Raw genomic sequence first — 127470 nt, 5'->3', positions numbered from 1 at the left:
GCAGCCCAAAACTATGTACAGAAATACTGCTCTTCTGTACATCCTCCAACTTAATATTGTGGCGATATTAATATATAATTAGTCCTTCCTGGCTTTCTAATATCCTCCGACTCAATATCGTGGCAGTGCATGCACAGGTTAGGAAAACGGACGCATGTAAAATTGAGCATTTGTTTTCCTAGCCAGCTGACAGCCGCCTCTCCTGGGCACCCACTGCCCAGGAGGTGCTAGGGGCGCACATTTGACCCCAGCGCCTCCTTTTTAGTGTGACCTATAATTGAAATATTTTATCGCACGCCCAGGAGAGGTGGCTGGGCGCGCGTTAGGAATCTGGGCGCTCAACGCCGAGTGCCTATTTTCCATGTGGCTTTAATTGTATCGGCCTGAAAATGTGGCACCATAAATATAGGTAAAAAAAACCTCTTATTTTTCCATGGTATCTGTTTACTCACAGACACAGTAAGTTTTAACCTCTCCCGAGGCACCAAGAATTTGTCTAAAAGTATGCATAGATCTCCAGGTTTCCTCCTTCCAAATAAATAGCAGAATTTCAAAAGAGAACCGTATCAGCCATTTTGCCAACAGTAATTGCCCTGCTGCAAATAGTGCAATTACTGCTGATCGATAAGCAGCCCTGTTTTCCACCTACACAAATCCAAGGGGAAGCAGCCTGCTGCTTAAATAGTTCTTTAAGTGGGCACTCCTGAACTTACTAATTAAGGCTGCAGCTTTGCTATTTTTTCTCTGCTGAAAACTTTAATCTTTGGCAAAAAACAGGATGTTAATACTTTCCTGACTATTTTATGCGTGGGATTTATACATCCCATCACGTATGCATTCAAAAACATAGTTTTTTAAAATTGAGATTGTTTATTAGTCTGAATTGTATTACATAGTAACTTCATTATGTGTTTCCTGGTCTTTGAACTTTTTGAAAAAGTAAACAACTGATTAACGTTTACTTGCTCCGTTCCATTCATTATTTTATAGACCTATCATATCTCCCCTCAGTCATCTCTTCTCCAAGCTGAAGAGTCCTAACATCTTTAGCCTTCCTTCATAGGGGAATTGTTCCTTCCCCTTTATCATTTTGGTCACCATTCTCTATACCTTTTCTAATTCTGCTATATCTTTTTGAGATGTGACCAGAATTCATTGGTGAGCTTTTTGACTGCCTTAGAGGTTCTCAGATCTTCACTAAGCTTGATCTCCGAGGTGTGTACAATCTCATCCGGATTCGAGAGGGTGATGAGTGGAAGACCGCATTCAACACCAGAGATGGGCACTATGAGTATCTTGTCATGCCTTTGCCCTATGCAATGCACCTGTTGTCTTCCAGCTCATGGTGAACAACATTTTTTGGGATTTCCTCCATTCCTATGTAGTAATGTATCTTAACGACCTTCTTGTCTTCTCTAAGACCCTGAAGCAGCACTGACAACATGTTAAGCAAGTCCTTCAACCATCCGGGAATACCATCTCTTCGCGAAACTAAAGAAATATATTTTTGAGCAGCAGGAGCTGCCCTTCCTCTGAAACATTACATCTTAGACCAGACTCAGGATGGACCCAGATAAGTTAAAGGCTATCTTGAATTGTCTCTGTTGCATCCGTCGTTGCTCGACGCCCTCACTCCGCCCTCCTTACCACTGTGGCGACTCCCTCCGGGCCTGATGGACGGGTTGCTGCCGCGGCGTCTTTTTGCCGTCTTCCTCCGGCATCACCGGAGCGGCTCGACGCTGTGGATCCGCTATGTTACTGATGACGTAGGGTGCGCGCGTGCTCTGAATGATGTACCAGCAAGGGCGCGAACCTCGGGGGCATTGCCCTGAACTGACGTCATCCACTTCCAATATAAAAGTCTCAGAAATTACTAACGGATCGAGTTAGAAGGGAAGGATTTCATTACCTATGCTACTCTGCCTCCTCAACTTACCAGGGGTACCCGCTCCTCGGGGCCTCGCTCTCTTTTCTCTATTCAGATTGCCGATAGGAACCGGTACTCGCTCCTCGAGGGCCCATGTCCCTGATCACTCTGAAGATTCTCTACTGCCTGGAAGCTATCGCAGATACAGGCATTTGTGAGTTACCTTCGCTCTCTCAGAGCTTTCCCTGGAACCAGGTACTCGCTCAAGGGCCTACCCTTTCAAGCTACTGAGCTTTCTAAAGACCTTATGGAGATTGTCATCCAGTTCTGGCTATGAACACAGTATATCTGTCTACTCACTAACTATAGTTTCTCTACAGTTCAGCTACCCTGGGATTGTGGTTCCAGTACCTGAGGGACTTCAGCCCTGCTGGGACGTAGCAACTCCACTACTGCCACCTCTGGTGGTTCTACTACCTGTCTAATAAAATAATTCTGTGTCTGTCTCCATACTCAAGCCTAACCGGTAGTCCCTCTCAGGATATCCTCCTGGGGGCGCTGTCATCTGCCATCGGCCCAAGGATTCACCTATCTACATTCCTCTACAGCTGAGTGTCCTCTCCAAGCACTCCGCTGGTAACCAGATGGCTACTCTCTGTCCTACTAGGAGTCTTCAGCAACAGATTCATTACAGCTTGCTAGCTCTACCTCCTTCTGGAGCTAGTATACAACAGATTGCTACGCCTAGCTCTACACAGAGCTTTCCTATCAAGACTGCTAGCTCCTCTCCTTTCATAGGAGTATAGTCATACAAGAATACTAACTCCCTAGCAGATCCATAACAGATTGCTATCTCCTATCTGATGTCTCCACCCATCCGGCATCAGATCTACAACAGAGTGCTAGCTCCTCCCTCCAGAGGAGCTCGCACCTAATCAGATTGCTAACTCCTCCCCTCTGAAGGAGCATATTCATAAACAGATAGCTAGCTCCTCCCTCCAGAGGAGCTCGCTCATAACAGATTGCTAACTCCTCCCTTCTGAGGAGTTGGATCATAACAGATTGCTAACTCCAGTGGATCCAGCTTTAAATTGGAGAAGCCGGATCCACTGGAACTCCTGGGAATCCAGCTTAAGGTATGAGATGTCAGTAACCTTATGGACCCGGCACACCTCTCCGCTTTGCAGGCTATACTGGGCCTGGCTCAACGCATCTCAGAACCAGCAAGAAACCTTGGAAAACTTACTGCAGCATTTCATCAGCTTCACACACAGAAGATATAAGGCACAGCTTCTACACAAGAGGGTCAGTTTACAGGAGGTAACTTTAAAGACTGCTGTTCCACTGGCTGCGCCTATTCGCTTCTCCGGAGAACTCCAGAAGGCGCGGGGCTTTTTGAACCAGTGCAGCATGCAGTTCACTTTACAGCCTTATTATTTCCCACGGGCCTCTCTAAGACCACCATACATCCTGTCATACTTGGATGGGAGAGCCTTGTCGTGGGCATCTACCTTGTGGGAACACAAGGACCCTATATTGCAGGACATAGAAGGATGTATGGACTTGTTTAAATCCGTTTTTGATGACCCTGCTTGCATGTCTATCGAAGGGTTTGCTTTAGTGGACTGAAGCAAGGCAACAGATCATTGGCTTGAATTTGCCATAGAATTCAAGACTCTTGCAGCGGAACTCCGCTGGGACCCCTGATGTCTCAAGATTCTCTTCTGCAGAGGCCTGGATACCCGCTTGAAAGACGAGCTGGCTGCTCGCCGGTGGCCCAGCGGGGAGCCTGGAAGCGATCTACCGCTAACCAAATGGCACTGGTGGCCTTTAGCCCTACCATGTGATAGGAGCTAGAACGACCACCTGCGCCATTTTGGTTAATGGCAGCTGACGGCCCGGGAGCGATCTGCCGCTCCCAGGCCCCCTCTGGACCATCAGGGGTTTTCGTGAGTCTTGGGGGGGGGGGGGGGGGGGGGGGGGGGGGGTGTTATTTTTTTAAGTTTGGGGGACCGGCATGTGGTCCCCGCCTCAGGTGGCACATTACCTTGAGCCACCCCTAGTTCCCAGATATGGAGAGCAGAAGGTTTTAAAATCTTTATTAGTTTTATTTATAGGTGTTATTTAATAGGTCTGCTGATTTGAAATGTTTTATTGCTGTTTGGGAAATTGAATAAACATTTTTTGTTTAAATAAGTTTTTAATTATTGAATGATCTATTCATCAGCTGTTTTGAAATATAAATTATTTTTTATCAGAACTAGTTTACTTATTATGATTCATGTTTTATGTTTCTTGATTTTATTATTTGATATTTTATGGGAAGTGGTGATGTTTCTGTTTTTCTATTATTGCACTTCATGGAGAGTCTGGTTTTTTGGGGGTTCTCAGTTTAGTTTTTGTTTGCATGTTTCTATTTAAACTTTATGGTCTCTTTATTCTATATTTGGCGGAGAGTTTGTCTGTGTTTTGCCTGTGTGACTGAGGGAAGATATTCTGCTAGCATGTAGCTTATGTGTAGGAATGTACAGCATCTTGGCTTGCTCTTTTTTCTCATTAGGTGAATTGATGTTTTAGGGATGGTATAATATTTGCATTGTTTGCATTTTCATGGATAATTGAGTGCTGGCAATTAGTCCTATTTTGGTATGGGAAGTTTACTAACTTTACTGTTTCTGAGGGCCAAGCCTATACCCAACATATTGTTATAATAGGCCTAATATAGGAGTTCCAATTCACATGATCTATAATATGCAAATTTATGCAAAAGAGGGGAGCGGGAATAAACACCATTTCCCCCTGCCCTCAAGGGTCCAGTCATGGTCTGTGGAAAAATTGATTATACAATATATACCTGTTTCTATTTTCAACAATATTTATTCTTTTATTACAAACATATAATTAAAAAACATTTATAATTTATATTCACTCATACCACATTCATCCTACAACAATACAATACAATAATACTTATTGCACATATCCCTATAATCTTAAAATACAATGTTCGTTACATTTTTATTTACTACATTCCCACAACTCTGTTATGTCAAAATCTTCCCTATCTGATTTCTCTGCATATACCCTGTTATACAAAGTTCCAGGGTATATGCAGGGTTCCCACCAAAAATTATTTTTGGTGGGAACTTTGTATAACAGGGTATATGCAGAGAAATCAGATAGGGAAGATTTTGACATAACAGAGTTTTAGGTATGTAGAAAATAAAAATGTAACGAACTAACAGGCCGATACAGTACAGTGCGCTCCGACGGATGGCACTGTTAACCTGTCATTGGACGCGCGTTTTCCCTTACCCCTTATTCAGTAAGGGGCGGAAAACACGTGTCCAACCCGCCGAACCTAATAGTGCCCTCAACATGCAAATGCATGTTGAGGGCGCTATTAGGTATGCTCGCGCGATTCAGTAAGTAAAATGTGCAGCCAAGCCGCACATTTTACTTTCAGAAATTAGCGCCTACCTAATTTCTTCCGGCACCGGGAAAGTGCACAGAAAAGCAGTAAAAGCTGCTTTTCTGTGCACCCTCCGACTTAATATCATGGCGATATTAAGTCAGAGGTCCCGAAGGGTAAAAAAAGTAAAAACATTAAAAAATAAAAAAAAATTTTGAAGTCGGCCAGCAGCTGTCGGGTCGAAAACCGGATGCCCAATTTTGCCGGTGTCCGGTTTCCGAGCCCGTAGCTGTCAGCGGGCTCGAGAACCGACGCCGGCAAATTGAGCGTTGGCTGTCAAACCCGCTAGTGTCCCTAGCGCCTCCTTTTGCCTGTTTCTACCGCCGGACCTAATTTAAACACTGCATCGCAGCGCGCACAGGCGAGTGGCCTGTGTGCGCGCCGCTCTCCCGCGGACTTGACTGAATCGGCCTGATTGTATTTTAAGATTATAGGGATATGTGCAATAAGTATTATTGTACTGTGTTGTTGTTGTAGCATGAATGTGGTATGAGTGAATATAAATTATAAATGTTTTTTAATTATATGTTTGTAAATAAAAGAATAAATATTGTTAGAAACAGGTATATATGGTATAATTAATTATGTATGAACAATAGCTGCCAAATTACCCGTGTGCTGTCATTTATACTTGCAAAATTGGCAACCCTAGCTAGGGAGCTGCCTCCTGTCCTTTCCTGCTCAGTCTCTCGGCGGGCTGCCCGCATGGGCTGGGAGCGGGCTGGGCTGAGGGGGTGAAGCGCGCGCGCTGCTGCCTCGCGACTGCCGCGAGCCCTCCGCGAGCTGCAGCCGTTCTTACGCCTTTTCTCAGCCCCGCCGCCGCCGCTCTCCCTCCCTCCCTCCGCCGGCCATGGCTGTGGATGCCGATAAAGCCCCGAGGATCAGCCCTGCCAGCGGACGCTCCTGGCTGCCCGCGCTTGCACCGTGGCCCTCCCACTCCTAAGGACCTGCGGTGAGCGCCGCCGCGGGGGGGGGGGGGGGGGACGCTTTTTCCTGCAGCACCGCCCGAGCCGCATTTCCTCTCGGACCTCTCTTAGTGCAACACCAGCGGCTGCTGCTCCGCTGGGAATGACTGCTCTCGCCACATCTAATAGGTTTGCTTTATTGTCTTTTATTGTAGCAGGGTTACCGCTCTCTAAATGAAAAGTTAATAAATGCCGGACCTGCAGCGCCTGGAAGCAATGCTCGGTCTCTTCTCAAGCAGGAAGACTTCTTAAAGATGCATTTTACCCTAAAGTAAGGGGGGGGGAACCCCCCCCCGAGCACATAAAACCTTTGCATTTCTGCTTTATCTTCACATATGCTCAGCAACTGCTCTTCCAAATCCGTCCCCTTTCTTCCCGGATAGAAACGTCGTCACGGCAAGTTTGCGGTTTTCCTCTGAAAAGCGCATCGTGTCTGAAGATCCTGAATCTCCAGCATTGAATGGTGAGTCCCTGAAACGGTCTCCCTAGTGATTATTTATCCAATGGCCTCATGTTTCTTAAACTTATTCCGTCTAATGCTTATGCCGATTCGTTACTAATTGGTAATTTACAAATCTTTACTTCATCGTGATAGTCTGTAAGCTTGCAATAGTAATTTATGTGCCCTGCTGTCTTGCCCATGCAAGCATAGAAGCCAGACGACTGAAGAAGGAGAGAGAATTTGTGAAAATACTCTTAGTAAAGGTTACTGCATACGTACTTTCCTGTCTACACTAACTTTGCTGAAGGCTCTGTTGAAAGCTGTATAAGAAATGCAAACCAAAAACAAACCATACATCTTTCCAGATATATCTATTCGAAAGAGGTCATTGGCTGGATGGCCAGGGTTGGATCTGAATGTGAGTTCCAGCAATGGGGAGCTTAAACTGCTAAAATTTACTGCACTTGAGTACTAATAATGCTGTACACTTCCTTCTTGATTAGTTGAAAACAAGGGCTGAGAATCCATAAGTTATTATAAACCATAATTACAAAATGAGGAAAGACTAAAGAGGTTAGGACTTTTCAGCTTGGAGAAGAGACGACTGAGGGGGGATATGATAGAGGTGTTTAAAATCATGAGAGGTCTAGAACGGGTAGATGTGAATCGGTTATTTACTCTTTCGGATAGTAGAAGGACTAGGGGGCATTCCATGAAGTTAGCATGGGGCACATTTAAAACTAATCGGAGAAAGTTCTTTTTTACTCAACGCACAATTAAACTCTGGAATTTGTTGCCAGAGAATGTGGTTCGTGCAGTTAGTGTAGCTGTGTTTAAAAAAGGATTGGATATGTTCTTGGAGGAGAAGTCCATTATCTGCTATTAAGTTCACTTAGAGAATAGCCACTGCCATTAGCAATGGTTACATGGAATAGACTTAGTTTTTGGGTACTTGCCAGGTTCTTATGGCCTGGATTGGCCACTGTTGGAAACAGGATGCTGGGCTTGATGGACCCTTGGTCTGACCCAGTATGGCATTTTCTTATGTACTTATGACAATACCCAACCAAGGCAGTGGACAGCTAAAAAGTTAATTTCCTAGCATGTAGCCAGATGGACTCAGGACCAATGGGTTATGTGCTCCCCTGGTAGCAGATGGAGACTGAGTCAGGTTTCAAAGCTGACGTCACCCTAAATATACCCCTGCAGTGACCTCGGCCATTCAGTATCTCTCCATCTCCTAGCAGATGTGGATTGTGCCTTCCGTATCGGGAACACAGTACTCTTTAGAACAGGAAATTTTACCTTTTAAATTGGAGAAAGATCGAGCCCCACTCTCCTGCGGTGATTTTAGCTAACGTAGGAAATTGTCAACTGTCTTTCCTAAAGTAATAGGTATGCGCCTGCCTCTGATTCTCTGGAAATTTTTCAAGACTTGTGTGAATTAATTTTGTCCTTTAGGGAAACCCTTGTCATTTTGGGGTGATTTTTAACCGGCGTTTGGACAGTCAACCTTGTTCCAGGCTCTCTCTTTCCAAGTTTATGAATGAACCTTGGGGTATGATGTCCTTGGCCAGCCCTATAATGTTATAATGCCACCCCACTTCTAAAGATTTTACATTATGTTCTAATGTATATCAATCTTACTCTAGGATAGATTACTTTTTGATTTATAGCTCTCTTCTACCATCTCTTCTTAATGCTGATATGGGTAGTATTTGGTGTCTGATTATGTGAGTATCTTCGTCTTTATCCGGGCTCCAGGACAAACATGTTTCTCCCACGTGAAGATTTAATAATTCTCTTCTAGGTGAAGCTTTCATGGAAGAGGTTAAAAGTGCAATGATTGATTATTTGCCCTCTCCCTTTTGTGATAAAATGGAATGCTTTAAAGGCTATGCTCAGAGTTTTTAAAAGTGGGTATACAGCAAAGTGTGTTAAACAGTATAACAAGGAGTTGGGTGCTTTCAGGCTCAGATAGCTCGGTTGGAGAGTAGCAGTAAAACAGATTTATGATGTCAGAGCTTGAAAAACTGATATATCAACATACCTTACTTTGTAGCAGAGCCAGCAATTCCATTTTTTTTGCAGAAAATGTGCTCTTGAAATAACAAGGCTGGTCACTTTCTGTCAATATACTTAAAAGGGCAGAAAGAATAGGGAGACAATTATTTATTTATTTATTTGGATATTTTATGTACCGTCGTTCCAAAAGATGATTCATAAGTTCCTTTTCAGTAACCTTCACATATTAGAGAGTTGTCTTAATACATTTTACGTCTCTCAGTAATTGTCACTTATTCATCTAACGATATGTGTTTTTAATATTGTAATTGTCTGAATATTGTTTGCTAGATCATATGCATTTTTGAAGAGCCATGTTTTCAGCTCATGTTTTCAGCTCTTTCTTTCTGTTATCAGACGTAATGACTCTGGCAGAGAATTCCACAACATGGGACCTGCTATGGAAAACATTCGGTCTCTTATTTGCGTTAGATGTATACTCCACGTTGTAGGCTCAGTTAATAGTTCTTTGTTTTGCGATCTTCGTGTTCGCTGTGGTGTGTACGGTTGGCGAGTCACGCCTAATATGCTGGGGTTTCTGCCATTGATTATGTTAAAAATTAGGTTTAGAAGTTTATAGTGGATTCTTGATTATACTGGCAGCCAGGGTAGAGCTATCAGCTAGGGAGTGATGTGGTCAAGTAGGCCTAGTACTAGAGAGTTGCATTAATATATGTTTGAGAATATTAATGTTTGTAAAACAGCGCAGAAATCCTGGAATGATAGTAAAGATTTCAGCAGATGTAATATTTGAAGCTTGGAGTATTCTCATTTAATTAATGTGCTTTTTCATTTTGATGTTCTCATTGATCTGTATTCCTAGGTCCCGTACTTGTTCAGAGGGTGTAATGTGAAAATTACCCAGGTTTAACTATAGAGGGCTTTCACCTTACCCATACGATTTCAATTTTTTTGTGTTTAGTGTAAGTTTTTAAGCTGAGATGGTTCTTGATGTATTGCCTTCATGTACATTGTGAGTATCTATGCTGTATTTTCAATTGATTTGGCGATAGGAATGTAGAACTGTCATCTGCATATAAGAAGTTGATTCCTAGTTCTGCTAGTAACCATAACTGGAAGGGGGACAATAAGTAAATCTGCAGCTCTAACACTAAACTTTCAAAAGGGAAACTTTGATAAAATGAGGAAAATAGTTAGAAAAAGACTGAAAGGTGCAGATGCAAAGGTTAAAAGTGTTCAAGAGGCATGGACATTGTTTAAAAATACAATCCTAGAGGCGCAGTCCATATGTATTCCACACATTAAGAAACTATTACCATCATGGTTAAAAGGTGAGGTGAAAGATGCTATTTTAGCCAAAAAAAAACCACCCTTCAGAAATTGGACGAAGGATCCATCTGGAGAAAATAGGATAAAACATAAGCATTGTCAAGTTAAGTGTAAAACTTTGATAAGACAGGCGAAGAGAGAATTTGAATTGAAGTTGGCCATAGAGGCAAAAACTCATAATAAAAACTTTTAAAAATATATCCGAAGCAAGAAACCTGTGAGAGAGTCGGTTGGACCATTAGATGACAGAGGGGTTAAAGGGGCTCTTAGGGAAGATGAGGCCATTGCAGAAAGTCTAAATGAATTCTTTGCTTCCGTGTTTACTAATGAGGATGTTGGGGAGATACCAGTTCCGGAGATGGTTTTCAGGGGTGATGAGTCAGACGAACTAAATGAAATCACTGTGAACCCTCAGACACACATTAGACGATGAACCTGCTCATGAGCAATGGAACCCAGATCCTCTCTAAATACTTCACAAGCATCAGTACTTTCATAACAGCTCAACTAGCACTAGCACGGACTTTTAGGTCTTAGTTTCTTAACTTACTACCCTTTTAAGCCTTCTTTCCAGCTGTTCTAAGCTTCCAAGTTTTGCAGTCCTTGTTAAATGTAACTTTGTTTTTCTCCTGATTATAATAAGTTGTTTATGTCCCTGTTCGATGTAAACCGACCTGATAAGGTATTTAACTTTGAAGGTCGGTATAGAAATGCTAAATAATAATAATAATAATAAGATGTAGTAGGCCAGATTGACAAACTAAAGAGTAGCAAATCACTTGGACTGGATGGTATGCATCCTGGGGTACTGAAGGAACTAAAAAATGAAATTTCTGATCTATTAGTTAAAATTTGTAACCTATCATTAAAATCATCCATTGTACCTGAAGACTGGAGGGTGGCCAATGTAACCCCAATATTTAAAAAAGGCTCCAGGGGCGATCCGGGTAATTATAGACCAGTGAGCCTAACTTCAGTGCTGGGAAAAATAGTGGAAACTATTCTCAAGATCAAAATTGTAGAGCATATAGAAAGACATGATTTAATGGGACACAGTCAATATGGATTTACCCAAGGGAAGTCTTGCCTAACAAATCTGCTTCATTTTTTTGAAGGGGTTAATAAACATGGGGATAAAGGTGAACTGGTAGATGTAGTGTATTTGGATTTTCAGAAGGCATTTGACAAAGTCCCTCATGAGAGGCTTCTACGAAAACTAAAAAGCCATGGGATAGGAGGCGATGTCCTTTCGTGGATTACAAACTGGTTAAAAGACAGGAAACAGAGAGTAGGATTAAATGGTCAATATTCTCAGTGGAAAAGGGTAAACAGTGGAGTACTTCAGGGATCTGTATTGGGACCAGTGCTTTTCAATATATATATATATATATAAATGATCTGGAAAGGAATACGACGAGTGAGTTTATCAAATTTGCGGATGATACAAAATTATTCAGAGTAGTTAAATCACAGGCAGACTGAGATACATTACAGGAGGACTTTGCAAGACAGGAAGATTGGGCATCCAAATGGCAGATGAAATTTAATGTGGACAAGTGCAAGGTGTTGCACATAGGGAAAAATAACCCTTGCTGTAGTTACACGATGTTAGGTTCCATATTAGGAGCTACCACCCAGGAAAAAGATCTAGGCATCATAGTGGATAATATTTTAAAATCGTCAGCTCAGTGTGCTGCAGCAGTCAAAAAAGCAAACAGAATGTTAGGAATTATTAGGAAGGGAATGGTTAATAGAACGGAAAATGTCATAATGCCTCTGTATCTCTCCATGGTGAGACCGCACCTTGAATACTGTGTACAATTCTGGTCGCCGCATCTCAAAAAAGATATAATTGCGATGGAGAAGGTACAGAGAAGGGCAACCAAAATGATAAAGGGGATGGAACAGCTCCCCTATGAGGAAAGACTAAAGAGGTTAGGGCTGTTCAGCTTGGAGAAGAGATGGCTGAGGGGGGATATGATAGAGGTCTTTAAGATCATGAGAGGTCTTGAATGAGTAGATGTGACTCGGTTATTTACACTTTCGAATAATAGAAGGACTAGGGGGCATTCCATAAAGTTAGCAAGTAACACATTTAAGACTAATCAGAGAAAATTCTTTTTCACTCAATGCACAATAAAGCTCTGGAATTTGTTGCCAGAGGATGTGGTTAGTGCAGTTAGTGTAGCTGGGTTCAAAAAAGGTTTGGATAAGTTCTTGGAGGAGAAGTCCATTAATGGCTATTAATCAATTATACTTAGGGAATAGCCACTGCTATTAATTGCATCAGTAGCATGGGTTCTTCTTAGTGTTTGGGTAATTGCCAGGTTCTTGTGGCCTGGTTTTTGGCCTCTGTTGGAAACAGGATGCTGGGCTTGATGGACCCTTGGTCTGTCCCAGCATGGCAATTTCTTATGTTCTTATGTTCATATTTTCCCCTGAGTACCCCGAGAAAAACTGCAAGTATATAAATACATAATCTTTCGAAAACAGAAATTGTAAGAAATATCTACAGTAAGTTGTAATCTTCCATTAAATAAAACTAATTTTACTCTTTCACATGCTGAGACGTAATTTTTTTTTTTTACTTCCAATTGGGTTAGTTTTGCGTGTATCTTGACAGGAATGAACCTCATTCGTAAGCCATGCCCTTTTTTAATATTTGCCAAACAGAGACTTCCTCTAGAGTTCCTAGGGTGTAATCTTAACAGGCAACATAGCAAGATGCACTTGAAAATATTTCTTAATCAGACCGTTGGCACCCAATATGATTGTGACTATTTCTCTATCTTTTGCCACATTTTCTTGCTCTCTGATAGCATTTCTTATGCCTTAAAGATCTTTGCTTTCTTCATATGATCCACAGAATAGTGACAACTCTATCAGCAATGGTGTACATGTGTTCTTCTTCTCCTTCACCATATTATCTGGTTTTCATGCCTTGATCTTGTCTGTGGGAATAGGAATGCCCCAGGGCTTGGCAGCTTCTTCATTTTCCATTATTCTACTAGTTTTGTGCTCCCAATGTTTGATACATCAATGCTATAATGTTAAACACTTCTTCCAATGAATAAGCCCTCTCTTTATACAGGCCTTCTTACATCGGCACATCGCATCCAAAAATGAGATGTTATAACCATTTATTATTATACCTGTTTTACCAGTCTTTTCTATGCTGACTGTGAACATCTTGTCCACAGTTCACTATCCTGTGCTGCAAATACCAATATCTTCTCCATAGGTCTGGTCACCTCTCAACCACTGCTGTATCAAATCGTGATCCACATGGGATTGCTGAAGTAGCGTTTTGTACTTCCTACTATACTTATGCTTCTGCCAATTATCCTTCCTTGTTTTCTGATCTGGTTCTTTAAAGTGTTTCTTTGTTATACCAATTCTGCAGCTTATTAACCTTTATGTATTGGTGGAACTTCAGTCATACCTTTTGGCGCACTCTGATGATCACTTAATGCTATTGCATTTAGTTTTTATACATTTACTAGTTCAGTCCCTTAGTGTAAGGTATTGAAGTCAAATCAGTAACCTTACTGCATGATGCCATCTGTATAGCCAGAACAAGCAGTCATTTGTTTCAGTTGCAGTTCATAATTAAACACGATACATTACTCACTTTACAAGGCTTCCGCAAGTTCCCTAATTGTTTATACAAGTAAGGTGATTTCAGTATTGGTATATAGATATGTACAGAGTTCTAATACTTGTATTGGTCCCATACGCTTTGCTAGTTGTGATACCTTGTATAAGAAAAAGATGTAGCAAACCGGCTCCAGCATTTAACGTCTGCAGTAATACTGGTGATGCTGAACCACAAGGAACACAATGTAGCATAGAAGGTTATTCACACTCAAACCAGCAAAAATAAAGCCATGAAAATGACTCTCTGTGGTATACTAGCAAAAGTATTCATTGATGATTTAGTGCACGAATGTATGAGACCATGTATGAGGAGACACATGTAAACATTTGTACTCTTACGTTTCTTGCAGATTGGTAACCAACGTAATGTGGGAGCTCCATGCTTGGCATGAACATTTTACAAAATGGCACAGTCTGAAAATAACCTGGACCATGATATTCCGATTCTTCATCTTTCTTCCTTCTGGGCTAAAAGTATTATAGGACTTCTTGCTCTTGTATGTTTCACAAATAGCTTTGATGGGGACTTCGTCTTTGATGATTCAGAAGCCATTCTCAATAATAAGGTTTGTGTGCTTGACTTTGAAGCAATCACAATATACTTTTTCCTTTTATAAAACAATGCATGTGCCATTAGCATGTGTGTGGTGAGAAAATGTTGCTGAAAAAAAAAATTAAATGTTCTTTTGTAAGAGACTTACACCTCTATGGAGATTTTTATAAGAATGTCAAAGCTGCTGTACAAAAAAATATTTTCATCCTGCATTCCTTTCATCTCTTATAATTCAGATATTATATGTTTCATGTTAACAAAATAAATGTTGTGGCTTTTGGGAAGGCTGTTAAATGAAATCCGGGGTTTGAATAATCACATATCTACTGACTTATACATTTATTAAATGTATGAGATGTTTATTTTCAAAAGGAAAAGCAGTGGTAGTCTTCATTTAATTCAGCAATGGCACTAATAACTTTGTTGTCATGCATTTTCTATTCCCTGAATGAAATGGCAAAGCAATACACTTCTACAGTTTGGAGACACAGAAATTTCCTTAGGATATGAAACAAAAAGTAATCCATACTTGAAGTAGGATTGCCTTATTTGCTACTAGATAGAAATTCGGAGCAAGTAGGAGACTGAGGGGGTGGCAAAATTTTAAAACGGCTTCCATTGAGGAATTAAGTTTCAAGAAAATGCAAGAAATAAAGCACGTTTTCTTACTATAAATTGAGTTCTCAGTAGATAGCATGATGAATTAGCCATGATGTGGATGGCATCATCCGACAGCTTTTGCTCTACTGAGCATGCACAAGAGTTTCCATGCAGGTGTTGCCTTGTGAGCCCCTCATTTTATTGTAGAGTTGATCTTTAGCTCAGTAGTTGACTCTTCAGAGAGGAGAGCGGATATTAAGCTTGACTAATTTATCCTGCAATATATGCAGAACCTTGTTTATGGTAAGCAAACTTGCTTTCTCCATCAGCAAGCAGGCTGAATTAGGCATGACACATGGATTCCCAAGCTGTGGCTTGCAGCAGAGCAGTTACTCAAAAAGCAGCCCAGTATTCTCACTAAGAATGACCAATGCAGAGATACGTCAGGAGCTGGTTTGGTCCAACGAGAGAGTGTATATCGTCGGGGGAAAAACTCTTGCTTCATGGTATACATATTGCAAAACGAAGCAATCGGGAGGGGTTGTTGACAAATTTAGCCTGCTACTGGATGCAGGAGTTGGGTTTGGTAATCACGCTGGAGAGGTTGGGTAGGCTATTTAGAGACCTGCTTCATTGCCCTTTACCAATGTCTTTAAAGGAAATGCAATACAAAATTTTACACCATTGTCAAACGGATAGACTTCACTTATATAAGATGGGTCTCGTTGACGATACTGAATGTCATAAATGCCATCTGGAAGAAGGGTCATTTGTACATCTATTTCTGTTGTCACAAAAATTTCCCATATTGGAAGGCCACATTCCAGGCTCTCCAACAATGTACTGACATAATACCGTTTCAAGTGGAGATCCAATTACTCGGCGGGTTTGGAGCTCTGTGTACTAATAAATCTGTTTACGAAGAGTCACTTTTTGTTTGTATATATTGCCCTAGCTTTGGCCCATATCAGTAAGAATGGCTTACTGATACGGCTTCCTCCTCCTGATGGAGGAGCTCAATGATTTCCCATATGCAGATGGAACACCTTGATGTATGTTATGGTAAATGCTCTATTTCCGATGTCTATATAACTTTGTGGCAGAAATTTTACAAATTACTCCCAGCTACGGAACAGAATCAGTTATTAGGGGATGGCTATCCATGTAACCTGACCACATATCGGTTTTTATGTACCCACTTCTTAATACCTAATGTTCCTGTACTGGACACTGGTTGCGAGTTTGTGAATATGTAGATATATGGAGTGTGTGTCAGAATGTGATGCGGGGTGGGAGGGTGGATTTACAAGTCGTTCTGTTTTGTTTTACTATTATATTAGGAAAAATGGATGACGCACCAGGGAATGTTATTTGCTCTTTATCTGATTACCTCTCTCTTTTTTCATTGCATATTGTCAATATTGCTGAATGTGTATTATGTTGGTGATCCTATTGTCATCGTTTGATGATCAGTTGCTTTGTATCAATAAAAAGATGTTAAAAAAAAAAAAAGAAAGAAAGCAGCCCAAACCCTTAGCATGGACTACTGGGTGAACAGGTTGCGTAAAACTGCTTGTTCAAATTTACCGTCACGTCTAGACAGATTGGCCAGACAATAATGGGTTAGGGTTATTTTTGCAGGTACCTTCGATAGGCATAACAAATAGTAACGATGGCAGAAAAAGACCAAATGGTCCGTGCAGTCTGCCCAGCAAGTTTCATAATATAGTAACCGCCGCTTTGTGCAAGTTACTCTTTTGTCTCTGTTTAGCGTAGTAACTGCCACTCCGTGCTGGTTACCCCCAAGACTATGTTAAGGGTAGTAATATTTACAGTCGGACGTGCTTGAACATGCTTTATTTTTGGTCTTGACTGTAAAAGCCGTCTTGTGCTTTTTCCACAATGTCTGCGTATCAGTATCCTAGGCCGTAAACATCAGGGCCCAATGTTGGCTGTCGTCTAAATCCAATTCTCTTTCCCTACCCATCCCCCACCATTGAAGCGGAAAGTGATGTTGAAGCTGCAAAGGAAAACTTTAAGGCTAATCAGCTAATGGTAGTGATCCCTTTTCTGATTAAGGGTAGTAACTGCTTCTCCATGCAGGTTACCCCCATGCACCCTTTTCATTTCTAGCCTTTAGCGATCCACAGTGTTTATTTGGCACAGTGCAGGCTTAAGAACATAAGAACATAAGAAAATGCCATACTGGGTCAGACCAAGGGTCCATCAAGCCCAGCATCCTGTTTCCAACAGTGGCCAATCCAGGCCATAAGAACCTGGCAAGTACCCAAAAACTAAGTCTATTCCATGTAACCATTGCTAATGGCAGTGGCTATTCTCTAAGTGAACCTAATAGCAGGTAATGGACTTCTCCTCCAAGAACTTATCCAATCCTTTTTTAAACACAGCTATACTACCTGCACGAACCACATTCTCTGGCAACAAATTCCAGAGTTTAATTGTGCGTTGAGTAAAAAAGAACTTTCTCCGATTAGTTTTAAATGTGCCCCATGCTAACTTCATGGAGTGTCCCCTAGTCCTTCTACTATCTGAAAGAGTAAATAAATTATTATAAATTATTCTCAAGGTGCGCTGTTAAAGAGACATTGACTGCTAGAGAAATTGTGGCAGCTCCTCATAGTTGCTGGACCCTAGTGTATGACTGCTCATGCGATAGCCTTGGTTTCCATTTATCAGTGGACTGCTTAAAAGCATCAAAAGAAATATTTTGTTTCTCGATGTAACATGGATAATAGAAGGACTAGGGGGCATTCCATGAAGTTAGCAAGTAGCACATTTAAGACTAATCAGAGAAAATTCTTTTTCACTCAACGCACAATTAAGCTCTGTAATTTGTTGACAGAGGATGTGGTTAGTGCAGTTAGTGTAGCTGTGTTTAAAAAAGGATTGGATAAGTTCTTAGAGGAGAAGGCATTTAACTGCTATTAATCAAGTTTATTTAGGGAATAGATACTGTTATTAACTGCATCAGTAGCATGGGATCTTCTTAGTGTTTGGGTAATTGCCAGGTTCTTGTGGCCTGGTTTTTGGCCTCTGTTGGAGACAGGATGCTGGGCTTGATGGACCCTTGGACTGACCCAGCAAGGCAATTTCTTATGTTCTTACTCTCAAAAAGAAAAAGAAAAACTTAAGGGGAAAACACGTAGCTCAATGCAAATAAACACAGCTAAATTAAGTCTTTAAAATATTCACTTTTCGGGGAAATGTTAATTTAAAATTAAAAAAACCTTGCACATAGCTTTTATAGCAAATTTTCTTCAGAAAATATAATATTGTACTTTACTGCACAAAGAATAACAGTAAGCTCTGTAGCGTCCTCTGTTATGCCCATGCCCACAACATAGCAGGCTAATTATTTTGCCAATAAGTAGTTTTCAAGCTAGGAGGTGACTGCTGACCCTGAGCAGACATTAGCCAGGTAATTCAAACTTATGCGGCTAAGTGGCGCTGAATATGGATCTCTGGAATTCTAGTTCCTAAGACTTGGAGAAGCTTTTCCTTTAATTCTCTATTTTACTAAAGAAAAAAAAAATGTCAAAATAGTTACACACTGAGGACTTTATTTAGTAAGCCATTTAGAGAACAAGTTAGCTGGCTAAAGTTAGGCAGCTAACTTGTCCAGTATTTTCAGTGGAATAAAGTTATCCAACTAACCTAGCCCTATATACCCGATATTTGGCTAGATTGGCCGGTTAACTCAATCCCTTCCTGAAAACTCTCCTTTTTAATCCATCTATATTATAGCCCAATAACTACTTATCTGACTATTATTTAGACGGATAAGTGGCTGAGGACTTTATTTAGTCTAAAGGGCAAATGTGGCTGAATATGCCACATTTGCCCTTTAGACAGATAACTTTTACGTTATCTGTCTAAATGGCTTTTGAATATGGACCTCACTGAAATAATCTGAAGGTGTTTGACTTAAGATAGTTTAGTAAGTAGGCCCCTGACACATAACATGTTTAATGCATATTGCTGTTCTTTATCATTCTTTTACGCTTGCATTATTTAATGCACGTTAACATGGTAGTCTACATTAATACTAATGCAGACTAATATACAGAAAATGTTGATGAGCTATGTGAAATGTATCGGGGCTAGTGTTACTTGCGGTGATAATGCATCAGCATTAAAAAGCTCATGAAACTGGTTTTAATGCCAAATATACTACAATACCTGAATGTAACTTGCCTTGAGCTACCAATGAAAAGACATGCTAAATAAATAGACTATGCGCTACATGAAACCAGGCAGTATTTACTGGGTAAATGCTAAGGAAGTTGAGTTTTTAGATGAAATAGATGACTGCTTCATGGAGAAGCTGAAACAGGAGCAGACAAGATGGGGAGCTATTTTAGAATATTCCTTAGTGAAACATAGGATTTGGTGTGAGAGGTAATACTGTTGACAACAGTGACTATAACATGATCAAATTGACTTGACTTGGGAGGACTAAGGAAGTTTAGTATAATAGCATTTAACTTTCAAGAGGGAGACTATGAGAAAATAAAGGAAATTGTTAGGAAATAACTGAAAGGAGCGACTGCAAAGTTGTAGGAATTTGCATCGGTCAAATTCATTTGTGTTCTAGTAGGACTTTAACATGATGATAGGTCTTGTCTTGTTTTTGCTGTAACAAACAAGCACTTTGTGTCATAGGATTTGGATTTTTCCAGACCTTTCCAGAATGACACAGGAAAGAAGAAAGTTGTTTAAGACAATGCACCAAGAGGTGAGAGCGCTTGGTTTCAGATTTTTTTACTTTGTCTCTATAAGGGAGGAGGAATATTCTAGTGGTTAGAGCAGTGGGTTATGAACCAGGAGGCCAGGGTTCAGAGTCCTGCTGTCGCTCCTTGTGATCTTGGGCAAGTCACTTTACCCTCCATTGCCTCAGGTACAGAAACTTAGATTGTGAGCCCTCTGGGGATAGGGAAATACCTACAGTACCTGAATGTAAACCCGTGTGATATCTCAGATCCAATGTCGGTATATAAAGGTAATAAATAAATATAATGTTTCAGAATGTGAGGTGTGTTTTCTGTTACCCACTTCAGCTTAGTTTTTTTGGGGGATTTAGGAAGCTGGGTTTTCCAGTTTTTGGGGTGACAATCCAGGGTAAGTTAGACCAGAGATGGCAGAAGGATGGCACTCTTAGAATTGTTAAGCTGGTTATGCCTTTATTTGAGCTTTCTTCTTATTTGGTTTTTGATTCCTGCTCCTAGGTTTTATTCTTGTGTCCCCTCTCCCCTCCTGCTTGTGAGCTATGATTGAGTGGAAATTTTCCTTTTATTTGGTAACGTTTCATGTTTTATATGCTTCTGTAAATCGAGGTAATTGATTTGTTAAGGTTTGTCTTGAGGTATGTAATTACATTCCTATAATAAAATACTACTTGTACTCATTTTCACAACTTAAGAGTGGTGAATTTACATTGAGAAGCAGCCTAGGTTCTTAATGCTTCATATCTTTTTGAAAGATATCCCAACATTTTGTTTTTGTATTCATTATTTATTTATTTATTTATTTAAAGGCTTTTATATACCGGAGTTCATGCACTAGTGCATACCACTTCGGTTTACATTACACTTCGGTTTACATTAGAATCCTGCACTTTCCAACGTCACAGCCACAGTAATATTCAAGACATTTCTAACTTGGTTCTTTTAGTTACCGAGTTTCTGTACAAGCTAAGAACTCTCTTTTTTTTTTTTTTTCTTTCTTATCTGCTTGCCTCCAGCGATAAATGTTGGAATATCTTTGCAAAACCTCCAGCTGCTTTGTCCCTTCTTCATCCGAGTAGGATGCAGAGAATGATCACCAGCAGTACAGTGTTCTGGTTTTTTTTTTGCCAGCAGTGCATATGCCATTTTCATTTCAATGAGAGGGAGAAGATTGGATAGTAAATCTGGGACTGGCAATAAAGGGAGTAGTTAACTAGGTTGTGGTAGGTTTTTCTGAGGTTATGCCATCATTTGTCCCTGTCCCAAAGTGTACATAGGCAGGACCACTCACAAGATTGAATGAAGACAAGTCTAAATTAAACACAGTAACGTTGACTGCACAGATGGTCACACATTGTGTTCAAAATGGGCACGTATTTTCTGATTTAAAGTGGACTGTCATAGATCAGGTACGACTATCGCTAAGAGGTGGCAATCGGGGAGCTTCTCTCGCTAGGCGCGAAGCATACTGGATTTTCACACTACAGACACAAGCTCCGCAAGGCTTAAATGAGGAACTCGCTTGGGGTTCGTTGATTTGATGAATACGTACTGACGTTTACAGCAGCGCGGCTTTGGATTGGAAGCACAGCAGTTCTGCACCAAGGTTCAGAACCAGCCAGTGTAGATCAGCGTTTAGTTGGGCAGAGTCTCTCTTGACTCGCACAGAAGGCTGTGAGCCGATTCGAACTTGGGACTAACAACTGCTTATATAAATTTCTGGTGAATTGACTCGCCAACGATGAATTCACAAGGAAATATCCCCTGAAGAAAGATCCGACATTGGATCTGAAACTTGGCTGCGTCGGGTCATCATTTGATATCAGATAAGTCGGGACAATATACAATTTTACGATTGTTGATAACAAGCTTGTTTAAAAAAAAAAACATTTTTCACTATTGGTGCATGTTATACACATAATCAAAAATAGGATGGAGGAGGATCGTTTATGATTATAACACTGTGAGATCGCCCAGCTGGGGTTATAATACAAATATATGAAACCTTCCTTCCCTCCATAAAACAATGTTTTGGATAAAATATCTCTTTTGGAGCCATTAAACATTTTTTCAACACATTATCACCCGGCAAGGGGTATAAATCTGATAATTCTTTGTAAAAAAGTTCTTGAAGTAATAAGAGGTGATTGTTTTTGTAATTCTTTCAGTAGTGACATCTATAGCGTTAGAGGGGTTCTCTATAATTTTTTTTAAATCTGTTGTTTCAGGATCTCAGAGCAGAAACCCCACTTGGTGATTTGTGGATACATGATTTCTGGGGTACTAAACTTAGCAGTAATGTGAGCCATAAATCATATCGACCTCTTACAGTACTTACCTTCAGGTAAGTCTTTCTTTAATGAGCTTTAAAGCAAGTCTCCAGAGAAAAAAGTCACATTGCACATGTAAGACCGTCAAACTCTCAGCTGAGAGTTTTCAGTGACGTATAGCACATACATCTTTTCATTTTACAAGTAAAAAAAATGACGTGTTTTGCACATTCATTTTACCAAAGACCCTGATGGCTTTTTCTCATTCTTTGTCTATGGGGAAAAAATTTAGCAAATCGGGCTTTTTCTGGCTAAAATGTATAGCATTAGTGATGTCGTCATCTCAGTTTCCTGATTGCCAACTCTTGAAGTGAACCATCTGGAGCTTATCCTGTTGCAGTTATTTTTTCCCATCAGAGGGTCACAATAAAGTAAGATGGATTTTCTGTACTTGTTAAGACACATTTGTTCAGTCTGACAAGACAAGATAATTCGGCTGGCCTTAAAAAAAAAAAAAAAGAAACTGTTGTAAAGTTAGATAATTGCTTCAAACATTCACCCAGTACCTTGTGGAAGGGAGTCACTATTAATGTCCTGCCTCGCCTCAAAGGCCTTACACACAAATATATTCACTCCTTCCTCTGGCAGCAACAGGTGCCACAATCCCTGACATTTCAAATGGAACTTCTTAGATTGCTTAACCTGACTTTTGCTTTATTAATTTTCTCCTTTCTCTATGTATACTGGAAGCAAAATGAGTCTCTTGATTTTCCGTACAGTTCCTGATTTTTTCTTCACTCCTTAGAACACTGATCTTTGCTGTTTTTGAAGTGGGGCCACTTTGACGACAAAAAAAAAAAAAAAAAAGTTAGTGTGAGAGCCAAGACCGTCACTGGACAGAGCAGCCAGTGCCCTGGGCAAGGTGGTAGGGGACCCCTCGCCAGTGATGCAGCTGGGCCTGTCTGTTCAAACCAAAATCTACTCCCTCCACACTCGATCTCTTTTCCACCAACTGTCTCCTTCCCCCCTCCATCACATACTCTCTTGCTTCCTCCCCCCCCCCCCCATTCACACTTTTCCCACACGTCATCTCCCCTGTGGCTCCCAGTGTGTGTGAGCCTTGTGATGCCAGAACTCCCATTCTTTTCTCAGTGCGAGAGTTTGGGCATCATGAAGCTGAAACTCACTGAGAGCCACACAGTGCTGAAAAGAAAACAGGACAAGTGTTCTGGAGAAGGTGGAGGGGAAGGGATGAGAGTCAGGGAGCTGCCACTGGTTCCTGGGCCTCATAATGAAGAGCACTGCCTTAGAACATGTGGGGGCCGATGCAATCCACTGCGCTCAGCCGAGTGCACTATATAACCTGCAGTTGGATGGGGTTTTATAGACGCTAACTAGTCCCCTTATGCAGTAAGAGGATTAGTACAACGCGCGTGCAACCAGAGCGAAACTAATAGCGCTCATCACATGCAAATGCAAACTGCTTTTCTGTACTGCCTCCTGCTTAATATCGTTGGGATATTAAATAGAAGGAGCAACTCGTTAAAAAAAAAAAAAAAAAAAAAGCACTGGCAGTCGGGTGCAGGAAGTGGATGCTCAGTTGACAAGCGTCCGTTTCCTGAACCCCTGGCACATGCACGAGTTATGGAAGTGGACTCACAAATTTAGCGTCCTTTCTCCGAACTACCGGCACCAGGAGGAGTGAATAAATCAAAGTTAAAGTGTCGGGCACTGAATACTAATTTATTCACAAACGTCAGTGAAAAGGACCAATGGGCAATAAGTGAAGGAGTGAATAAATTAATATTGTACCTGACACTTTAATATTGATTGATACACGCCTTCTGATGCTTGTCAAGTTCGGAGAATGGAAACTGAATTTATCAGCGTCCATTTTCTTAACCAGTGCATGTGCGCTGGTTAAGAAAACGGACGCTGATAAATTCAGCGTCCGTTTTCTTAACCAGCGGACCTCTCTCTGGCACACGCTGTCGAGGAGGCGCTAGGGGCGCGCAATCGCCCCTAGCGCCTCCTCGACAGCGCGAGCCCTAATTTAAATATTGCATCGCGCCCCCAGGAGAGGTGCCTGGGGGCGCGTTAGGAAAGCGGGCGCTGAACACTTTCAGTGCAACGTTTTTGCATCGGCCCCTATCTGCACTAATGTTTAGGATCCGGCTTTCATAAAATGTTTTAATTACACTTCTGTTCTTATGTCTTAATGTCTTTACAATTCTCTTTATCTCCCAAATCTCCATCACTTTGTCCCTCCAAAACACTTGCTTTTCCTCATACTTTATTCTTGGATATCTTTCGGATAATAGAAGGACTAGGGGGCACTCCATGAAGTTAGCATGGGGCACATTTAAAACGAATCGGAGAAAGCTCTTTTTCACTCAACGCACAATTAAACTCTGGAATTTGTTGCCAGAGAATGTGGTTAGTGCAGTTAGTATAGCTGTGTTTAAAAAAGGATTGGATAAGTTCTTGGAGGAGAAGTCCATTACCTGCTATTAAGTTCACTTAGAGAATAGCCACTGCCATTAGCAATGGTTACATGGAATAGACTTAGTTTTTGGGTACTTGCCAGGTTCTTATGGCCTGGATTGGCCACTGTTGGAAACAGGATGCAGGGCTTGATGGACCCTTGGTCTGACCCAGTATGGCAGGTTCTTATGTTCTTGTGTTCAGCTCTACAAACTGCACTCTCACTAATTTGTATGGTTTTTTTTTTGTTTGTTTTTTTTACTCATCCTTTGTCCAATCTCTAATAACGTTTTCATTTTCTTAATTTATAACCAAACATAATTTGTTTAAAAATTACCAATGCCTTTTTCCTGTATCTACATAATTCATCCTAATTTTAGAAGTATACCTTGTACATACTATGCCGCACACTGACTTCTGCAAAATACACAACAATTTGAACTTATTATGGCACAACATGGCATTTGCATATTTTTGTTAAAACATTTGCACTTTCTCAAGAATTCTTTCATATATACAAGGTTTGAAAAATTCCTCTAGGACTTAATCACGGGGCTGAAGTGCATTCGCCATGTAGTCCTGCCATCCCTCCACTGCCTCCACTAGACCCCCAAATATGTTTGGGAGATGGCGGCAGCACTGGGTGTACATACTAAGTGCATTTCTTACCAGGGAAGTACACGCCCTCCCACCCCACCATGCGGGTTTCTCTCCCCCCACTCTACCTCACCCTAAGTGTAATCGTCCCTCTGTCGTCTTTTTGCTCTGTCTCCCCCCCTTCGTCGTCTTTGAACCCCCTTCCCTCACCCTCCACTTCCCCTCCCTCATCTTCGTGCTCCCCTTCCCCCGCCCCTTTCCTTCTCCCCACCCGACTGCTGTATCCCTCTCTCGTCGTTTGGGCTGAAGACCTGGCTTCCTTGACAACCGCAAATATCCAGTACCCCCAGGCGATTGGATCTTTCACACCCTGCATATAGTTAGCAAACCGCATAGCATATGATATATATACTACCACTAATATATATACTACCAGTTAACTTCATCTGATCCCCCTCCCCCTTCCTGATAGTGCATTCTATATTTGTAGTTTTTACAGGCTGGGATACCTTGCATTGAGCTATTGCTGCAGATTGGTGTGGAATTAGTACAAATGAATTTCACATTCAGGAAAAAATTGCTTTCTTAGAAGTTAATTTTCCCAGCCGTTTCCATAAAACAGTCCTTTACCCCCCAAGGAAGTGGCCTATTATAAAATTGCCTTCCCGTCGTGCAGGTAAGCTCAGGCACATAGGGCACACGGTGCGCAGAGGTTTGCCTTGCACGCGTACATTTTCATGCTATTTTTAAAAGTTTGTTATGGAATGTATACTTGGCTCATAGCCCAGGAAAATATACCGTATGTGAATAAGATTACTTAACCTGGTAATAAAGCAGAGCAAAGAGTGACTGTATACAAGACTCACGTTGTTATGTGGGTGGAGTGCAGACGTTCTTTTGATATTATCCAATAATGCAGTTATTGGACATCAGTTATGCAATACTTTAGGCCAGTTTTCAAAGGGACTTTTCCATTTACAATTATCCCACCAAAACGCCTGCTACTTTGTACATGAAGATTTACACTTCAATGTCATTACTTTTTATTGGATCCTAATTTTAGCATTCGATGCCTTTCTGCAGCAGTGGCTGCTTTTTATTCTTGTTGCATGCCACAAATTACCAATGGATGTGATTTTTTTGTCTTGCTGCAGGATTAACTACATTTTAGCTGGAGGCTACCACCCTGTCGGCTTTCATGTTGTCAATATAATACTGCACTGTATTGTTTCTGTGCTAATGCTTGATGTCTTCTCGATATTGTTTGGAGGCCTGACGTACAATAGTAAAGGAAGAAGGGTAGACCTTGCTCCAAAGGCCTCATTTCTTGCTGCTTTGCAATTTGCCGTGCACCCCGTGCACACCGAATGTGTAAGTATCCCGTGCTTCACGTATCTGCCTGTTTGGTAGTTTTCTGTATCTGCTTCCAAGTCGCCAAATGAAGGGCCTAAAGTATTTTGCATTTACTTGCCAGTCCATGTCAGCAAGAAATTTCAGTTCAGCCTTGATGTCCCATAGCTCTGCGTTTTATAAGGGTGTAATATAGTAATGACAAGTCAATGACGCAGCTCTTCACATCCCAAAGGTTTAACAGGAAATAGTCTGTTCGGTACAAAAATTGGGACAGGGAAAAACTTCAGTACATGAAAGGAATGTATGCAAACATTATTATGTCAAGTTGTGTATCGATGCAAGGTTGAGTGCAGCCTTCCAAAATAAATAAATCCTCAAAGTTGCTAGGAAAAAAAAAAACCCAACATAGAAGAGGACAAACCTCTGGGAGAACTACAGAGTAATAGAAATTGTGTTTGGTTATAAATGAAAATAGTGAACAGCGATGCGTGTATAGAAACAGAATCTGTCAGCAGATAAGGAATACTTGTTCACTCTACGCATATTGTGGCTGTCTGCTTTGCTATCGCAGGTTGTCTTTCTCCCTTTACCACAGGAAAAAAAACATGAGAATCATAAGTGCCAATGATATAGGAACATCAATTAGACAAAAAAATGTATTAACCCAGGATTGTCAACTTGTGTATGTGCGTGCGTGTGTGTGCATGCAGGTATGCCGCAACTATTCATATAATTTTGTAAGACAAGGTAAACAGGATAATAAAGAACTTATCACATTTAAAAAAAACAATATAAAATGTATTGAAATAAAGTAACCTGCACAATTTCTAACAGGCAGATTAGTGCATTTTTCAAAACTGTTTTTATCTACCACACTAACTCAATGAGACCACCAAAGGAATAAAAGGGAGGGGAAAGAATTAAAAAAATAAAAAACGTGGGAGTAGCTATTTTCAGTCACCCCATGTGGCTTGAAGGACTGTGTGGGCACTTTATAGAAAACTCATTTTCAAAGGGGGAGTCTTCCACTGGAAATCTGGGACTCAGCGAGTATAAATCTGCACCCCTTTCCCTGTCACTCTGCATTTGCAAACTCTGTGAGTGGTTTCATACCTGGCAGGGACTGCGGGTGCAGAAGCACCCACACGAGGCTTGTAGGTGGAGTCTTCCTGAAAACAGGTCCTCATGTGCACCTTGCAAATCAGGTCGTTTTACTTGGGTAAATACATTTGAAAATTGTCTTCTATAAAGCAATGAAGCCTTTTGGAGTCTAGATCTTACTATGTTTAATTTCTTGTCAGTGCTGCTTATAAATCCTTTTCCCCCCCTTAAGGTTGCTGGCATTGTTGGCAGAGCAGACCTGTTATGTGCGCTGTTCTTCTTGTTATCGTTCCTTGGCTATTGCAAAGCATTCATAGAATGTAAGTATGAGACTTGACTTATTTTTTAATATTAACCTAATGGCCTATTTTCACTCGTGTAAGAATGTAATCCTTCAACCCTTGTAACATGCTTTGAAATCCTTGTTTGTAAAAGCATGAAACAAGTAAACAGTAATGATGATGATGATATGCAGTTTAGAGGTTATATATGATCGATTTTAACCTGAATATGTTCACTGTTAAGTCTGTTAATCATCCATTGAAACATCTAGTTAAATTCACACAATACTCAAGTGTTAGAATTGCTGGTAAGCTCTCTCTTTCAAAGAATCTACCTCATGTCTAAACTGAGGATGATCCCACAAATAAATATGAAAAAGTGTAAATGCTGTTTTTTGTTGTCATTGTCTGAACTGACCTATCAGAACTAGTTGGCTTTAGTTTTGTGCACTTCAGGATAACTCCATGTGCCTTTACTAGGAGCTCTTGATCAAGAGAAGAAGTGATAGAACACGTTGAAACATTTACAGCTACTTCTGTCAAGTTTAGTGCTTCCAATATGGTTTTCTGATATTTGTATCTCTTTACACTATTGCAGCTTGAAATTTAAAAAATGTAACTGAATGTCATATATACTAGTGAGACTGTTACTAAAAGAGAGTGCTGGGACTTTTAAGAATTGTTTGCAGACATGTATAAGAGATTTTTCACTATTTTTATTCACTTTTTTATACCGGTATTCAAAAAGGATATCATATCGGTGTACATATTAAAACATCCACATCCAACAGAAAATAATATAATAACATTAATCAAAACCTATAAAAGCAAATACAATAAAAATCAATAAAATACCTAAATTTAACAAACCATTCCTACCATAAACACTTTCTACTAACACTAAAATTTAAGGGACAGGAAGGCAAGGGATAAGAAGAAAACCCTTAACATGACTTAAACACTAACAAGACTTAATATAAAATATACACACACAAGTCAATTCAATTAAATAATTTAAATATTTAGTGCTTTATGTAGTCCAAATTGTTTTATCATCATAAACTGAGACACAGTAAAATGATTAGAGGATGGAAAAGAGCAAATGTGCAAAAAAAGTATGTAGTGTCTATTAGCTAATCTGGGGAAACGTCCCCTTTTGTTAAGTTAGTCTTCAGGTGGACCCATCAACAAAGTGGTATATTACTTTACATATATATATATATATATATATATATATATATATATATATATATATATATATATATATATATATATATATACACACACACATATATAGAGAGAGATATACATACACACACACACACATACATATATATATGTATGTGTGTGTATATGTATATATATATATATATATATATACACACACACACATATATAAAATGACTAAAAACTGTTTTATAAATATTTCATAACATTTATCTTTTCTTTTCCTACTTATATTGGGGGATCTCGGATAGCATCAATTTACCAAAATAAAGCATTTAGACAAAAAAAAATCAATCTAAAAGATACAAAGGACCTTTTTTAATCAGCTATTTCCTTGAATATTAGCTTCAAGCTGTTCCTGATACAAGCTTGTTTTGCCTAGATAGATTGCTTCAGGGAATTCATTTACTATCCACTTCCCCAATCACATACAAAACAATAACATAAATAGTGTAACACCACTAATGTTTTAAATTATTTCAAAGATGATTAATGTTGCGAGCCCTATTACACAATGGCAAAGAATATCAAAACTATTCAAAAAATAATTCAAAAAATAAAACTGGCACAATAACACACACATATATATAATATCAATTGCCCTAGTCAATCATTCCTCATTCACACTGCTTCTAAACTCTCAGTAGTGTTAGGCATTTATCACATGTATAGATATCGACATAAAACATTGTCAAAATATATACAAAGTGCTTGTGATGAAATAATGACCCACTTGCAATAGAGCTGGACTTCAAGAAAGATTCTTTGTGAATTGCAAATGAGTCACAGGGAAGATACCTTCATTAAAAAGGGGATACAGTTGAATCTCGGTCCACAAGAAAGAATACGTTGTAATTGTTTCACAGGACTGTTGTTCAAATGATGTTTCTGTAGTCTCTGTTCTCCTTCTGCTATATCCTGTATTCTCTCTGTCCCTGCAAAGTCCTCTGTTTCGTCGTCCAGGTTTCCTCAGGGGAAAATATTGTTCATAACTATTCTTGCATTGATACCATGGACTGTATTTAGTGAAGAGACTCGATCTCTTATTGTTGATGCTACTTTATATGTCGATTTGATAATTCAGTGTTTCAAGACCAGCTGCTGTTAATTAACAACTTGCTAAATGCAGCATAATCATCTGTGAATTTCCAATGTCGTCTTAGCATGTTGCAAACCTTTTCAAGTCTCTCTGCTGGAATTGTATCTGGAACAGACTTCAGTGCTGTGATGTTAGTGTCACACTAAGTCTCTTCACTAAATACAGTCCATGGTAGGTGCCTTGTATACAGAGCTATCAGAAGGGCTCGGAGAAAGCTAGCCTTAGACTAAAGTTAGCCTTCGATATATCCCCACCCCTGAGGATTCAGGTTGGTCCTCAAGAGGATTTAAAAGCAGTGTTGGGACACCTGGTTTTGTGTTCCTAGCATTTAGATAGTGTGGCGTCCCAAAAAAGGTGTGGGATCCTGGAGTAGATTAATGAGTTCTTGCCGCTGTTATGTGTTAATATTATATTGCACTGTGAAGTTTTGAATGTCCTGTTCCTAATCATGTTGTGTACTGTTATTGAAGAGAATCTACTGTACAAAGACACATACTGATTACCTGGACGAAGTGAGCCTTAAGAACATAAGAAATTGCCATGCTGGGTCAGACCAAGGGTCCATCAAGCCCAGCATCCTGTTTCCAACAGTGGCCAATCCAGGCCAAAAGAACCTGGCAATTACCCAAACACTAAGAAGATCCCATGCTACTGATGCAATTAATAGCAGTGGCTATTCCCTAAGTAAACTTGATTAATAGCTGTTAATGGACTTCTCCTCCAAGAACTTCTCCAAACCTTTTTTGAACCCAGCTACACTAACTGCACTAACCACCTCCTCGCACAGAAAGGATTCATCCCTGGGGTACTAATATCTGAGGGGACAAGAAGTAGAATCCCACTTGTGATTCACCTTTATTGTGAACTATCTCTTTAAGTCTGCCTGCAGTGCATAAATCAGGAACTGTTCTATTGTTCGCATTCCTAATAAAACCACTATTGCAACATAAATCTTGTGTGCGTGTGTTGCAGAGGACTTTAGCCTAACAGCTAGACGCTGTATAGCATTCTGATACCTGAGTGAACCCCCTGAGTTTCAGCCTTTCTGTTTCAGGTGAGAAAAACAATTCTGCAAACAGAAAATAGAACCAAAGGTTACCTGATGAAGTTTTGGTTGAACTTGATATTTCCACCATGGTAATCCCAACGTGATCAAGAAGTGTAGGGCATAGATAAGATTGAAAAGCATCATCTCTTTGTGTTTTGTGTCATTATCTGTGTAACCCTTTTCTTGAATGTGATATCTAGGACTGTTTCCTCTACTTGTCCCCTCCGATATTAGTACCCCAGGGATGAATCCTTTCTGTGGGAGGAAGCTAGTGCTTGTTGTTGTGAGCAGCCGGGCAAACAGAGGTCCAGGTACAAAGAAAGCTGGAAACAGGAATGATACTCTCTGTGATTGGGTGAGGCCAGCAGTCGGTGAAATCAGTAGACCCAGAGATCATGCAGCCATCGACCCCAATTAGAGTTCCCCTTGTGCAACTCAAATTCCTGCTCCTCGTTTGAATCAAGGCAGATCAAGATCTGTGGACACTGCATCTACCAGTTCCATGTCATTGGGCCGTCGGAGGCCTACGTTGTCCTGCCAACCAGTGCACCATAAGGAATGGTGTATGGCAATTATACCAGAGCAAGCTGAAGAAATGTATGGGGTGATTACCCCAAAATGTAATCTTATGACCAAAGACTTTCAGAGAACTGTGTTGGATGGTGATGGAGCTGTGTACCCTGCTATCCAGTTCTGGAATATCCTCCAGAGTGTAGTCGGCATTACAGAGCGAGTCATCAGGAAGGACGGCAACAGCAGAGGGTCTTTTCCCTTCAGGTTCCTTTGAACTTTCAAGTGGTGGGGGGTCTCCTTGATCAGCCTCTACCATCCGTGGTGAGACCAGTCCTGGGTGGTGCCCAGTGTCCTTGATGATTTTCCCTATATGCAACACCTTGCACTTGTCCACAGTAAATTTCATCTGCCATTTGGATGCCCAATCTTCCAGTCTTGCAAGGTCCTCCTGTAATGTATCACAGTCTGCTTGCGATTTAACTACTCTGAATAATTTTGTATCATCCGCAAATTTGATAAGCTCACTTGTCGTATTCCTTTCCAGATCATTTATATATATATATATTGAAAAGCCCCAGTCCAAGTACAGATCCCTGAGGCACTCCACTATTTACCCTTTTCCACTGAGAAAATTGACCATTTAATCCTACTCTCTGTTTCCTGTCTTTTAACCAGTTTGTAATCCACGAAAGGACACCGCCTCCTATCCCATGACATTTTAGCTTCCTTAGAAGCCTCTCATGAGTGACTTGATCAAACGCCTTCTGAAAATCCAAATACACTACATCTACCGATTCACATGTATCCACATGTTTATTAACCCCTTCAAAAAAATGAAGCAAATTTGTTAGGCAAGACTTCCCTTGGGTAAATCCATGTTGACTGTGTCCCATTAATTCATGTCTTTCTATATGCTCTACGATTTTGATCTTGAGAATAGTTTCCACTATTTTTCCCAGCACTGAAGTTTGGATTACCTTTCTCCATGTATCACTTTACACTCATCCACAAAATTTTATCTGCTGTTAGAATGCTCAGTTTCATAAGGTCCACCTACAATTTCTCGCAATCCACTTGTGATTTAATAACTATGAATAATTTTGTGTCTGCATATTTGATCACCTCATTTATTGTTCCCTTTTCTATATCATTTATAAATATATTAATAATGACTGATTCTAGTGCAGATCCCTGTGGCACTCCTCCATGGAGAAAACTAAACATTTAATGCTACTCTTTGTTTCCTGTCTTTTAACCCGTTCTCAATTCACAGTACGACATCGCTTCCTGTCCCATGACTTTAATTTTCTCAGGTGTCTCTCATGACTGACTTTGTCAAATGTCTTCAGAAAAGGCAAAATACACTATATCCAATGGCTCACCATTATCCACTTGTTTGTTTATCCCTTCAAAACAATGTAGCAGATTGGTAAGACAAGACTTCCCTCAATTAAATCCATGTTGACTGTGTCCCATTAAAACATGTATGCCTATATATTCTGTAATTTTGTTCTTTAGAATAGTTTCTATAATTTATCCCAGCACCAATGTCAGATTGGCTGGTCTTTGGTTTACCCCTGGAGCCCTTTTTAAAGATTGGTGTTACATTGGCCACCTTCCAATCTTCAGGGGCAGTAGATAATTTTAATTATACGTTACAAATTATTAGTAATAATTATAGGTTACAAATGATTAGTAATAGGCTGCAATTTCCTTTTTGAGTTGTTTCAGAAATCTGGGTTTTAAACCATCTGGTCCAAGTGATTTTCTACTCATTAATTTGTCAGTTTGTCCTATTATATCTTCCAGGTTCGCTACGATTTGTTTCAATTCCTCAGAATCATCACTATTAAATACAGTTTCTGGCACTGGTATTTCCCCAACATCCTCCTCCGTAAACACTGAAGCATAGTATTAATTTAGTCTTTTCAGCTATGACTTTGTCTTCCCTACGTATCCCTTTTACCCCTTGATCATCTTATGGTCAACCTAACTCCCTCATAAGCTTATTATTTCAGATTATTTGAAAAAGTTTTATTGTGAGTTTTTGCCTCTATGGCAAACTTCTTTGCCAAATTCTTTCTTTGCCTTGCCTTATCAATATTTTGTACCTAACTTGCCACTGTTATAATTTATCCTATTTTCTTCATTTGGATCCTTTCTCTATTTTTTTGAAAGAAATTATTTTGACTATAATAGCCTCTGTCACCTCTCCTTTAACCATGCTGGCAGTTGTTCAGCCTTTTTTAATGTGTAGAATACATCCAGTCTGGGCTTTCAAAGTTGGTATTTTTTAACAGTGTCCACACCTGATATAGATTCTTAACCTTTGCAGCTACATCTTTTAGTTGAATTCTGTTTTCCTCAACGTCTCCCTTTTAAAAGTTAAATACTAGAGCACTAGTTTTCCTTAATGTCCTTCCTCCAGTTATTGATTGCGTTATGATCACTGTTGCCAGGTAGCTGCACTACCATTGCCTCTTGCACCAAACTCTACAAGTCACTAAGAATTGGGTCTAAAATAATTCCACCTCTGGTCAATTTCTGGACCAGCTGCTTTATGAAATAGTCATTTATTTTATCTAGAAACTTTACTTCCTTAGCATATCATGATGTGACATTTACTGAGTCAATATTTGGGTAATTGAAGTTTCCTAATGTTACTCTGCAGCGTAAATGGGAACTAATATTTAAATTCATCAAGTCACCCTATAAAAAGGGTCACATTCATCCGGTCCTTAGTTTGGGGTACCTAGAATCTTATGTGAGTTCAGTGTTTATGGTTGGTTCAGTACACTTCTGGTTACCTGTTTTTAATCGTTTTTTGCTAGTCTGCCCAAAGTTGCTTTTGAAGAGAATATTGGCATGCTTGGGACACTGCAGGGCTATATATACTGTGACATCAGCTTGCTCCGTCTCCATCTGCTGGCAGGGGAGCATAAACCCACTGGTCCTGAGTCCATCTTGCTACATTAAGGAAAACAAAATTATCAGGTAAGTAATTTTTCCAATAGATATATATTTTATTTATTTATTTATTTAGCATTTTTCTATACCGGCATTCAAGATAAGAATCACATCATGCTGGTTTACATTTAACAGGGGGTGTAAAATGAAAATATATTAAACTGTAACAAGTGAAGAGAAACTGAAGTTACAATAAAACAAGGATATTCAAACTGGGTGGAGGAAAGTCTAAAGGAGTTTAACAGAAAGAGCAGTTATTTACAATGTTCTAAGAATGTCTGACTGTGGTTGTCGTTGCATTGAGATTCAGTTGGGGTCTGGAAAGGCTTGTTTAAACAACCATGTCTTAAGCCTTTTTCTGAATGTTAGAAGGCACGGTTCTTGACGAAGATCCGGTGGAATGGAGTTCCATAGCGATGGTCCTGCTGTAGAGAAAGCCCGGTCTCTAAATGTTATATGTTGAGAGGATTTGGCATGGGGTACATGTAGTGCTTCTCTGTAAGCTTCTCTAATGGGTCTGGAGGAAGTATGTTTTCTGAATGGGATTTGTAGGTTGAGTGGAACATGGTGATGGATGGCTTTATAGATAGTGGTAATGGACTTATGAATGATTCTGTAGTGGATTGGCAGCCAGTGTAGGTCTTTAAGGATGGGAGAAATGTGGTCTCTTCTCATCGTGTTTGTCAGTATTCTGGCTGCCGTGTTTTCGACCATCTGAAGAGGTTTGGTGTGAGATGAGGGGAGACCTAATAAGATAGAGTTGCAGTAGTCTATCTTAGAGAAGATTATAGCTTGCAGAACCGTTCTGTAATCTTGAAAGTGAAGGAGTGGTTTTATTCTTTTCAGGACATGTAGTTTATGGAAACAGTTGTTTGGTTGATAAATGATTTTAGGTTTAGCCGATTATCAATAATAACTCCTAGGTCTCTTGCTTGGGTGATGTGAAGGCTGGCTGGTGTGTTCGTAGTGATAGTACTGTTTTCCGGGGAGATGAGAAGGAGTTCGGTCTTAGAAGAGTTTAGTATTAAGTTTAAGCTAGTGAGGAAGCCGTTGATTTCTTGAAGGCAGTTTTCCCAAAATTCAAGAGTTTTAGTGATGGATTCTTTAAGGGGGATCACGATCTGGACATCATCGCCGTATAAGAAGTGTTTTAGGTTCATTTTGGTTAACAGCTTGCATAGTGGAAGAAGGTAAATGTTGACGAGCATGGGGGATAGGGAAGAACCCTGGGGAACTCCTAGGGAGGAATGATGATGGTGGGAATGATGATGGTGTGATTCTTTATTGTGGATTTTAACCTTGTAGCCTCTGTTATCAAGGAATGTTTTGAACCAGGCCAATGCAGTTCCTGTTATTCCGATGTTTGACAGCTGGTTTAGGAGGATGGAGTGGTTAACAGTGTCAAATGCAGCCGAGAGGTCCAGGAGAATCAGTAAGAAGGAGTGACCTTTATCGAGGCCCATGATGAGGTGGTCTGTCATGGATATGAGTAGGGATTCTGTGCTTACTGCTTTTCGGAATCCGTATTGGGTAGGGAACAGAATTTTGTGGTTTTCGATGTAATCAGATAGTTGTGTATTGACTAATTTTTCCATGACCTTGGCTATAAATGGAAGGTTGGAGATCGGGCGAAAGCTATTAGGATCTTTGGGATCCAGATTTGGTTTCTTTAGGAGTGGTTTGATGGAGGCCAGTTTAAGATATTCTGGATAGATTCCCTGGGATAAAGAACAGTTAATGATGTCAGCCAGTGATTTGGAAATGGTGTCGGGGATTAGTAGGAGCAGTTTAGTGGAGATTCGGTCGAAGGGATGTGAGGAAGGTTTCATTTTCTTCAAAACTGCTTGGATCTCTGAGGCTGTGATAGGTTCAAAAGATTTGAGAGATATGTCTTTGTTGGGGTGGTGATACGCACTAGAAGGCAAGGTGGTGAAGGAGGGAAGCTGTGATAGGAGGTTAGTGACTTTATTTAGGAAGAAGAGGGCCAACTCTTCTGCTTTTGATTGAGCTTGGTTGAGTGGAATGTCTGGAGCGTTGATTTGTGTTAAATTGGATACGTATGCAAAAAGGGCTTTAGCGTCGAAGATGAGGTCATGGATCTTATGAGCATAGAAGTCCCTTTTTGATTTTAGGGTGGAGCTCTTGTAGTAGTGAAGAGCGAGCTTGTAGGCAGAGAGGGTGCTGGGGCAAGGTGCTTTACGCTATTTACTCTTTCTGTCGTAGACTCTGAGTTTTCGAAGCTCGTTAGTAAACCATGGTTGTCTTTTGGAAGAGTTGGGGTTGAATTTTTTTTGTTGATAGTGGACATAGTTTATTTGCTACAGCCTCTGTTATGTTAGTCCAGGACTGGAGGGCTGAATTGGGAGTGGAGACGTCTGAGTGGAAGTTCTAAGGGCAGCTGTTTGCTGAGGTCGTCGTCGGAGCAGGATTTTCTGTAGAGAAATGAAGGTTGAGGTAGGTGGATGTTACTGGTTTCTGACAGCATGAGGGTGGTGGAGATTAATGCGTGGTCTGACCAGGGGACCTGCTTGCATACCGGGTGGGATGAGTGCATGATACCAGAGTTTACAAAGATAAGGTCCAAGGTATGACCAGCTTTGTGGGTAGGTTTGTTGATTATCTGCTTGAATCCCATGGCTGACAGGGCGGTGAGGAAAGCCTCGCAGTTGGTTGAGAGTGTGGGGTTGTCGACATGCAAGTTGAAATCTCCTAGGATTATAGTTGGGGAGTCCAGATTTATGTGTGATGCTATTTTTTCAACAATGGGGGAGGCATCTGATTCCAGGAGGCCTGGTGGGGCATAAACAAGGAGGATTTGTAGTTGGTCTGATTTGAAGAGGCCTGTTTCTAGTTTGGAGTTTGATTTAACTGGGTATTGTGCGAATCTCAAATCTTTTTTGGCTGCTAGGAGAATGCCCCGCCCCTTTTTTTCTGCCGGGGGAGGGAGAAAAAGTCGTAGATCTGTGTTGGTAGTTGATTTATTATTGCTATATCCGTAGGTTTAAGCCATGTTTCTGTTATGGCGCAGATGTCCGGGTTCGCGTCTATAAGGTGGTCATTGAGGACCAGAGATTTCTTGGTGAGGGATTGAGCATTAAATAATATCAGGGAGAATAGAGCAAGGCCTAGGATTTGGGTGATAGGTGAGATCATGATGGGGATGAGGGATTTGTAGGTGTGGTGACGGGATAGTATAGATGATTTTCCTGTGTAGAATGAACTGTGATGAAGAATCGGTATTGGGAGACCAGGAGGCATTGTGTCCTGTTGTGTCAGGAACAGATGATTGCTGGTGCAGCCTTGGTTAATGCTGTAATGATTGCTCAGGCAAGCTGGAAGGATGCTGGAACGTATGTCTGCTGGAGCAAGCTTGATGAATGTTGGAATGACTGTTGGGATAAGCTGGATGGATGTTGGACAGATGAGCTGCTGGAACAGAGCGTATGACTGCTGGGTGACTGCTGGATTGGGAAAATGCTGGAATAGGCTGGATGCTTGCGTGGAGAAGGGAGCTGGCGCCTGGGGGTAATGTTCGTCTGGGAGGCTCTGGAGTGAAACTTGCCGGTGATGGATTGAAATCCGCTGCGTGAAGAGACAAGGTAAATGCTGGGAGAGCCTGGAAATTATATGAAATTACGTTAAATTCAGGTTGTACATACATAGTTGAGGTTCAAAATTACAGTCACAGTGATGAAGCTGCCAGGCATGATGAGGGCAATTTTCAATAGTTTACTTAACTCTGTACATATACACATAGGTAGATTCACCTAAAGTCACACCTGTATTTTAAAAACTATGCCGCAAGTTTATAAAATACTATGTATCATCTTCCAAAGGTATGTGTGCATGTTGCAGTACGTGCACAGTAATTTTTTATGCAGAGATCCACGTGGTTTATACACTTACAGGTAAATTTTAAAACCCATGCGCAAGTATCCTGGCACGCACGCATGGACGTGCTGATATTATGACATGCGCGCTTCGATACAAAATCGGGCGCACATGTACGCACGGGTGACCCGCTCGTGCGTGCGGGGAGGGGGGAGGGATTTTTGTAAAAACTGCACGGCGACACAAGTAGGCCCTACCCCAGTTCCCTCCCAGTCCACTCCAATAAAGAAGCACACTGGGAGGAAACTTCTCTAACCCTAACCCTCTCCTCCCTCCCTCTTCCCCTCTCCTCCCTGACCTCTAGACCCCACCTACCTACACTAATGTTTTTGTCGCCGAACTTGCCTGCCCCCGCCCAGACCCCACCCCCAGCCTGCTCCTTTTTTTTTACTGCCCAGTACTTCCACGTGTACCAGGAAATACGTGTGTGCCCGGGCCATTTCAAAAATGCGTTCGGCGTTCGCATGGCCCAGCCACTCGCGTATCTCCCAGGAGTTGCATGTGCTGAGCTTTTAAAACAGGCCCTTATTTTATAAAAATGCACACACATATTTACTGCATTAAATAATTGTAATGTGGATGTGTAATAATGCCTAGTTTATGCACAGAGATAGGTATTTTATTGTGTTGGTTGATGTATGCATATATCTTGCTTAAGAAAATACTTTATATGCCAAATATGGGTTCATTGAGACCCTCGCCATTTGACCCATATATTTACCAGTTAACCTACACCTTCCAACACTTGCTGTAGAGCCCCACAGACAAAAGAGAAGTCTGATTTAATTTCACAACTTGATTAGCAGGTGTAAAAGTATGTTTGCTAAAGTATGCCCATACTCCATTTATAAAATATGTAAGTGTGCGTGTACTTTGAAAACCCACCCTAGAATGCCCTTGAGGTGTCCACTTTCTGTTTGATACATTTTCACACTCTTAACTGATTCCTTACTTCTCTAAATGCGATTACTTGTACAGAGGCTGCTTATTCATGTATATGCCAGTTTTACATAAAGAACCCTTGCGTAAGCCTTTGAAAATTCATCCCAACTATCTTGATATCTGTGCATGAGCAGAAAAGCCTTCTCTCTTTGGTGCCGGCAAACGCTGACACTCGCATTCTTTTCACAGAGAACACCAGTTACAACCAACCACATTTGCTTTCTTCAAAACATATGGATACTGAAACTATGCCTGTATTATTATTATGAACTCCTCTGTGTGTCATGTAGAAGATGCATCATCAGATTTACTGGGTCGCAAGACTAGTTTCTCTACCAGTATATGCCAGAAGCATGAGAGCAATATTCCGGGTGCTTTAGTGTAGTTTAGTTATCTTTGGTAAAACAAAGCGACGTACAAATAATTTCTTACTACTCAAATTTAGTCCAATACATTTTTATGGTAGAATACAAATACAAATTGTCTCCCACTCCTTTTTTAATAAATTATCTTATAAACGCTTTATAGTCTCCATCGTACTAGGCTTCATCTGCTGATGATTCATAGCATTGCATTTGGCCTGCTATTTAATAATAGGTGTCACACACATTCTAACTTCAAATATCTCAATGGAGCTTCAAGGTGCTCACTAATTTTTTTTCTTATTTTTTTTATGCAGTTAAAACAACTTATCTTCATATTTTTGGCACTTTTTCTTAACTCTAGTCATGTTCAAACTAGTCAGGCTCATATATATGTAGATTGAAGTCGCCTAATAATAACGGATGGGTGCTTCTCTTGGCACATTCGCTTATCAGGTTAGATAAATCATTTACGTAATTGGTTTCAGGTGACGGCTAATACATTAATGAAAGATTGAAGTTGTGGCTGTTGTGAAGAAAAAGATATTCTGTGTCTATGCTAGAATTACGTGAGAGCACCTTAAGGTTTAATGAAACTTAGGGAAAATAACTGCAGCTCCTCCACAGTTTCCGTTGGTCTGTCTTTGTGTAAATAGGCATAGTTTAGTGGCATGCCTGCTTAAGACAAGAAACATCACCTGGTTTTCACCAGGTTTCAGTAATACATAACACATGGTCTACATACTGTATCTTAATATTATGTGCAATAAAAGAGAGAACTTATTGATTATGGAGCGAGCATTAATTAATGCACATTTGATTTGGGAGGGCAAATGAGTTTTATGAAAGGCTGATTTGCAGACATAAAGAAGGGATAATATGTTTTAAAGAAGATCTATTTACAGATAAGCTCTTAGAGGTGCTGTAGCAAGGAGCCGTGTCTACCTCTACCATCCATACCTAGAATCTAGGGATGGATTGTGCATGAAGCATCGCTATGCCAATTGACAGATAAAGACCAATGATCCAAAAACTGCGGAAACAATCATTGCAAAATAAAAAAAAAAAAATCTGAATTAATGAGAGAGAAAACCTAATAAAATCATTTCAAAAAACAATTCAAGCTTTTTCTAAGTCCTCACGAAGGAGTGCACAAAGGAGCATTCTCCCTTTGTTGCACTCCTTTGGTTCGGGTTGCCTCTGGTGTCCGTGCGGGTTTATTTCTGCAGGGAAGATGTTTGATGTCACAGAATGGGTGGAGTTAGAGACAGTGCTCAGAAACTAGCAAGGATGTGAGAGAGACAGCATACAGAGGCAAAACAGACCTACAAATATCAATGACATTTAGGCCATTGATTTTATTTTTGTAATTTGTTCTAAATGCTGCTTTTTGGTTTTTTTAAAGTGTATTTTTAATGATCCTTTGCTGTGCTTTTTATTGTAATCCATATTTTTTGTATTTATTGGCTCTGTTATTTCTCTATTTTATGTTATTGTATATTTGTTTATATATATTTTTACTTATTCCTTTTCTTTAATGTTTTATGCACGTCTGCCACTTAGTCTATTGTATTAATTTAAAAAAAACCCTACACTGACCAACATTTTCTTTTTTTTTTTTATTTTATTTTAAATGGAAGTTTTCCAGTAAAATTGAAAACGAATTTTAGAATGGGAATTCTCTACTACTACTATTACTACTTCTTAACCTTTCTATAGCACAGTGCTGTACAAATACATAAAATAGAGACGGCCCCTGCTCTATGGAATATACAATCTAGTTAAAACACAGGCAAGATAGTTTCTAGTAATCCCTTAAGTATTACTGTAATACATGTTTGTTATCCCCCACTCTGATATGCTGTGCTATGGTTGGCCTTATGCCCATTACATTTAGCACTGCAGCAGACTAATGTTATCAAATAATTGTCTGAAATAGGAAACGTGTATGGTAACATGGCACTTTTAATCTATTTTTGCTGGTTTTTTTTTTTTGTAATCATCTCCTATAGATATGTCCATGCCCTTGGCCATATATATTATGATATGCTGGACAGAAACACAGATGTCAGCAGATGTGAACCACTTTATCCACCCAGTCTGCCCATTTGTATCTCCCTATTCTGCTATAACAGGTTTTAGTCTGTGGTCTCTTCCGTCCCTAGGTCTCTTTGTGGTCTGTTCCATACATTCTTTGTCAGAGTTCACCATAATTGTGCTTTCTGGCGCTTACTAGCTCATACTGTTAACGTCTTCATTTGTTGGAGGTCTTGATCATGACTATAGTTTTGTCTTCACAGATGACAAAGAAGGAAAACAGTTTTCTATATTGTGGATACTAACGAGTGTTCTTCTGGGTGCAGTGGCCATGCTGTGCAAGGAACAAGGAATTACAGTACTGGTAAGCTATCACATAAATGTTATAAAATCAAGTGGGGTTTTGTTTTTTGTTTTTTTTAAATATAGGCTATGTTTGCTTTATTGGCATGGAAAAGTTTTGTGATTCAATGCCGTTAACAACTTTATGTGAAATAATTAAGGCCAGATGAAATTTAAATAGGTTCTACTGTTCTAAAATGTTTTTAGGGTCAGAGTAAGTAAATAATGTGTAAATGATACTTTTTCTTTTTCTGAAAGAATCTGGTAACAGAAAATTAAGCATGGTGACCACCTAAAATCCTATCCCCTCCTTTCTTTAGGTTTCTGATGCACTAAACATACAATTATTTAAAGACCGATTTTTGTCCAGCCCAAGCGGCAGCTCCCTCAGGCTCATTTACTGGGTTTTCTGCTAGCTGACAAACATTCACATAATACATGTGTCTCTTGTGACTATCCTATTAATTATACAAAACACCTACAGCTCATAGACTCCTGTGGTAAAGTCCTGAGTGGTTAAGAATGAAGACTCCCAGTGCAAGAACCTTAGTAGAAGCAGATAACTGAACTGGAAGCTAAAGGAACAGGAGGTGATAGGCCCAAGGAAGAAAAGAGAGCCTCCCTGCCCATATAAAAAATAATGGCAGAGCATTTGGGAAATTAGAATCGGGAAGAAATTATTTCCCTGACAAAATAAATAGTTCAACTTAACCAGTATAATGTATAGAAAGTGCACTCAGACTTCAGCCTTTATTTTCAAAGCAAACTTGTGCATACAAGTCCACTTTGAAATGTAGCTGTATATGCGGAACTGTGTATGACACATGCACACATTTGTGTGCTTGGCAAAATGACATAAATGTTTATACATTTTATGCACATAGTTTCAGAAATCAAAAGTATGTGTGTAAATGGTTTCCCCACTCCAATTCCACTTTACACCTAATTCTAAGCTATAAATGCACATTAATGTTAAATTCAAACCGTCTAATATGATCCCAACAGACAAGCCTAATTTACACACACAGTTTTTTTTAAATGAATTGTTACCGCACTATGATGGCACATGATTAATTTGTAATCTATACCACTCACATTTTCATTAGCGTGCCTTGCTGTAAACCGTTGTGATGGTTATCTAACTTAACGACGGTATAGAAAAGTTTTTAAATAAATAAAATAATATATATACTATATATATATATATATATATATATATATATATATATATATATATATATATATATATATAATAGATATATAGATCTCTCTCTCTCTCTCTCTCTCTCTCTCTCTCTCTCTCTCTCTCTCTCTCTCTCTCTCTCTCTCTCTCTCTCTCTCTCTCTCTCTCTCTAGATACAAAAAAATCTCCCAATTATAAATAATTGGGGAAAAAGAAGAAAAAAAGCACTTTTGCTTATAGGTAAACATCCAGTAATCTAGTCTTGTATTAAAATCAATTTATTTATTTAAAATACAATAAGACATTTTTTCAATTTTTTACATAAAACCAGTGATATATATTAATCCCTAATATTGATATATTGCTTACTGCTTCATATAAACATCTTGACAATTTCCCAAACACATATCAACCTGGACCTAACTATTGATAGCCCTCAACTCTATCCTACTTCTCACCTCAATCTGTCCAACTTCTTTTACATTCCCAATTATCTGATGTTGTTGTTGTTGTTGGTCTTTTAAGCTGGGAAACACCACTTTATATTCAATATCTTATACGAATATCCCCAGACTGGTATTGTATAAAGTCATATTATAAAGTGATACCTAAATCACTATTTCTGCTCAACAATACCACATGTAGATTTCCAAAAGCATATTTATAACCCCCTCTTCTGTGGTATTGTTGAGCAGAAATAGTGATTTAGGTATCACATTTGTTTTTATCAAAATAGTATTTTAGTAAAGTCTGTCTACTCCCGTTGATGGCTCGACAGCGGCCGGTGTTTCGCAACACGTTTGGGCAAAATGTTCTTCTTCATATAATGGCTCCTGATGAAGCGACATAGCTGCGAAACACTGGCCGCTGTCGAGCCATCAACGAGAGTAGACAGACTTTTTACTAAAATAATGAAAGCACTAGTTGATTAAGATAACCGCAGGTGATTGAAAAGTCCGGACGGCTTTGGTTTTGGCAGAGCACGTTGTTGGGCTTGCTGATGCGGTAAATATTAATAAAGAAATTAACAAAAAGTAGAAAAATAAACAAAATACAAACAACGAAGCAAGTGGTGACATTTTTGAAAGTGGGTTTGGCAGATTCCTTTTGTGTTATTAGCATTTTGCATTGCAGGATCGTTTTGGCTCTTTTTGTGTTTTTTTGTAATTAATCCAACTTAAACATATTTTGTTGTCCATAAATCTGAATTAATGTATCACTTTATTTCTTTGTTATTTAGGGCTTGAATGCTGTGTTTGATGCCTTTGTAATCTGCAAACTGAATTTATTGAGGCTTTTCCAGATGTTGTTATACAGAGACAAAGCTTTGGAGGTGAGTGCTAGCAATTTCATTTTAATTTAAATAGCAATTAAAAATATTGCATCTGTGTCAAAAGCAATTCTTGGCAAAATTTTAAAAGTTAGTTAAAATGTGCTGCTAATACGACAGTTCGTAAATTGCAGATGCATGTCCATTGTGACCTGGATGTCGTCATCGTTTCATGTGATAATCTGTCAGTACGGTCTCCAGGACCAGCCTTCCTCTGCATCCCTTTATTTGGCCTCTTTTTCTGGTTCTCTCAGACGCCCCCCCAGCCCCTGGCACTAACAAAACCCCTCTCTTCTGTTTCCTTTGCGAACGGCAGAGTGTGCTTTCTGACTCTCTCCTTCTCCCAACCACCCCACCTGAAGCACGACCGCTCCTGTATCCTGGACTAACTGCGCTAGCAGCTCAAACAGGCCAAAGCCCCCAGTCCCTAGTTATTTCTTTGGCCGCACCAGCACAACTCACCCCCCCCCCCCCCCCCATCTCCCCGGTGGACCCATAGCGGCACTGGTGATGTTCCTCCGACTGCGCACAGGATTAAGCCTGCACCTTCCAGAGCACCTGAAGGAGTAAAACCAACAATTCTTTACACCAGTGTCCCCTGCCTTGCTCTCCTTAGAATAGCGGTACCGAGACCTGTTGGATCACTACTAATGCGATATTGCATTGCAGAATTGAGCATTGCATTATTATTATTATTATTTTTAGCATAAAATTGGAGACGTTTTCCCTGTTTTGTAAATAAAGTATTTAGATTCACCTTTTTACAGGCAGCTGGTGAGCTACTTATTGCCACCACTGAAATCTGTGACTTCTCAAATGCATGCTGGCATGTTCTCATCCACGCAGTGTTATTTTACTGTCTAACATTTTAACATGTGTAGAATAAAGGAAGGCTTTCAGCCCTGTTTCTTTGGACTAGCAATAGCACTTTGGCTGCGTGCAGTATTTTATTTGGAGGGCAAGATCTCCACTTGTGACCAAGATGTTACAGCAGAGTTTTTTTTTTTTTTTATAAAGAAAGGTCACTCAAATTATTTTAAAAATTGATTCCTGCATTTGAACAAAATGTGGTTTTGCTCATAGAATTAAAAAAATTAGTTTTTGGTTTTCTAGTTGTTGGGTTTTTTTTTTTAATTTAGAAAAATAATTTATTCTGTGCGGTGCTCATATTTCTATAGCAGTACTGCAAAGCAGATGATAGCCTGGTAAAATGTTCCCTCTGCTCTCTCTCTCCACTTCTAGAGTGCTGTATTTTTAAACAAAGGATTTCTGCTCAGAATAATCTTTATGGCGTCTGGAGGGGCAGCTATTCTGTATGTGCGCTGGAGAATCATGGGCACGGGACCACCAGCTTTTACTGACGTAGACAACCCTGCATCATTTGCGGATAATATTCCTATTAGAGTAAGTAGTGGATTTTTTGAAAAAAAAAAAGTGATTTTGAGACGTTTTGTGTTGATCCTAGTTAAGGAACAAGAACTAGAGATGAGCAGGTTGTTTTTTTGACCCATCTTTGATAACTGCTGCTAATTCCCTCCTCAGTCCCACCCTCCATACCTACTACTTAGCTAGAATACTACTAGATGTATGTGCCCCTTCCACATACACATCGTGGCTGCCATGACCTGACAAAATAATAAAATCAGAAGGAAAATCTGTATTCTACTTATTGAGCATTTTTATATTTTGACGGTCAGAATGCAGATCTTTGATCATCTACATCAGAAACATCATTAGACTTGGTGGAAACACTGAGGAAACTTAGCAAACTTTGCTGATGTTTTAATGATGGAACATAGGCGAATTCTTTGAATAAACATCAAACAGGCTGATTTGCAAGGGTTAATAAAGGAGAGCCAAGTCAGATTGTGACCTTTAAAACTTATATTTAGAGCCTTGATGTTTCTAAAGGACTTTTCCCTTTTTGATCTATGGGGAAAAAAAATGCATACACGTGAATTTTCAAAGGAGTTACTCATGTAAATGCAGCATATTATCATAGCAATATTCAAAACCATCTACCTGCAATTGGCCTGATTTTCAAAAGCATTTTCACGCGTAAAACTAGATTTTACACATGTAAATTCACCTTACTTGTGTAAGTGGGCTTTTGAACATTACTACAATATCTGCCATTGAATATTCAATAGGATTTACCTACGTAAGGGCACTTTATGCGCGTAAATGGCTTTTGAAAATTGCTGCGATAATGTTACATTTAAGCACGTAACTTCTTTGAAAATTCACCTGTGCAATTAATGCGGGTAAAATTTATTGACAATTCAATGCCATATATTGTAGTAATTGTCAAAAGTCCACTTAGATGGGTAAAGTGTATTTACACATGTAAAACCAGTTTTGAGCATGTAAATGCTTTTAAAAATAAGGCCCTTAGCACATAGTCCCGTAATCAGAAATAACACTCCTAACAGTGTTCTGTTATGGAGGATTTAACGTTTGTCATTTTTGTTTCTCTTTAGCTACTTTTTAGTAGTTTGAGGTTGCAGTACTTGTATATTTTTTAATGTCTTTATATTGAATTAGTAGAATTGAATTAGATCATCATACTCCTTTTGAACTAAAGTGCACGAAAATGCTTTTTGTTTATTTGTGGTAGTCAATATTTACTTATTTCTTAATTTATAGCCTGCCTGTTTACAATACTAAGCAGGTTACAAGAAAACATACATAATTAAAATACATACTAAAAATAATCTAACAGTAAAACCAAATTGAATAAAAAATAAAATAAATAAAAGCAAGTATTTAAAACAAGACACACAACATTAAGGTAAAATGATTAAGACACGTGCTCAAAAGGTGTAATTCATAGAAGTGGTCTGACTTATAGGTATTCTTGGAGAGATCTAAAAATTCACAGCCCAGTCATAACCAACCAAGCATTGCTTATGAATAATCAATATTCTGTGCTCATAAAAGTGTTTAAAAACAATTTGCTGAAATAAATAGCTTTTTAGCAGTGGCATAGCCAGAACTGATTTTTATGGGCGGGCACAAGGTTAACATGGGTGGGCTGTAGGTATGCAGGTCTGAGACCTTATTGATAAATAATGCCAAATAGCACACCCTACAATGGCTTTCTAAGTAGTTTGCAGCAGCCATTATGCATCATGAATAAAACTTTAAAACATTTTACCTCAATTATGTCAAGCACTTACCAGCATTAAAAATTCCTTATTCATCTGTATTAATTTTATATTTATTGCCGTTTATAAATGCACAAGTATATGTTGTAAAAAGCAAAGAAAACAAACTGATCCAACCAATCATGTAATAAAACATAAATCAATGTATTCTTTCATGAATCCTCTTTGCAGAAAGCCAGTAATTAGCATAACTACCAAAAAATAGTATTAATCATCAGAACAGGTTCAGAGAAGAGCTAGGCCAAGTCACATTACAACCAACATGAAAAAACATTTTGGGGTAGATTTTCAAAAGCCCGTGCATGCATCCATGTGTGCGCAGCGATTTTATAACATGTGCACGAGAAGGTCTTTCCCAGTTCCCTCCCAGTCTGCTCGTATCCCCCTACCTAGCCTTCCTCCCTTTTCCCCTCTCCTTCCCGACCCCTAAACCCAACCTAGCTACCCTAGAGTTTTCTGTTTTATTACTTACGTGCTTTAAGGAGCAGACGTAAGTTGTGCGCTGGCCAGGTGCCGGCACGCACTTCCCCTTGACAGCACAAAATAGCTCTGTCCTGACCGGCCCCTTTTTTCATGGTCCGGCACTTCTGCACATACCGGGAGGATACGCACGTGGCCGGGCCATTTCTAAAATGCGTACAGCCGAGCCACGTACGTATCTCACGGTTTTTACACACACAGCCTTCTGAAAATTTAGGCTTTTGTGAAGTCACATAAACTGCAAAAAAAAAGAGACATCAAGAACCTTGCCATAACATACAGCCATAGCACTGACTCTTAGGACTCAAATAACAGTAACCTTATAAAAAAAAAGCAGCAATGCAAATATTGCACACCTGCTGGAGTAACAGAACATAGTGAACTACTACAGTGAAACTACATGCTAGCAGAAATACTGCATTTTAGTCACACATAGGCAAAACAGAGACTGACCCTTACCCAATGTGCAAATAAGAGACTACAAATTAGAAACACAAACATGCAGACAAAACCGAAATAGCCTGAGAAACTAAGGTCTCTGAACAGTGGAATACTGAAGAAAGTACAAAACTGACTCACTGCGATTACTATCTAACCCCATACATTTCAAGAAATTTTTAAAAACATACTTGTTTCAGACTGCCTTCAAAATTCCATCAACCAAACAGTAATACTCCATATCAATATTTTCTTTCCCTTAACTCCCCTCCTGTTAGTCGCTATATATATTTGTAAAAATCATCCCTTTCCCTCAATTTTCCCCTTTCTTCTATATATATTCAGTGGCTATAAGACGGCACTTGATTTTGATTTCTTTTGATGTAACTATATTATTTATAATTTATAACCTTTTATTTTATTATGTGATTTATGTAATTTTTTAGTTATTTTATTTTTATGTTTTTTTACATTTATGTAAACCGTTTTGATTAAACTCTGTAAAAGCGGTATAGAAACACTTTTAAATAAATAAATAATATAAGAAATGCGCATTCCCAAAGATGGCATATTCCAGTTGCTAAAATCTCAAAATATATGTTTGGGGTTTTTTACCTTTATTGTCTGATCTTTGTATTTTTCTAATCAGTTGGTCCCAGTCTCTTTTTTTTTTTTTCCCCACGTTTCCTTTGTTGGTCATTTCCTAATTCCTTTTTAGGGTCTCTCATTCTGTTTCTTCTCCTATTGTCTACTTCCCTTCCTCCCTCACACAGGCTCATGCTTTCTGTCACAGACTCCCTCACACACACAAACTTTCATATGCTCTCACTCATACATATACACACACATACACACACAAACTCACTGTGTTTAAAAAAAAACAACTCACTGTGTTTAAAAGGATTGGATAGGTTCTTGGAGGAGAAGTCCATTACCTGCTATTAATTAAGTTGCCTTAGAAATTAGCCACTGCTCTTACTAGCAATGGTTACATGGAATAGACTTGGTTTTTGGGTACTTGCCAGGTTCTTATGGCCTGGATTGGCCACTGTTGGAAACGGGATGCTGGGATTGATGGACCCTTGGTTTGACCCAGTATGACATGTTCTTATGTTCACTCTCACATGCTCTACCACACTTTCATATACTCTCCTCCCCATACACACAGACAAGCTCTCACTCTCACATGCTGTACCACAAGCACAAGCTCTCTCTCTCATATACACTCCCCCCCCAAATACACACACACCACACACACAAAAGCTTTCACTCTCACATGCTCTACCAAAACAAGCACTCACTCAATCTCCCCCTGCTCCCCATTCTCACACACACATAGACGCACACCCAGATTCCCATTCTCACCCAAAGTGGGTGGAGCATGGCCCACCTTGGCTACGCCATGGGCTTTTAGCATTTTGTGAATGGTCAACAGTGATGACGTATTTTTCATTGGCTCAGGTAATGAGTTCCATAAAGAAGGTCCTGCTACATAAAAGATCTTTTCTCTGGTTTCATCAAGATGAATTTTGTATACAAAGGGGATTGATGATACATTTTGGAATGAGGATTGCAATGAGTGAGACAGACAGTAAATTTTTAAAAGGGAATTAAAACAGGGAGGAGCTAAGTTGTTAATAGCTTTGTACACCAATGAAATGGTTTTAACTTTGATACATCATCATATCAGGAGCCAGGAAGGTTAGCAAGTATGGGAGTAGTATGTTCCCAAATACTGGTTCTGGATACTAGGTATTTTTGAATCAATTGTAATATCTTAGTCACTGAGGTAAACCAAGATAAGAGATAATACAATAATCAACAACTAAAAATACTAAAGCATGAACAATAGTCTGCAAATCACTCTCAGATAATAACAGCTGACAAAGAGGAAACGTGTTTAGGTTGAATAAAATGGTAGACAGTGAAGAATCTTACGGAACACCAGTATCTAACCAAAACAGAGCAGAGTTATAGCCACCTATGGTCACTTATTGATAACAGTCTTAAAAAAAAAAAAGAGTGAAACCAATAGATCACAGTAGAAAAGAGGCCCATTTCACAGAGACACCATAGCAAAATAATATGGTCCAGAGTATCAAAGGCCACAGAGATATCTAGAAGGACAAGAACAAAATCCGTTCTGTTGTCCAAACCACAGCAGAACGCATCAACTAAAAGTAGTACCAGGTGCCGTGAGCCGGGCGAAAACCAAATTCAAATTGGTCAAGCAGGTTATGGTCCTCAATGTAAGTATTTAATTGGGTCAGTAATACTTTTTCCTAAATATATTTGCAAAAAATGGCAAGGTTGAGATGGGGCGATAGCTAGAGAACTCAGCAAGATCACGAGAGAGGCATTTTAAAAGCGGACATCCAGAAGCAATTTTCAGACTGTTGGGGAAATGCACCTTCCTTTAAAGAATAGTTACAAAGGTGGTTAGAAACTCAGCTAAACCACTTCGCGCAACCTTAAAATGAGCATTAGAGCAATAAACGTAAAGGGCAAAAATGTATCACAAAGGTTACTGATGATACTTAAAGTTTCCCTTTCTCGAGGAAGGGAACGCTGTTGGGGAGCTGAGAGAATCGGTGAGGCATCTCGCTTTTCAGGCTGTTTGCGGAGCCAGAGGCAATGCTGCGATATATATTTTGTATCATTCTAGGTGGGACGTACAAAGATGGTATCTGTTTCATGCTACGCGCTGCCTCGCCAGATCATGGAGCTCTTTCAGATAGCACATTTTTATTATTGACCATCTGGTGAAAGAAAAAAGTATTTCACCATGAGCTTGCAATGAGAATACCACATTGGGCTGTGAAATATTTCCCTACATGAGCTTGTAATAGTGGCATTTACAGTGATTATGATATTCTACAGATTCATATTCTGTTTTTATAGTATAGCTTAAAGTTGAAATGTATGGATTTTTTTTTTTAAAGTCCAATATCAGATGTTTGTTTTTCTCTGATTGGCAGGCTATAAACTATAATTACTACTACTCGTTGAATGCATGGTTGCTGCTGTGTCCCTGGTGGCTGTGTTTTGATTGGTCAATGGGCTGCATACCCCTTATTAAATCACTCAGTGACTGGAGAATAATTGCACTAGCGGCACTTTGGTTCTGCCTAAGTGGCCTGATATGCCAAGCACTATGCTCTGAAGACTGCCATAAAAGAAGGTAAGAGCCTATGCTGAACCTTAAATCTCTCTGTGTGTTGAGACTTCAGTATTATTTTGTTAATTTCAGCAACTAATAATTTAGCAATTCGGTTGAACCAATATCTAACTAATGTATTTCAAATAAATGTTTGTAGTTCTTATTACAGTTTCAACCCAATTTAGAGTCCCGTCGCTATCTGCTGACTAGTGGGGAGGAAACTTCTGGGAAGGAAATACGGATGGGCTGCTTTATTTTCCTCCTGAACTGGCGTTTTGAGATCCTTAACACTGTAGGTGGTAAAAAGTAATTTGTAGTCAGAACAGAGTGCAATTGAAGTGCCTCGTGCCCCTCATTTCACAGATCGTCCCTTTAAAATTAAATGATACGTGGTAGATCTTCGATAATAAATGGTACTCAAAAGAGATTATTTCTCATCTAACAGAGTAGAAGGGTATTTTGAAAATAATTGAAAAAGAAAACAATAGCACTTGGAAGAAGAGAAAAACACCAATTTAAAAATACAGAAGTGTGACAGTAGTGGCTGGGTTTGAACATTTCTGGGATCTGAATTCTGTAGGCGCCCCTAGTCCGATGCTGTGAATACCTTTCAGGAGCAAAGAAATGAAAGCAATTGAACGGCCAGGGCTGCTCTTATATGGGGCAAACCAAGGCAATTGCCCTGGGCTCTGAGTTGGGAGAGCCAGCGGGGACGGATGATGGCAGCAAGAGCCGGGCACCGTGTTCCTACTGCTACTTCCGGCTTCGTTGGCCAAGCCTGACACTGCTTCCTCCGTCTCTCCCACTGGGCCGATCTTCACAGCTGTGACCCTACCACTTCAGCTTTGAGGGAGGGGATGACCCGTTCTCCTTCCCCCACTAACATCTGGGGAGGTGGAGCTCACTCGGGCTTATTTGTTCAGGGCTCTGCACCCCCTGTAGGGTTAGCACTGTGAATGACTGGCGTTTGTCCCAGCCTTAAACCCGCTAGTAATAAAGCCCTTTGTAGAAATAGGAGCTTTAGATTTTCAATATGGGAATCCTATGTGACTTCTATGTGCGATTCCGCCTGCTGCGGTGCGGCCGGCTATCGCGGGCACAGCGCCACCATAAAAGGTGATGCCATTTCCCACGTTACTGTTCTAAACATTATCGTCGGCAGCGGTGCCGCCGGCCTATTTCCCTAATCCCCTCCCCGACTCCTCCCCTCCACCTAAATTGAAATGCTACCGCCGCGATAATGGCCTCTCGCGGGTTGGAGAATAATCCCCTCTTGCTTGCTAGCGTTTCTATTTTGTACACGTGCGGTTCTTGCTCAGTAAAAATACATTAAGAGCTGTAATAATTCTTTCAGGTGATGTCATCGGTAGACGGTGCTTCTGTGTTCTTTGCTGATGTGCTGCTGACAGCTCCTGAAAGGATCAGCCAAACCTTTGCTTTCTTCTGTTAATTTTTCACCAGAGGAATATTTTAAAACAAACAGCTTCCAAGGCAGCATTGCCGTTTCCTTTGCTAACTTAGAAGCAAGATACAGGCAATGGCTTTGTTTTAGTCCAGAACTTTCCTTCTCTTCTTTGGAGCTTCCAGTTCAATTAGCACTAGACCCCCATTGAGCTACAGTATGATATGTTTTCATTCACAACGACCTGGGCATTTTTACCCTGTTTTGTAACCCCCTCTGAGCCCAGTCATTGCAGTCACAGTCCTCAGCCTGGGACCATGCACAAAAGCTTCCTGCAGTAGTGGGTTCTGCCATTAGGTGTCACTGTTGTGTGTTGACTGGAACATCCTCCCCACCATGGACTGAGAATGCCGCCTCCCCCAAAAGGGAAGGTTAATTTTTTTTGTATAACGTTAAGCAAATGTTTTATGTAAATATTATGTGTGGAACCGTTTCTTGTGGTTGAGTTAGGACTTGAATGATGGTTGTGAGTGAGAGGATATATGCAAGTGTTTGTTCTACTAAAGCATGCATGGAGACTGAGAATGTGGTGGTGAGCTGAGTTTGAATAGGAGGGGGCATTTGTGCTGTGTGAGTGTTATAATCCTTGTCTAAGATCAGGATCTAGCAAAGCACTTTTAAAATGAGGAGTATAGAGAAAGCAATCCTCTCTTGTTTAAAACAGTTTTTACCTTGCACAAATCAGTAAGTGTTTTTGTTTTAGACAAAATAAAGTTTTGTAACCTTTCCTGTGATGGAATAACCTATAAAGGCACAGAGACAAGGCCAATTCTAATCTCACGATTCAAACAAGAGAAAAGGCCAGTAATTAAAGACTTCTCCTTCAAAAATCAATCCTCCAGTGACATCAGAAGTATGCAGTGCTAAACCTTGAATCTGTTCTTATGCCGCGCTGTGGGCTCTATACATAGTCATAATGCACTATTAAGCAAATCATTTCCCACTGAAGATTAGAAACACTTATCAAGTCATAAATCAATACAAAAAAAAACAAACAATTGGAAAGTACTTATCCTCAACAGAGCCAACATGTCTTCATCTGTTGATGTGCACAGAAAGGACCTGATTCCATGATGTTTTGCCACATCTGTGCCTGCTTCAGGGGTCACCAAAAGGATTTATGTAAACTAAGGACAAAAAAATAAATAAATGAATATTGTTTTAGAGTCTGAAGTTTTTCCTGTAGTGCTTTCATTTTTTGTGACATCTGGTAGCTGCTATCCTGACTGGTTGGGTATGCATACTTTGTATGTCAGGGCTTTTATAAAGTTGTTGAAGGCGTTTTTTGTTTGAGCTATTGAGACATCATATATGTTATGAGTTAAGTATGTGTTTATGATTATGTGAACTTAATGGTTTGTTACTTTTTTGTATTGATATTTTTTTTGCCCTTTCTTAGATAAGTCCTGTTAGTGACCCCTGAAGCAGGTACAGTTATGTCCATACTTTTTTGGGAACTTTCCAGGTACTTATGGCCTGGATTGGCCACTGTTGGAAACAGGATGCTGGGCTTGATGGACCCTTGGTCTGACCCAGTATGGCATTTTCTTACGTTTTTGGTGATGTCGTCCTTTTCGTGCTCTGTTGAGAAGTACTTTTCAATTATTTTCTGTTTTGATTTAAGACTTGATATGAGTTTCTAGTCTTGATTGGTAAATGATTTGTTTAATAGTGCATGACTGTTTAGAGCCCATAGAGCAGCATAAGACAAATTCAAGCTATAGCACTGCATACTTTTGATAGCACTTGCGGGAAGATTTTTCAAGAATTTAAGACTTTGATTATTGGTTTTTTCTATTTTTATGTATAAAATGATAGAGTGAAGTAGCACAGTTTGTTTCAGCTTGGCTTGCTGATTTATCCACGAGAAGAAAAAAAATCAGTCCCATACACTTAAATCAGAGCTGCACAACATTGGCGTCACTGGAAGGATTATAGACGGCAAATTAAATTTCTGTATGGGTCTCAGTAAGCCATCTGTGGCAGACCACTTACTGTATGTCTCAAATCTTTTTTTAGACTCTTCCAAATGTTTTTTCACCATCCCAATTCTCTCCTAAAAGTTAAGTTGTGGGTTTTTTTTTTTACCACAGTTGCTATTTGTTGAAACTTGAATATTCCAAGATACTTTTTCTCCAGAATCGAAAAAGATTAGGAATGAATTAACCTCTTTGTTTAAAAAAAAAGTATATGTAGGTGAAATATAGACATGAAATGGAAAGAAACGTATACTTTGTAAAAGTTCATGTATATGTTAAATATGGATAGATATTGTGTTGAATTTTATGTTAAAATAAAGAATTTTGTGCCGTATATGTTAGAATAATACATTCCTTCACTTTATCATTACTACTAATTTCTATCTTAAGATGCTTATTTTATCATTTACAGAATTCTTTCATTGGGACTGGGATTTCTCACAATCCCCTTTCTTCCTGCAAGTAACTTGCTCTTTCGTGTAGGATTTGTTATTGCAGAGAGAGTCATCTACCTCCCCAGTGCTGGATACTGCATGCTACTTACGTACGGATGCAGCATATTAAGCAGACAAGTCAAAAACAAGGTATTTAAAAAGCAAGTAACGAAGGGAGAAAAGATGATTATCTACGTATTTGCTTTGACAACAGGTAAAGTTGTCCTTGTCAATAAAGTTATCTGAATTTGATACTGAACATGTCTTCTTTCTTCAAGAAACTTATTGCTGCGGCTGTACTAGGAATTGTGTTCACAAATACGCTGCGCTGCATTATCCGCAGTAACCAGTGGAGGTCTGAGGAGCAGCTTTTCAAGAGTGCCTTGCCTGTGTGTCCTCTCAATGCTAAAGTAAGTGAAGCATTTTCCAAACATTTCATTATTTCACGTGTCAAAGCAGTCGTGACCTGTTTCTCTGGCGTGACACTCACGGATTGTTCTGCTGGAACAAGCGTCCGAGCACCCGGTGCAGTAAATTTCCAAGTTATTGTTAGTTACCCGCGGTATGCAGACAACCTGTACTGCCGTAGGTCGATGAGGACACGAAGCACTATTTATTGGGAGGTTTTTTTTTTCCAGTTTATACCTTCTTAAAGATGTTGAACATAAGAAATTGCCATGCTGGGTCAGACCAAGGGTCCATCAAGCCCAGCATCCTGTTTCCAACAGAGGCCAATCCAGGCCATAAGAACCTGGCAAGTACCCAAACACTAAGAAGATCCCATGCTACTGATGCAATTAATAGCAGTGGCTATTCCCTAAGTCAACTTGATTAATAGCCATTAATGGACTTCTCTTCCAAGAACTTATCCAAACCTTTTTTGAACCCAGCTACACTAACTGCACTAACCACATCCTCTGGCAACAAATTCCAGAGCTTTATTGTGTGTTGAGTGAAAAAGAATTTTCTCTGATTAGTCTTAAATGTGCTACTTGCTAACTTCATGGAATACTTAGCATGTTGCACCCTGATCTCATGGTTTCACATGGTTTTGAAATCTAAGGGGGCAATTTTCAAATCTACATTCATTAATGTAAAGTCCGGGAGTATTTTCACCTGTGGGCTTTGTACCACTTTTCAAAGGAAAAATATAAGCATTGCTTTCCCTTTGAAAATTATCTTGGGAAAAAGTACTTGCACAGATTTGCACCCGCTTTTTCTGTGGATATTTTTTACCTTGCAAATAATGTGCATAGTTCAAAAACTGTATCTATGCATTCATTAAAGTAGTAAAACCTATTGATGGCACATTGTAACAGTTTTCAAAAACCCACTTGCATGGGTGAAGTACATTTATACTTGTAAATCCCAGTTTTAAGCACATAAATGCTTTTGAAAATCAGGCATATTATTTCCTTCCTCCAACCTAAACACGCCCCTGTGAATGCCTACGTCTCACCGGCATGAAAGTAGGTGTGTTCTTTATCCCCAGTCAGGACTGGGCAGTTTTCAGCCAGATTGCTCACCTGAGTAAATGGCCTTTGAAAATTGCTTTCTTGTCTTTTGTCAGTACATCTGTGTTTTATTGCTTTATATCACATTTGTTTTAAAGGCCATTTATGCACATAAAATACCATTTTATGCATGTAAATGCTCTGTAGAAAATTTGCTGGCCTTTGCGTGAAAAAAGTATACATACAACTCGATCTCGTGCATACTTTGTACACACGAAAAAAAGGCATTCTGGGGAAAGGAGGTGGGAGAGTTCAGATTTACACAGATACTTTGATTTAAAAAAATATGCTATTACATCCACACGCGTGCCAAGAAAAGGTGTCATTTTGGGTGAGGGAGTTTGTGAACGTTCTCAGAATTTTCTAAGCAAAAGTAACATCTGCAAGTAAAAAGCACCTGCAGACTTTCCCATCTTGGAAAGCTTATCCACTCTGGGGATAGTTTTGTATCTGCCTGCGGCGGTATGAAGTCCGAGGATAAGAGACATACGTTTTCAACTGCACTCGTACTTTGCATTGAAAATGACAATGCTAATTTCTGTCTGTGTAGTTTTCCTAAGAAAATTTAGGCAAGTACTTTTGGATATTTAAAAGTTCACACGAAAGTGCCAACCTCTCCCTAAGGCTCGCCCTGGGAATCCTTTCCCTGCTGTTACAGGTGAACTTACCTGTATAGAAGGAGGGCAACTTTCTGTGGCTGAAGCATTGCTTCACCTGTGGAAATTAGTCTTAAAATGACCTTCCCTGTGTCTGTATTGTTTTCCCCTCTCCCCCAATCAAATATTCAGTTCACTTACTTGGCCACTTGAAACACGGAGCATTGAAATTAATATGGAGATGCTTTATTATGTTGTTTTTGTTGGGGGGTGGGGTTGTGGATTTTTTCTGTTTACTAAATATATAGGTCAAATAGCATGCCAAATCTATTACACATTTATTTAGGGCATCTGGAAATTTGAATAGGAAAGTTTTGAGGAAAAATGAGAGAATATTTGTATGGGAAGTTTTTCCAGAAAATTTTCCACATCAGAATTTAATGGAAATTCCACATTTCTGACTATTGCTAGGTCTTCCGTTATTGCCCCGTCTATGATTATTATGAGCCTTATTTCTTCCCTCATTTCTGCTTGTGAGGATTGTTAAGCAAACCTTCACTCTGTGGAGTCAGAAAACACACCGAATCCAAACTTTCTTCTTGCACTTTCACTTTATTAATATTGACCAGCACTTCAAGCATAATAACGACTGCCTGCCTTCTCCTGGAGACACAGGGGCCATCTGATCCCAGCTGGGCTTACACTCTTATTCCCCTTCCAGCTGGGTCCTGCCCAGACAGCTCTCTCCCTCTGAAGGAGCTAAGGTGCTCCAGGCTAACAGCCTGGTCCCGCACATGTAAAAAAGAGGGAAAACAGGGTCACTTCATTACGTACCCCTTGGAACGAGCGTTTTCCACTCAGCCTGGATCCCATGCAAGGGAAGTGCTTCATGTCTTCATCTGGCCTCTCCCCCGCTAGGATTGGGATGGGGGTTCTCAGGTCAGACTCACTCCCACACATTAAAGTTACCTTCGATATCCATATTAGTACCACCCAGTGTCCGCCCATAGTCCTGTAATTGATTCCATCGTTGACTTGGGGTTAAATTCCTCCCCAGCGGGATTCTTTGGACTGGCTGAGGGATTTGTAGTGAATATCCGTCACTCTTCTTTCCAGTGACTTGTGACTCCTCTGCAACATCATGGTCGCCCCCCCACTCTGGTGATTCCCTCCTGCCTCTCGTTGACTCCTCCTCAGTGCCACCACGCATTGTCTCCTTTGCAACCCCTTTGGCTGGGGTCTCTACGATCCCTCTCTTAGGGATGTGGGCCTCGAGGACCAGATGTGAATATCCATGTGTTAGACACCCGCCCAATTTTCAAAGTCAACTTTAGCATTTAAACTTGTGTTTGAAAATCAAACACCTTTTGTACAGGTTTGAAAGTACTCGCACAAATCTGCAGTTATTCACCCTACTGAAATCTGGACCATAAAGTTTACAATCTCCTGTGTATGTGCAAAAACAAATTACCTGTTTGGTAAATCTGAAAGGAAAATGTATACAAATTGTGATTTGTATCTTCAGGTGCACTACAATGTTGGGAAAAATTTGGCTGATAAAGGCAACCAAACAGCTGCTATTAAATATTACAGGGAAGCTATAAGGTATTTATCACTTCATTGATTCATTGATCTTTCTTCAGAAATATATTGGAAACCAGAATGTTTCTTCCTTTGAAAAACGTGTTTTGAAAGTTTAGAAACTTTATTATTTTTCTTTATTTCTTGGATTTCGCTTTAAATTTCTCTGTCTCCCCCCACATTTCCTTTTAACATATGGGGTTGAAGGGGTATTTCCTATGATTAACAGATGTTTGCATTTCCATTAATATTTTGTAAACCTCCATTTTCTGATGCAAGAGTCGTCTTGTTAAATATGTTAAGAACATAAGAACATGCCATACTGGGTCAGACCAAGGGTCCATCAAGCCCAGCATCCTGTTTCCAACAGAGGCCAATCCAGGCCATAAGAACCTGGCAAGTACCCAAAAACTGTCTATTCCATGTAACCATTGCTAATGGCAGTGGCTATTCTCTAAGTGAACTTAATAGCAGGTAATGGACTTCTCCTCCAAGAACTTATCCAATCCTTTTTTAAACACAGCTATCCTAACTGCACTAACCACATCCTCTGGCAACAAATTCCAGAGTTTAATTGTGCGTTGAGTGAAAAAGAACTTTCTCCGATTAGTTTTAAATGTGCCCCATGCTAACTTCATGGAGTGCCCCCTAGTCTTTCTACTATCCGAAAGAGTAAATAACCGATTCACATCTACCCGTTCTAGACCTCTCATGATTTTAAACACCGCTATCGTATCCCCCCTCAGTCGTCTCTTCTCCAAGCTGAAAAGTCCTAACCTCTTTAGTCTTTCCTCATAGGGGAGTTGTTCCATTCCCCTTATCATTTTGGTTGCCCTTCTCTGTACCTTCTCCATCGCAATTATATCTTTTGCAATGAAAAATGTGTTTTGAAGGAAATGGAGAGCATGTAATGAAATGAAGTGTGTTTTTACCTGTCTTTTCTTAATATTTAAGGTTGAATCCCAAGTATGTACATGCCATGAACAATCTTGGAAACATTTTGAAAGAAAGAAATGAGCTCCAGGAAGCAGAAGAGCTGTTGGCCCTAGCTGTACAAATACAGTATGTGGAATAAACAAAAATAGCTTTTTAAAAAAAGATAATTGATTTCATTTTAGGTGATGTTTAATTATATATACATATTTTTATTTTTTTTTAATTGTAAATAGATTTGATTTTAATTGGATATTGTGGTATATTAAGAATTTACATGAACAAAACTAAAACTGAGCTAAAATAAGGACATCGGAGAAATGCGTGCACTTTTGGGTGGCCTTCTACAACATGAAGCAAGAATGCCTTATACAACGATTGTGTCTGTCCATCCGTCTGTGTCCTATTATCGGACGATAAACCACACAAATGAGATGCAATGTGAGAGTTTATACATAGAAACCATGAATACGATGATTGCAATATTATTGGTTTTGTTTCAGATTAAGTGCACTTTCGCATTTTTATGCGCTGTCCGTTTTTTGGTCTGGGATATAAGAATATCACTTCCGCGTGTATTGTTAATGAAGGACATTTTCCATACTTGTTAAATTTGAAGTTTGTTTTTCTGATGTATGTTTCTAAATTTGCTAGGCCAGATTTTGCCGCTGCATGGATGAATCTAGGAATAGTACAGAACAGCTTGAAAAGATTTGCCGAAGCTGAGAAAAGCTATTGGACGGCAATAAAACACAGAAAAAAATATCCAGACTGTTACTACAACTTAGGCCGTTTGGTGAGTTTTTAATTTAACTGTTGTTTCCAGTCAAAATAGAAGGGTATTTTCTAAAATCTTAGCAATGGTTAGGTTTCAAGGGGTCCGTATTTCAGCGCGTTAACTGAATAAACACCAGGATTTAAAAATTCCCACTTGCTGAACACCTCCAGTTTATCCGGCTGAGTAATTGGCTTTATGGATTTTAACCAAACGACCAAGAGGCGTTCCAAGGGCATTCTGAGGGCAGAGCTGAGTTAACCAGCGAAGTTAGATGGAAAGCTTTAGGACTGCATGAAAGCAGTCCTAGGGTCAGCCAGATAAACCCCTCTGGCTAATTTGCCAATGTGAGGCTGTTCTCAGCGGCTCACCCGTGCCACTGAATATACGCTATAAGTTAGCCAGATAAGTTTATCCGGCTATTATATGTAATCCTCACCGCTGGATATTGCCTTTTCTGCTCCAATAGATTGGGACAGTCTTGGCAGTAGGTGGTTATAATTAATCTCTTGTCATAGAGAGGAAAGAAAATTCATGATAAAAAATCTGTAGGAACATATTCAGCTAAGATTTTACCTCTAATAAGGAAAGAAAGCCCACTTAAAGCTGCTGATCATGTGCTTCTGTGGAAAGTAAAGAAATGTAATAAAGAAGACGATTGTCTGTAGTGTTACTAACCTCTGTATGTCCTAACGTTTAAAAACATTATTTTCAAAAGAAACCAGTGTCATCAGTACTTTTTATTGAGAGAGAAATATTATTTTTTAACATTCTTGTAAAAGAGAAATGAGAATTTATTTATTTTTTTTTAACTAAAACTTAAAATACCCTAGCAGGTAGTAAAGAAGGTTACCCTACCTGTCTCGGGCTTTCATGCTGAATGTCTGGGTGTGTACGGGTGAATTCCTTGTACTGTGATTAGACGGCCACCTGTCAGTAAGTGTGTCTGTGCAGATAACCCGTGTTATTTCACCCTCCTTTGACTTTATAATGGCTGTTTTCTTCTTTTATATTCCAGTGATCTTTGCTTTGTTCTCCTTTAGCATAAAATAGTTTGTTGCCATAGAAATACCATTCTACCCCAAAATTTGATCTCACTGGCTTCCCCTCGGGCTGCAGCTATTATCAGCTGGTCTTTAATTTATAAGATTCCTGCTATTTTCTTGGAAGCGCTGCCTTGTTTGAAGCAGTGTCAGAAGCCAAATGTTAAACTGTTATATACACGCAGACGGCTTCATAGCGTGTTCATTTTTATGTCCTTCACAGCTTCTTTGCCCAGAGTGACCTTTGGCCTCTAGCTCACTTGCCTTTCTGCCCTCTCCTAGCAGGTGCCCTTCGTTGCAGCTCTGTACTGTCAGTTTAGGAGGGCAAGCAAAGGGAAAGGATCTGGGTGTCATCGTAGACAATACTTTGGGAACCCTTGGCATAGTGTGTGGCGGTGGTCAAAGAAGCAAACAGAATCTTAGGAATTATTAGGAAACAGAAAATGTCAGAATACCTTTATATCGCACCTGGAGAACTGTATGCAGTTCTGATTCCCTGCATCTCAAAAAAGACATAGTTGTACTGGAAAAGGTATAGAGAAGAGCAACCAAAATTGTAAAGGGGATGGAACAATTATCCTATGTAGAAAGGCTAAAGGGATTATAGGGCTGTTCTGCCATCTCTTCTCCAAGCTACGCTATGATAGAGGTCTTTAAAATCATTAATGGATCAGAAAGAATACATTATTTACTCTCTTAGAAAATATAGAGACAAGGGGGCACTCCATGAAGTTAGCAAGTAACACATTTAAAACAAATAGCAGAAAATTGTTTTTCACTCAATGCACCATTAAGCTCTGGAATTCATTTCCAAAGGATATGATGAAGGCAGTTGGTGCAGCCTCGTTTAAAGAAGGTTTCGACAAGTTCCTGAAGAAGTCCCTAGGAAAGTCATCGTTTATTGCCGAACATTAGCAATATGGGATGTGTTTACTGTTTGGGATTTTGCCAGGTACTTATGACCTGGATTAGCCATTGCTGGAGACAGGATATACTGGGCTTGATGGACCCTAACGTAACACAGTCCGAAAGAGACACAATGCATCGTCTTCCAATGAGATTGTTAACTCAGCATTTATTTCTAAGAGGGGTGCTAGATCGTGCCACAAACATCAGCCATGTTGAACAGCCCTTTATTTTAGATCAGGGTTCTTAGAGTGGGAAAGGATGGAGTTGGAACAGATATTTATGGTATTGTGCATTTCATACTTTGAATGCTTTTTCATATTTGTACATATTATGTGCTTTTATGTACATTTCTTTTAAAGAATTTTATTAGTAGAAAGCTATGCATTGAGCTCTGTTTAATATATATATATATGCTAGTTGCTTCTGGTAATTTGTATGTGTGTGTATCACTGTCATGTTGCACTGTACAGTTTTGTGTGAATGATCTCGTGTTTCTCTATTTCATGTTTAGGGTTCAGCACAACACCGTGCTGGTCTTTACACGTATATTAATGTTTATACACAGCTGTAATGTTAAAGTGTCCATTTATTTTATGTTTATACATTAAGAAAACAAGGGAACATTTTTAAAGAGAATTCAAGATCAGTGCTCTTGTTTTTTGCTCATCTCGTATGAGGTTTTCTTTTTCCTTAAGTAGTCGAGAACTTTAAATACTAGAGATGTGAATCGGAACCAGAATCGGATCCGATTTCAGTTCCGATTCACATCTCTATTAAATACTACTGTTGTCCAATGTCTTACCAGTAGGTCCTGAGTAACCCATGCTGAAATAAGTCAAAACCAGTTTGGGGCACACTTAGGGAGGGGGGGGGGGGGGGGGGGATCATGCAAATGTGGAATCAGATATTGAAACGAATTGTAAAGGGATGAGTTTTACTTAAATTCAGCTAAGGGGGGGCGGGGACCAGACAGGAAGAGCCTAAATCACATTAAGCAAATGCAATAGATATTGAGAGACTTAGGATGCCTGAAGATGAGTTTTATTCCCTTCAAAAGCTAAAAGAAATGAGGTATCTGTGTTACCTTGTGTTATGTAAGCATGAGGTAGGAGCTGCTCAAAATGCCAAACAGCTGTTGCCATGGCAATCCAAGCATGACCTGGGTAAAGAAGCTTGTGAGCTCGCCAGGGAAGAGCAGTGTCGGCGGAGCCAGATGTGACCCCCAAGTTGCACAGATCTGCAATAAATTTAAGGAAGCAGAACAACACTTAAAATATCTGCACGGTGCCCTCAAATGCCAAACATGAATGGAGCTTCAGAAAAACACATGGCATATAGAGACTCCTCTAAAGTAGCTCCTTCCAGCAAGTCAAAAAGTCATGAATGTGGCAACGTAGGAAGTTACAAGTTTAAAATTACAACCCCCCCCCCCCCCCCCTAAATCAATGCTGAGAATTGACTGAGGCGGACCTGCACAGCTATAGCCCTGGTGACACGGTGCCAAAACAGCTTCGGCTGCCTCAATAGTGAAAAAAAATTAAAGAAACGGTAAAAGAACACCAGATTTTGAATTGGTTGCATGAATGGATATATATAGAGCCCGCGACTCCGTTTTGGGAACGGGGCACAATGGGCGCGAGCGGAAGGCAGCAAAGTCGAGGGAGGGAAGAAGGAAATGACGTGTCGGGGGAGGGGAGGGAGGCGCGGCGTTTGGTTAGCCGGGGCCGGGCCTTAAACTAGGAAGACATGTGGCGGCAACCCCCACTTCACTGCCCGGCGCAGACTGAATCAGCGTTCCCAGCCGCCCTCCCATTACTACTGTACCTTAGGGGACCCCTTAGATACCTGTCGCAGGTGACCAGCGCATTAGCTAGGCCTGTCGGGATTATACCTCTCGCCTTAGCAAGGGCCAGCGGCCCGGGAGCACGTGAGCAGGCAGAGACTATGAGCGGGCCAGCAGCCTAACAGGTTAGGACCCCGACCCTCGACGGCCTAGAGGGTGGGGGCGTGAAAGGGGGGCACTGAAGGTGTTCGACCGTAGACCCTGACTTCCACGGTCAGGTCGCGGGAAGCCCCATCCTATGATGACGCTGTGGCTACGACGGCCCTGGTGTCTGCAACGTTACCACGGCTTCTACGGCCGGGGTTCCAACGTTCGCCAGCGGCAGTGCTGGCTCATCGCTTGCTAGTGGGGCGCTGGGCACCAGGAGTTAAACCTATATATATAGGTTTATATGGGGCGCTGGTCACCAGGAGTTAAACCTATATATATAGGTTTATATGGGGCGCTGGTCACCAGGAGTTAAACCTATATATATAGGTTTATATGGGGCGCTGGGCACCAGGAGTTAAACCTATATATATAGGTTTATATGGGGCGCTGGGCACCAGGAGTTAAACCTATATATATATAGGTTTATATGGGGCGCTGGGCACCAGGAGTTAAACCTATATATATAGGTTTATATGGGGCGCTGGGCACCAGGAGTTAAACCTATATATATAGGTTTATATGGGGCGCTGGGCACCAGGAGTTAAACCTATATATATATATAGGTTTATATGGGGCGCTGGGCACCAGGAGTTAAACCTATATATATATAGGTTTATATGGGGCGCTGGGCACCAGGAGTTAAACCTATATATATAGGTTTATATGGGGCGCTGGGCACCAGGAGTTAAACCTATATATATATATAGGTTTATATGGGGCGCTGGGCACCAGGAGTTAAACCTATATATATATAGGTTTATATGGGGCGCTGGGCACCAGGAGTTAAACCTATATATATATAGGTTTATATGGGGCGCTGGGCACCAGGAGTTAAACCTATATATATATAGGTTTATATGGGGCGCTGGGCACCAGGAGTTAAACCTATATATATATAGGTTTATATGGGGCGCTGGGCACCAGGAGTTAAACCTATATATATATAGGTTTATATGGGGCGCTGGGCACCAGGAGTTAAACCTATATATATATAGGTTTATATGGGGCGCTGGGCACCAGGAGTTAAACCTATATATATAGGTTTATATGGGGCGCTGGGCACCAGGAGTTAAACCTATATATATATAGGTTTATATGGGGCGCTGGGCACCAGGAGTTAAACCTATATATATATAGGTTTATATGGGGCGCTGGGCACCAGGAGTTAAACCTATATATATATAGGTTTATATGGGGCGCTGGGCACCAGGAGTTAAACCTATATATATAGGTTTATATGGGGCGCTGGGCACCAGGAGTTAAACCTATATATATAGGTTTATATGGGGCGCTGGGCACCAGGAGTTAAACCTATATATATATAGGTTTATATGGGGCGCTGGGCACCAGGAGTTAAACCTATATATATAGGTTTATATGGGGCGCTGGGCACCAGGAGTTAAACCTATATATATATAGGTTTATATGGGGCGCTGGTCACCAGGAGTTAAACCTATATATATAGGTTTAACTCCTGGTGACCAGCGCCCCATATATTAGCCTTAGGTTAAGGAATGTTGTGTTTAATTTATATAGGTTATTCCCTAACTGTTTATACATTGGTGTTTCAATAATGAGGCATTTTGCATGGTTTTCAAAGATAGTGCTATTAGCATTTCAAGTGGGTTTAATGTAGAAGAATTGAAGGTATATACAGTAAGCCTATGTTTTACCTGGAAGCTATCAAGGAATTGACTGCTCTGTCAAATGCTTTGAAATTCTGTGGTCCATATTCAAACGTACTTAGCTGGATAAGTGACAAATGCTGAATACTGGCTATGTTCAGTGGCCACCTCTTACCCAGATAAGTAGTTACCTGCATAGTCAGTGGGCAGGCAGTGGATGTAACTGGGCAGCACTGCTTATCCAGCTAAGTAGTGATATTAAGACTTACCCAATTAAGTTAACAAGATTGCTCCGTAGCAAGTCTAAACTTAGCTGGATAAGTCTTATCCAGCTAATTTATTTATCCAGCTATGTCTGAATATCAACCTCAATAATTTGAGAATTAAGACTTCAGTTTTTGACCAGGTATTTGTTATGCCTTCATGTTTGTGTGTGAGATTGAACAAATTGCAGGTATTTTAACCACTGTGACCTCACAAGATTGTAAGCTCAGCACCTGATTAACAAGAACTCTTGAACAGGATACATACTCAGAACCAATGGATTGGCGACCTTATGTTGGATAATGACTGTTCTGTTTTGTGTTTTTTGTATGATGGGGAAAGAGCACACCCTGATCTTAATAATCTACTTATACTCTGGAGAAACTTGAGTATGTAAACAGAAATCTGAGCTAAGAGTTGCGCAACACCAACAATAACCACTAGGTCTCATTTTTACGAAGTAGCTTTTTGCATTGGAGAGACTTTTAATGAAATATACTGCTATTAAATAATACTAGCACATTTTATAATGGATTGTCAAAAATGATTCTATTTCCTAAACTCAGAAGATATCTTCTTTTGTTATATAGTTCAGTTGCAGTTATATTTGTATGTGTTCATATGCTATAATACAGTGGGCCCAATATTGAAAGGTCTCTGGCTATCTAAGTAGTCAGCTAAAACATCTGGCTGTGCTGCTGAATATACCCGGATAAATTCTAGTTAGCCAGATAAATCAGATTCAGATAATTTTAGACCTATTATTGAGCAAATCTTATTCACTTAATTGGATAAATCCGAATATCGGCATTTATCCAGTTAAGTTAGCCAGATAAGTAGCCCCCCCCCCCCCCAATATGTCCATTACTCGCCCTTACAGCTATCTACTTGGCCAGATAAATACTTATCTGGCTAAGTGGCAGCCATTGAACATACTTGGATATTCAGCGGCCACTACGTAGCTGGATAAGTATGGATTTATCTAGCTAAGGGCTGGATTTACTAATTCCGCCGGGCTCTTTGAATCTCGTGGTAACAGGGGGCGGGGGCCAAATAACCACACCATAAAAGGTGTACTTATTCAGCGCGAAACTGGCAGCGAAAATGCAGCGTACCTTTCGCTGTTGGCGAAGTCTTCACGGCGTCAACCCCGGTGCTGCACAGACTCCTCTTCCAGGGTTGACGCTGCCCTGACCCCGCCCCGATCTTGGTATCGCATGCGATAAGGGACGTTTCACGTGTGGAACATCCCTTATCGCGTGCGAGCTGCTTGGAAAATGACCCCCTAAGTAGCATTAAATATAGGCCTCAACAATGTTGTCTTCTCACTTGCCTTATAAGAGGGACCACGGAAAACTGAACATTGGAAGTTTGTTATATGTACAGAAGAATAGAAAAGGAAAAGTTATTCATGTTAAAAGTTTCTGTTTTGCATTCTTTGCTTTTAGTATGCAGACTTGAATCGTCATTTAGATGCTCTTAATGCCTGGAGAAACGCCACAGTTTTGAAACCTGAACATAGTTTGGCTTGGAACAACCTGATTATATTGCTAGATAATACAGGTATTGTGTTTTCTGTCAAACTTTATTTTTATTGAGCAAAATACCATAGAGAAAAATAGAAGCAACATAAATTTTGTGCAGATTAGTATAGATTAGTAGTCGAATAGGTATAATAAAGAACAAAACTTATACATATACAAATTCTTGTACATAAATACTTTACAATTTTCTCTGGTTGTCTTAAAATAACTGTTATTGACGCTTTCACGTAATCCAAGATAGGAAGTCAAATAGAATGGAATACATGTGCATTATCCTTAATTTACAATATTAAATTCCATCTCTAGCATGTACCATTCTTTAATACGGGGAAGGATGGTCTAATACATTTCCACTTTGATGAAATCATTAAATATTGCAGCCAAAACAAAATCATTTTCCAAACTGTTTTATTATTAAATATATTATACGTAGAATTAAAACAGCAACCCAAGAGTACCAAAGAGTAATCCATTGGCAACCGAAAACCAATGATGTGATGAATTATTTTATTAATAAAATAAAGCACAAAGTAACTCCTTACTTGAACAGTATTACAGAGGAAGAACCACAAAATATATACTTAAAAACTTACCAGTTGTTCAGTTTCATAGGGAGAAAAAAATTATATTCACAAATAGTACTTTTCATATTAAAAAAAAAAAGGGGGGGGGGGGGGTAGGCCTAGCAAAGCTGGCATCAGCACATTCAATGCCAGCATTCGTATGTATCCACCTTCTATATATAAAAAAAAGTTCTTTAAAAGGCACTATCTGGAAGGTAATTTTCTTTCTCATGAAATAGCACAATTGATTATACATTTTGAGCTGCATATTTTGTGGTATATTGGTGGATTTTATTTAGACAAAGCACAACTTCTAATGGCAGATGTTTAGTAGCACCTTGTTCCTCTGCCAAGAGTGAAAAATCTCTCTTTATTATACTGTAACTTCCACTATACATAAGAACATAAGATTTGCCATACTGGGTCAGACCAAAAGTCCATCAATCCCAGTATCCTTTTTCCAGCAGTGGCCAATCCAGGTCATAAATATTTGGCAGAATCCAAGGGTTGATAGATTCCCTTCTGCTTGGATAAGCAGTGGATTTCCCCAAGGCCACCTTAATATAATGGTTTATGGACTTATTTTCCAGGGGCTTGTCCAAACCTCAGCTACACTAACAAATTTTACCACATCCTCTGGCAGCAAATTCCAGAATTTAATTATTTGTTGAGTAAAAAAAAATATTTTCTCCTATTTGTCGTAAATGTTTTATCCAGTAAGTTAATTGTGTATCCCCTAGTTTTTGAAAGAGTAAACAACCAATTTGTGTTTACCCATTCTACCACACTCATCATTATAAACACCTCTATCATATCCCCCTCAGCCGTCTCTTCTCCAAGCTGAACAGTCCTAACCTCTTTAGTCTTTCCTCATAGGAGAATCGTTCCAACCCTTTTATCATTTTGGTCGCCCTCCTCTGTAATTCCACTGTGTCTTTTTTGAAATACAGTGACTAGAACTGCACACAGTACTCAAGGTGTGGACTCACCATGGAGAGATAGAGTTGTTATGACGCCCTTTGTTTTATTCTCCATTCCTTTCCTAATAATTCCCAGCATTCTATTTGCTTTCTTGGCCGCCGCCGCCACCATACACGGTGCAGAGGATTTCACGATGACATCTAGATCCTTTTCCTGGGTGGTGACTTCAGATATGGAACCTTGTATTGTACAATTACCATTTTGGGTTGCTCTTCCCTTCTGCATCACTTTGCCATTAGGATGCCAAGTATCACAAGGTCCTCCTGCAATTTTTCACAACTCTTGTGATTTAACAACTTTGAATAATTTTGTATCATCAGCAAATCTCTAGGTCATTTATGAATTTGTTAAAAAGCTGTAGTCCCAATACAGATCCCTGGGGCACTCCACTATTCACCTTTCTCCATTGAAAAATTGACCATTTAGCCCTCCTTTCTGTTTTCTGTCTTTTAACCATTTCTCGATCCACAATAGAATATTGCCTCTTCTTCATTTCCTTAAGTCTCTCCTCAGTTACTTTGTCAAATTATTTCTGAAAATTCAGATATATTATATCAACTGGCTCACCTTTATCCACATGTTTATTCATGCTTTCAAAAAAAAATGTAGCAAATTGCTGAGGCAAGACTATGACTATCTATGTGTTCAGTAATTTTGTTCTTTATAATAGCTTTAACCAATTTTCCCCATATTGATGTCAGGCTCACCAGTTGTAATTTCTTAGATTACCTCTGGATCCCTTTTTAAAAACTGGGGTCACTTTGGTCATTCTCTAGTGTTCCGGTTTCTTAGCTGATTTTAATGATAGTTTATAGATTACTAATAGTAGGTTTGTAATTTCATTTTTTCAGTTCTTTCAGCACTCTGGGATGTGTACCATCTGGTCCTGGTGATTTGCTACTCTTTCGTTCCTCAGTTTGCCCTGTTACATCTTCCAAATTCACTGAGATTTGTTTCAGATACTCTGACTCATCACCTTTAAATATCTCTCCTGGCATGAGTGTCTGCCTTTCATCTTCCTCAGTAAAGACCAAAGCAAAGAATTAATTTAATTTTCCCTTAGTGCCCTTTTTACCCTGGATCAGCTAATGGTAGATGTAGAAATTATGTAATCTATAAACTATTTAGGGCTTTAACCATATTTAAAAATCCCTGTCCAAACTTGTCTTTCCATTAACTTAAAAAAAAAATAAGCTCATTCAACTCTATTGAATATCTTTTTGGTGTCAATAGAGAGAAGAATGACTGACATGGCAGAAATGGGAGGAATAGCCTAGAAGTTAGAGCATCAGGTTGCAAACCAAGGAACCCAAGGTTCAAATCCTGCTGTGGAACATTTATTTATTTATTTATTTGTTTATTTATTTGTTTGAAATATTTCTTGCCTGCAGTATCTAAAACTTAAAAATTAAACATCCATAAAATATATTTTTAAAAAATGATAGACCAAGGTCAAAACAATAGACATCATAGACATTGGTGTACTAACAGAACAACAATTGCTAAGATTGTTATCAGACTGATCAGTCCTAGCTAAGATGTTAACTAAAAACACCTGATTAACTCTTGGTCCAGCACATACTAGTACTCCCCAAAGACCTGGACAAAGAATAACCTCTTTAATCTTTTTCAAAATGTTTTAATACAGAACTCAACTCTGAAACCCTCAGGCAATGCATTCCATAATGTCAGCGCTCTGCCTGCAAAGGTTCTTTCTCAGGTTTCACATATCTCAAGTGCCTGTGAGAAGGGACTCGGAGTACATTCTTTTTTTCTTGTGATCACAAATGGCAAAGTTGGAATATAAAGTCTTTAGAAGATTTAAGATGTGCAAATGCTGGCTCAGAGCCAAAGGTCCATCAAGCCCAGCATCCTGTCTCCAATAGAGGCCAATCTGGGCCACAAACTGCCAGCAGATCCCAAAGAGCGTATCAATTCCAGGTCCCAAATACACAAAGCACACAGCCTCCTCTCTCATACACACATGCACAGCCAGCGTCTTTCTCTTATATGTGATGCCAAAGCATTATGCATAATGATTAAAATAAGGAGGAGGAAAGCAAAAAGTTACAAAATAATTTCTCCCTCACTCCGGTTTTTTTTTTTCTCTCTCTGCACCTTCCAGTTCTCCTCTCTACATCCAGCCCAAGTGTGGATTATAGATTTCAGGGAGACTGTGGGGGAGAGAAGCAATGGTTACAGTATGGGCAACACACTTTACATAAAGCTAAATAAACGAGACCACTGACCATGTCTAGAATAAAAATAAAAAACATACATCATGAAAAACCTTCCTCAAATGTATCAGATAATTAATATGAACATAAAAAAACACTTTTACTTCTTTCTCCTTATATTGTTCTCTACTTTTTCATCTGGCTTTTCTTGACTCGTTTTTCCTGCTTTTCTTTCTATTTTTTACTTCTCTCTTTTATGACTTTTCTTCCTTTCTCAGCTCTCTCCCCTACAGCTGACATTTATCCTCCATTCCACTTCTCCCCATCTCTCTCTCTTCCATTACTTTACTTTTCTCATTCTATAGTTTCTCATCTATTTATTTACCTTTTCCCCCTGTATCTCCTTTCTTATTCTTCTGTCACATCAACCCAGCCCTTCTTCTCCAGTATCTCCCACCAATCAGCTTTCGCCTGCTTTTCTTTAACCCTTCCCAGCCTTTTATCTCTCTTTTATGCCATTTATCAATTTGCTCTGTTTCCTCTCACCTCTGTTCACCTTGCCTGTTATGCCTTCCTGGCTCGAGCCCGCACCCTCCTTATGACTTTCTCCCTCCCTGAGCCCTCCTATCTCACTCTCCCTTTCCTCCACAGTACCACCTCTTTTTCTCTCCCATATCCCTCTTCTCTCTCTCTTCTCCATCTCTTGTGCCTCTTCTGTTTCTCCCTTCCCTGTTACTCCTCTCTCTCCACCTTGTCCCCATGTGTGTATCTCCCTTTCATCCCCTGTACCCCATCCTTCCCTCCACGTCCCCTCTGTCTTTCCCCTCCCATCATGTCCCCCATATGTGTATTATCCTTTCTCTGCCCTTCCCCTTTTATCTGTGTCCCCGGTTTCTTTCCCTCGCCCTGTCTTCTCCCGGCACTGTCAGGTTAAGGGAGGGGGGCTGTTGCTGTGGAGATCTCAGAGCCATCTAATCACAGCACACAGTGAGGGAGGAGGGGGTTCATACAACACGTTAAACACCAATAATAACATTTTAAATCTAATCTTCCAGATAATTGGAAGCCAATGTAGGGAGCCACAAGATTGGAATAATAGGTATCCAACTTGGAGTAGCCACAATCGGCCACGCTGCTGCATTCGGAATAAGCTGTAGAGCTTGTGAGGTAATTGCTTGAAACCCAGGTACACCGTATTAAAATAATCAAGGCCATTGATCACCATGGCTTATACCTTTTGAGTGGAAATGATCTAATGGCAATAAGGGATGTAGGTTACGCAAAATGCACATCTTATAAAAAGCATTCTGTACAACTGTCTTAATATGTGGATGCAAGGGTAGAGTGGTATCAAAAATCCCATCCACATTTCTCATATTAATGGAAATTGGAAGCTGATATCCTTCAATCTACATAGAGAAGGAACATCCTTGCAGGGGAACTTAGCCAGATGCATAAGTTCAGTCTTTGTAACCTTGGACAAGTCACTTCACTCTCTATTGCCGCAGGTACAAACTTAGGGCCTGATGTACGAAGGCTTTTCTCCCATTCTGTGTCTGTGGGGAACAATGCTTAGCCAATGAGGGCCTTGTAAGGCCTCTGGGGATAGGGGAATTCCTACAGTATATGAATGTGAAGTGTCTTGCAAGGCATAATATAACTTAAAATGAAAAGATAAATATATACCAATGGCTTACAAAAGTATTCAACACCCCCCCCCCTCAAAGTCAACAGATTTGAGTAGATTACAAATAACACTTACACAAATGGTTCCAGATAGTATATTTATTGCAAACCAGTATGCTCTTAAATTACATTTTCAAAATCAAAATTCATTATTTCTCTGCATTTTGTTAAATAAAATTAAAAACTGAAAAATGTGGCTTGCATTGAGTATTTAACACCTGTGCTATGGAAGCTCCAAGTTGATAAACCAAAATGATAAACCTACAAATCCCTTTCAGTAAACATAGTTCCTCCAGACCTACTAGAGAAGCTTACAGAGACTCATCACTACATGTCCCCCATGCCAAAACCTCTCAACATATATCATTTAGAGACCGGGCTTTCTCTACAGCAGGACCAGCGCTATGGAACTCCATTCCTCCGGAACTTCGTCAAGAACCGTGCCTTCTAACATTCAGAAAAAGGCTTAAGACATGGTTGTTCAAACAAGCCTTTCCAGACCCTATTTGAATCGTATATTAATGACAAGCACAATCAGACATTCGTATAATACTGCAAATAACGGCTCTTACTGTTAAGTTCCTTTAGACTTTCCTCCACCCAGTTTTAACAACCTGTTTTATTGTAACTTCAGAGTTTTTTCATTTCACTTCTTACAGTTCTGTTCGGTTATTTATTTTAATTTACACCCTTTGTTTAATGCAAACCAGCATGATGTGATTCTAATCTTGAATGCCGGTATAGAAAAACGCCAAATAAATAAGTTTACACAGATGAAAGTTAGTTCCCTAACAATTGACCTCTACCTGTTAATTATTTTAAAAGGTCAGCTTTTCTGTATAAAAGACCCCCCCTAATTCCAGACCAACAAGCATTCTAAGGAAAAATAACCCTTCCTGTAGTTACACGATGTTAGGTTCCATATTAGGAGCTACCACCCAGGAAAAAGGCTTCATAGTGGATAACACATTGAAATCTTCGGCTTAGTGTGCTGCAGCAGTCAAAAAAGCAAATAGAATGTTAGGAATTATTAGGAAGGGAATGGTTAATAGAACGGAAAATGTCATAATGCCTCTGTATCGCTCCATGGTGAGACCGCACCTTGAATACTGTGTACAATTCTGGTCGCCGCATCTCAAAAAAGATATAGTTGCGATGGAGAAGGTACAGAGAAGGGCTACCAAAATGTTAAGGGGAATGGAACAGCTCCCGTATGAGGAAAGGCTGAAGAGGTTAGGGCTGTTCAGCTTGGAGAAGAGAAAGCTGAGGAGGGATATGATGGAACGGGTAAATGTGAATTGGTTATTTACTCTTTCGGATAATAGAAGGACTAGGGGGCACTCCATGAAGTTAGTAAATAGCACATTCAAAAGTAATTGGAAAAAATTCTTCTTCACTCAGCGCATGGTTAAGCTCTGGAATTTGTTGCCAGAGGATGTAGTTAGTGCAGTTAGGTTTAAAAAAGGTTTGGATCAGCGCCGAAGACAAGGTAAGGTGGAAATCTTCTACTTAATTCGGTCTCGAAGATCGAGGAGGAGCACAGGTCGGCTCTCGCTCATTCATATACACCTGCTCTCTCACACATACACACTCCCTCTTTCTCATAAATACATGCTGTCTCTCATGCACATGCTCACACACACACATTCCCTCTCTCTCATTCACATGCTCCCTCTCATTCACACACACATATACATACATACAAGTTCTCTCTCTCTCATTCACACCTGGGCCGTTCCCTCTCTTTTTCCTGGAGTCTGTGCTGGAGGGGGTGCAGAGGGGGGCCCCGTGGCTCACTGAGGTTGCTGGTGGGTGAGCTGGTGGCCTCGCAGCCTCCTGCTGGCGAGATGGGGTATACCAGTGGCCCTGTGGCCTCCTTCAGTCATCTGCCACCAGCAAGATGAGGTGCACTGGCAGCCCATGGCCTCCTCCAGTCTTTTGCTGCCAATGAGATGGGGTGTACCAGCGGCCTGCAGCCTCCTTCGGCAGATGGGGTGCACAGCAGCCTGTTAGTCCTTCTTTTTTTACAGCTGCCAAAGGATGGGGGGTCCATGGCGGTCTGTCGGGCCTTTTTCTTGGCGCAGGCAGTTCGCGGACCCCCTGGTAAGGTCTGGCTGACCCCTAGGAGTCCGCCAGACCACAGGTTGGGAACCACTGATTTAGTAGTTTAGCCACAAGTCTGGTGAATAGAAATCATCACCCATCCTAGAAAGTTTTACTAGAAGGTTCTGAAATGATCCTCCATTCCAGCACAAGACAGAGTCACATGGATCATCTGTGTGGCTCATTGCTCTGCTATAGCATCAAGAACATCTCTTACAGGTAAAGAGCGACACTCTGGTTGCCAAAAGAACTGCAGAAATGCTTGTATTCATCAGGGGCGTGGATTTTAACTTGCACCATGCTGTTGAAGTAATATGCAATCCAATTCTGATACTGTTGTTGGCGTGTGAACTTCATGAAAATAGTATGAGAATGCGTGAATGGGAGCTATGATGACTTTTTTTTAGAAAGAAGCATACATTTATTTATGTGAAGTACAAATATGCAGTATGCAAACTCCTCCGATGGAAGGAGAATCCTGTTATATTGAAATCTTAGTTTTATGTAGTTGCACTGTATATTGAATAATAATTACAATGTGAATGCACTTTATTTGTTATGGAAGGATTACATTAAAATATCTCCTATCGATGCTGTGCTATAGTTTGCAGAACTATTTGCAACAATTCAAGAGACCCTTGTTCAGATTTCCTGGAAGGCAAGGTAGGAGTACTTTATTGAAAAGACTCATTCAGGAGATAGGAGGAGAGTCGCCACTACAGGACGAAGTTCTAGCACTTCAGTGCTACAGAAAGGTTTAACCTCAAAAGAGGCTTCCATGTGAGTCCCTCATTCAGCAAAGCGAGCAGCAGCACCCAGGCAGGAAGGTCAGAATTGAAAAAAAGAGAGTATTAATTATAAAAACCATTTCCTATGTGAAACTTTCTTTTTGTATCTCCACCCCCTGCTTTCATTCAGGTAACTTAGCACAGGCAGAGGCAGTTGGCAAAGAGGCCCTGGAGTTACTTCCCAATGACCATTCGCTTATGTTTTCCTTGGCAAATGTACTGGGAAAATCCCAGAAATACAAGGTGTGTATTTTTCAACAGCTGATGATATCCAGCAAAAGACATAAAATGTATTTAGCATGCAAAAATGTTCTTACTTATTCTCAAATATCATTCTAATTTGTGAAGGTTTTTAAGATTTAACAAGGAACACTGCAATTACAAATTATTTTTAATACTTAACAATGTATGAGAAAACTATGAGATACTTATTCAAACGATTTGTCTGGCTGCATTTGCGATTTAGCAGGACAAAAAGTGAGATTTGAATTTCCCTCCATGTCAGCCACCTCTGACTTATGCAGGTAATTTCTTTTTGCCTGATAAAACTTAACTGATAAGTCATAGATGTTCTGCTGACATTTTGGAGTAGGCCAGACTTAACTGGATAATGCCAGTATTCATAAGTCTGGTCATGATACAAAGCAGTTCTAAAGTTATTTTAACCAAATATATTCAGTAGCATGGTCATGCCACTCAATATCTGGTTTAAGTTTATCTGGATATCTTGCTCTGTCTACTTATAGCTCAACATTGACTTCTCGTTTGCAAAGATTTGTATACATTTTTAAGACCTTAGTTCAGAGAGAGTTTAAAACAGAAGTTTATAGGCTTTAACTTCTGATTTTAATTAAATAGGTATCAAGCTAGTTTACTTATGAGTATGCAAATGAGTTATTTGTGGCAATAAGATCTGCCTCTTGAAGGAAGCGCAAGTATGAATCCACATCAGAGAATAATCCTGTCCCTGAAGACAAGCAAATCAGTTGGTAACATGGGACCATGTGTGGCCCCGACAGAATGGATATCTGGAGCTTTCTGGAAACGTGTCATTTTTTTCTTTATCCACTGATATCAAATGAGACATCAACGCTGCAGCCAAATTTCTCTCTCTTCAGCAGTTTTGGGGTTTTTTTTGCTTCAGTTTCAACCTCTCTTCCATAGTCAAGTTTTGCAGTAGTTTGAACATTTCTTTAATTTGTTTTTTTTACTTTACTGTTTCATTTTTTTCAGCATTACAGACCATTTCTTTTGTTCTTTAGTTGTCTCGTATAATGAAAAATTATTTTGGCTTTTGATTTATCTACATTAGTTTTCTTCACCAGAAGGCTAGCAGATTTATTCTCTGCTGCACATGCACACAGATGATGTCTATCATCAACCATCAAAGCATGTGCTACAGAATGTTTGGGGGAAAAAGGCCACAATGCCTGTGAGATCTGCACAAGGATGTTGCCCAGAATGACATCAGCTTGAGCCTTCCTTTAGCAGTGAGCTTAATTCTGGTTCCAAGGCGCTGGCCTTGCACAGGGTCCACAGTGATTGCATTGGTGACCAGTTCTTACTAAAGTGGACTTCAGATTGGGCACAAAAGTCAAATCATATCTCTATCCGTCTGCTCGAGTCACGACAAGGATTCTAAAAGGTGGTATTGAGCCCAAAGTGGGGGTATCTACATGATGATACATGAGCTCAGATGTTTTGGAGGTTTCAAAGCAAGTATACTTGGCAATCACCTTATTTCCCCAGACTGAGGCAGCTCCACATGGATTTCAAACAGACCTATCAGAGTACTTTGTCACACTTCAGAAGGGCAATTGAGAATATTCAGCCTTCTTCAAGCCCAATGCTGCTAATAGTATTGTTTGGAACTGATTTGGACAGGAGAATTAAAAAGCTCAATATGCTGTGAAGGTGAAGATTTACACATTGCGTTGACTCCAATGGGTCCCTCAAAAGACCCACTGCTAAACCCCCTCCACCAGAACCAGTTCCAATAGCATCGACACCTGTATCAAACATGGTAGCTCGTGCACTCTCCGATCTCCTTAGATCCTCATATTTTAGAATCAGAATCAGTGGCATTCTGGGGCACCGCTCATTTTGAGTCTAATAAGAATAGTTCTGCAGAGAATGAATCTCCATACCTCCATTCAGAGCTTTCTCCACAACCAACAGGGCACTGCTGCCCAACTAAAGACCTTGCCTACCCAGGTTTTATGCAGAGAATGGAAACTGGACCCCTTTACATGGCCTTCTCAATTATTTGTGTGCCCTTAAAAAGTTGGTAGCAATACCTGTCAACCCTCTCTTCAAAGATGGATGCCAGCGGATGTGAGAGCCTACCCATATTATACTTCCTGTTCATAAGAAACAAACACAAAATACTATGTCCAAGTACCTCCTGGATTTGGCAAGGTCCATAAAGCCATATCACAGTGTAGTTGTTATATTTGCCCTAAAAAAGCCAAGAAAGAGGCAGAATGCTATGCTATAGCCCTACATTAGATCTGTAGGATATAATACTTGCAAACCATTTGGGAGGAATTCACAGAATTTGCCACATTTTTAGTTCAAGAGAAACAGGACAAGTTTCACAACCTTTTAGGCACAGGGAAGGAATGTGAAAAATATATCATTTATACCGCCTACAATGTTTGTCAAATAGCACTCAGAATTTTTACCATAGCTAAGGCTGCAGTCTTCAGGCCTCTTTGAATATGCACGATAGACTTGATGACGTGCCATGCTATGGAAATGATGAACCTCATATTGCCTCCTTTGTAACTTCTTCGGCATCGTGGAGTGTCCAGAATGAATTTCCTAGGAATCAGTTTATTCTTCAGCAGCGATGTTACCAGAGACCTATTCAGAGAGGGTTCCAAAGCTCAAGGACTTGCCAATTTAAACAGAAGAACTCCACACCGCACACAGTCTAGCTTTCGATTGGATCCAGAGGAAATAGCCAGCCTCCCACTCTGATGTCTGCTCTACAGACGGGAAAATGAGAATTTTTTGTAAACTGTTATTCAATTGTAATTGAAAACAGCTCATAACAGTTACAGATTATACCTCGCATGCTTAGAAGAGCATTGAAGCTCTCCATATATCAGCACGTTTTCATGTCCTAAATCTCCTCCTTCTTGTAGTCCATGGCAGTCAGAATTATCCTACCAGGGATTTTATCTCAGGGCCTGCTCCATTTTCGCTGTGAGCAGGACGGCCTGCTCCTCCTTCACTGCAAGTGAGATGGCCTCCACTCATGGCACACCAGGGGCCTGCTCCTCCTTCACTGCAAGTGAGATGGCCTCCACTCATGGCACACCAGGGGCCTGCTCCTCCTTCACTGCAAGTGAGATGGCCTCCACTCATGGCACACCAGGGGCCTGCTCCTCCTTCACTGCAAGTGAGATGGCCTCCACTCATGGCACACCAGGGGCCTGCTCCTCCTTCACTGCAAGTGAGATGGCCTCCACTCATGGCACACCAGGGGCCTGCTCCTCCTTCACTGCAAGTGAGATGGCCTCCACTCATGGCACACCAGGGGCCTGCTCCTTTTTCGTCGTGAGTAGGATGGCCTCTGCTCATGGCATGCCATGGGCCTGCTTCATCTTTGTCACAAGCGTGATGGGCTCCACTCGCAACATGCCAGGGCCTGCTCCTTCTTCGCTCCGAGTGGGACAGCCTTCACTCATGGCTCGCTGGGGCCTGCTTGATCTTGCCAAAATCTGCACTGGAAATGGAATTTCTGTGCAGGAGGGGAGTTCTGCACAGATTCTGTGCTCCACGCTAGCGCAGAATTCCCCCAGGACTATACCTAGCTCCATGTAAGCAAGCTCTTCTTTGAACTCCTTCTGTGTCTCAAAAACATTGTTGGAAGATTAGTGTTTTCAGATGGAGGAGGTTTGCCTTCTGGAGTGAAGGCAGAGCCCTAGATTTGTTTTCCTCTCTGACACAAAAATTGGATATGTCCTACATATCTGGTCTCAGAACCAACTCAGAGTTCATCTTAATGTGATTGATGCATACCACCATCATTTAGAAGGAAATCCCATTTCTGTGAAACCTCAAATTGTTAGATTTATAAGGGATTTGCTTCAATTGAAGCCTCTCATCAAACTTTCCATTGTGTCATGGGAGATCCATTATAACACAGCTAATGAAAACCCCATTTAAGCTTCTGACCTCTTGTGACCTGGCCTAAAATTTCATTTTCTTTGTGGCAGTCACTTCACAGAATCGGTGAGCTCCAGGCTGTAGTGGCAAACTCATCTTACATTAGATTTCATCACAATTTATCAGGGCTTCACATGCATTCTACATTTCTGCCTATGCTGGTGTCGGATTTCCACCTTAAGCAGTATCCTGCCAATAATGGCAAAACATCTTTCCACTGTCTGAGCTGGAAAAGCGTTGTCACCTGCTATCTGAAGCAGACTAAAGCCCTTAGGATTGTGCACCCAGCTTTTGTTTCCTTTCATACTAACAAGCAAGATTCTGCAGTAAAAAAAAAAATAAGAAAATGCATAATTTCTAATTGGCTAGTAGATTGCATCTCTTTCTGTTTTTTTCCAAGCACGTTTGATCTTAGAAACATCAAGGCCCATGACGCAAGGGCCATAGCAGCAAACTTCACCATCTGAAATCCACCTCCACTGAGATTTGCAAGGTTATGACACAGAGTTCAGGCCACAGATTGACATCTCATTATTGTTTAGATGCAGGCTCCTATCAGGATGCCAAGTATAGACTGTAAAGCTAAAGCCAAACTACTTCCTCATTTTTATGGTTTTTGGGTTGGCTACCCTGTTATCTATGTTCCTTAAAAAGAACAAAATTCAGAAGGGATTTCACCCACAAAAACAAGTTTTTCAGGTTATTTATATTGTTTATTTTTGTGTTAAAAGTTTTATACTCTACACACTCTACCTTTCACAATGAAGTACAATAAAAAATGTTCATAAAAATCATATCAAGCGTACATACCAACAAACATCATAATGACGCAGCCAGTGAATTTACATTGGCAGATGTTGCTAAGGTTTTCTCCTTTAATTGATGAAACTGCTTAAGTAGAAAACCCCATGTGTGTGACTGGTTGATCTGTTTTGGGGGGGGGGGGGGTTTCAGACAAAAAAGTTATTTCCCTCTAACGGGTAATATCCAAAGACAGCAGATCATTAGTCGTACAAACCCATTTTCATCCTGGCGGGAGTTCTGTCCCATTCACAGCTTTGCTAACCATAAACTGAGGTGGCCTTTGGGGCTGCTGCTGCTGTTTCTGCCTAGAAACTCCCAACTATGTCTGGAAAAAGACTTTTTTATACTTTTCCAGAAAGCTCTGGAAGTCCGTTCAATCAGGACCACATGTGGTCTTGTGATGTTTATATGACCATAGTCTGCTGTGTTCAGAAAATGTGTTATCTGTAAGCAATTTTGCATTTTATACCTCTAAGATGGATACATTAAGGTGTATTTATATGATCCTGTGCTCTCCATGTGAGTGTACTCTTATTTCCAATTTTGTGTGTACTAGATAAAGTTTGATTTTCCATTTGAGAGAGACGTTGATTTTTATGTACAGCGAGTCTTTGCTGCAGATGCATTGCTTTGAAATGTTCTAATTTATACATTTTTCTTTTAACTTATTCAGGAATCTGAGGTCTTGTTTCTCAAGGCTATCAAAGCCAACCCAAATACAGCAAGTTACCATGGTAATCTAGGTAAGAACATTTTATGCAATAATGGCAAATTGTTCTAGGGTGTAAGTTTATTAGATTTTATTGCTTTAATATGTAGTGTAGTGAAACATTTTCAAGTAATTTCATGACTAACTGTGATACTATTCATACTATACATGGAGAAATACATAGCAATCCACTTTAGGATAACTGAATTACCACAAGTTTGACATTGTTCAGCAGTGATGCCTTTGTCAAAGCTTTAAACTGTATTACTTCCCATTCACTCAACTCTCGTAACAACAGTGGACCAAATTAAAAGGAGCTATTACAAAGGCAACAGATCTATGTGCCAGAAAAGTAAGAGGAAAAATAAACTGATTGGGTTTTCCAAGGGAGTGGCGGGAAAAAATTCAGGCAAAAAGAATAGTGTGCAAGAATATAAAGGAACACAGGGAAAAATATCTAGTGAAACTGAGGGGAACAAAGAAAGAAATCAGGAAAGCAAACGGTCAAGTGGAGAAAAGGATTGCCAAAGTGGTAAAGCGAGGTGAAAAATCATTTTTCAAATATATCAGACAAAGAAGGGAGGCCCAAAGTGGTATAGTGAAATTAAAAGGTGATGGGGAGCAATGTATGATGATGAAATGGCAGAAATATTAAACTTCAGTTCAGTATTCACTAAAGAAGACCCTGGAGAAGGGCCATTGCTGGTTGACAAACCTGTAGATGGGAGTGGGGTGGATGAAACTCCATTTACAGAAGAGAATGTATGGGAAGAACTAGGAAAACTGAAAGTGGACAACGTCATGGGGCCAGATGAGGTACATCCTAGGATACTGTCAGAGCTCCTGTTGAATAGATCCCTGGATGTGGGAGTGGTGCCGCATGACTGGAGAGGAGCGGTGGTGATCCTGCTACATCAGAGTGGTATCAGTGAGGAGACTGGAAACTACAGGCCGCTTAGCCTCACTTCAGTGGTGGGAAAATTAAGGGAATCTCTGCTGAAGGAAAGGATAGTGAACGATCTCAGGAAGAGAGCTGCTTGGTGACCCACAAGGTGATCTCCTTATTGCTGGAGCTCGGTTGAGTGGTGAACCTGACGAAAAGCAATCTTCAACCATCCCAGTCGGAATATCTGGGTTCTGGTTCAACACAGGACAGGACAGAGTTTTCCTACCGGAAGTTCAGATCCAGAAATTGATTTCTCAAGTGTGTCAGTTGATGAACACCCACACCCGAGGGTGTGGTCATATCTACAGGTGCTCAACTTGATGGTTGGTACCATGGAAGTGGTGTCATGAGCAAGGGCGCATATATGTCCTCTTCAGTGCTCTCTGCTATCTCATTTAAACCAACAATCTCAGGACTGTGGGGATTAGATCCACTTGCCAATGGAAATCTCCCATCTCCAGTGGTGGTTGCAGGAGGATCATCTGAGAAAGGGAGTTCCCATGTCCTCTGACCTGGTTGGTACTCACGACAGATGCGAGTCTCCATGGTTGGGGGGGCTCATTGTCTGGAGTTAATGGCCCAAGGGTATTGGAATACTGAAGAGTCCCGCTAGAACATCAATCACCTGGAGGCCTGGGCAGTACAGCTGGTATGCTTGCAGTTCAGCCACAGGCTGCGGAATCAAGTGGTTCACGTGTTGGACAACGTGACAGTGGTGGCCTATATCAAGAGCCAGCAAGAGTCGCAGGAAATAGACCATCTTATGGAATGGGCAGAAGGTCATCTGCAGATGATCTCAACCTCTCACATTGCAGGAAAAGACAACATAAGAGCAGACTTTCTCTGCAGTGAGAGACTGGACCCCGGAGAGTGGGTGTTGTCAGCCAAGGCATTTCAGCTGATTGTGGAATGCTGGGTCCTTCCTTTCCTAGACCTGCTGGCGACTTCTCAAAATGCAAAGATTTCTCGATTCTACAGTCGCAGGAGAGATCCATGGTCTTTGGGAATAGACACTTTCATACAGGTCTGGCCGGAAGTTAGATGCTTTATGCCTTTCTTCCATGACCCTTGCTGGGCAGGATAATTCACAAGATCAAAGGCCACAGAGGGCTATTACTCCCAGTTGCGCTGGACTGGCCCAGGCATCTGTGGTATGCAGATTTGTAACAAATCCTGGTGGAGGTCCCCCTTTGTCTTCCGCCGCACATGGACCTGTTGCAGCAGGGACTGGTTCTTCATGAGGATCTAGCTCGATTCTGTCTTACAGTTTGGCCCTTGATTGCCAACTTACTCCATGCTCACAAGTTCTCCACTTCCTTGGCTTATGTGTGGGTTTGGAGAGTTTTTGAGACCTGATGTGAGGAGCACAGTGTTCATCCTCATTCAGTTAGGATCCCTCTCATTCTGGATTTTTTGCAGGATGGGTTGAATAAAGGATTGACCCTTTTTCCTTGAAGGTGTAGATTGTGGCTCTCACCTGTTTCAGAGGTCTGGCGAATGGTGTTTCATTGTCATCTCATCGTGATGTGGCACATTTTTTGAAGGAAGTGAAGCATCTTAGGCCTTCTTTGAGGTTACCGGTTCCATTGTGGAGTCAATTTGGTGCTAGAATTTTTGGCGGGCCCTACATTCCAACCACTGCATAGCCTTTCCTTAGGGTTGTTGACCTTGAAGACTGTGTTCTGGTGGCGATATGTTCTGCACATCGAATTTCTGAGCTGCAGGCCTTTCTTGCCGGGAGCCAGTCCTTCGGGTGACTCTGGGGGTATTACAGCCAGCAAAATTGAGCGTTGGCTGTCAAACCCGCTGACAGCTACTGCTCCTGTCAAAAAGGAGGCGCTAGTGTCCCTAGTGCCTCTTTTTACCGCGGGCCCTCCACAGTGCTTGGCAGATTTTCACATTTATTGTCCCAACAAATTGAGTATATATAATAATCCAGGACTAATAAAAATTGCAATGCACGTAAGAATAAGGTATGATATAAACAAGAAAAAAATAATACAAATGAAATAGAAAATAAGATACAAGTAAGTATATGTATGGAATAAGTAAATCAAAACCAGAGAAAATATACATATATATACACGCGCACACAATGTAAAATTAAATCTGCTCGCATCCCTAAGATCGTTTGATTATATCATACGATGGTAGAGCAATGTAAACACCTGCCCCTCAGGAACTGGGCCAAGCTTAGAGCAGTCCAGAACTCTTAGGACTTCAGCGCTGGAGCACTAGCACTTCATGAACGTCTTGCGTTACTTTCAGTACTGAAGTGTTTGCTTTGTAAGGTTGTTTATATAGAATATCTGTTCTTTGTCTGACTTTCCTGACAATACCCAGCCATCAGTCATGCTGTGTTAAGTTTTTTTTGCCATGCATTCTAGCCCTAGGGCAGAGAGGGATCCTAACATGTGTTGGCTCAAAAAGGTCAGCGGAATGTGACCTAAAGTAAACATTTTGATGAATTCTCTAAGCAGACGGACAGCAGATCGTTGGTAAATAATGGCGGTACACATAGAAGGGAAGTGGGATAGGAAATCCTAATTCTCCCTACAATAGCTCAGTAATGCAGATCTCTTGAGGGCCTCAAAGTCTCACCACTCGCACACAAAATTCCAGAGGAGACAGCTTAACAGTAAAGAGAAGCCAAAAGGCTTAACAACGCCTAAATATATAGAGTCACAATTTATACAGCCCAGTCAGGGGTTCAATTCTTCAGAGGCCTAACTGTACAGCAAGTTTCTTCACATTCAGGCCGATTCAGAAAAACGCACGGGAGAGCGGGCAAGCGCGCAGGCCACACTCCTGGGCGCGCGATTCAGGAGGGTGGCCTATGCAAATGAGGGCCCGTGGTAAAAGGAGGCGCTAGAGACACTAGCGCGCGTCCCTAGCACCTCCTTTTTGACAGGAGCGGCGGCTGTCAGCTGACGCTCAATTTTGCCGGCGTCTGTTCTCAAACCCGCTGACAGCCACGGGTTCGGAAAACAAACGCCGGCATAATTGAGCGTCCGTCTTCCGACCCGCGGGCCATGGGCTGATTTTTTATTTTTTTTATTTTACTTTTGTGGCCTTCGACTTAATATCGCCATGATATTAAGTCAGAGGGTGCACAGAAAAGCAGTTTTTACTGCTTTTCTGTGCACTTCCCCGGCGCCGGCAGAAATTAATGCCAGCCTTTGGGCAGGCACTAATTTCTGAAAGTAAAATGTGTGGCTTGGCTGCACATTTTACTTTCTGTATCGCGCAGGAATAACCAATAGGGACATCAACATGTATTTGCATGTTGCGGGCGCTATTAGTTGCGGGGGGGTTGGATGCGCATTTTCGACACGCTATTACCCCTTACTGAATAAGGGGTAAAGCTAGCGTGTTGAAAACGCGCGTCCAAATGCTGGTTAACTGTACTGTATCGGCCTGGTAGTCAGTCCCTGTCTAATATACTCCCCTATGAGGAAAAGCTGAATAGGTTAGAGCTGTTTAGCTTGGCAAAAAGATGGCTTAGAGGGGATATGATAGAGGTTATAAAATCATGAGAAGACTACAATGAATAAATATAAATTGATTATTTATTCTTTCAGATAATAGAAGAACTAGGGGACACTCCATGAAGTTAGCAAGTAGCACCTTAAAAACAAATTGGAGAAAATTATTTTTCACTCAGCACACAATTAAGCTCTGGAATTCATTGCCAGAGGATATGGTTAAAGCAGGTAGTGCAGCTGGGTTTAAAAAGGTTTGAATAAGTTCCTGGAAGAGAAGTTCATAAACTATCAATCAAATTGACTTAGGGAATATCTACTGCTTATTACCAGCATTAGTAGCATGGGATTTATTTAATGTTGGGGCATTTGCCAGATACTTGTAGCCTGGATTAGCCACTGTTGGAAACAGGCTTGATGGACCCTCGATCTGACCCTTTATGGCAACTTCTTATGTTCTTATCTACCTATCTCTCCATCTGGGAGTTCAGATGTGTAAGTTAATTAGGCTAAATTATATAATCAACTGAAAGTCAGTATGTTTGAATATGCAAGAAGCCCACAAGCATGTATGCATACATGCTTTAAAAGGTTCTAGATTAATCCTCTGACTTTGCATGCAATACTGGTTATATGGCCTTTGAGTGTAGCTATCATCAGGAAACAATTACAGGTATGCAGTCACCTTTTCTGGTGATGGTATAGCAATGTAAACACCTGCCCTCTCAGGAACTGGGCCCAGCTTAGGCTACTAAATTCAAACAGATGAATGAAATAATCTTGTCCTATCTGGTGTATTTAATTCAAAGCCAGTTTAAAAAAAAGGCGTGAAAGTGCAAGCTGTTAGTAGAAATAGATGCATAGTAGTAGTGTCTGTACAGTAGATCAGCAGACTATGCTGCTAAAACTCCATACATCATAGGTTAATAAAAAAATACTTCATAAAGCAAGTTCAGTATTTCTAGCCTTCTACTATCCCAAGGAGCATAAAAATCTCTTGTGCTACCAGAAATTTCCTTACTATAGAGATAAACTATTTTAATGTTGTTTTCACGTGATTGGCAAGATTGCACAATATGGTGAGCTCTCTCTAATGCAAACTCCTTATTGCTGTTTCAGCTGTGCTCTATCATCGCTGGGGCAATCTCGATTCAGCCAAGAAACACTACGAAATTTCTCTGAAGCTTGACCCTGTAGCACCTGGGACCAGAGAAAACTATAGCCTCCTGAAAAGGAAACTGGAACAAGTGCACAAGAAAGGCAGTGCCTGATATCTTTTGGCCAGGCTGTCCATGCATGCTGGGTACTGTCGCTGCATGGTGGTCAACTTAACTCGCGGAAAGGTTGCATTCCAAAAATGTTCAAATACCTACAGCACCAGCAGTGGACAACGGATGCATGTCTGATAGGATTTCTGCATTGTTCAGCAGCTAAAAATCTCAGTACATGCCAGATCCATTGTCTTAAAAAGAATTCAGAAAACCAAACTTAAAGCTAAGTATGTGAAATTAATTAAAGATAGATTTTCACTACGCTAATACCTATGTTTATTTTGTTTTTATCCATCCATATATAACGTCTTGTCTTTACTTTGATACTGTTGATGCTGTGGTAGGACAGAAGCACAGAAAACAATGGATTTTCTTTAAAAAAAAATGTACATTTTGTAGCTTTTTAAAAAAAATATTGCTAGAACTATTTAAGGAATATGAAGACCTTTCTGTCAAAAATCTTGACACATCTGTCCTTAGGCCTGTAATGCTTTCTCTTATGAAGAAATATCTTTGCAATATTTGCAGTTTACTTAAACGTTTGTATCCCATTACATGGAGTATTTATAGAGGGGTCATTTTATAACTGAGCATGTTATGGTGCAGCCTGCGTATCCCTTTAATGCACAGTCTTACCTCAGGATTTACCACTTGTCTTTTCATGGCATATGTTTTGCATGATTTGGTTGTATATATCTGCTCCTGACAGAAGACAATAGTGGCCATTCCACATGTTGTAAATATTTTTATCTCACAAAGGGAATTTGCGAGGAATGTAGAGGAGACATGCATTTTTTTTAAACGCTGGGTGCTGATGTATGCATGATTATCGCTAGCATTTTGCTATGGCCACAGATTTCAGATCTTACTGCATAGACATGGTAGTGTGACCTATAGCAGACTCAAGAGCTTAATTTTCTTGACAGTGGTCCATATTTTTCTCCGGGTATGTATGACATGTTTGAAAGGATTTTTTAAAACTTTTGACATCATTATTCCTCAATCTTGTTATTTAAATGTCCTTGATGGTCTTGAAATATGTGGTATTTTTCTGTGTAATGTGTAAGTTAAAAACACTTTCTGTAGTTAGTTTTATATTAGAATTGTCCTAACCTGTAACTGAAGACTTTTGTTTGGTCAGATGCTTTGAAAAACCGACTGATACCAGCAACAGAACTACTAAACATGTTTATCTTGCTGGCACAAACTTATTGATTCGCTGGAACAAACCAACCTGCTCGTCATTCCAGCTGTGCGCTCTGATTTGGACAAATTAATACAGAAATAGATTAGCCAAACAAACTGCTTGGCTACTAGGTTTACTTTCCTTATAGTCAATGTGGTACGCGTTCTACAAGGCAGCCCTGTTAGAAACAACAATTAGGAAAATGATAAACAGAACGGTAGAGTAGACTTTACCCACTGTGTAGGGCAGAGTTCTTACAGGTGGAAAATATGGTAAGAGTGGTAAAGGTGTGGAATGCAGTCAGGGGATGTGTAGTGCCCACTAACACAATAACAGACTTAAAGAAGACATTGGAAAAGCACAGATGATCCTTAGCTGCAAAAAGTGAATGAAATAGTGGAAGCATAACTTTGGCACCACTGCTGGCCCTAGAGTAGCAGAGTTCCTACCAGCAGGCTACACTTGAAGGAGAGGATGAGAAGAAAAAGAATGATAGCCATATTGATCAAGATGGCTACAAATTAGAGGGTAAGCTAGGTCTGTCTGGCAGGCTCCATAGAATTTGTAAAAATCAACTGTACTTAGGCTATATAGAATTAACAATGACAAACCATAAGCGTGAGGTCTTGACCCCCTATATATAGAAATAAAATCTGGCATGATATGTTGCTATTATTGATTGTTAAATTAGCTATTATGTAAATAAAGCGACAACTTCCCAGTGATCAGTGTGAAAGGTTTTTGGTGATGAAATATCGAAAAGGCCACAAGGGACCTAGACATTTAGATTATTACAAAACCTTCTGGTTGGACATGGGGTACAAAGGAGATCGATGACAAAAACTGTCTTGGATATGGAGTAATAACTTACTACAGGGACCACAGCCGGCCTTCTCCACTCCCATTTCCAAGTATCTATCAAACAGGTTCTCCACCAGACCCATCAGAATCTCTCTTGCGTTTCATCAGTATGGTAGGAGGCAGCTCCTCCAGCCCCTTCATTTTGTCCACGTTCAGTTTTGCACAAACACACAGTTCCATTAATGGCCTGGTATCTACCTCACTCTCATATGTACCTTTACTAAGCAGACGCAGGAATACTGAACAGAAGTATTTGTTTAGCATCTTTTTTTTTCACATTGCTCCTTGTCACCTTGCAGTCTTACAGTTCCACCTTTGGCCTTCCTCCTTTCTAATGTTTATCATCTTGCTTCACTTGATTAGCAATCTCTTCTTCCTTCCGCTGCTGTAGATATTCTTTTTTGTGTTCCTTTTTTTTGAGATCCTTCGATTTTGTTTGTTGAATGCTGATCTTTTTGCCTTTATTTATATTGGTTGCCTTTTCTTCTCACCAAAGTAATAGCCAGGCAATTTGGTTCTTCTGACCAAGTGAAAATGTGCACCCTCACCTTCTTCATGTTAACAGACTGGGATACTTCATTTTTTAAGTTTTAGAGCACAACACTCCTACTATTAATATGGTACGATGATAACTTTCATTCTGGCATGTGGGTGCACATGTGCACGTTTTTGCCAGTGTGCACATGGACATATTCCATTTTCTAACATACTTGCATATAGGCGCGCACGTTATAAAATCGGCAGGACGCGTGTACATGTGCACACTATTTTATATGGATGCGCGCAAATGCCGCATCTACGGCATAAGTGGAGGGGGATTTTGTAAGATACACGCACCGATGGCAATACCCATTTCCCCAGTCCATTCCCAGTTCGCGAGGTTAAAGGCTAAGACTTTTCATAAGAAAATGCCATGCTGGGTCAGACCAAGGGTCCATCAAGCCCAGCATCCTGTTTCCAACAGTGGCCAATCCAGGCCATAAGAACCTGGCAAGTACCCCAAAACTAAGTCTATTCCAAGTAACCATTGCTAATGGCAGTGGCTATTCTCTAAGTGAACTTAATAGCAGGTAATGGACTTCTCCTCCAAGAACTTATCCAATCCTTTTTTAAACACAGCTACACTAACTGCACTAACCACATCCTCTGGCAACAAATTCCAGAGTTTAATTGTGCGTTGAGTAAAAAAGAACTTTCTCCGATTAGTTTTAAATGTGCCCCATGCTAACTTCATGGAGTGCCCCCTAGTCTTTCTACTATCCGAAAGAGTAAATAACCAATTCACATCTACCCGTTCTAGACCTCTCATGATTTTAAACACCTCTATCATATCCCCCCTCAGTCGTCTCTTCTCCAAGCTGAAAAGTCCTAACCTCTTTAGTCTTTCCTCATAGGGGAGCTGTTCTATTCCCCTTATCATTTTGGTAGCCCTTCTCTGTACCTTCTCCATCGCAATTATATCTTTTTTTGAGATGTGGCGACCAGAATTGTACACAGTATTCAAGGTGCGGTCTCACCATGGAGCGATACAGAGGCATTATGACATTTTCCATTTTATTCACCATTCCCTTTCTAATAATTCCCAGCATACTGTTTGCTTTTTTGACTGCCGCAGTACACTGAACCGATGATTTCAATATGTTATACACCTAGATCTATTTCTTGGGTTGTAGCACCTAATATGGAACCCAACATTGTGTAATTATAGCATGGGTTATCTTTCCCTATATGCATCACCTTGCACTTATCCACATTAAATTTCATCTGCCATTTGGATGCCCAAATTTCCAGTCTCAGAAGGTCTTCCTGCAATTTATCACAATCTGCTTGTGATTTAACTACTCTGAACAATTTTGTGTCATCTGCAAATTTGATTATCTCACTTGTCGTATTTCTTTCCAGATCATTTATAAATATATTGAAAAGTATGGGTCCCAATACAGATCCTTGAGGCACTCCACTGCCCACTCCCTTCCACTGAGAAAATTGTCCATTTAATCCTACTCTCTGTTTCCTGTCTTTTAGCCAGTTTGTAATCCACGAAAGGACATCGCCACCTATCCCATGACTTTTTAATTTTCCTAGAAGCCTCTCATGAGGAACTTTGTCAAACGCCTTCTGAAAACCCAAGTATACTACATCTACCGGTTCACCTTTATCCACATGTTTATTAACTCCTTCAAAAAAGACTTTCTTACCTACCCCCCCCCCCCCCCCCAGCTATCTAGCCTTTCTTTTACCCTTCCTGCCCTGACCCTTGAAACCCTGCCAAGTAGACTTGGGTTTTTTTTTGTTTTTCTACTTACACCTTCTCCATAGCAGAAGTAAAGTTACATGGTAGGGGATCCCGGCATGAGCTTACACTAAGAACTTCCATGCACATTTTTACTTACAGATTCCAACCGCCCATGTCCCACCCATTTTTTGTTCTTTTGCATTTGTGCACCTATTAGGAGATACGTGTGTACGCGGCCACTTTTTTTAATCTGCATGGCTGGAGACACGCACTTATCTTCCAGCTTTGGCACACGTAGGACTTTAAAAAATCTACCAGTATAAGTATGACTTCTGACAACTGTACAGATATGATCTTTAACCTCTTCCAGAACTGACCCTTACCCTCTGCCCGACTGATTAGTAATCAATCCCTTGGTTAAGGAGTATGTGCCTTTAAACTATGGTGATGTCAGCCACAGACAGACCCTCAATAAATAAAGAATGTGTGATCACAACTTAGAATTAGAAATATGCAAACAGAAACAGTATTGGAAGCCACAAAAAGGCAGAATGTGTATGCAGTGCAACACCGGAGAAATAGAACCAGAAATTAATTTCCTTCTGTGCTGTGCAAAATATCATGAGGTGCATATTCCAGAAGTTGAAATATTCCATTCACTAAACTGAAAACAAAATGTTTTTTTGTATCTTTGTTGTCTGGACATTTTTCTAATCACTTTGGTCCTCATCTTTTTTTTCCCTCGTTTCCTCTTGTTTGTCTCCTAACCTTGTTTTTAGGGTGCTCTGTCCTTTATCTTCAGCTCCATCCCTACATCTCTCTCTGATGTTGATCTTTTCCTGTCATCTCGTTTTTCTCTGTCTCTCTCTCTCTCTGCCTCGCTAGATTTCATCCTTCCTTCTCCCTTTCCAGTTCTCCATGTCCCAACCTTACATCTCATGTTCTCCTCACCTTTAAAACCCCCCCTTTCCATCCTTTTTCCTTCTCTCCCTCTCACCTTCCTGGCACCCTATCTCATCCCAATACCCCTAACCTTTCTCCCTTCTATCTCACCTTTCAACCCCTCACCTTCTATCCATTCTTTCCACTCCTCCCCTTCCATCCCCTCTTCTCATGCCAATCCTTTCCCTTCCTGTCTCTCCTTTCATCTTCTCCGCTTCTTCCCTCATCTTTTAATCTTCCATCCTTCCCTCTCACCTTCCTTCCCTCCTTTTCATCACATTTACCCTTTCCTAAGGCCATTCTTCCTCACCTTCCTCCTCTTCATCACTTTACCCTCTTCTATCCTTCCTCCTCAACACATTTCAACCCTTCCCTTTCCATCATTTTCAGTTGTCACACATTTCCTTCCTTACCTTCAACCACTGCCTCTTTCTTCCAATCTCCTCCATCTCCACCACACCTTCTATCCATAGAAAAATAGAAATGACCGGCAGAAGAGAGACCAAACGGCCCATCCATTCCTGCCCAGGCAAGCTTCACAATATTGTTTCTCTTCATACTTATCTGTTTCTCTTAGCTCTTGGTTCTATTTACCTTCCTCCCCCACCATTGAAATATCTAGCTTGATTAGTTAGGGGTAGGAACCGCCGCAATAAGCAAGCTACAACCCATGCTTATCCTTCACACTCCTCTCTCCCCTTTTAACCCTCTGCATCTTTCATCCTCCCCCCTCAACATTCACCTTTATGCCTCTTCTATCCTTTCTCCTTCTCTCCTTTCTCCTCCTAATCCCTTTCACTCCTTGCTCTCTCCTTTTCAATACTCCACCTTCCATCTATTGCCTCTCGCCAGCCTCCTACCTCTTCCCTCCTACCTCACGATCTACCCCTTCGTGCTCTCCCCTATCTTTGTTCTCACCTTCCCTCCCCCTTCCTCTGCCCTCACATTTCAACCTTTCTAATCTATCTTTTTCCTCTTCTCCATCACTTTTTAACCCCCTCCCTTTTCAACTCCCCTCCCTTTCCCCCTATGCCTCACATTTGCATGCCTAGCATGTAAAGGGAGTCTCTGAAGGGGATTATTGATACGCAGACAGAAATTGCCACATGCACCTACACACACCCCTTGCCTCGAAACCTTTTACTCTTTTTCTCTTTGCCACCCCGAAGCCATATTGTGCAGGGAAGAAGCAATCATAACAGCATGTTTGTCTCTCACTTAACACTTAGCTGAAGCACAGCAAGAGAACCAAAATAAATTAAAGACTGGTCAAGCATGCAGTGATCCCTTAAATTTTCCCCTTCTCCACCTGGAGATCTCCCAGTTAGTTTGGCCTCTTCCAATGACTGGCCATCACACCCATCCCCTCACTCTTTCCTCTGTCAGCATAGAGTCATTTGGGATGTCAGTCAGTCTACTTGCTCAGTTGGGGAACTGATTCATCCTTAAGGCTGCCACCCTTGGCCCAAGGCTAAGAACAGCCCCCAGAGCTGCCTGACACAGCTGCACAGTCAGCAGGGCTCTCCTCACAGGATTGGCCCAGATCACCATCAGTTCAAGGGAATAGTGCACTGTCCTTACCCTCAGTTACCAGTGCCAATTGTAAGCTACTCCTGCTTTGCTCTACCTGTGCATCTCCTGAACCTGAGAGCAGGAACAGGAAGAAAGAGAGAAAAAAGGCAGCCTTTCTGCAGCAATATTGGAAGGAACTGGTATCCTTTAGTGTCCATGGCTATATTGGCTGTAGGTTAGTTACACCTCTGCTTCTTACTCTTACTAACATTTCTTACAAAAAGATGTGTTGTCCTTATTATAGCCCCTTTTAGTTTAAGCCACTGTTCATCCACTTTACCTAACTCTTCCCAACCTGTCAGCTCCCCCTCAAGGAACTTCACCATTTGAGCTAAGTCAGTATTTTTTAAATGCAGAGATTTGGTACTTGTGACCTGGACTGGCCACTTTTATAGAGACATGGGCAGAATCTGTAAACCCGTGTGCAACCGCCTACTCATGCATAATCAAATGGGACTTACCCAAATTATCTGGTACACCAAAGATGAACCTAGTACACTGTATGCATTATGTAGAATGTGACATTTAACGAATTGAAAACTGTGCTTGGTACTTGAATGAGTAACATAACAATTCTCTATATAACCAAACATGCTGTATTCGCTTTATACCCTACTACTCGGATCAACTGAGCTATTGTTCAGCATCACTCTCATTGAACTCTCCCATGACTACTATCCCAACACAGCTCCTGTTACACTAACCTGTGTAACCTAGTTTGTTGTACCATATTCATTAATCCAATTATGTAAACCACAGCTTTTTTTTTTTTAGCATTAACCAAGGCAACCTGTTGTAGCAAATTTGTAAATCCAACTCTGTAACTTGCTTTGTAAAAGCGTGTAATAAATAATGATGATTAATCTGGGCTTGATGGATCTTTTGTCTGGCTCAAATTAGAAAGTTAAGTTAGAAATAAAACCATTGAATAGCTTAGTTGGATAATTGTCCACCCCCTTTGTACTCATTTGGTGTAACCAATCACCTTCAAAAGCACACATCTACATTTAATAAATTGTACTGATTCATATGATAACAATAAATTCAGCAGTTCTTGTTGGTTTCCTCTGCCGGGTAGTACATTTCAAAGCAAAGACTCAAGAGTAGCACAGAGCTGTTAAGAGAACCTGAGAACAAAATTGTGGAAAGGCGTGATCTGCAAAGTCCTTTAATATCTTTCAAGCATGGTCAAGACACTTATTAAATGTCTTGACCATATACAAATGCAATGGAAAAGGGTGAAGTGGATAACAAAACAACTAAATAAGTCACAAAAGGAGTCCCAAGAAAAGCAGTAACCTGAACAAGAAAAGCTAGAAAGCTATGAGCACAAATGCTCATAGTTTGGGCAATAAAATCCCAGATCTGCAAGCCCTAATGGTGGAGGTGGACTTGGACGTTGTTGCTGTCACAGAGACACGGAATCTCATGATTGGGATACAGCAATACCGGGCTATAACTTATTAAGGAAGGACAGGAAAGGGGGAGGAGTGGCTCTTTATGTCAGAAACAATATCCAAGCATTTGAGCTGCAAGGAAGATGGGGCAAAGAAGAAGCACTATGGGCCGACTTAAAAAAAGATGATGGGGCATCCATTTTTATTGGAGTGGTTTACAGGCCTCCAAATCAAATGGAATAGCTTGACAGAGATCTGGTTGAAGACATCAAAGATGGGAAAGAAGAGAGAAGTGATTGTTGGAGATTTTAATCTGCTGCCTGTAGACTGGAGAATCCCTTCTACAGAATAACAGTAGTAGAGAGATAGTGGATGCCCTGTAAGGGGCTCTGTTCAAACAAATGGTAATGGAACCCACGAGGGAGGGAGCTACTCGACTTAGTGCTCACGAATGGGATAATGTCTCTAATGTCCAGGTGGGTGTCCACCTCAGCACCAGTGATCATCAAACGGTATGGTTTCATATCACAAACAGGATACGAGAGAGAAGCTCAAAGTCTCGAGTTTTGCAGATGAAAAACACAGACTTTGATGAAATGGAGAAGTACCTGGAGGAAGAATTAGAAGGCTGGGAGAACAAGAGAGATGTGGAACAAACTAAAAGGAGCAATTACCAAGGCAACTAATCTATATATTAGAAAAGTAAAGAAAAGCAAGAGAAAAATGAAACCTATCTGGTTCTCAAAGGAGGTGGCTAACAAAATAAAAGCTAAAAGAACAGCATTCAAGAAATATAAAGGATCGCAAAGGGAGGAGCACAAGGAAGAATATCTGGTGGAACTGAGGGAGACAAAGAAAGCAATCAAAAAAGTGAAAATCAAGCAGAAGAAAGGATTGCCAAAGAGGTAAAGCGGGTGACAAAACATTTTTCAGATACATCAGTGAAAGGAGAAAAGTCCAAAGTGGTATACTGAAATTGAAAGGTGAAAAGGATCAATGGGTGGAGACAGATGAAGAAATGGCAGAAATATTAAACAAATACTTCAGTATTCACTAAAAAAGACCCTGGAGAAGGACAGACGCTAGTTAGCAAGAAAACTGGAGGGGAGTGGAATGATGAATCTCCATTTATGGAAGAGAATGTATGGGAAGAGCTAGGAAAACTGAAGGTGGACAAAGCCATGGGCCCTGATGAGGTTCATCCCAGGATACTGAGGGAGCTCAGAGATGTGCTGGTGGCTCTGCTGTGTGGACCTGTTCAATAGATCCCTGGAAACGGGAGGGTGGAGTGCCGAGTGATTGGAGAAGAGCGACTGTGGTCCCGCTTCACAAGAGTGGAAGCAGAGAGGAGGCTAGAAACTACAGGCCAGTTAGCCTCACCCCAGTGTGGGAGAAGTATTGGGGTCACTGCTGAAGGAAAGAATAGTGAACTTATCTACAAGCAGCAGAATTGATGGACCAGAGGCAGCGTGGTTTCACCAAGGGAAGGTTCCTGTCAGACAAATCTGATCGACTTTTTTGATTGGGTGACTAAGGAACTGGATCGAAGAGCGATCGATGTCATTCTACTTGGATTTTAGCAAAGCTTTTGATACGGTCCCGCACAGGAGGCTTGTGAATAAAACGAGAAGCCTGGGTGTGAGTGCCAAAGTGGTGGCATGGATAGCAAATTGGTTGAAGGACAGAAGACAATGTGTGATGGTAAATGGAACTTAAAGAGAGAGCAGTGTGAGTGGAGTGCTGCAGGGTAAGTGTTGGGACCGGTCCTATTCAATATCTTTGAGAGCGACATCGCGGACGGGCTAGAAGGTTAAGGTTTGTCTATTTGCAGATGATACTAAGATCTGCAACAGAGTGGACACGCCGGAAGGAGTGGAGGAGAATGAGACGGAATTTAAGGAAACTCAAAGACTGGTCGGTTATGGCAGCTGAGATTCAATGCCAAGAGTGCAGAGTCATGCATATGGGCTGTGGAAATCCGAAAGAATTGTATTCAATGGGGGGGGGGAGGTGATGTGCACGGAGCAGGAGAGAGACCTTGGGGTGATAGTGTCTAATGATCTGAAGTCGGCGAAACAATGTGACAAGGCTATACGCTAAAGCCAGAAGAAATGCTGGGCTGCATAGAGAGAGGAATATTGAGTAAGAAAAGGGAAATAATTATCCCCTTATACAGGTCCCTTGGTGAGGCCTCACCTGGCGTACTGTGCTCAGTGCTGGAGACCATATTTTATTTTATTTATTTAACACTTTTTTATACCGACCTTCATAGTAATAACTATATCGGATCGGTTTACATTTAACAAGGGTATAACTGAAGCACCAACTAAAGTAATTAAACAATAGAGGTGAATAAGGCAAAGGCAAAGTTACATTCAACAAGGAGTAAAGAACTTGGAAGCTTAAATAGCTGGAAAGAAGGTAAAGGCAGGTAATAATTATGAAATACAATAGAGAATACGGGTTAAAGCTTAAAGTGCTTTAACCTGGAAGTGCCAGAGTCCATCGTTCATAAAGATAAAAGACCATTGTCCAGGTAAGAGTAAGGGCAACTAGTGATTGTCTGGGGGATCAGAGAAGGCTTGGTGAAAGAGCCACGTCTTGAGTTTTTTTCTGAATGTTAAAAGGCAGGGTTCCAATCTGAGGTCTGATGGGATGTTATTCCAGATAGATGGGCCTGCTATCGAAATCTCCATATCTCCGAAGGGACAAAGACAGGATGGAGGCGGTCCAGAGAAGGGCGACCAAAAGGTGGATGGTCTTCATAGAATGACTATGAGGAGAGACTAAAGAAACTAAATAGTATACCCTGGAGGAAAGGAGGAACAAGGGTGATACAATACAATCAGATACTTGAAAGGTTTTAATGATCCAAGTCAAAAAAACCTTTTCCGATGGAAAAAAAATCAGCAGAACCAGGGGTTATGATTTAAAACTCCAGCGAGTAAGACTCAGAACCAATGTCAGAAAGTATTTCTTCACGGAGAGGGTGGTGGATGCCTGTAACCCCTTCCGGAGGAAATGGTGAAGACCAAACTGTGAAGGATTTCAAAGGGGCGTGGGATAACACTGTGGATCCATAAGCTTGGAGGATGAGAATGAAGAGAGATGTGCCTTGCGGGAATGACGGGCTATTACTTGGTAATTAATACCCTTATTCTATGCTTCAATGGCAAGAGGAGAAATGTGGAAAAAGAGGATTTGCATTCAGGCAACAACCAACAAGTTAGCATAGTCTGGGGAAACAATAAGTGTGGAGCAGCTGCTTGTTGCAGTGGTTACTACCCCAAAATCAATTAAGCCTGATACTTCATTTTCAATGCATATCCAACATAGATCTTTGCTTCAATGGCAGGGAGAATGAAGAAAGAGGATTTATATTCAGACAACAACCAACAAGGACTGAATTGCACAGTCTAGATAAACAAATAAGCGTGGGAGTAGCTTGCTTATTGCGGCAGTTACTACCCCTAACAAATTAAGCCTGATACTTCACTTTGAATGCATATCCAGCGCAGTTCACTGCTTCAACGGTAGGGGGGGATGAAGAAAATAGGATTTACATCCAGACAAACATCTAACAAGGAATTGATATGAGCAGTATGAGTATACAAACATTGGGGTAACTTGCTCGATACGACGGTTACTACCCTGAAACATTAAGCCTTATACTTCACTTTGATGCAGCTCCAACACTGCTCTCTGCATCAATGGCGGGGGTGGAAGGAAATTAGAATCAAAAAGTTACCAATAAGGGCCCTGAACGCAGCAGTCGGAGTAACAGATAAGTATGAGAAAATAAGTGTGAATGCTTGCTGGGCAGACTGGATGGGCCTATTGGTCTTCTGCCGTTATTTCTATGTTTCTAAGAAGTAACACCACCAAGTCCCTGCCTAAATAAGGCTGTCTCTCTCCAAACAGGATATCCAAGCAAGGAAACTGATCAGGGAAGCAATCAACAGCCTAAGAATACTGTAACTATGTGATAAAATGTGCTGTGGTCTGACAAAACTGAAATATAATTTTTGACCTGAGTCAAAAACCCAGCACCCACTTATTTCATAAGGCAGACAAAGAATAAAAGGACACTGCCCATAACAGTCTGTCCAGTTGAGGGATGGAGTCTTTTGTATTTTTATCTTGTTTTCTTTTAATGTCATTTTTGCTTTAATTTTTATGAACGTATTTTATTGTAAGCCACTTAGGGGTAGATTTCTAAAGTTGCGCACATGCGTACTTTTGTTCGCGCGGCGATTTCAATAGATACCTGCGTAGCCGCACGTATCCATTAAAATCCGGGGTCGGCGCGCGCGAGGCTGCCCAAAATTGGCAGCCTGCGGGCGCCGAGCCGCGCAGCCTGCCTCTGTGCCCTCCGAGGCCCCTCCGAAATCGGAGGGGCCTCGGAGGGAACTTTCCTTCGGCCTCCTCCCACCTTCCCCCTCCCTTCCCCTAACCCACCCCCCCCAGCCCTATCTACACCCCCCCTACCTTTGTCGCGAAAGTTACGCCTGCTTGAGGCAGGCGTAACTTGCGCCGGGCCGGCTGCCGGCGTGCCATGTTCCGGTCCGGGGGCTGGTACGGAGGCCGCGGCCACGCCCCCGGAACGGAACCACGCCTGCGGCCCCACCCCCGGATGTCGTGCCGGCCACCATCACGACCCCCGATGACACGCCCCCCCAGGAAAGCCCCGGGACTTGCGCGCGCCGGAAGCCTATGTAAGATAGGCTCAGCATGCGCAGGGGGGTTTTCGGGGGTTACGCGCGTCACGTACGCGTTTAACTCTCTGAAAATCTACCCCTTAGAGTTGTGTGTAGGTGTTATATAAATACCTGAAACAAATAAATTACCTGCGAGAACACCATCTGTACGGTGAAACATAGTGGTGGCGGTTTCATGTTATGGGGATGTTTCTCACCGGCTGGATCACTTGTCAGGATAAAATGAAGGGAGGAAAGGTCCCTTAAGGAGAACCTGCTGCTGTCTGCGAGAAAGTTGAAACTGGAAGTTTATCTTTCCGCGTGACAAAAACCTGAAGCACACGGACAAAGCTACATTAGAACAAACAGCAAAATGCCCTGTCTTTAAACGCATGCAAGTCTGACGCACTAACACAACAAAATGTGAAAAATGCTCAAGGGGTTATAGACTTTCTATAGCCACTGAACGTTAGTCCAATAACAGGAATGAAAATCTGCAGAGAATAGAAGCAGCTAGTTAGAGTTATGTATTTCACTATGGACAAGGATATTAATTGGCCACACAAATGGCTCATGTTATCCAATGGTACTGAGATTGAAAAGCTCTCTCAGAACTAAAAAAAAACCCAAGAACGTTTTTCCACACATGCATGGGGTTCTTACACAAACCTCTGGATTCTTTTTATCTTCCATTCATGTGAAAGAACACACTTTTACGCTCTCGCTAACTGTTAAGTGACTCATTGAAAATTTTCCTGATGGCAACATTTATTATTTTCCTTTTTATGTTTTCCTTTTTCACGTCTTCAAAAAAAAAAAAAAAAAGCAGCAGCAAATTATTTCAAAATTGTAAAAATTGAATTTGAATTATCTTCAGCTCTTTTCCAATAGCAGAAAAAAAAAACATATGCCAGCGGTTCATACGGCTGGGATATGACCAGCGGCAGAGATCTCTAGCAGATCTCCCTGACTATGACTTACAGTGTCTGAAAACAGCACATGAGATCCCTAACTGTGCTCCCTGCATTTTAAGGTCTCCTGGGACCTTGAAATTCATAAGTTTAACACCTAAAGAATAGTTGAGTTGCAACTTTCTGGGACAGCAAAGAGGAAATAGCACAAAGGGACTTTTTACTTTAGGAAATGGTCCTTCAGCTGGCAAAGAGCCTTGACTTGGGGGAATTCTTGGTGCAGACATCGTTCTCCTTCTATCAAAGAGGGAGTGAACCTGAGATCTTTGGCACCAGAACAGGTCGGGTCTGAGATAGGCCCTATCTGTGCCATTAACTCCTTGGTGCCATCGATAAGCAAAGGACCATATCCTTATTGGCACTGTCAACTTCGCAGCAGCAAGACACAGATATTGGTGCCACTGGGGAAAATAATTGGAGCACCTGAATAAAAAAAAATAAATTATTGAAAAGAATTAAATTCTTTAAATAATTACCATCTACACACAGCATATTGACAGATTTAAGTGCAGAAATATATGTATCTAATAATAATATTTCTGTCAGATTAAGGGTACTTTTACCAAGCAGAGAACAGAATTTGAAGGAAAGAGAATATTACTGAATTGTTTGATTGCTATAATTGCTTGCAATTTTGACTGCTGTCACTGGATAACTTGGTCACAAATAATTTGAAAAAAAAAAATGTTTTTAAACTGACATTCCTGTCTTTTCCTCTCAACCCCTGGAAGACTGATTGGGTGAGTTCCAACCCTATTTTAACTTTCAGGAAGACCCTACTTGAAGAGAGCAATGTTCCTCTCCTCTTTGGCTGGACCATCCACTAGACCTCGCCAGCACATCAGCCCACCTTAATCATCAAGATGAGAAGGTCCACTCAGCCAAAGCAACAGATTGGACACTGAATATCCAGTCAAAGATAACTGAGTTTACTTTCCTACTAACCAGCCCAGTGAACTGGATACCATGTATGACTGGAGAAGTAAAATATTTACACATTTCAATGAATATTTAAGGAACAACAATTTTAAGCAGGTTATGTAACGAAAGGTGTGTTTATCCTCTAACTTTACTCTTTAATTGTATTTTCTCCCTTTATGATCAATGAGAACTGAAAAGCAAATGTTTGTCAAATAAATAAATAAGACTGTTTCTATTCTTTTTTAGTTATCAAGCAAATTATTTATATATAATATTTCAACTGAATGTGTAGCCTTAGTAGCAAACTGTTTAACTCCCAAATCACTCGTGGCTCTTATGAAATCAGTAAAAGAGCCACAGGTTAGGGCATGAAAATATATGTTAAAATCACTTAGAATAATCTAGCGAGGAAAAGACAAGAACAGATCTACAATTTTAGTCAATAACTCTTGTTATTGAAAACTATCACATGAGGTGTGCATACACAAAAGAAAAAAAACACCTTATTGATATTGCCTAAAGAATATATTCTGAGTTAAAAAGTTGAGTAAACTTAATTTCAGAGTTCATCAGTTCAGCGTGAGCAAGGATCACCGCTCCATCTTTTTTTTCTGCCCTACACAAGGAAAAAATAAAATTGCAGCCAAGATGACACATTTAAGAGCTAATAAAAATAGTCAGCCTCAGTTAGCCCGGCCTCAGTAAAAGAGTGGGCTGCCCGTGCCTGGAGCCTACCTGCCATGGGACCGTACCGCTCCGGGGCCCATACTCCTGGGTGTATGAGAGGTGAGGGAGGTTCCCTACTATGGCGCGCTACCCTGTTCTTCCCACCGCCCTTCTTTCTCCACTGGACTCCTCCCCCCCCCCCCCCCAGCATCTCATCAGCTGAGGCCTTCAGGGAATGGCTGTCCCCACAATGACATAAACAGGGGGGGGGGGGGAGAAGAAGTGCATACTGATGTCACTGGAGGTTTAAAATGTGGCGCATGGGAGCAGTCGCCACTTTTTCAATCATGCCAGCCTTTTTGATCAGTGCCCGCATTCTCCATCCGCCAGTCTTTAGCCTTTCAGGCTCAGCAGCCTTCCATTTGCCTTTTTTTGCCAGCCCTGCTTTTTACACGACCTCAAGAAGAGCGTGATCGGGAGCCCCAAGATCATCGGGCAACTGCATCTGCGAACACCAGAGGTAGTGGAAGGCGGCCAAGGGTTTTAAGTCGGATGTGCAGAAGCAAGTGATTTTAGCAGCTACACGTGGCTGGAGGGACTGTGGGACACGGAGAAATAGTGCACATCAGACAGTTGAACGTGCTCATGCTCGGTACCTACTCCACTCTCGCTCAGGTCTGCTGCAAGGCCCAAAGGGTCTGAATAAAAAAAAAACCTTGATAGAATTAGTTAGGAGGAAGGTGGAAACACTCGGAAGAATGGCAGAGAGTTTGCACAACCTACATTCTGGAGCCACATACGAGACAAAATGTCAACAGATCTCCCTGGGAGGGTGGGGGCAAAGACAACCAAATTGGGGGAAGAAGCCCAAGTAGCAGACAAGAGATACCAATGGACAACCTTCAAGGGTAGCACATGGGTGCACCAGCAAGGAGGTACAAGCAAGTGGATCTTCCTGTAGGATGTGCATGCACAATCCCTCAATCGGCAAGCACACCCATCCTGAGAGGGACATAGTACATGGCTAGCAGCAGGATCCCGCCCCCAGAGGGGCTACAGACTCATACCTGAATCCCTGTGGAGGTGTACAGACACATGACCATTGAGACATGATGCCGGCACAGCAACAACAGGTCCTTGTCATCGATAGGAGGGTACAACATAATTACAGGCAGCCCCAAGGAGTGAATGCAGTCCATGGCTAAGCCAAGATGCGATGAATATCCAGTCCAGACTCAAGGGTCATGGTCAGTGGTCAAGTCATGCTTCAAGGGGTGTGCCGGTCTATGCAGCCTGGCAGCAGGGAATAGGCTAGTCTTTCTTGGAGATACAGTGGGGGACCCAGCGAGAGGCCATCTTGGCCGGTACACAGTGGGCAGCAGAGAGTGGGTATCCAATTGGCTATGGCAATCGACTTAGGTACAGGTCATGTTGGGTTTGATGTGTTGGTTAATAAACCTTTACATTCCAGTTCAATGTATGTGTTTTGATTGCGTCATGCATGTATATTATATGCTGTTTTGGATATGGGGAGCGACACAGCAAGACAGCAACATTGTCATGGCTGCTGGAGTTAAAATCTAATGAAATATGATAGCAAACTATTTTGCAGCACAGCTGAACCTAAAAACAATAGCAGCAGCCAAGGCAATTAGTCCTGTGAAGAGTCACACAAAAGGACTTGCTTCACCTTTGGCGTTCCCACCTCCAGATGGCTCTTTAAGCTCCTTGGGATGCTGGATCCTGATAACATTGAGAGTGTGTGTGTGGGGGGGGGGGGGGGGGGGGGTGGATAGCAGCTTGGACTGGGGAGAAAGTGAGAAAAAAAGACACAGGCAGAAAAAGAAAGGTGAAGGTTCAATTCACATACGCACAGCTACTTCTTCATCTGCCTCTAAGAAGCCCTTTAAGTTCCCAGATCACCCCTGGAGCCCTTTTTAAATATTGGGGTTACATTGGCCACCCTCCAGTCTTCAGGTACAATAGACAATTACTAGTAATAGATCTGAAATGTTATAACTGAGTTCTTTCAGAACCCTGGGGTGTATATCATCTGGTCCAGGTGATTTGCTACTTTTCAGTTTGTCAATCTTGCCTACTGCCTCTTTCAGGTTCACAGTGATTTGGTTCAGTCCATCTAAAGTATCACCCTTGAAAACCATCTCTCTTGCCCCCACCCCTTCCCCATGTTCTGAGGGGGGGGGGGGGAGAATAGTTATTAAAGTCTCATGGGGATATCTATGAGCCCAAGATACAAATTTTTTATTTACTTGCTGACTTCTCTGCTCAAGAAAGATGAGCAACAGAACTGTCTCTCTTTATTCAATCATATGCCATAACTCATTTCAATCCATTGACAGCAAAGAGAGTGCTTAATTCTAACCCCTAAATAAGTGTACAACTGGTGAATATAGTAGAGATTTTTTTTTCTTATAGATAAGCCATTTTTTTCTAGCCTGCTAGATTTATGCTAAACACCCTATTGAAAATCAGACCTTATTATAAGTGAACGAGACAGAATCAATTGCTTTACTTGAATATTTCAGCATAACTTTTAGCTAATCTGAACACCTTTGAACTTTGTAGATTTGATGCCTGTATCAGTAACAATCAATTAGCTGTGAGGTTTTGGGGTTTTTTTGTTTTTTTTTATATGTTCATCTTAATTTAGAATGATCCAGTGACACAGAGATATTATTTGTTATTGAGAAGGTATATTAATCCTGCTTGCTGTGAAGATGCTGCTTCAGGAACTAAAGTAAATTCTATTTAATCAGCAAAAAAAATAGCTTAAAATCTTTTTTACAAGTCCCAGCAAATCCATCTGTCTGTGGCCCCAGGCAACTAAATTGTATGCCAAGACAGTTGGAAAACTTCCCACATTTATCCCTCTAAGCAATAGCCTGCAGGACATGCATAACAATTACAAAACTTATCTGACAGCTCCAAGTGGTTGCAGAGATAATGGCTTTCAAACAATAATACAGATTTTCTCTATTTTTTTTCCCAAGTAAAATAAGTTATTTGTGTTTATGCAATGTTTTGTCTATTGCCATTTATATTTTAGATTATTGTAACATAATCTGAATTGTTAAACGAACCCTGGTCTTGCTGTTTTGAATGGTTTATTCAGGAAATGGTATTTGAATACAAATATCCTAAAAGCTTCATTTGCCTCTTATCAGTAATGGAATGCTATCAAGTGGCAATGGCAATAATAACCATTTAAATGGATATCAATTTTGATCATATTATTTATGTATTCTGTGAAGGGTCTTAGCTCCTATCAGAAATCTGGATCAGTACTTAAACCTGAATTACAATTGATGCTCCTCTCTCTGCTGGAGCAACACTCATCTCTATTCCATGTCATGTAGTCATATAATGCAGTGAAATAAAGAGTATTCTTTAAGATAAGAACATAAGAAATTACATATTGGGTCAGAACAAAGGTCCATCAAGGCCAATATTCTGTGTTAGACGATGATCACTCCAGGTCACAAATACCCAGTATGATTCCAAAGAACAGGTCTAATCTTTCTTGCTCATAATAACTAAACCTTTGGTTTGCCTTATTCAAATTACATGCAGCAACTCATTTTAGACTATAGGACAGCAGAGAGAGTAGTTAATTCTGAGAGTCCATCTGTTTAACATGGTAGACAACAGATTATAAGCACTTCTTCAACATCCTTTCTTGTTTTTTTACAGATCAGAGTTCAGTCTCCACAAACATTATCTATTACTGAAGTACTCCATAATATTCACAATCTTATCATTATTCACAGGAGCCTGCAGACTGGAAAATCCACATTTGTCTCCCAGTAACATTCCAACTGCTCAGCTCAGGAGCAGGAAGTCACGTTCATGCTAACAGCTCTGAGCAAACACACACTACTCCCCCCTTTAAAACAGCTGCTGCCGCCTCCTGCCAGATACCTCCCGTTATCCAGGGGTTTCCTGAATATGCCAATATCATACACACAGAATAGATCGCTCGCAGTCCCAGTACAGGTTCATTTCAACATATTACAACAACAGCATGCAAGGGCCACTTTTTTTTTTATTAGAAAATGGGAAATCTACTGTTCTGTACATCAGATTAACTCAATATCACATGTTAATTGACAGTAGAAGCCCACTGCAAATAGAAATGGCAGTCATAGAGGGCAAGGAGAAGAAGCATCAGTTAGATGATGTGGGAAGTTCTGAAGGCTTGGTCAAAGGGTGGAATAATATGACGTCTCGGGATGCAGTTCAATTTGATTCTGATAGGAAGAGGAGGCAAATTTCTTCTTGGTTGAACTTTGGGATTGGTGGATTGTAAACATGGTTTACATCGCTTAAAGCACCACTGGAGGAAATCTGGTAAGGGTGAGGATAGAGCGATTTGGCAGAAGGAAGACGCAGCCGATTTTAAACCTATTTTGGAAGCTAAGATGAAACATTTGGGAATTATTGAAAAAGCTGATAATAATCCAAGGGTTTTGTGTAGGGTGGTAAGATCTTTGTTAGGAAGTGAGATTGATGAATCCATGAAGTTCGAGAACTTAACAGATGGTGGATTCTTTTCTTTTTCAGGAGAAAGCATTGAAATTGAAGGATATTTTGGATGGTGGAGATTTTGGAGTTAGGGTAGGGGTGTTAGGAGGAATGTTTTGGTAGATGGGGAGAAACTGGTTGATTCTTTGGCTTGTTCAAATCAGGTTTGCATGAGGGAGTTTGATCAGCTCTATATGGTGGAACTTAAACATTATTTAGGGAAGATTAAAACTTCCAGCTTTATGTTGGATCCCTGACCATCTTACATAATATGTGGACTTCCTGATATGGCTTTATTGTGGCTGTTGAATTTGATAAATTCTTCTCTGACAGAAAGATGCCAGCTGTATTAAAGAAGACAGTTGTTTTTCCCATTTTAAAGAATAGTAATTTGGATCCTGCAATTTGTAGCAATTATAGGCCAATTTTGAATCTGCCTTTCATTGCTAAATTGATTGAGAAGGTATAATAAAATAAACATCCGAGTTCTGTGAGTTTGAAGATAAATTGGATGTTGATCATGCAGGTTTTCGTAGTGGGCGTAGCACGTGCTGGCGAGGTTGTTTGATGACGTGTCGCCTCGGTTGGATGTGGGAGAAATCACTTATTTTGTGATGCTTGACTTATATTGTGCACTAGATCTGCTGAACCATTCTATTTTGACTTCACATTGTGCTGAGCTGGTGGGTTAGGTAGACAAGTTCTGAAGTGGATTTCAACTTTTTTTTTTTTTTTTTACAAGGAAGAGTTCAGACTGTATCTTTTCAAGGAGCTAATCCATAATTTAGAGAGGTTTTTAATATTTTTTGGCACCTCTGGGGAATCTTATTCAGACTTTTGGCTTTACACCATATATTTATGTGGATGATTGTATTATCGGTAAGGAAAAGTCTTGTGGAAGACACTTTGATGGTTAATTTAGCTCCATATGAGAGAGAAATAAAGTTATAATGATTCAAAGTTATAAGATGCAGCTTTTTGCTTGCTTGAATTCACTGTAAAACTTACTTGTGTTAGGCAGTCCTCCCTTTACAGTTATCTAGATTTATGTGATAGGGACAGGTAGATCCCATTCATTGATTAGAAGTCAGTACTGACAAAATGGTGAAGTATGTTCTAAAATGGCAAATGAGGATGTTAGAGAAAAAGAAGAACTTATACTCAATTATTATAATATGAACATAAGAACATAAGAACTTGCCATGCTGGGTCAGACCAAGGGTCCCATCAAGCCCAGCATCCTGTTTCCAACAGAGGCCAAAACCAGGCCACAAGAACCTGGCAATTACCCAAACACTAAGAAGAACCCATGCTACAGATGCAATTAATAGCAGTGGCTATTCCCTAAGTAAACTTGATTAATAGCAGCTAATGGACTTCTCCTCCAAGAACTTATCCAAACCTTTTTTGAACCCAGCTACACTAACTGCACTAACCACATCCTCAATGTACAATGTATATAATAATTTAAGGAGGCGATATACAATATAATAAGGAGGCGATATCCTTTTGTGGATTGCAAACTGGTTAAAAGTCAGGAAACAGAGAGTAGGATTAAATGGTCAGTTTTCACAGTGGAAAAATTTAAACAGTGGAGTGCCTGAGGAATCTGTTCTAGGACCAGTGCTTTTTAATATATTTATAAATGATCTGGAAAGGGGCACGACGAGTTAGTTGCTTAAATTTGCATATCACTCAAAATTATGCATGGTAGTTAAGCGGATTGTGAAAAATTGAAGAAGGACCTAGTGAGACTGGAAGATTGGGCATCCAAATGGCAGATGAAATTTAATGTGGACAAGTGCAAGGTGATTCATATAGGGAAAAATAACCCTTGCTGTAGTTACACAATGTTGGGTTCCATATTAGGTGCTACAACCCAAGAAAGAGATCTAGGCGTCATAGTGGATAACACATTGAAATCGTCGGTTCAGTGTGCTGCGGCAGTCAAAAAAGCAAACAGAATGTTAGGAATTATTAGGAAGGGAAGGGTGAATAAAACAGAAAATGTCATAATGCCTCTATCACTCAATGGTGAGACTGCAACTTGAATACTGTGTGCAGTTCTGGTCACCGCATCTCAAAAAAGTTATAATTGCGATGGAGAAGGTACAAAGGGCAAGCAAATTGATAAAGAGGATGTAAAGACTCCCATATGAGGAAAGGCTAAGGAGAAGAGACAGCTGAGGGGAGGATATGATAGAGGTCTACAAAATCATGAAAGGACTTGAACGCATAAATTTCAATTGGTTAGTTACTCTTTCGGATAATACAAGGACTAAGGGGCACTTCATGAAGTTAGCATGTGGCTCATTTAAAACAAGTCGGAGGAAATTCTTTTTCACGCAACAAATGATTAAGCTCTGGAATTCATTGCCAGAGGATGTGGTTGCAGCAGTTAGTGTAATTGGGTTTAAAAAATGTTTGGGTAAATTCCTAGAGCAGATATCCATAAATTGCTGTTAATAAATAAGGATTAGTAGCTTGGGATCTATTCATTTACGGTCCAATTTTAAAAGGGCCATCTGTGTAAAGACACTGGTGTTACATGAGTGGCTGGGCCATGCGTATTTTAGAACGGGCCCTGCCACGCGTGCAATCCCCGTTATGCGCCAAAGTGCTGGGCCATGTAAAAGGGGCAGACCGGGGACATGGTCTGGGGCAGGGAGGGAGCAGGGTGGCCGGGACAGCACCATTTTGCACTGTCCCGATGACTTGCGCACCAGCTGGCTGCCGGCATTTGCAACTTACTTCATTCAACTCGGGGCATGAAGTAAGGTGCAAAACAAAAAATAGGGGGATAGCTAGGATAGATTTAGGGGTCAGGGGGGAGAGGGGAAGAGGTAGGGTTAGGGATAGGAAAGTTCCCTCCTAGTCCACTCCTTAATTGGAGCCTATTGTGTTGCCGCGCTGATTTTATACCAAGTTATAAAATGTGTCACTTCCATTCACGTGAGCTGGCATAAACGCGTACGTATACGCCCGCGCCATACCGTTCTAGAACCTAGGGCAATTATTATTATTATTTTTTTTTATTTATAGACTTTTCTAGATTTTACAAACCAATAACCAGTTAATAACAGAAATGAAGGATATTTCACATTCAACATATTAGAACTAACAGAAATTCTCCAAAGTATTATTCTATTGACAATATCCTAATTAACCATCAATGATTATAATCTCAGGCTTAGAATATGGGAGTTTACAATCTATAATCAATTTATAAAGGAAAACATAAGATTAAGCGGATCCAAGATACCTGCTGTACTTAAAGTTATGTCTCTGGGGATGATGTTAAATGCTTTTCAGATTCTATAAACTTTGCTAATTGCTCTGGAATGAAAAAAATATTACATTCATCTCTCCTTTTCACTAAGTATTTACAAGAAAAACATAATAAAAACGTATAACCTAATGCAATCACATGCTGACGTAAAACCAGAAAATGTATAAATCTTTGCTGAATTATTAAGGCTAGGTCTGGAAATATTTTAACATTCAAATCATGATATTTTATGGGATATTTTCTAAAACATATTTTCATTAATTTGTTAACATCAGAGCTTGTAAGTAGGGAGACCAACAATCTTCCCTTATCAATTACCACCATTTCTGAGTTCTCGAGGAAATTCGTCAAGTCATCTTGGAACGGTATGTTGGAATCTCTATTTACCCTTCTAGAGATGGGCAAGAAACAACTGGCATATCAGCATCCGTAAAGCCCAAAGTCTCACAAAAAACTTTTTAAGAGTAATATATGGTGTTTCTCCTATTATTTGCGGAAAGTTCAGAATACGAAGATTAAGACAGCATTATTCTCAAGAGTTTCATTACATCTCGCCAATATATCTCGGTCTTTAACTACAACTGCTTTGAATTCTTGAGTTTTTTCATCTTTTTTCTCCAATTCAGAGATCCTGTTATTTGAGGCGTTTAGTTTCTCTTTCATTTCGGTCAGTTCTTGATGTTGTTTAATATTAGCAAGGTCTAATTTTTGATAAGCAATCACATCTCAGTTTCAAATCCTACCACCAAATCCCAGAGTCCATTTAGGGTCACCACAGAGAGATGGCTCAGGTCACCACTGGTCCTGCCGACTGCGCCACTCTCCCCTGTACCTGCCATATTTCACAGTCCGAGTTCAGTGATTCTCTCTCCAGGTTGCTTCCCCAAAGTTATGAAAGAAGATCCCATGCTACTGATGTAATTAATAGCAGTGGCTATTCCCTAAGGGGTAAATTTTAAAAGCCCTGGGTGCGTAAATCCAGTCGGATTTATGCGCGCAGGGGACTTGTGCACCAGAGCGCCTATGTTGCATAGGCCGCCGGCATGCGCAAAGCCCTGGGATGTGTTTGTCCCGGGGCTTTTCTTGGGGGGGGGGGGGGGGCATGTCGGGGGCATGTTGGGGAGGCATGCTATACTCTATAATAGGGGCTGATGAGTAAAGATGGCCGGCGCCATCTTTAAAGATGGCGCCGGTCATCCAGTGCTCCTACCATATGACAGGGGCCGGCCAATGGCACGGATACCCTGTCACATGGTAAGGGCAAAGGGGCATCATCACCATTTTTTTTTTTAGAACAGGTGATGCCTAGGAACGGGAAATCTCTCCCCGAGGCCCCCCTGGATCTCTCCTCTCCCCGAGGCCCCCCTGGACCACCAGGTAAATTTTAAAGGGGGTGTCGGGAGGGTGGGGTCCATTTAAAGGGTCGGGTGGGTTTTTTTTTTTTTTTAGTGGTGCGGGCCTCCCTAAAAAAAAATTAGCGATGTGAACTGGAATTGGAAACAATTCCAATTCACATATCTTAACGATCAGATTTCCCCCCCCCCCCCCCCCTAGCCGAATCTGATCGTTAAGACGATCTGGCACACGATTCACATCTCTAATATGGAGGAAGATATTGAACCTACTAATGTTACACTTGCAGAAGTGTAGAAAATGATCTATAAAATGGACTGGACCTTAACCCAATCCACTTCTCAATTTATGCAGTTCATGGGATCTCTAAGAATAAATTGGAGAACCATGAGCCACGTACGTCAACTTTAGAATCCACAGGTACAACCCTTGTTTCTTAGGTTGGATCTCTTCAGATCTTCAGTGTTTCCTTTATAAAGGTCAGTGTGTCACATTATAATCAAATGGAGAGGCTTGGAAATAATGATAAAGAAGAACCTGCAGTTTCTAAACTTTCTAGTTACTAGACTTATGTCATCTATAGAACTATTTAAAAAATATACTGCTGAGACTTTAAGCTTACCCTCTGATAGAGAAATTTCCCTGTTGAATTTATATAATGTGCTTAATAGTAGGAAGACACAAGCTGAGGGTGGTTTAGATATTGTATTACCTGCTAGTCCCAACCTTTCTACTTTTTTTGGAATCGCCAATAGACGACATTCAAACAAGAGCTACTTTATTGGTGTCTTTTTGTGATGAAAGGGGACAAAGATATTGTCCTTCAAAAGCACTTTAAGAATACAAATTTCATATTTTTGGTCAAAAAATCCAGGTATTTCCTGATGTTTCTAGAATTACTCAGCTTAGGAGGAAGCAATTCCTTTAATTGAAACAAAGAGTTTTGCTTATTGAGGTCACCTATTTCCTGAAATTTCCATTAAGTGTTTGATTACATTTCAAAATAATATACTTGTTTTTTCTGACCCCAGTCATTAGGAGACTTTGTTAAGGGTCAAGTAGGGCTAATATTGTAAGTGGATGGGTTAATATATAGGGTGTTCTGTTTATGACCCATCTGATTGTATAATCTCCTCTGTTTTCTGGCCTTCTTCTTTTTTGTTTATTGAACATTTTATGTGAGCTTTATGCAGATTGCCCTCAAATGTTTTTCCTGATCCATGTGACTGGTATTATTTGGACTTTGTGAAATCATGTCAATGATCCTTGCTAATGATGTAAACCTTAATTTAAAAAAATAAATAAACTTTTAAGTACGCAAGCTGTGAAGTCCAAAGGCTCACTATTATTCCGAGGATAACAAATGTTATCCTTAAATAAAGGAAAAGAATACATGCTCTTAATACTGGTAATGCTTGCATGTTACAGATTTAGAAATATTAGAGCAATTTTGGGACTTTTATTGTAATCTATACTTTTCTAAAACACATGGTTCCTCTTCCCTTAACTGTTTTCTTTCACAGGTTGCTCATCCTTCCCTTACTATAGAACAGAAAGGCCATTTTATACTGGTGAGACTCAACAGCCCTCTCATCTCTGCACATTGAGAAAGCTCTGGGAACCAATGGTTTTCAGTAGAATTTTATAAAGTCTTTAATACATTATCCTACATATTCATACACATTAAAGGGGATGGATCAATTCCCCTATGAGGAAAGGCTAAAGAGGTTAGGGCTCTTTAGTTTGGAGAAGAGACAGCTGAGGGGGAAATATATCAGAGTGCAGTGGAATTGATAAATGCAAATTGGTTGTTTACTCTTTCAAAAAGAAAAACTAGGAGATTTTTAATGAAATTAGTAGATGATACTTTAAAACAAATAGAAGAAGAGGATGTGGTAAAAGCTTTTAGTGTAGCTTGGTTTAAAAAAGGTTTGGACACATTCCTGGAAGAAAGTGTATCAAGCATTAAAATGGACTTAGGGAAATCCACTGCTTATCCCTTGGATCCTGCCACTGGATTGGCCACTTCACAAACAGGATACTGGGCTTGATGGACTTTTGGTCTGACTCAGTTTGGTAAATCTTACATTTTTATATTCTGAGTAGGAACAGGAGACTGGATCAGGAGCAATGACAATGCCTTTGCAGAGGAATCTCCAAAGGATTTGTTGCTGAGGCACTGGCTAGGTGGACTGAGCTTCTGTATATCTCAAGGCAGTGATAATATCATCAGCCAGCACCACAGGAAGTCATTTTCATTTCAGATCCTGAAATTGGCAAGAAACAGGGCTATATAACTTGCTGGCCCTCGGCTATGGAATAGCATCCCCAACAGCTGAAGTTTTCCCCTACTTTGAAATCTCTTTTAAAAAGACTTACAAACCTATCTTTTTGTGTCCGCTTTCCAATCTGAAGATGAGGCCAAAAACTGAATTTATTTCTATTTTATGTATTCATGTATTTCTAATATTTGTCTCCTCGATATTCCTCCTGTGAGAGGAATATAGAGTAAGAAAAGGGAAGTGATTATCCCCTTGTACAGGTCCTCCCAATTAAGAAAAAAAACAAAAAACAAAAAAACAGGGATGGGTTCATGGGCTATAGGTATTACCAATTATTAGGCTTATTCAATTACCAATTATTAGGCTTTTCAATATTTGATGATAGTTAATGTAACTTTCAAGGCATACTTCACTTTCAATGCATATCCAGCACAGCTCTCTGCTTCAACAGCAGGAGAGAAGAAAAACGAATACTTCACGCATATCCAGCATAGCTCTCTGCTTCAACAGCAGGAGAGAAGAAAAACTAATACTTCATGTATATCCAGCATAGCTCTCTGCTTCAACAGCAGGGAGAAGTAAAACTAATACTTCACGCATATCCAGCATAGCTCCCTGCTTCAACGGCAGAGAGCTATGCTGCCGCTTACCCAACTAATCAAACTTAATATTTCACTTGGAAGCAGCTCCATCACTGCTCTCTACATTAATAGTGGGGGTGAAAGGGAAATAGAACCTAAGGTTACTAAGAGCCAAGAGAAACAGATAAGTATGAGAAAAAAGAAATGTGAAGCTTGCTGAGCAGACTGGATGGGCCGATTGGTCTTCTTCTGCCATCATTTCTATATTTCTATGTTTATATTCTTCATTATCATTGTAAAATTTATTATGAATGTATTCTTGTAATCCTCTATGTGCACCCATGTAATGGAGGAATATACATTTTAAATAAATGAAATGAAAAATCAAATGGTACTAAATTGTCAGTTTTTCAAAGGGTGAAAGGTCATTAGTGGAGTACCACAGGGACCTGGACTGTCTAACATGTTCATATATAATCTGGAAAAGGGAACAACAAATGAGGTTATCAAATTTGCAAATTAAAATTATTCAAAGTTGTTAAAATGGCAGCAGATTGCAAGGATCTGCATTCCTTGTGAAACTTGGGCATCCGAATGCAAAGTGAAGCAGGTACTTAATGCTGGGTTCTGTACTGGGAGGCACCATCCTTGTGGACAATAGATTGAAATCCTCAGGCCAGTGAGCTGCAGTGCTCATAAAAATAAACAGAATGTTTAAAATGATAAGGAATGGAGAATAAAACAGAAAATATCAGATTGCTTCTGCATCAGTCCATAGTGTGACTGCATTTTGAGTATTGTGTGCAGTTCTGGCTACCCCATCTCAAAAGAGATATAGCAGAACTCGAAAAAGTACCGAGGAGCATAACAAAATTGATAAGGGGAATGGAATGTCTCCCTTTTGATGAGAGCAGGATAGGGCTCTATTACCTTGATAAAGCGACAGCTGAGAAGAGACACGATATAGGTTTACAAAAAAAATGAGCTGGGTGGAACAGATAAGTAGTTATTTACCCTTTCAAATAATACTAAAAAAAAAAGAGAACATTCCATGAAACTAACAACCAGAAGATTTTAAAACAAAGCAAAGGAAATATTCTTTCACTCAGCATGCAGTCATATTCCATGGTCAGACCACTTCCTAATTCAATCCACTATTAAATGTAAAAAGAACTTCTAGAATTTAAATATCGTCCACCTTTTAATTCTGAAATACTAAAAAACAAACTAGAAGGCGCCATCGAATCCCATCATATCAAGCAGTGTGGGGCCCCTTTATATCGTGGTATGCCACCTATAACGCAAAATGATCTCGAGTTTTGTAGATTCCTTTGACATTCCTTCAATGACGCTTGCACTAGATATGACCTGTATGATATATGTTTACCATATATCCAGTTTTTGTTCAGAGTCTATAGAGCCTCTTATAATATTTCTCTTTAACATATGATCTCCTTATTGGGACTGCATTTATGTATCGTGTATGGTGGGGGGGGGGGGGGGTGAAGCATAAATGTGTATTAGCATAATTGTGTACCGCTATGTATTCTGGGGCTGTACGTACTCACATGGAGAGTACACTGTTTTTATGTTCTTTTCTTGTTTGCTAATAAAAGCTTTAATACAAAAAAAAACAAAAAACAAACTAGAAGAAACACTAACACACTTTGACCACAAAGACTGTGCAGCCGCAACCACAGAATGGCTGGCTAACATGAATAAATTGACAGATGAAATTAACCCCACAATAACAATGCAAATCCTTGAGCCCAAACAAAAAACCCATGGTTTATTGAGAAGTTAAAAGAAATCAAACAAAATCTGAGAAAAAAAGACAAATCAACAGAAAACTTAACCAAATTTAGAAAACAGCCTATTATAAAAAAGTAATTCTTGACACAAAAAAACTATTTTTTTAGTTCAAAAATTGAAAAATTCGCAAACAACCCAAGAACACTATTTAACATAGTAAAAAATCTAATGATAAAACAGAGGTGCCCCAAACCCCACAAGAGAATAAATGCAACGATATAGCACACTATTTCTCTGACAAAATCACAAGCCTTAAAGTGAAGATTCCGATCCTAACAAAACAGGAAATCAAAATGCACAAACGAGACGTGATACTATGGTCCACATTTGACGAGGTATCCCAGATCGAAGTGCAATCCATGATAAAAAAAAAACCTGAATCCCGTCCCACATAAAATTGACACCATTCCCACCATAGATATAAAGAAACTAGCTGATATAACTTCCAACACAATAGCCAAAATAATTAACCTATCACTTAGCGAAGGAGTAATGCCACTCACTTAAAGGCGCAATAATAAAACCAATACTGAAAAAGAAAAACAGTGACCCAAATATCCTAAGTAACTATAGACCTGTTTCAAACTTACCTATGCTTGCTAAATCAATAGAAAAAGCGGTACAAAAGCAACTAGCGGAACATCTAGACAACAATAACATACTCTAACCCTCGCAACATGGTTTCAGAAAACACTATAGTACCGAAACATTACTAATCTCTCTAACAGATAATGTACTACGTGGATTTGACAGCGGAAAACACTACATCATGATATTATTAGATCTCTCAGCAGCATTTGACACAGTTAACCATGACATACTACTAAAAAGGTTAGAAGAAATAGGATTACAAAACAAAACAATTGAATGGTTCAAATCCTACCTTAATAACAGATCCTTTCAGGTACAGATAAAAACACAGTATCAGATAAAATAGAACTAAAGACAGGGGTCCCCCAGGGTTCAGCACTTTCGGCGACGCTATTTAACATTTACATGCTGCCCCTTTGCCACCTACTGGCGGGATTAGGTATCATACATTACATATACGCTGACGACATTCAGCTAATTCTACCGGTAGAAGAAACAATTGAAAAGACATTAAACTTGGCAATGCTGTACCTAGATATAATAAAACAACTACTAAACCAAATAGAACTAGTAATTAATATTGAAAAAACAGAATTTATACACCTTGAATGAAAAAACATTGAAAGAATTCAGAATCCCATCAAACTTAAAAATGACAAGACAGTGGAATTAAATGAGAAAGCTCGTAACCTAGGAGTAATAATTAACATGGAACTCAGCCTTAAGCAACACATATCACTAAAAGTTAGAGAAGGCTATGCCAAATTAGTTGTCCTTAGGAGACTAAAACCCTTATTAACTCAAGCACACTTTCAAACAGTTCTACAAGCACTAATTTTCGCTAGCACAGACTATTGTAACACAGTTTTCCTAGGATTACCTTATACAACACTCAGACCACTACAAATACTATAGAACTCGGCTGCCAGAATAATTACTGGTAAAAACAGGAGGGATCATATCACTCAAACACTTGCCGATTTACACTGGCTGCCAATAGAACAAAGAGTGCAATACAAAACGCTATGCACAATTCATAAACTAATCAATGACGAAAATGCTGACTGGCTAAACACTGCACTGTGATTGCATGTCCCCCAGAGAAACCTCAGATCAGCCAATAAAGCTCTACTAACCATTCCCTCGGTCAAAACAGCAAAACTGACCCAAGTTAGAGAGAGAGCACTATCCTTAGCAGGTCCAATATTATGGAACACAATGCCACTCGAAATAAGATTGATGAAAGATTTAAAACTCTTCAAAAAAGGTTTGAAAACTTGGCTCTTCAAAAAAGCCTTTCACAATGAGGTCAATGAGTAAGAACACTAATCACAGCTGAAAGTCACCTAAAAGCATAACTGCTTTCTTTACTATTTTTATCATAATTATTAATTTAAGTGTGACAGTATAAAATGTATATGATTATCCAATGAATCATATAAATGGAAATTCCAATCCACTGTCCATATAGAATAGATTATTGAAACATATAACTGAAAAATTGATTGGCACCCCCTACATAAATGTACAAACCAAACTTATATACGTGCCTAATTGTAAACCGTTGTGATGGCGTATTACTAAACGACGGTATAGAAATGTTTTTAAATAAATAAATAAACAGTCAAGCTGTGAATCTGTTGCCAGAGGATGCGGTCACAGTGACTAACATAGCAGGGTTTAAAGGAGGTTTGGACAAATTCCTGCAAGAAAAGTCTATAAAACTTTCTTAGCAAAGTAGATTACAGAAAGCTACTGCCCTCTCTGGGAGACGGTAACAGGATCTGTCACGTTCTTGCACCCAGGACTGGCCATCGTTGGAGGCAGCTGCTCTTCATGGACCTTGATGGCGTTTCCTGGAGTTAGAGAGTTACCAGCAAGAAAAACTGTAACTCCAGGATACTGATTTGATTGTGGCTAAAAAAAACAAAACAAAACAATTTTTCAAAACCAAAACACTTTTCCCAATTATTCCTGACATAGTCTTTTTTTTTTTTTTTTTTAAATTATTCCATGATACAACATTTACTTCCCATTGGCGTAAATATTCTTAGGAGCATTAGCCATATTCCTCGATAATGCTCACACGGCACTGGTTACCATAAAGCCGTTTGTTTTTACAAACCGGTACTTCACAGGTTCTACGCGAACAACTGCTGAGAGGAGACCGTAACCTCTCTGATTTCAAAGGAATCATCTTCTCACTGGTGCCTTGATGGTTAATGTAAGAAAGGTGTCTTGCCGTGCATTTTTTCAGAGAGATTCAGTAAGGTTGGAAAGGGGGTCTGGCTCGAGCAGGAAGCCCTCGTCTGTGCTACAAAGAAAGCCCTAAGTTAACAAAATGAAAGCATCAAAGAGTCAACAGGAAGTGCGGTCCCAGGAGTCTTTTTTTTTTTTTGGCATGTCGGTCCTTTTTTGAAAGTTAGCATTGAGTGAAGAGTGACCTCAAAACCAGTTTCATTCAAGCACTGTGCTCAGGTTGAAAGTTCACAGCATTTTGTTTTTTCACCTGCTTCCTACAGTTTCCAGAAACTTCTGAAGAATTAATGTGTAACTGTATCTGGCCACCGAGCCAACACTTTGAGAATTTTTCTCAGGGGAAAATGTTACTGTATAAAAGAGAAACAGATACTTTGAGTTGCAAGGAAATGTTTCAGTAAAACTATGTCAGCACTAATACAAGTAACATCTTGAGCATGTTCAATGTCTCTTTTATTTTATAAAGCTGGTATTAAACGAAGCACTATTACTCATCTGTTTTGTGCGAGGCATGTTGTATTCTAGTACGTTTAACAGATCTAGAAACAATATAAAGCAGCTCTTTATTTATTTATTTTTTTAAATCATAGAAGACATTTAAAAGAAGTTTTGCAGTGGGACCCTAATAAGTGAAGCATGTGGCTGTGAATTTCCTGATATACTACCCCTTTCCTGAAGTTTGTGGCACTGGAAGTTGGCTAGGCAGGAAGTTCTGTTTTAATGGACAGATCACGTTAAATCTTTTCATCCGTTTCACAGGATATTTAGACAGTAAAACCACGATCCTATGTGACCAGAGGTGATCTAAATGCATATGCATGATCTTTCTTCCATAAAGCATGCATCTCATAGCTTTTCTCAGGTTTCTGATAGATATATATATATATATCTATCTTCTGGGAATGATTCAGAGACAACATTTCTGGCTGCTATACATTACCAATTTTTGGAACAACCTGTTCCGGAGCCCGCAAGAGGAAAAGCGACTTTTTATTACAGTTCTAATTGCCCTGCAAGCCCTGATTAGGAGGTAACCATAGCTGAACCCCACTTAACTGAGCTTAGTGCAGTCACATTCAATCTCCTCACAGGAAGAAATGTCAAAATAATCAACCACAAAATACATTAGATTTTAAAAAGAGGTGTATTATATAAAATGAAGGTAGCTACTCAGAAAGCAGTCCAGAAATAAGCCAGAGATAAGGACTAGAAGCAAACATGCATTATTTAAAAAGTGAAAAGCCGCATGGCAAAATGGAAAAGGGATACAAACTGCCTAATTAAGTGTAAAAGCACAATAAGGAAAGACACAAAAGCATTTAAAGAGTATCTTCCCAAAGAAATAAAAGCTAATAATTATATCAGAATCAGAAAATCTGCCAGAGGATCAGCAAGGAGATGAGATTAGAGTATAAAAGGAGCACCCAGGGAAGATAAGGCCATAACAGAAATAGTGAATACATTATTTGCAGCATTCTTCACTAGAGAGAATGGTGAGAAGGTTCTCAAATCAGAACTATTATTTTTAGTGGATAAATTCAAAGAACTGGCTCAAATTAAGCTGACAGCCAAAGAGATTATAAAACAAACTGATGAACTGAGCAGTAACAGGACCAGGCAGCAGCCCAAGAACTTTGAATTTAAATATTAAAATTCCAATATTAGCAATAGTATTTAAATTAACCTCAGTGTCCAGAGGACTGACCATGAAAAATGGATGCAGAAGCAACCCAGAGAATTATAAACCAGTGAGCCTAACTTCTGTTCATAGAAACGTGAGTCTATAAAAAATAGAATTAGTTCTCACCTAGGTAAACATCATGGGGACAATATTCAAAACCATTTAACTAGATAACTCAAAACTTATCCAGCTAAATGGAAAGTTTTGAATATCCTCTTGCTTATCTGGCCAAAAGTTATTATCCAGCTACGATTTAGGTGACTATGTACATTTTGGGGTGGGAGCTGTAAGGATAGTGGACCCTTGTGCTGCAGAGTGCTTGATGCAGTCTAGCATGCAAACCCACTAGGCCCATGCCAGCGGCTGGTGAACACGTCCTGGACTGGGACTAGGCTGGAGCTTCGCCCATACCAGCTCCGTTCCCCCCGCAGGTAGAGCCTTTAGGTTCCAGGGGTCAGCAGGCAAGAGTCTCACAGGGCGGCATAGGAAGAAAGAGTCCAGGGCAAGGCCAAGGTCAGGACAGGCTGCTGGTCAACAACCACCAAGGGCAAGCCAGAGGCTGAGGCGGGTATAGCAAGCAGGACATAGACAGGGTTCATAGAGTTCAGGTCAGTGGCAGGCAGCAGGCAAGAAAGCAATGTGGTTCAAAGCAGAAGTCAGTACCGAACAGACTGGAGAAGAACTGGGATGAAGGAAAACCAAGGGCACAACAAGCTGGGTAAGGCAGGGTAGAACCAAGATACGATCAAAAACCAAAGCAGGAGCAACATGCACTGCAACCAAGCAGGGAGACCCGTTGTGGAGGCAATCCTCTGGCGTGTGGGCGGAGCCTTTTATACCCAGTCACGTGACTTCATTGCTCTGCGCCGACAGCCAGGTTTCTTCATAAGGCATCATGTGGCGTGTGCATGAGCAACGTTGCTGACAGCATCACGGCAGCAGTCCTGCCCCTTCAGAGGCCTTCGACGTCTTTCCTCCTCCAGAAGACTCCTGGCACCTCTCTTCTCCCCTCCTTTACTCTCATTCCCTTTCCTTATCCTCTCCTTAATCCCCCCATCCTTTCCTCTCTTCCATCCCTTATCTGCCTACATCTCCTGCCCACGATTCCTTCCTTCATTTCACGCCTCTGACATGTCCTCTCTTCCTAGTCCTGGATGTGCGCGCAGTGGGTGTTACACGCGCATCTGGGTGCTTTTTAAAATGCGGTCGTCGCACGCCGGCCCCACTTCTTCAAGCAATCCCTTAATGGATGCACGTGACGGGCTTTTCAAATTTACATCAGGCACGGACCCATCTTGGAATCTGGGAACAGATGTATCCCACATGTTGAAGAAGATGGAAGGGAGCCCAAAGGTCTGCGATCATGGTTGAGAGGTGAGGTGAAAGAGGCTACTCTAGCCAAAAGAACATCTTTCAAGAAATGGAAAAGGGATCCGAATGAAGAAAACAGGAAACAGTATAAGCACTGGCAAGTTAGATGCCAAGTATTGATAAGGAAGGCAAAAACCGAATTTGAAAATAAGCAAAAACTCAAAACCTTTTTTTCAGGTACATTTGGAGCAAAAAGCCTGAGAGGGAGTAGAAAGGGCACTAAGGGAGGACAAGACCATAGCAATTAAATTAATTCTTTGCTTTGGGCTTTACTGAGGAATATGTAAGGCAGATACCCATTACCTTATTAGAAAGGTAAAGTCACAAAGGATTCCAATTAAACCAGAATATAGGCTAATTATACAGGGTATCAGCACTTCATTTCACGGGCAGTTAGACTGAACCCCCGCCAGACTGATCAATCATTTACCCCAGTTCAAGTTTGAAGGATGGTTTTTTTAATAAATTTTTATCAGCAAGTAAAATGGAAAGTACAGTGCCAGACATCAAATACCATGGATCTATATAAAAGCATTATGCTATATATGTATTTAAAAGGATTTTTTTTTTTGCACTCATATTGAAGAGTGAGGCAGAGTACAATAATAAAAACATTCATAGAAATTACCGTCAGATAAAACAACATAAGTACATTGATTTGAACAGTACCAGCCATGTACATAGCAGGTCCTTCATGTATCTGCACCAGATTCGCCAACTGTATAATTTCCTTGATAAACGCAATTTTCCCTGGCTCCCAGTAGAAAGTGGGTTAAAAATTAAAACTCTTTGCTTTATCTACAAATACTTGAATAAACAGGCCCCCGAATATATCGCTCAACTTCTCTCCCCTTACATTAAGGCGGTTCTTTCCTCTCCTCTGCTGCCCACTGCCAGATTGTCCTGTGTGAGACTCCGTGCTTTCAGCTGTTAGACGGCAAAAATTTGGAACAAAGGACCATTAACTCTACGCTTGTAGTCATGTTACCTTCAGCCAGGCCTTTCCCCTAAAATCCACAGCTTCAACTCAGCTTCTTGAACCTTCTATGAAGGACTGTGTTATACACAACAGGGACACAACTGGGTCTTGAAACAACTCACAATTGGGATTTCCAATACTCGATCCCAACGATTCATTAATTTTACATTCTGAATGACTATTGTAATCCACCTTGAGACAAACTTTGGGAAAAGGTGGAATATCAAAGGTTCATAAACAGATAAATAAATAAAAAAATAAATAGCAAATAATATGTTGAAATCTTCTGTTCAATGTGTAGTGGCGGCAGCCAAGATAGCAAATATGTTGGGTAGTTCTGCTTTGTTTTGTTTACATTGTTACTGTTTTAATCTTTGTGGTATATAAATTTTGTTTTATTTTTATTGTCAATTTTATTGTGACTGTTCTTTGTATGCCACTTTGAATTTTATGTTTTAAAGACATATAAATGATTTCAATAAATAAATAAATGGACTGCTAGGAATTATTAGGAAAGGAATGGAGAATAAAACAGACAATAACATCACGACTCTGTATCGCTCCATGATGAGACCACATCTTGAGTACTGTGTGCAATTATGGTCGCCACATCTCAAAAAGGATAAAGCTGAATTAGAAAAGGTACAGAGAAGGGCGACCAAAATGATAGATGGAATGATTACCCTATGAGGAAAGGCTAAAGAGGTTAGGGCTGTTCCGCTTGAAGACGAGATGTTTGCGGGGAGATAGGATACAGAGGAATTGGAAATATGAAAAGAGATGATATTGCTGAGGGGCGATCTCATAGAGGGGAGATATGAGTGGAGTGGAATGGGTAAACGCAAATCAGTCATTTACTCTTTCAAACAGTACAAAGACTAGGAGACACGCAAGGAAGTTAGTTTCTATTTAATGCACAATTAAACTCTAGAATTTGTTACCAGAGGATGTGGTAAAGCTGTTAGTGTAGCTGGGTCTTAAAAGGCTTGGACAATTCCTGGAAGAAAAGTCCATCAACCATTATTAAAGTTGGACTGGCTATTGTATAACATACACACATATGTGCACGCATGTTATCAATATAGCTTGACCACATACACATGAGCTCAATTTTAAGTGGGCCCGCACAAATGTTACTTCTACCACGTAAGTGGGGAGATTTTAAAAGGCATGCGCACTGATGCAATTGCCTCATTATACCAGTTTGTTCCTTCCTCCCTGTTAGCCCCAACCTTTAAAACCCTGCTGGTCTTCCTAGGTTTTTGTTTTGTAAGTCACACGTCATCCATAGCAGAAGTAAACTTACGCAGCAGGGGAACACGGCGCTCGCCAGCACGCTTACGTATTTCTGTGCAAATTTTAGGCTAAAATCCCGTGCACACCCCGCCCCTTTTTAAACTTTTCATTTGCGCGTGTAGTGGCTTGTACGCACATATACGGGTGGCTTTTAAAAGCCACTTGGCAGGCTTCAGCTTGACATATTCGCGCATCCCCTAATTGATGCACACATTAGGCTTTTAAAACTCATCTTTTATTTTTACAGTGGCAGAGAAAACCAGGTTTAAAATACCAGCATCCACAAACAGCTGAATAAGCAGGCACTGAAGTTTTAAACGAGGTTTAAACGAGGTTTTCTCTGCCACTGTAAAAATAAGATTGTATAGAAGGAGGACAACTAAACACGTTTGCATCAACGAGCCACAAACTCATATTTGGTATCTTCTTCAGTGATTACAATAGCGTTGTTAAGGAGTGCATGGACTTCTGGAAGCAAATCCTGTTTACATTTATTTATTTATTTTAATTTATTTTAAAGATTTTATATACCGACAACCGTTTGCACATCGTATCGGTTTACAGATAACTTAAAAACTTAGTTGGGCCTATGGATGCCCATGTCAATAGGAAATTGCCACAGAAGGACAGTGAGAGTGCCACTTCTGAAGTGTCACTGAGTCCAGGCAACGGCCCAATTACACCTCCACAACCCTCAGGAACTTTGAAAGTGGAAGGTTCTATCGAGGACAGCCAAATAGGTGCGAGTAGGGAAGAAGAAAATTCTCTCCTTCCAGAAAGCCCTTTGGAGGGAACATCTCAAAGGACTGTAGATAGACCTACAATCGAAGCTCCATGTAAGATTCTGCTGAGCCCTAAGGAGCCTTTAGATATTACGCTGAGAGACTTGTGGAGGATGTTAGTCAGACTAGACTCTAATGTCTCAAATGTGAATGAATCTCTTACCTCATTAGTAAATGTGAATAAGTCCTCAATTGATGAACAAGGAAAGAAGTTGTTTGAATTGGAATCTGTCGTAAAAACTATGTCTAATAAGGTGCAAAATATTCAAAATGTTGAAAGTATGCGTATTGCAGATAGTTTATCACTGCATTCAGAAATTGAAAACATAGAAAATATGTTACGTATTAAAAACCTACGTATAGTTAATTTTCCAATAACGAGGCTACTTTCACCATATGAGATGCTTAAGAAGTTCTTAATAGAAAATCTCGCCTATGAGACAGATAAAATTCCAATTATATCTAAGATCTTTTATTTCCCTAATCAGACTAGAAATCCTATAGCTGGAGATCTAGAGAAAAGTCCAGGAATTTCCTCTTTTTTAGAGGATTCCTTGGATATTATTAATAAACGAGCAACATTATTTGTTTCTTTCTCTCTTGAGAGAGAGAAGGATCAAGTATTAGAGAAGTTTTTTAGGAATAAGGAATGTGCCTTTTGTGGGCAAAGAGTATACCTGTTCCCAGATGTCTCGAGGCCTACCCAGGCACGACGAAGACAGTTTCTTTCCCTGAAAAGTAAGGTCCTAGAGATTGGGGCTACATTTTATTTAAAATTTCCCTCAAAATGTTATATAACTTTTCAGGGAAATAAGTTTATTTTCTCTGACCCCACACATTTAGAGACATTCCTAGCCGATAAATCTGAGACAGAGAGAGTATAGTAACATCTTATTAAGGCCTAATATAATCCCATTGACGCCTCAAGCCTTTCAGAA

General features: G+C 40.3%; 2 protein-coding genes across 7 annotated transcripts in view; one reads left to right on the top strand and one right to left on the bottom strand.

Annotated features, from left to right (window-relative positions):
* LOC115082068 (sodium leak channel non-selective protein-like) overlaps positions 1 to 1444 on the bottom strand; it is a 17471-nt gene extending 16027 nt beyond the window's left edge. The window contains exon 1 of the mRNA XM_029586334.1: positions 1326 to 1444. Within this exon, the coding sequence (XP_029442194.1) occupies positions 1326 to 1444 (119 nt within the window). The remainder of the gene's footprint in view (positions 1 to 1325) is intronic.
* A 4613-nt stretch (positions 1445 to 6057) lies between these two features.
* Positions 6058 to 90174, top strand: LOC115082067 (protein O-mannosyl-transferase TMTC4-like). 6 transcript variants are annotated; one of them, XM_029586332.1, is made up of 20 exons: positions 6325 to 6433; positions 6688 to 6767; positions 14108 to 14323; positions 19594 to 19666; positions 21884 to 21999; positions 26161 to 26377; positions 27693 to 27780; positions 42091 to 42191; positions 44593 to 44685; positions 45925 to 46086; positions 51746 to 51948; positions 55781 to 55952; positions 56081 to 56212; positions 59438 to 59517; positions 60448 to 60555; positions 61081 to 61222; positions 68484 to 68598; positions 77008 to 77120; positions 82531 to 82600; positions 88114 to 90174. In XM_029586332.1, the coding sequence occupies exons 3-20, from the start codon at positions 14277 to 14279 to the stop codon at positions 88263 to 88265; spliced, it is 2184 nt and encodes a 727-aa protein (XP_029442192.1). In that variant the 5' UTR covers positions 6325 to 6433; positions 6688 to 6767; positions 14108 to 14276; the 3' UTR covers positions 88266 to 90174. The 6 variants fall into 6 exon arrangements, 5 of the variants coding, with proteins under 5 accessions (XP_029442188.1, XP_029442189.1, XP_029442192.1 ...); XM_029586328.1 differs by lacking the exons at positions 6325 to 6433; positions 19594 to 19666 and adding an exon at positions 6058 to 6291 and having other exon boundaries at positions 6460 to 6767; XM_029586329.1 differs by lacking the exon at positions 19594 to 19666 and having other exon boundaries at positions 6303 to 6433; positions 6648 to 6767.
* The last annotated feature ends 37296 nt before the right edge of the window (positions 90175 to 127470 follow it).

This window comes from Rhinatrema bivittatum, unplaced genomic scaffold (assembly GCF_901001135.1).
Source record: "Rhinatrema bivittatum unplaced genomic scaffold, aRhiBiv1.1, whole genome shotgun sequence".
In the NCBI taxonomy this organism is placed as follows: domain Eukaryota; kingdom Metazoa; phylum Chordata; class Amphibia; order Gymnophiona; family Rhinatrematidae; genus Rhinatrema; species Rhinatrema bivittatum.
The sequence above is the reverse complement of the archived record's forward strand: the minus strand, read 5'-3'. Positions and strand labels throughout refer to the sequence as shown.

Coding starts and splice junctions, on each gene's coding strand:
- LOC115082067 (XM_029586328.1), top strand. CDS start 14,162: ATGGCACAGTCTGAAAATAACCTGGACCATGATATTCCGATTCTTCAT. Junction 51,949..55,780: donor GAAGACTGCCATAAAAGAAG/GTAAGAGCCTAT, acceptor TATCATTTACAG/AATTCTTTCATTGGGACTGG. Junction 82,601..88,113: donor AAGTTACCATGGTAATCTAG/GTAAGAACATTT, acceptor TTGCTGTTTCAG/CTGTGCTCTATCATCGCTGG.